The sequence below is a fragment of the Bos indicus x Bos taurus genome, chromosome 26 (genome assembly GCF_003369695.1).
Source record: "Bos indicus x Bos taurus breed Angus x Brahman F1 hybrid chromosome 26, Bos_hybrid_MaternalHap_v2.0, whole genome shotgun sequence".
In the NCBI taxonomy this organism is placed as follows: Eukaryota; Metazoa; Chordata; class Mammalia; order Artiodactyla; family Bovidae; genus Bos; species Bos indicus x Bos taurus.
In genome coordinates, this window is record NC_040101.1 from 26,735,272 (window position 1) to 26,879,450 (window position 144,179).

At 39.0% G+C, this 144,179-nt stretch overlaps 2 protein-coding genes across 9 annotated transcripts; one reads left to right on the forward strand and one right to left on the reverse strand.

Annotated features, from left to right (window-relative positions):
* The first annotated feature begins 518 nt into the window (after nucleotides 1-518).
* CFAP43 (cilia and flagella associated protein 43) lies at nucleotides 519-100,829 on the forward strand. 5 transcript variants are annotated; one of them, XM_027528910.1, is made up of 38 exons: nucleotides 519-681; nucleotides 2,567-2,820; nucleotides 12,005-12,101; nucleotides 18,340-18,507; nucleotides 21,055-21,205; nucleotides 26,482-26,641; nucleotides 31,090-31,157; nucleotides 32,807-32,938; nucleotides 37,550-37,666; nucleotides 40,771-40,851; nucleotides 45,289-45,437; nucleotides 46,991-47,094; nucleotides 50,596-50,736; nucleotides 53,719-53,891; nucleotides 55,043-55,192; nucleotides 56,998-57,128; nucleotides 58,777-58,924; nucleotides 60,976-61,077; nucleotides 61,814-61,891; nucleotides 70,911-71,036; nucleotides 73,353-73,457; nucleotides 74,510-74,626; nucleotides 75,533-75,760; nucleotides 77,577-77,783; nucleotides 78,709-78,798; nucleotides 79,091-79,171; nucleotides 80,040-80,165; nucleotides 82,300-82,419; nucleotides 85,716-85,823; nucleotides 87,238-87,324; nucleotides 88,243-88,331; nucleotides 89,881-90,094; nucleotides 91,230-91,342; nucleotides 92,599-92,758; nucleotides 95,942-96,106; nucleotides 97,908-97,988; nucleotides 99,677-99,830; nucleotides 100,015-100,829. In XM_027528910.1, the coding sequence occupies exons 1-38, from the start codon at nucleotides 617-619 to the stop codon at nucleotides 100,179-100,181; spliced, it is 5,007 nt and encodes a 1,668-aa protein (XP_027384711.1). In that variant the 5' UTR covers nucleotides 519-616; the 3' UTR covers nucleotides 100,182-100,829. The 5 variants fall into 5 exon arrangements, 4 of the variants coding, with proteins under 4 accessions (XP_027384711.1, XP_027384713.1, XP_027384712.1 ...); XM_027528912.1 differs by lacking the exon at nucleotides 82,300-82,419; XM_027528911.1 differs by lacking the exon at nucleotides 74,510-74,626.
* Nucleotides 100,830-104,053: 3,224 nt separating this feature from the next.
* On the reverse strand, nucleotides 104,054-108,415 carry SFR1 (SWI5 dependent homologous recombination repair protein 1). Of its 4 annotated transcripts, none has more exons than XM_027529082.1 (4): nucleotides 108,331-108,415; nucleotides 107,070-107,185; nucleotides 105,795-106,205; nucleotides 104,054-104,831 (listed from the first exon to the last, which is right to left on the reverse strand). In XM_027529082.1, exons 2-4 carry the CDS (start codon nucleotides 107,163-107,165, stop codon nucleotides 104,640-104,642), a joined length of 699 nt encoding a protein of 232 aa, XP_027384883.1. In that variant the 5' UTR covers nucleotides 107,166-107,185; nucleotides 108,331-108,415; the 3' UTR covers nucleotides 104,054-104,639. The 4 variants fall into 4 exon arrangements, with proteins under 4 accessions (XP_027384883.1, XP_027384884.1, XP_027384885.1 ...); XM_027529083.1 differs by having other exon boundaries at nucleotides 108,305-108,401; XM_027529084.1 differs by having other exon boundaries at nucleotides 108,309-108,387.
* Between the last annotated feature and the right edge of the window lie 35,764 nt (nucleotides 108,416-144,179).

Consider the following 144,179-nt stretch of genomic DNA (forward strand, 5'->3'; position numbering starts at 1 on the left):
GGAAGCTAGGACAAACTGCGAATCTTTTGATCCGTTACTTCCAGAAGCTGAATGCCTCCTTGAAATAGTGGAGGGTATATTAGAGTATGTAATTAGTAATCAAAGGTTTGAAGCTCTAGATTTAGACTCGATCTGGCTTTAAGTCCCTCTCAGTTTTGTAGTCTTGGGCAATTACTTCTCTCACCCTGCTTTTCTTTTCTACAAAATGGGTCTGATAGAGGATTTGAATATTAAATGAAATAATATCTGAACCGCCCTTGGAACAACGTCTGGCACGGTCAGCACTCAATACTAAAGCCTGTTAATGCCATTTATTATTTGTGTAATTACTTGTCCGAGGCTGGATCACTCCAGCACCCACCCGGGGCCAGCCTCTTGTTTTGCCCTCCGCTCTCCCATTGGTTGAGACAGCTCAGCTCTTCCACCAATCCGCTTGGCTTAAGAGAGAGAAGCTTAAAGGGCAGAACCAATGGGCTCAGGAGTTATGGTATCCCGGATACGGTGTAAACAGTGGCGGCTCTGCCAGCCCAGCAGCCAGGGACCTTAGGTGGCCGTTGCGGACCCTGGCCTGGGTCAGGTGTTGGCTGCCCCCGGCCGGCTGAGAAATATCTGGGCCATGGCGCAAGGCCGGGAACGAGATGAAGTCCACAACGTCGCCCTTGGCGCGTCCCTGTCCGTGAGGTGCGGCGTCCCTGCGACTGACTCCTCGCGGAAATTCTTCCCTCAGAACTACAACCTCTCCTTACCCTTTGCTTCATCTTGTCCTGTAGACCTGCCGTCCCACAAATTCGACCTCTTCTTCAGCCACCAACGCCTTCCTTCAGATTTCCTTTCTCTGTGACTTCGCTCCCCTCATTTCCTTATTCAATGACAACAGTTCCATCTCTTTCTACTCCTCCCTGCCCCTCCCCCAAACTCACCCCCCACCCCCGACCCCGCCGCTGTCTTACCCAGTACTGCTCTCCTACACTCTTTATTTCTGCCTCCTCTTTCTGGCTATTACCTTCAATAATCTTTTCCTTTCATGTTCCCCACCGCCCACACGCATCCCGGTGACAGCCCTCTTTCCATCCTAATGCTCTTTGGTGATTTTCTCCGTACTTAGGGCCATCAGTCCCTTCCTTCTCTCTCCTATCCACCGACTCTGGATTTGTTTGCACTTGTAGTGGCTTTTGAAAAACAAAACGCTGCGCAGGTGTAAATTGGTATTGCTTTCCATCCACATTCTAGAGTGTTACTTGCACCGTGTTCCACACAGCATCCTTCACCGGTCCTGGCTGTACTCCCTATTCCCTTGAAGTTTCTCTCCGAACCAATGTCTTTCTCTGGTCCTCTATATCATCTTTGCTGCTGCTGCTAAGTCGCTTCAGTCGTGTCCGACTCTGTGCGACCCCATAGACGGCAGCCCATCAGGCTCCCCCGTCCCTGGGGTTCTCCAGGCAAGAGTACTGGAGTGGGTTGCCATTTCCTTCTCCAATGCATGAAAGTGAAAGTGAAGTCGCTCAGTCGTGTCCGACTCTCAGCGACCCCATGGACTGCAGCCCACCAGGCTCCTCCATCCATGGGATTTTCCAGGCAAGAGTACTGGAGTGGGGTGCCATTGCCTTCTCCCTACATCATCTTTAAGCTTATCTTTAACATTTAAATAGAGGTAGACTCTCCCCTCATCTCAGACTCTCATCTTTGTCTTCTTCCTCTAGCTTAGCATTCACCACACACTCCTTACTTAAAAATATATTACTTTTGTGTTCTAACCTTTTCATTCATGTCTACTTACTTCTTTTACTTTGTGCATTTATCTGTAGTTTTAGATCTAAAATATAGCTGCACACACTCCATCTTAGTAAAGAAGCAACTTTCCTATTTGGCTCAGAACCACTAAGCAGGCTCTCTCTCTCTTTTTTTAAACTTTTCATTCTATATTGGAGTATAGTGGCAACCCACTTCAGTGCTCTTGCCTGGAGAATGCCAGGGACGGGGGAGCCTGGTGGGCTGCCGTCTATGGGGTCGCACAGAGTCGGACGCCACTGAAGCGACTTAGCAGCAGCAGCAGCATAGCTGACCAACAATCTTGTGATAGTTTCAGGTGGATCCAGGCTATCTTATTTAAAGCTTTTTTAAACATTTATTTTAAAATTAAAATTAGTTTTAAAGGTAAGGCTAAGGATACACCTGTTTTCTATTAGGATCAAGCTCTTTTTGCTCTCTCTCGTTTTTACTTTTTCTTTTCCATGCATACAAGACCTCAGAAATCCTTCTGAGATTTTCTCAGAGGTTTGAACAGAGGTTGTGCTTCACTAGAAAACTCTCTGAAGAAGATTCTCAAGACCTGTGGAACTTTAGGTCTTCACTTAAGTTTCTTTATTGCCTGAACTGGAACTGGTCTCACAGCAACCTTGTGTGTTCTTTTATCTGAGAGATGGTTTGGGGCAGAAAGGGGGTGAAAAGAGAATAGATGAGTTTCAAAAATGTTCATGATCTATTGTTTGCCTTGTTTAAAACAGAAAGAAAAAGTATTTGAAATATATTCTATTCTACTGATGTGACCTATTTTTTCCCCCCAAAGATGGGTGCAAGGATTCCCCAAGCAGAATGTTCATTTTGTCAACGACAGCACCATTTGCTACCCTTCTGGGAATTTCGTAATATTTATCAATATTGAAACCAAGAAAAGAACTGTACTCCAGTGTATGAATGGAATTGTGGGTGTCGTGGCAACTAACATTCCTTATGAAGTTGTGGCTTTTTCTGATCGACGGCTAAGACCACTCATATACATATACAACTTTCCTGGATTAACCAGAAGGACCAAATTAAAAGGTATCGTACAAGACCCTTCCTCTGACATGACGGAAAGATTTTGTTTTAAGATGTGACCAGATCTAGCTCTTATACATGAAGGTTTTCTTTCTTTTTTTTTTTTTCTTTTGAAAGGTTGTTTTTTCAGTTTTGGTGGTTTTTGTTTTGTTTTTTTGGAATACACATTTATAAGGAAGGAAACAGGGTGATCACTGAGAATTTAATTAAGTAGGCTAGAGCCTTGCTACTCAATATGTGTTCTCCTTACAATCAACATTGCATCACCTCGGATGCTTGTTGTAAATGCAGAAACTCTGCTCTCATCCCGTACCTACTGAATTGTAATCTACATTTTAACCAGATTCCCTAGGTGATTCATATGTACATTAAACTTGAAAGGTGCTGGATTAGAATACTCTATTAGAACAGTAAATGCTGTTTGTAAAACTTTTTCAGAACAATATTTTCTTTCCTTATGATTTATTGAAAATCTAACTGAATGGATATCATATAACTTCTAAAGGATAAGTCTCTGAGTCTCAATTTCCTTATGCATGAAATGAAGATAATGGTATCTACTGTTAACAAATTAAATTATATATAACATATATAATTGAATAATATATAATGTATGTGAAAATATGTGTATATATAATGTGTGTGTGTGTGTGTATATATATATATATATATATATATATATATATATCACATATTGTTTAGTCATGTCTGACTCCTGCAACCCCATGGACAGTACACTAGACTCCTCTGTCCATGCAATTTCCCAGGCAAGAATACTGGAGTGGGTTGCCGCTTCTTTCTCCGTATGTCATATATACAATATCAATCAATGTTTCCTACCATTTAAGTTATTATTAACTCATTCATAGACACAACTGTCCCAGACTGGCCTACTGCACATCTACTGAAGCCCCAATGTAACCATTCCCTCATGTAACACATCTTGGGGAGAATCTCAGGAAAGCTTGAGGCTGTAGCGTCTTAATTCAGTAACTTTTGGTGAAAGAAGTGTTTGGATCATGCCAAGAAATTTATCATTTAATATTTTATTTGTGGGAAATCTGTGTTCTCAACAGAGTAAAATAACATTTAAAACATAACCCTGACTCATGCATTGGGAACTATCTACAGTCATATCTTGTTCTATTATGCTTTGCTTTATTGTGCTTTATAGATACTGTATTTTTTAAAGATTGAAGGTTCATTGCAGCCCTGCATTGAGCCAGTCTACTGGCACCATTTTAACAATTAGTATTTGCTCACTTTGTGTCTCTGTGTCACATTTTAGTAGTTATTACAATTTTTCAAGCTTTCTCATTATTATAATATGTGTTATAGTGATCAGTGCCCTATTCAATAGAATACAGTTAGCGTTGTATTTGTTTTGGGGTGCCACAAACTACACCCATATAAGATGGCAGACTTAATCTCTAAATCTTTTGTTATGTGCTGACTGTTCCACTAAACAACCATTCCCCTGTCTCTCTCTCCCTCTTCAAGCCTCTCTATTTCTTGAGACACAACAATATTGAAATTAAGCCCATTAATAACCCTACAATATTGAAATTAGGCCATTAATAACTTCCCTGGTAGCTCGGTGGTAAAGAATCTGTTTGCAATGCAGGAGGCACTGGAGATGTGGGTCGATCCCTGGGTAGGGAAGATCCCCTGGAAGAGGAAACGGCAACCCACTCCAGTATTCTTGCCTGGAGAATCCCATGGACAGAGGAGTCTGGCAGGCTACAGTCCATAGTGTCTCAAAGAGTCAAACACGACTGAAACGACTGAGCATGTAGCACAATAACCTTACAAAGGCCTCTAAGTGTTCAAGTGAACGGAAGAGTCACACACCTCTCCCTTTAAATCAAAAGCTAGAAATAATTAAGCTCGGTGAAGAAGACATGTCAAAAGCCAAGAGGGGTCAAAAGCTAGGCCTCTTGCACCAAATAGTTAACTAAGTTGTGAATGCAAAGGAAAAGTTCTTAAAGGAAATTCAAAGTGCTGCTCCAGTGAACACAGATCTAAGAAAGCAAAATAGCATCATTGCTGATATGGAGAAAGTTTTAATGATCTGTATGATCAAATAGCCTTAAATTCCCTTAAGCCAAAACCTAATCAAAAGCCAGGCCCTAACGCTTCAGTTCTATGAAGACTGAGCGAGCTGAGGAAGCTGCAGAAGAAAAATTCAAAGCTATCAGTCATTGGTTCATGAGGTTTAAAGAAAGAAGTCATCTCCATAATGTAGAAGTGTAAGGTGAAGCAACAAGTGCTGATGAAGAAGCTGTAGGAAATCATCCGAGAGATCTTGCTAATAAAGGTGGCTAGACTATGGAACAGATCTTCAGTGTATTTAGATGAATCAGCTTTGTACTGCAAGAAGATGCCTTCTAGGACTTTAATACAGAGAGAAGAGGTCAGTTCAGTTCAGTTCAGTTGCTGTCATGTCCGACTCTTTGCAACCCCATGAACCGCAGCATGCCAGGCCTCCCTGTCCATCACCAACTCCCGGAGTCCACCCAAACCCATGTCCATTGAATCGGTGGTGCCATCCTACCATCTCATCCTCTGTCGTCCCCTTCTCCTCCTGCCCTCAATCTTTCCCAGCATCAGGGTCTTTTCAAGTGAGTCAGCTCTTCGCATCAGGTGACCAAAGTATTGGAGTTTCAGCTTCAACATCAGTCCTACCAATGAACACCCAGGACTGATCTCCTTTAGGATGAACTGTTTGGATCTCCTTGCAGTCCAAGGGACTCTCAAGAGTCTTCTCCAACACCACAGTTCAAAAGCATCAATTCTTTGGCGCTCAGCCTTCTTCACAGTCCAACTGTCACATCCATACTTGACTACTGGAAAAACTATACCCTTGACTAGATGGATCTTTGTGGACAAAGTAATGTCTCTACTTTTTAATATGCTGTCTAGGTTGGTCATAACTTTCCTTCCAAGGAGTAAGCGTCTTTTAATTTCATGGCTGCAATCACCATCTGAAGTGATTTTGGAGCCCAGAAAAATAAAGTCAGCCACTGTTTCCACTGTTTCCCCATCTATTTGCCACGAAGTGATGGGACCAGATGCCATGATCTTAGTTTTCTGAATGTTGAGCTTTAAGCCAACTTTTTCACTCTTCTCTTTCACTTTTATCAAAAGGCTTTTTAGTTCTTCACTTTCACCCATAAGAGTGGTTTCATCTGCATATCTGAGGTTATTGATATTTCTCCCAGCAATCTTGATTCCAGCTTGTGTTTCCTCCAGCCCAGTGTTTCTCATGATGTACTCTGCATAGAAGTTAAATAAGCAGGGTGACAATATAGAGCCTTGACATACTCCTTTTCCTATTTGGAACCAGTCTGCTGTTCTATGTCCAGTTCTAACTGTTGCTTCCTGACCTGCATACAAGGTTTCTCAAGAGGCAGGTCAGGTGGTCTGGTATTCCCATCTCCTTCAGAATTTCCCACAGTTTATTGTGATCCACACAGTCAAAGGCTTTGGCATAATCAATAAAGCAGAAATAGATGTTTTTCTGGAACTCTCTTGCTTTTTCGATGATCCAGCGGATGTTGGCAATTTGATCTCTGGTTCCTCTGCCTTTTCTAAAACCAGCTTGAACATCTGGAAGTTCATGGTTCATGTATTGCTGAAGCCTGGCTTGGAGAATTTTAAGCATTACTTTATTAGCGTGTGCTGCTCCTGCTAAGTTGCTTCAGTCGTGTCCGACTCTGTGCAACCCCATAGATGGCAGCCCACCAGGTGATGAGTGCAATTGTGCGGTAGTTTGAGCATTCTTTGGCATTGCTTTTCTTTGGGATTGGAATGAAAACTGACCTTTTCCAGTCCTGTGGCCACTGCTGAGTTTTCCAAATTTGCTGGCATATTGAGTGCAGCACTTTTGCAGCATCATCTTTCAGGATTTGAAATAGTTCAACTGGAATTCCTTCACCTCCACTAGCTTTGTTTGTAGTGATGCTTCCTAAGGCCCACTTGCCTTCACATTCCAGGATGTCTGGCTCTAGGTGAGTGATCACACCATCATGATTATCTGGGTCATGAAGATCTTTTTTGTACAGTTCTTCTATGTATCCTTGCCACCTCTTCTTAATATCTTCTGCTTCAGTTAGATCCCTACCATTTCTGTCCTGACAGAATGTGGGCCACTGGAGAACGGAATGGCAAACCACTTCAGTATTCTTGCCTTGAGAACCCCATGAACAGTATGAAAAGGCAAAAAGATAGGACACTGAAAGATGAACTCCCCAGGTTGGTAGGTGCCCAGTATGCTACTGGAGATCAGTGGAGAAATAACTCCAGAAAGAATGAAGGGATGGAGTGAAAGTGAAAACAACACCCAGTTGTAAATGGGACTGGTGATAGAAGCAAGGTTCGATGCTGTAAAGAGCAATATTGCATAGGGACTTGGAATGTTAGGTCCATGAATCAAGGCAAATTGCAAGTGGTCAAACAGGAGATGGCAAGAGAGAACATCGACATTCTAGGAATCAGTGAACTAAGATGGGCTGGAATGAGTGAATTTAACTCAGATGACCATTATATCTACTACTGTGGGCAGGAATCCCTTAGAAGAAATGGAGCAGCCACCACGGTCAACAAAAGAGTCCAAAATGCAGTACTTGGATGCAGTCTCAAAAACAACAGAATGATCTCCGTTCATTTCCAAGGCAAACCATTCAATATCACGGTAATCCAAGTCTATTCCCCAACCAGTAACACTGAAGAAGCTGAAGTTGAACAATTCTATGAAGACCTACAAGACCTTCTAGAACTAACACTCAAAAAAGATGTCCTTTTCATTATAGGGGACTGGAATGCAAAAGTAGGATGTCAAGAAACACCTGGAGTAACAGGCAAATTTGGCCTTGGAGTACAGAATGAAGCAGGGCAAAGGCTAATAGAGTTCTGCCAAGAGAACGCACTGGTCATAACAAACACCCTCTTCCAACAACACAAGGGAAGACTCTACACATGGACATCACCAGATGTCCAAAATCAGATTTATTATATTCTTTGCAGCCAAAGATGGAGAAGCTTTATACAATCAGCAAAAACAAGATCGGGAGCTGACTGTGGCTCAGATCATGAACTCCTTATTGCCAAATTCAGGCTGAAATCGAATAAAGTGGAGAAAACCACTGGACCATTCAGGTATGACCTAAATCAAATCCCTTATGACTATACAGTGGAAATGAAAAATAGATTTAAGGGACTAGATCTGATAGAGTGCCTGATGAACTATGGATGGAGGTTCGTGACATTGTACAGGAGACAGGAATCAAGACCATCCTCAAGAAAAAGAAATGCAAAAAAGCAAAATGGCTGTCTGAGGAGGCCTTACAAATAGCTGTGAAAAGAAGGGATGTGAAAAGCAAAGGAGAAAAGGAAAGATACACCCATTTGAATGCAGAGTTCCAAAGAATATCAAGGAGAGATAAAACCTTCCTCAGTGATAAATGCAAAGAAATAGAGGAAGAGATTCAGTACCTGGTTTCAAAGCTTCAAAGGCAGGCTGACTCTTGTTAGGGATAAATGCAGCTTGTGACTTGAAGTTGAAGCCAATGCTCATTTACCATTTTGAAAATCTAGAGCTCTTAAAAGTTGTGGTAAATCTACTCTATGTGTACTGTACAAATCCTGTTGTCTCTACACATCCTGGATGAGAGCATATCTATTTACAGAATGTTTTACTAAATATTTTAATATTCAGTAAAATATTTAATGTTTAATAATTTAATATTTCACTATTGAGACCTACTGCTCAGAAAAGAAATTCCTTTCAAAATATTACTGCTCATTGACAGTGCAGCTGGTCACCCAAGGGTTCTGATGAGGATGTACAGTGAGATTAATGTTTTCATGCCTGATAACACAGCATCCCTTCTGCAGCCTGTGGATCAAGAAGTAACTTCTCCTGTCAAGTCCTATTGTTCAAGAAATATATTTTGTAAGACTGTAGGTGCCATAGGGAGTGACTCTTTAGTAGGTCTGGGCAAAGTATTAATAGATTGAAAACCTATAAAAAATATTCACCATTCTAGATGCAATTAAGAACATTTGTAATTCATTGAAAGAGGTCAAAATATCAATACTAATAGGAGTTTGAAAGGAGTGGATTCCCACCCTGATGGATGACTCAGCGGTTCAAGACTTTAGTGGAGGAAGTCATTGCAGATGTGGTGGAAATAGCAGGAGAACTAGAATGAGAAGTGGAGCCTGAAGATGTGACTGAATTGCTGCACTCTCATTGTGAAACTTAAACAGATGAGGAGTTTCTTTTCATGGATGAGCTAAGAAAGTAGTTTATTGAGTTGGAATCTATTTCTGGTGACAATGCTATGAGGTTGTTGAAATGACAAGAAAGGGCTTAGAATATTACATAAACTTGGTTGATAAAGTGATGGTAGAGTTTGAGAAGACTGACTTCAGTTTTGAAAGGAGTTCTACACTGGGTCAAATGCTATCAAACAGCATTGTATGCTATAGAGATATCATTCATGAAAGGAAGAGACTTTGATGTGGCAAACTTCATATTGTCTTCCTGTAATTGCCACAGCCACCTAGCCTTCAGCAATCACTTCCCCAGTCAGACAGCAGCCATCAACATCGAGGCAAGTCCCTCCACCAGCAAAAGGATTGTGATTTACTAAAGGCTCAAATGATGCTTAGCATCTTTTGGTAATCTCTTCTCCAGGGGATCTTTCCAACCCAGGGATTGAACCCAGGTCTCCCGCATTGCAGGTAGATTCTTTACAGTCTGAGTCACCAGGGAAGTCCAGTAATACTGGAGTGGGTAACCTGTATCTTCTCCAGCAGATCTTCCCGACCCAGGAATCGAACCGGAGTCTCCTGAATTCCAGGTAGATTCTTTACCAGCTGAGCTATCAGGGAAGCCCCATCTTTTGGTAATAAAATATTTTAAAATTAAGAAAGGTACATTTTAAAAACATAATTCTATTTCACACTTACTAGACTACAGTATAGTTTAAACATAACTTTTATATGTACTGTGACTTTCTTGTGACTTTCTTTTTGCAGTATTTGGTTTATTGCACTGGTCTGAAGCCAAACCCAGAATCTCCAAAGTATGCCAGTACACGAATGTAACTACCCTTCTTCTTTAAAATTTCCCAAAGCTTTATTATTTGGCTGTTGCCCTGTTCAAGCAATGAAAGTTAATTCAAACCAATAGCCAGCATTCATGTTAAATAGTGAAACTCTAAAAGCATTTACAATTAAGTTAGGACTAAGTCACTGAGGATACCTGTTGTTACCATTAATATTAAGACCAACTTGGAGTTCCCAGCCAATGCAACAAAATATGAAACTGAAAAATTATACCTATGGAAAAGGAGTTAATAGATAATAGTGTAATAAGACTAATAAAATAATGCTCAGTAAGATGCCGATTTCAAAATAAATATCCATGCAATTGGAAGATTTAAACACTTAGGAATGCTTCAAGGAAGAAATGTGACTGATCTCAATGAAGAAAAACATAAAAGTCACTTATACAAAATATTTAAACATAAAAGGTGTATTTCTGCATGAAAATTATAGTTATTATAACTATATTTCTCATATTCTTCACAGAATGTAAATCATAAGTTTATCATGTTTTAGAGAGCCAGGAGTACTTAAATAAATGTTATTCCAGAACAAAAAGTAGAGAATGAGAATAATTTGAAAGAGCTTGATGCCAAGGCCAAGGGCCCTCTTAGCATTATGGTGTTGTAGACAGGTAGATTGTGGTATAGGTGTAGAGATCACTCCATCAGTGGAAGAATTGAAGGCTGGGGAGAGGCTCTAGGATCTATAAAGCTAAGTATATGATGAAGATGCTCCCAGACATGCACACACATGCACAATAGATGATCTGAATTATTCAATGATGGTGTTAAGAAAACTTATTAGAACAAAAGTATCAAGTTACGTACTCATTGTTATCATACTGTACACCAAAACTTATATCAAACAAAAATAAGACCTCATTCTAAACAACAAACCCATCGAAAGTTAGAAAATATGTGGTGGAAAATTGAAATAATTTGAGGACAGAGAAGAACTTTTCACATAAAGGATGCAACTTAAAATAGACATATTTTTGATTACATACAAATTTAAAACTTGTGAACATCTAAAATACCATAAAAATTAAAAAGCAAATAACAAACTGAGGGAAATATTTGAACAAATATGACCAAGTATTTTCAGAGAATTTATGAAATAAGGAACAAAGACAGATATTCTGATAGAGCAGTGGAAAAAGAGCTTATCCAAACCACAAGACTAACAATGTCCAAAAGCATAAAGTCTTCTGTCTCAATATTCATTTTATTTATTTTTCAACATTCATTTAAAAGAGTATCTTAAACTGAGATGAAATTTTTCTGCTTATCAAGGTCACAATTTTTTAAAAGCTTATAATTGCTAGGCAGAGTGTTAAATTGATAACATTTTTGTTATTGTTGTTGAAGGTAGAGGTAAAAAGTGATACAAAGACATGAATGTAAAGAAGACAAACATAGAAGGCAAAGCTTGCATCTCTGGGGCCACACTGAGGAGCAGCAGCTAAAGGAGGGGAGACCAGAGCCTCACATATAAGGAAGGCAGAAACAGATACTTCCCTGTATTAGCATCCTCACTGTGCACATTTTAAACATGTTGCTAAGACTTTTAAAGTCATGTTTCATTTCTTCAGCTGCAGGTACAAATGAGAGAAGAACTTTTTTAGTTGTGCTAAAGGCTGAAAGATATCAAGCTAAGGGCCAGATATGACCTACGAGGCAGAGATATGGAAGCAAGCCAGAATTATTGCAGCTGTTCAAGGTTTTTCAAGCTGTTTGCATGAATAACTTTTATAATTACCATGTTTCATGTATTTATTCTTGGGCCATTTCCAGTCACATGGGGACGTGCATGGTGCAGTGTACTCAGTTTTGCACTGAAGTCACGAGACAGCAACCCCATGGCTTAATTCACTCTAAAATCTTTTAAAAATGGATCTTCACTTTGCTCATAACTTTCTATCAATAGTGTTAGATGTCAGTCAAGACATGTCTTATTCTAGGGCCCAAAGCTCTTGAATTATGTAAAAATTATTAAATAAGGGAAATTAAACTATAAGACTATAGTTAATCTGCACATGATTAAATCCTTATAACGGGTTTTTATATTATAGGCAACGTTCTCCTAGACTACACTTTACTTTCCTTCAGTTACTGTGGCACCTACCTGGCTAGTTACTCCTCCCTTCCAGAATTTGAACTGGCCCTCTGGTAAGTTGCAGCCTCCTGCAGAATTCTTTTCATTGGGTCACATTTTGATCGTATCCTTCTAGATTGTATCAAAGGACATCTACATGAAAAATCTGGAACAAGGAAAAGTGAAAAAAATAAAAGTCCTAATCATTGGCTTAATCACCACTTTCAGGCAGCAAATTGGCAGGGCAAAAGCTAACAGATTAACTACTGTCTTTCTCTTCTTATCAATGTGTTATAATATTCCTTTGTCAGGTAAAGAATACATGGATAATTACATAAAGTTTTATCTTTTCTTAAATCATATGATACCTTTGAATTATTTTATATTTTCCACTAATGTTGAAATTAAGATGTCCCTATATTAGAGCTCAGTTTGAAGTAATTATTTTTAGGGACATTAGAACAATTATATGTACAGAGAGTAGAACATCATACCCCATTTTCCAGCTGTAAAGAAAATACTTGTTAATAAGACCTGTTAATAAGTCTGGTCTTTACTGGGTCACTTCATGTGGCCACCTTCAAAGATGCACTCACTGTTCTATCCATAACATAGACTCCTTCTGGGGGAATTTGTCTTATTAAGGTGAAATATGGAATGTTCCAACGCTGATTGAGAATACCCCTTACATACCAGCTTTTCTCGGGGTTTCTGTGGTGACTCAGCTGTTAAAGAAGCCACCTGCCAATGCAGGAGAAGCAAGAAACTTGGATTCAGTCCCTGGGTAGGGAAGATCCCCTGGAGAAGTAAATGGCAACCCACTCCAGTATTCTTGCCTGCAAAGTTCCATGGAAAGGTTCCAAGGAGCCTGGTGGGTGTCAGTCCATGGGGTTGCAAAGAGTTAGACATCACTGAGTGCTCTCTCACACACACACACACACACACACACACACACACACACACACCAGCATTTCTCATGGAAGAATGTAGTAATCTAGATTCAGAGAACAACATTTAGTTTATATAGAGTAACTTAAAAAAAAATAAAACTACTGAGATATAATTGATGTATAATAAACTATATATATTGGAGAAGGCAATGGCACCCCACTCCAGTACTCTTGCCTGGAAAATCCCATGGATGGAGGAGCCTGGTAGGCTGCAGTCCATGGCGTCACTAGAGTCGGACGTGACTGAGCGACTTCACTTTCGCTTTTCACTTTCATGCATTGGAGAAGGAAATGGCAACCCACTCCAGTGTTCTTGCCTGGAGAATCCCAGGGACAGGGAAGCCTGGTGGGGTCGCACAGAGTCGGACACGACTGAAGCGACTTAGCAGCAGCAGCAGCAAACTATATATATACGACTTGATGACTTTTGACTTATTCATGAAACCATCACCATGACCAGGATGATGAATATATCCATCATCTCCGAAAGTTTTCCTGTGCTCCTTCAGATCCTTCCTTCAGATCCAGGTATGCCACACATACATGTGGCTTCCCAGGGTAAAGCACCCACCTGGCAATGCAGGGGATGCAAGAGACTCAAGGTTGATCCCTGTTTTGAGGAGATCCCCTGGAGAAGGAAACAGCAACCCACCCCAGTATTCTTGCCTGGGAAATCCCATGGACAGAGAAGCCTGGTGGGCTACAGTCCGTGGGGCCTCATAGAGTCAGCCGTGACGGAGTGACTGGGCACGCATGCCTGTACACCATTGCTTCCCTGCCTTCACCCCTGGGGAACCAGTGGTGTATTTTCTCTCACTCTGAGTTAGTTTGCGTCTTATAGAATTGCATATACATTATATACTGTTTTTTAAATCTGACTTCTTCCATTTTGCACAGTTATTTTAAATTCTCCCACGCTGCTGTGTGTTTCGAGAGTTCATTCCTTTGTATTCCATGGTATATAGCACAATCTGTTTACTCACTCACCTGTTAATGATTGTTTTAGTTTGCTAGGGCTGCCATTAACAAAGTACCACAACCTGAGTGGTTTAACCACAGAAATTTATTGTCTCAGTTCTGGAGGGCAGAAATCTGAGATCAAGTGTCAGCAGGATTGATTCCTGCTGAGCTGTGACAGAGAATTTGTTCCTGATTGTGAATAACTGTCCTCATGTTCACATGGTGTTCTCCTTGTTTGTATATCTGTCTCTTAATTTCCCCCTTTCTAAGGTCACTAATCATATTGGAGTCGGGCCACACTAAATGACTTCATTTCATTTAGGAAAGACCCTCCTTCCAAATAAGGTCACACTCTGAGATACTGAGGGTGAGGACCTTAACCTATGAATTGTGGGAGACACAAATCCATCCATAACAATGCTTAAAAGATGAGGAGGAATGAGATTTGTGAAGAGGAGAAGGAAGAAGATTCTAAGCAGAGAAAAAGCATGCGCAAAGGCCATGAGGTCAGAAAATATGGCAAATTTGAAGATTTAATTTAATTTAAGAGGTCGTAATGATGTAAACAAGAGACCAGCCATGAGAGGCAAGCCCAAAGGGACAGTGTGTGGCCAGTGTGTGATCATCCTTGTAAACAGTGACCGTGGAGTTTATCATCCAAATCTGGACACTTGTGAGAATGAAAGGGGTATGTTATTAATAATTAATGCAAAAGGATACTCATCCTCTGTGTAAGTCATGCAAGTTGGCACATCCTTTATCATAGAAGCAATGGGAGTCTATTAAGGGCTTTTACCAGGGATGTGAAAATGACATGATCAGTCTGCATATAAAGATCTTCTGGTCACATCAAGGAGGGAACATCAATTAGGAGGCTTTGGTGGTCCAGATGAGAGATAGTCGTGGCATGGACTAGAATAGTGAGCATAGGGATGCAGGAAAGTGGAGATACTTGGGAGGTGTTTAGGAGGCAGCACCATTGGGCTTGGTGACTGACTGAATGTTGGGCATGGTGCTGAGCGAGAGGGACAGTTGAGGGTTTTACCCAGAGCTGTGACTTGGGAAACCTGGGGACATGATGGTGCTTTTCAGAAAGATATAGAAGGCCTGGGTGGAGGGAGGTTGGAAGAGGCGTTTGGGGAAGATGAGTTGGGACAAGCTGAGTTGAGGGTGCCTGAGATAAAGAAATGGTGATGTCTAGTTGGCAGTTGATATATCAGTTAGGATTAAGGTTCAGTTGCTGCTACAGAAACCCAAATCACCCTAAAGAGATGGCATAAACAAGACAGGAGTTTTTTTCTCCCGTGTAGCAGTTTGGGTATGAGCAGCCTGTGGCTGCTCTGGGGGCTTACCGGTGTCTGGGATCTGTCTCCCCTATTCTGTTGTTCTCACACTCCTAGGGTGTTGCCCTCATCTCTAGTCTAAAGTGGGGTACCAGCCATACATTTCTGGGAGCCACATGGAAGAGAAAAGCATAATGGGGAAAGCACAAACCTTTGTTGGACACGTAGTGTAGGAACTGCACGCATCACTACCACTTAAAGCCCACTGGCCAGCTTGGTCACATGCCACGGGGAGCTACAAAGCATGCTGGGAAATATGGTCCTCACTGTGGGTGACCATGTACCTGGTTAAAAACTAGGGGACTCTGTTACTAGCAAGGAGAAATGGAGAATAGATTTTGAGAGACGCAGTTTGCCTCTATCCTAGATAGCTAGGACCAGAGCTCAGGAGAGAGTGCTGGAGGTTAACATTTGGGGGTTGTTAGATTAGTAGTCAGAGTGCTGAAAGTGGATAGGGCACCTACAAGAGAACCTTGAACAGAACCTAGAGGAATGCCAATAAAAGAGGCTGAAAGCGGAAAAGGGCCTCACAGGACATTCAGAAGGAGCAGTCATGGAGCGAGGACGGACAGGGGCATGGAGGTTCCAGAACGCACCTGAGCCTGAATTCTGAAGAAAGCAGAGCCTGAGGCAGAAACTCACATGCCCCTTCTCTAGGAGAGACTACAGTTTCAGGAAGGAGGCAAGCTAGAAAGGGGGAGGGAGGGAAGGAAGAGAGCCGGTGTGAGCGCACATTAATTCACTGGGCACCACTTAGCTGCTCTGCCACAGGTGGTCTTTGGAGAGGCCTTGTGGAATACTGTGAACATGGACAGTCCCTGGGCCGTGACACAAGGGGCTGGGAAGGGGAGAGGAAGATATGGGAACTTGCCCACCACTCCTGTTACCCCATCAATCAAAAGTCCCCTGCACAGGGTATTAACTCCGCCCCACTTTCAGACTTAGTGCAACCTGAGGCTCTTGGCGTGTAGAGCAGGCATGAGATGAGGTGCAAGCAAAGTGGGCCCATGAAGTCAGTTGAAGCCTATGCAGTTAGACAGCCACCAAGTCAGCTAGGCCCATGTGATCCAGGGCCCAGAAACAGCATGGGGCTGACAGTTAGGGGTTTCACGTAAGAGCTTTGTAGACAGAGTCCAAGAGTCATCCCAGAAGGTAGTTGTGGTGAGCAGAGTCCAGTCCTGTAGAAGTTAAGTTAGACAAGGACTGAAAAGAGCCTGCCAGGTTTGGGATGAAGGTGGATGTCAGTGGATTTGGAGACAGACAGATGGGAGACAGATATCTATGTCAGTGGAATGGTGGTGATGGGGTGCAGATATCCTGGGATGAGGGGAGAACAGGAGTGAGGAAGACGATGCGGTGAGTTTAAACAACTCACTCAGGGAGGTTGGCTCCAAGGGAAGACACATTAAAGTGTGAGATTAGGGGAGGGATTTTTTAAAAGATGGTACAGATGAGCACTTCAGGGTTGACAGAGAGGAGTCAGGAGAGAGGGAGAGCCCAAAGGTGCAAAAGAGAAGGAATAATGGGTAAACTAATGTTCTTAAGAAGTCAAGACCTGTAGGGTCCAGAGCACCGGTGGTAAAACTGGCCTTAAGCAGAAGGGAGGATATGTCTTCCATTGTAACAGAAGAGAATAAGGAAAGAATGATACAGAACTTGGCAGGTTGTCACACTTGATCTCAGAAATTTGGAGGAATTGTCAGCTGATAACCTCTGTTTTCTTCATCGAAATCAAGGCCATTTACTGAGAGTAAGAAGGAGCTGGAGGAGTTAGAGCCTTCAGGAAAATGGAGAATATTAAAAATCAGCACTTTAGAGAATAGGAAAGAGAACCAACCAGAGAAACAAAGGAGGGTTGGAGGTTGTATTGAGGGTCCTCGTAGGTGGTAAACATGAATTTATAATATCACCGACACACATAGTCCTGTGATATTTGTTCCTTTGTTTCAGCAGCTCAGGTTTTCAGCCATATCCATCCAAGGTTGATGTGTTTTCCCAGGCATCTGAGGCAGAAAGTAAAAACAATCCAGGGAATCAGTGATACCAGCAAGAGATTAGTTAATATGATGGATGGGACCTCTGTGATGGGGATGGAAGGAGGTGGAAGCAGGAGGGAGCCAAGAGACAGGGTGAACTCCACATAATTTAGTTCTAGTTTGCAATTCGCAACCCTGAGTGGAGTTCTGGCTCCTTGTGAGGGGACAGCTCACATGAATTTTTCTTCTGTTTATCTAGCAAAGGACCTTGCTCATGATAGGCATTCAAGATATTCTTTCAAGTGGGTAAATGAAGTAATCTGTTTTAAAGTACTAGTATTACCGAGCATAACCCTATGGGCTCTTCCAGGGACAGGTGGATGAGTCCCTAAGACGTGTCTGACTCTTTGAGACCCCACGGACTGTAGCCTGCCAGGCTGCTCTGTCCATGGGATTTCCCAGGCAAGAATACTGGACTGGGTTGCCATTTCCTTCTCCAGGGGATCTTCCCCACCCAGGGACTGAACCCGCATCTCCTGCATTGGCAAGTGGATTCTTTAGTGCTGAGCCACCTGGGAAGCCTACTGTGATTTTTAAAACTCAGTAAATGCTCAGCTGGCATCAGTGCATACAGGGCATCTCAACTTATAAGGAGTACTCATCTGTAGTACTAAGCGATTTAGGCACCTACACTTTTCAGCACATGCGATGGTACTTTCCACTTTCTAGATATAAATGGGTCAAATCCAGATTTGATAAGGAGCATGAAACAGCCTTAGTATCACATTGCAAAGTAATATTTTAAAATAATTGTCTTGCTTTCCTAGGAGGGTACACTATAATTATAAGCATAATTATTTTAATCTTGATATTAAGATAATAGATTAATAAATTATATAATAAATTCTCAAGTTATGTAAGTTGTTTTCAAGTTTTGGGAATAGCCAAAAATTCATTCAGGTTTTCATTCTCTCTTATGGAAAAGCCTGAATGAACTTTATGGCCAACCCAATAATTAGATATATGTTCTCAAGACATGAAATTCAAATGAATTATTTTTCACCAAACTCAACTTTGTCTCAGGAACTGGGAATCAGGTGTCATTCTGTGCAGGAAGTCACAACCCGGTGTAGATGTGAGCCAGATGACTTTTAACCCCATGAATTGGCGCCAGCTGTGCTTGTCAAGTCCAAGTGCAGTAACCGTGTGGGCCATCGAAAGAAGTAACCAGGAGCATTATCTCAAAGCAAAGTAAGAGACTTCATTACAACATAGCAAAGTGGGGATTTTTGTTTGCATTCATGTAACGGGATTGGGTCGATTTGGTGAATTAAATGGCTTTATACACACATCTTAAAACATCTTTTCCCATACTTTGGAGTGGTTGGTTGCATTTTGAAGGGACTCTCTTTAACTTGATTTCCCACTGAGTTTAAATATCAACCTTATCACAACATGGTTTAATTTTCCAAAATTGTATTTACTCTTGCCATTTCAAAATATGCCTATTGTATTAAATATATATGTATTTCTAAAAGAGCGTGTTTTTTGTACCTATTATTTTGATACCCAATTGAAATCTCAAAAATAAGAACATTTTAGATATGGGAAATGTATAGATCATATCTTCAGTCACATTGTCTATAAATAAGAGGGTCGTTGCGTGTAGTGAAGTCATGGAATTGCCTATTTCGATAGGATTGGGTCAAAGAGAAGTTAAAAGACCAATGTCCTGGTGATAGCTGATGATCATGGTACCTTTGTTGAAAAGAGTTCAAAGACTTAAGGTGGTCCTGAGCCTACCATTCTCTCCATACTCCCCAAAGTCAAAGACTAAGGGGACGTTGGACATGCACATTCTTGAAGTTGCAGATTTGAAAACCTGCCTTCTTAAAGAGAAATGTAAAGCTAGTTAATAAAGTTTTCAAACTGGAGAACCCTAAGAGAGGCACTTCTTTCTCCTCAGTATTCTTTATGTCTCAATTTCTTTTTTAAGATAATTAATTGAATAGCCAAATCTGTTTCATGGCAGAGTTGACAACACTGTACCTTTTCATAAAGTGGATAATGCCTCTATCAGATCTTTGCCAGGGCAGGCAAGTAATTTATCGCATTTTCTTTTATTTCCCTTGAATATTTTTCTCTAGTTCTGAATGTTGAGTTGTGATTTTTCTATAAGAAAATAAAATGAGAGGTCAAGTAAGTGGATTGTCCTGGATCAGAAAACAAGCAGGATTTGAAAATACTTAGTTAAGCCTTACATTTGAGTGGTAAATACTATTTTTGCATGATGATTTTTCAAAATTATTCAACAGAACCAAGGACGTTTTGAACTTAACACTAAAGCTATGAGTTCTCTAAACTCATCTTTATAACCATGTTATAGTTTAAAAGTAAATATATGGTAAATCTGAAAATAAATTCCTGATACCAGAGGTTGTAAAGGTAGCTGAGTTTAATCTACATATATGTTAATTTTGGTCCATGTGTTTTTATTGGAGTTAGTTACCAATATTTAAAATTTGAGAAATTTCTCATCAATTCCAGATTATGATATTCTCTTGAAATCTTGAAATCAAAATTCTCACAATTCAGCAACCCTCTTGGTTAGAACTGAGTGGCACCTGCCAGCTTTAGGAGGTGTGTACAGAGAAAAAATTCTTAGATTTTCTGTTTCTTTGTGAGAAAAAGCCTAGTTCTTTTTTAAAAAAGCCTGAGTCTCCTTTACTCTCACAATGAACACTTCATTTCTAACATTTGTGGAGGAAGTTTTCCCCTCTACACCAAACAATTCTCCGTGATACCAGCTGGGTGTTTACGATTCGACTCAATTCTGACACTCTACCCAGAGGTAGAACCAGATTCCACAGGCTAAGGGTTCGGTCCTACAAGACTGCTCTCCCCCTTCCACTTCAGATGCTAGCTTCAGACTAGGTTGTTACCTGTACTTCCGACTAACCAGCTACAGATTACAGATTTCAATGACCCACTCCTGGGGTTACATTAATCTGCAAGAACAAGTCACAGAACTCAGGACAGCACTTACTGACATTTACTAGTTTATTGAAGGATATGATGAAGGATGCAGATGAGCAGCCAAGTGGTGATACATGGGGTGAGGTCTTGGAGGGTCTTGAATGAAGGAATTTCTGTCCCATTTCTAGGAGTTGGTTAGACTGCATCACCCTCCCAGTGTATGTGTTCACCAACCTGGAAGCTCTCCAGACTCCCTACCATTACATGATCAATTATTTGCTCCATTTCTAGCTCCTCTGCTCTCTCTGGAAGATGGGAGTAGAAACTGAAACTTCCAAGCCTCTAGTCATGGCTTGGTCTTTCTGGTGAGCAGTACCCATTCAGGAGCCTTTCAGGAGCCCACCCAGAATCGCCTCAATAGAACAAAAGAAGCTCCTAATGCACTTAGGAACTTATAAGAGTTTCAGGAACTCTGTGCCCAGACAGGAGGGAAAATCCTTTCCCATCTGCCACAGTCCCACCTGGTCACACAACACTAGCCTAACCCCTGGCAGCATTCAAGTTTCCAATTTCTGCTTTGGATACTAACTTTTAAAATGTTTGAAAAATCCCTGTGTACTTGATTCATGACTGTGTATTACCTGTCCTTTTATGATAAATAGTTTTAAATCTACTCTTTTACTTTTGAATGGTTTCTGTTAGTTTTTTTTTTTTTCATGAGTTGTAACACCTCCCACTTTGCTTACCACTTATATGAAGCAGTTCTATCAATGACTAGTTTCTGTTAATCTGATTGTTCTGATGTCTTTTTTCCCCCTACAGGTCAGTAAAACTGCCTTTGGAAGATGGATCCTTTTTTAATGAGACAGATGTCATTTTTCCCCAGTCGTTGCCCAAGGATCCTATCTATGGACCTGTGCTCCCTGTGTCAGCCATTGCTGGACTCGTGGGTGAAGAGGCAGAAACTTTCAGGGTAATGACCTGGCCCCTCTCCTTGTGTGCCTGTTGGCTTTCATGACCATCCCATGAGACAGGCAAGATAGAGAGGATCTTCCTGGTTTTTATTACAGATTAACCCTGGAGACCATGAAAGATGAAGGCTCTGGAGTTCTGAGTTTGAGTTTGAGTGACTAGGAAGATGATGGCCCTTGCTAACTGAAGCAGGAGGCCTAGCTGTGATTTCAGAGTTGGACATACTGATTTTGGAGTGCTGGATGGCATCCAGGTGGAGATGCCAGGTGGAATGGGCAATGTGGACCTAGCATCAGAGAGAAGGCAGGGCTGAAGACGAAATAAGTTAGAGTTACTACTGCAGAGAGGATAGTGGGAGCATGGAGCATGAGGTGGGGGAATGGGTAGGGGGTGAGGGAAAGGAAAGAGAGGGTGTCAGGGAAGAGAGCCAGAGAGGAAAATGTCTGCAAAAGACAGGAGGAAGAAGTAGAGTCTGAAGAGGCACAGTCACAGAAATAGGAGAAAATCCAGGAGAGAATGAGGCCCTGGAAAACAGTGGAAGAAAGTTTCATAAGGGAGTTTGCCAACAGTTACTCATTATTTTTTTCATTCAACAGATACTTACCAAGCTCCTTGTGTATAACAGTCACAGTTTTAGACAACAGGGTCATGTGGTGACCAACCAGGCATAGGCCTACCTCTCGGAGCATCCATTGTATTAGGGAGACAGAGACAAGACATCAGTACCAAAAGTAAAGAGAGAGAGTAAATCGTTGCAAAATGTGGCGAGTGTTATAACAGGATAGATGGGAGATGGGGGTGGAGGGGAGGGAGAGATCAACAGGCTGCTCAAGGAAGGCCTCTGGAGGGATGACTGAAGGACGAGGGGGCATTCCTCCTGCTATAAGCAGGGTGAAGAGTGTTCAGGCAGAGGGCACTGCACGGGCGAAAGCCCTGGGGAGAGAAGAGAATTCAGTATTCTTGAGGAGCTGAGAGGAGAATCCTGTGGCTGGAGCACAGTAAACAGGGAGCTGGGGAGTAAGGCACAGTGATGGTCAAGAAGGAGGCCCGGGACAGAGAGTGACACCTGCAGGGTCTTTGGGGTGAAAGTAAGGAGCTGGATTCTGCTGCGGCTCTGGAACCTGCGTGTGTGAACACTTGTGGGAAAGCTCCAAGCCAAGGAGAACGGAAGTAGAGGTTCCCAAATGCTTCTGACCACTGCAGAGCGTTAGGCTACAGATGTTTCAAATAGTTCCGTGTAATAATTAGTTTATGAAAAAGTCTCTGGCAAGCAAAATTTGTATGCCTATAGTATTTCTTCTAAAGGATGACAGTTACTCACTTTTCCTGATTACAGAAGGTAACTAATTCCTGTTAATAGTTCAAGTCTTAGCCTTGGAAATGCAACCACACTCAGCCACAGTGGGGCAGCAAAGTAAAAACAAACGCGTCGGCCTTCACGATTTACAGCTGGAAAATATGTTTCTTTGTTTAGTTTTTGATACCAAAGAAGCCACATTTTCAACTATTTCAACCCCATCATTCACCCTGTGTACCAACTTCATGGATCCTACATAGAGCATTTAAAACTCAGGCAATTATTCTTATCATTTAAAAAATGTCAAGTAAGAGAAAAGATTGTATGCTCTTAGTATTTCCTCTAAAGGATGACAATTATTCACTTTTTCAAATTATAGAAAATAGCTAATTCTTTTAATAGTACAGGAAATGCCTATACTTTTAATAGTACAGAAATGCCTTCTTTAAATACTTAAATATGGAGTTACCGTTTTTTTTAAATGCTCATAATAAACAGACATATTTCTTTCCTAGGACTTTGTAACTCAGTACATTTCAATTTTTTCCTGAAAACAGAAATTTAATATTAAAGTTTGACATCTCTAAATTATACAGAGACTGTTACTAAAGCCATTTATTTTACATTTAAATTAGAAGTCAATTTTGCCACTATTTAATTCTTTCATCTTATAGATAAATAAGGTGGAAAAAAAAATTGCTAACACATTGAGTAATGTCTATAGGAGTGAAAGTGTAACTAAACTTAGATCTCAAATGTCTTGATTCTATTCCTTTGAATGGAATTTCTTGTGGCCCAGTACCAATGGCAAAGAAATTAGTAAGGATTTGACCTATTTAAAGGTCTTAAAAATTGACAAATGTGGATTTTTATAAAATTACAAATATTAAATAGTCCCCTTATCTCTCTTGTAGCTAATGGTAGAATAGCACATAATAGGCCTTTAAATGGGCAGGCATCACATTACACAACTTATTTGGGGCATTAGAAATGGTATCTAGTAGTAGCGTGGGGGAAATCAAAGGCAGATGTTATCTGGGCAGAAATTGTATCCAAGATAGTGAATTTAATCTGAAGTGTCCAGTTTTCTTTTTCCATCAACCTTGAAAAAAAATTGCTAAACAGAAATTCCTCTTAAAGCTCAAGTATTGTGACACATATTCGGATGCTTACATTTTCTGAAGCAATATTAAGTTGGGCTTGAGTATTTTATGTTTGGTCTTCAAGTCATCAAAATGTTTGATTCCAGAGGACTGAGCAAGGATATGGTGTTACCAACAAATACTTTTAAACACTGTCAGCACCTTTTCTTTTAAAATTTTCAATTTCCATAATTGAAAGTTATTCTTTCTGCTTACACCGTGTAATATCACATTCATTTTTAAATGGCACAGAACATATTTATTGATGAAAGAAAATAATAGGAAGACAAGCCCAGGTTTATCTTAAACAAAACTGCACACAGTACTAGTTTAATATACTAAGGCAAGAAAATTCCAAGTTTTAATCCTCACCCTCTGAGGCATATATGTCCACTAACATGATGAGAACCAAATATGTGTGGTTTTTTAAAAAAATTTCAAGCTCATTGCCATACTAGGAAAGAGCCTTTCTTTTTGTGATTTATAGTCAAATGTCATCAAGACAACCAAAGAACTTTTAAATTATGAAGATTACATAATGGTAGTCACTAACTCTTTTCCCTCTGAGTCAAATCTCAGTTAGATACCACAAAAATGTCATTGATCAGCAACAGTTTAATCCTTTTGAGTGATTTTGTCCATTTTTTATGCCCACTGGGTGGCCAAATTGTGGCTCAAGTTTTATTTTCTAAGGATTCAAGGCTATGGAGGCATGAAATAGACCAACCATACATTAAAGATGACAAGATGACCTGGCCTTTAAAAAGCTTATAGTGAGAAGCGCTTCTGTACACGAAGGACTTATGCTTTCATAGTTCATGGTCCATCTCAAATGACAATTCTCTCTCTGTGCATTTCCTTCACTCCATCAGGAAGAACAAAGTGCTTTCTTGTAGGTTCTCTTGTAATATTTAAATACTCTTCTGCTATAAACTACCATGTTTTCTGATTCTGATGTTTGTTGATAACTACTTCTCCTTCAATAGGTGATTGTCCTATTGAGAAGAGGGATAATCTTAGCAATACAAGAGATCTCTCTGGTACAATATATGGTATATAATCAATACCCAGTAAATGTTTGTGGAAATACTAAAATGCAAAAATTTGTATCCATTGGGAATCCAGTAGAATAATTACTTTGGCAGGGCTACCCCTGCTTTACCTTTCCTAAATTAAAGAGCAGTGTATGCTATTTAAATAACTGAGTATTTATTACAATGGTGGCCTGCATTGTCAAGTTTTGAATGGACAAAATGGCTATTTATATGGGTTTACCATATTCCCCAACCATGAGACCTATTCCAACTTCCCCAGCTTTATTTTTCTCTCACAGCACTTTCAACACATAATATTTTATTTATGTATGTATATATAATTCTTTTTCCTTAATTTCTTTTTGCTCTGTTTTCCCTCACCAAGATTAAGTCCCATGAGGGTATATATATATATTTTTGTTTGTTTGTTTGTTTGTTTTGTTTTGTTCATTGCTACATCCCTGTGCTTAGAACAGTGCATGATATGTAAATATTTGGTAGATGAATGAATAAATGAATGAAATAAATATGGATCTCTCAAAGATATAAGAATTCTATTAATTTGGCCATTAGCTTATTTTAAATGTTTTCTGTTCCTATGGCTATAAGGATGCCTAAAGAAAACAAAGCTGTTATGTTGTAGCTAATGCAATTCTAAATAATAGTATAGTATTTAAAAAACCCTCAGATAGTACTAAATGTTTTGTTATAAACAAATATGTAAATAGATAAATAAGAGTAAAGTGTAGGATGTTTGACTTGTTTAAATAGAAAGGAAAGAATGCCATACTATGTTACTTTATAGTACCCTGAATTCAGAATCTTAGTCAGTGCTTTGGGGGGCAGAGGTGAGAGGGCGTGTCCAAAATATTGTACCTCTGGGAAGATAACCAGGTGGTCCAGGACTTTCAAGGAGGCCTGCTCTGTGTGGACAGAAAGGGGGAGTGGCCTCTCCCCTGCTGGACAGAATGTTTAAAGCTACAGGGGGCATAACACTGAGATATTATCATCAAAGGCAGAGATCAGCAAACTATCACCTGCCTTTATGTGACTTCAAGCAAGCTAAGACTGTTCTTTTACATTTTTTTAAAGTGTTTAAAAAAAAAAAGAAAGGGATATAACAGAGACCTATGTGGTCCACAAAGCTTATTTTTCACATAGTCCTTTACAGGAAAAATTTGCCCTACACCCTTAGTTTTAGTTCCCAAAGCCAGTTTTTTTTCTAGGTACATTCCATAGATTTTGTGCATTTCTCTCTGAGTTTTCCATGGAATCAAAGTCAGGTAGGATGTTTCATGAACTACAGAGGCGTTGAGAACCAGACCAGGGGTCCTCTTCTCATCCTCCGTTACAGAGAGCTAAGCAGAGGGTTGGGGCCAACCACTCCATAGAAAAATCACATTCATGCCCCCTGCCATGAACCAGGAGAGAAAAGGTTGACCCAAATCTTCCTCAAATGGGGTGACTTTCGCTAAACAATGGCTTTTTTAGGTCCAAGATATCAAAAAGTTCACCAAGAAACAGCATACAAATTATTACTCAAGACTTCTGCAAAAAAACTATGACACTAGAACTCTCAATGTGTTGGCAAAAACCCCTAATATTTTTCCTAGGGAATTAAAATGTAGAGAGAGAAATGGAGCAGGAAGAAGTTCATTTAGCTCTGGGCAAAGGGCAGGACCAATAAATGCATGTAGACACATATTAATTTGTTTTCATCTTGGAAATTGTTTTTGTTGAGTATTTCTCTGGCTCTTAGGCATGACTGTTGTCTTAACACAAGGTTTTAAATCTTTCCTTGAAGCCTAAAGACGATCTGTATTCTTTGCTTCACCCGACTATGCACTGCTGGACTCCAACAAGTGACCTATACATTGGCTGTGAAGAGGGTCACCTTTTAATGGTTAATGGAGAAACTTTGAAGGTAACTGTGCTTAATAAGATAGAAGACGGATCACCAAGGGGTAAGAAACTGCTTTGCTTCATCTTCCCAGAAGTGTAGCCATTGGTGATGGTTTTCCACCTGACAAAGGATGTTTTGTTCCGTATTTTTCTCTTTTTAGAGACGTCTTTGATTCCTCCTTCTTCTTTATCCTCTAGGTAGTTACCAAGTCCTCTGGATGTTTCTTTTAGCTACCTATATTAAGTGTTCTATGCTCTAGACTTTCTACTCACTCTATATACGTATTTCACATAATCCTTAAAACAAGTTCATAAGGAAATACATTTTTATCTTCATGATATAGATGAAGAAATGGAGGCATTAAGAACTTAAGAAACATGCCCAAATTCACATAACTAGTAAACTATAAAGCTGACACCTGAACCCAGACAATAAGACTTCAGAGTCCAAGTTCTTACTATGCTGTATCCTTCTGCATACATAGGTGCTCAGTTGCTCAGTTCTGTCCGACTTTTTGTGACCCCATGGACTGTAGCCACCAGGCTCCTCAGCCCATGAAATTTCCAGGCAAGAATACTGCAGTGGGCTGCCATTTCTTACTTCAGGGTGTTTTCCCCACCCAGGGATCAGACCTGCATCTCTTGCGTCTCCTGCATTTGCAGGCAGATTCTTTACCACTAGTGCCACCTGGGAAGCCCTCCTCATAATATGCCTGTTTAATCAGCTAATATGCCCTTCCTTGCCTTCCACAGTAACTCTTTCTCCACGAGACCTTCCTTTAGGACCAACTGCCATCTTGAAAATTACTTTCCGTGGGCTCACTAGCATTTCTGAGAGAATCTGATCTGTTCTCCTTAGATCAAGTGTCCACTCCTGGTCCCATCAGAGTTGTCCTGGGTCAGAGAAGCCAATATCACCTTGTGTGAAGCTGCATGTAGACACTTTGAGAAGGGAGTCTCACCAGGGCAAGTTCTCCAACCTGACCAATGCACTTTCCACTCTAATTCTTCTTATTCTTTCACACCCTGATTTCTGCAGCAACCATAGAGCTGACTTCGTTGAGCTCAATCCATAGTCGACCCAAACCAGGCATCCCATCCCTGCCAAACTGCCCTTCTTGAAGACCATTTTCCACATTTAACTCAAGGATGACTATGGCTTAATTTCAAGCCCTCTCTGATCCTTTCTTACCTGCACCATTAATATTATTTTTGACTACTCCCCAGTATGAGTTTTCTGATCTAGCCAGTCATTTCTTCCCATCATTTCACAGACATTTCACAGCCAGCTCATTCCCTTGTCACCTTTCACTCTGAATCCTCCAGTTTGCAGCTCAAACACCACATCCTACAGCAAGTCTTCCCCATCTACACATCTTCATATACTCCCTCTCCTGTTCCCTGACTCACACTCCACTGTGAAAGTAGAGCCATTAGGTTCAGCTTTCCTATCCCAGCCTACCACACTCCCCCTACCTCACTCTTCCCATTACTCTCATCTGTACTCTCCAGGCCTGGGCCACCCTCTGATCTTATGTTCACAATGCCATCCCTCAGCTCTCTAAAAAATAAGTCTCTCTTCTGGCCGGTCATTCCAGTTTCAGCTCTCCCACTTGAGCCTCATAGAAGTTCTCATCATTCCTGTACTCTCTCTAAATACTGCCTCCTGGCATTGGGAGTTAGCTTTGTCTAGGATGCCATGTCTTCCTCTCTACCTAGTGAAATTATCCATTGTAGAGCCTCTGTGTCCTCACTCCAACCTATAGGCAAACTCAGGTGCCCCATCTGGGGTTCCATCAGACTCACATCTTTGTTATAGCCTCATCCTCTATCAAAATATAATGCCTCCTGTGCCTGACGGTCCTTCCCACTCAGTCAATTGATTTGCTCAGTTGTGTGTGATTCTTTGCGACCCCATGAACTGCAGCACACCAGGCCTCCTTGCCCATCACCAACTCCCAGAGCTTGCTCAAACTGATGTCCATCCAGTTGGTGATGCCACCCAAACATCTCATCCTCTGTTATCCCCTTCTCCTCCTGCCTTCAATCTTTCCCAGCATCAGGGTCTTTTCAAATGAGTCAGCTCTTTGCAACAGGTAGCCAAAGTATTGGAGTTTCAGCTTCAGCATCAGTCCTTCCAATGAATATTCAGGACTGATCTCCTTTAGGATGGACTGGTTGGATCTCCTTGCAGTCCAAGGGACTCTCAAGAGTCTTTTCCAACACCGCAGTTCAAAAGCATCAGTTCTTCAGCGCTCAGCTTTCTTTATAGTCCAACTCTCACATCCATACATGACTACTGGGAAAACCATAGCCTTGACTAGATGGATCTTTGTTGGCAAAGTAATGTCTCTGATTTTTAATATGCTCTCTAGGTTGGTCATAGCTTTTCTTCCAAGGAGCAAGCATCTTTTAATTTCATGGCTGCCAGTCACCATCTGCAGTGATTTTGGAGCCCCCCAAAATAAAGTCTTTCACTGTTTCCATTGTTTCCCCATCTATTTGCCATGAAGTGATGGGACTGGATGCCATGATCTTAGTTTTTTGAATGTTGATTTTTAAGCCAGCTCTTTCACTCTCCTCTTTCACTTTCATCAAGAGGCTTTTTAGTTCTTCTTCACTTTCTGCCATAAGGGTGGTTTCTGCATACGTGAGGTTACTAATATTTCTCCTGGCAATCTTAATTCCAGCTTGTGCTTCATCCAGCCCAGCATTTTGCATGATATACTCTGCATATAAGTTAAATAAGACTGTCTTTCCCACTAGTCATCAACTCTGAAGTTAGGAATAGTGAGTTCAACTTTGGCTCTATAGTTTAATCCCAGAGATTGCTAGAGGGTAAATTGGCACCTCTTTGTGTTTGTAAAGTGAATTATAAAACAATATTTCTCATTTCCAAATTCCTATTTTGCGATGTTTTATACAATTTAGGACTTAGTTGTATATAGTCTTTTTTTTAGCTATACTGCACAGCATATGGGATCTTAGTTCCCCAATCAAAGATCGAACCTGCGCCCCTTGCAGTGAAAGTTGAGAGTCTTAACTATTGGACCTCCAGGGAAGTCCCTGTACATAGTCTTTTATTGCTCACTAATTCCATCCTATATACTATTTCTTATCATTTTCATGATACATATATATTTTAATAACTTTTGTTTAACTTCCAAACAAATGTTTTCTATCTTCTTTCTATCTTCAGTGTCCTTCAATGTGGAGGACACTGGTGCCTTTGAGTTGATATAAGTGGCAAATATATAATCTCATAATCAACAGCCTCAAGGTATTTATATTTTATTGAAGAGAATAAGACAAGTTGACACATAATTGCAGCCAGAAAAATCAAGATGTGAGGAAAGCGTCATAAAGCTCTATGGGAATTCAGATGAGGGAAAAATGCCAAATTAAGTCATGTTGTAGGTGGCATTTGAAATAGCCCTTAAAGGATAGGTTCACAGGCAGAGGTGAGGGTAGGTGAAATTTTGGACAATGGTTTCTGTGTAAACAAGAAAACATGGGGAAGGCTGGGAAACAAGAAGTTGTCCAGTTGGTCTGGAGCATCAAGTGTTATGCAGAAATAGTGGGAATGAAGGCACATCTAAGTGATACCACATCTGACCTTGAATGTCTGACTAAGGTGTTTATACCTAATCCCTCTGACAGTGGAATGACATCAACTCCTGAGTGGAGATGTACCCCAATTGGAACTGTGCTTGCGGACATAAATTATCCATCGTTTAGGAAAGGAGTAGCTGTAAGCAGCAGGCATCTAGACTAGGCCGGAGTCATAGCAACGGACTTCGGTGGCAGTTGGATTAAAGAGAAGAAGCTACCGGGAGGTGAACAGTCTTTGGAGGAAAGGGCACTATGCTTCTTAGCATCTGGCAAAATGCTGAGCAGGTAGTATGTGATAAATAAAAGTCTGGCAGGTGTCTCTGAGCCTTTGATCTTGTAGTTCTTGCAGCTTATCTACATAAAAGCTAGTGTGCTTTTTGTGATGCTCCCCCAGGACAATATTTTATTAATAACAAAGATCTTATAAATCTTGTTTTATTTTTAAAAATCCACTATGTTTTATTTATTGAGGTACAAATTTGAATGCTATAAAATACGCAAATCTTAAGTATAAAGCTTAAAAATGATATAGTTTTTGTCTTTTTTTCCCCCCTGGCCTCTTAAAATCTCTAATTTGTTTCCTTAAAAAAGGAAATATATTTACTATATAATTCCACAATGTTACTCCCATAGATCTGATGATACAGAACATAAAAAAAAACTTGTGTGATTTATCACTAATCATTAATTAATCATTATCATCAGTAACCATTGCAAAGCAGCTTTTATTCTTTATTGTTTGAGAGGCATCATAGCATATATTCTGATAGAAAGTTGATCTGTAGAAAAAGGAATTACAAAGCAATGAGTAGTCCTAGTAAAGCAAGTGAGACTAATTACTCTGTATGGTACTTTTAATTATGTGTCACCTGTTTTACTTTGTTTTTCTTTCCCAAAGTTGAAAGAAATCTTATCAGTCCAGTCACCATGGTGTATCAGAAGGGAGGCGTGCTTGCTTCTGGAATTGTAATGTATTTTTTTCTTCAAAATTAATTGCTTTCAAGAAAATATATACCTGAAGCTAACACAATGTTGTAAATTAACTATACTTCAATTAAAAATGGTTAAAAAATATGTCAAATGGAAAAAGAAAATACACAAAATTTCTATTTGCTGCCATTTACTATGATGAACCATAATATGTGATACCAAGTTCTGTCAGTTTATTAATTAAAATTCTTTTGTCAGGGGTGCTATTATAAAACTTTTTATTACAAATAATATATATATATATACAAAATTATAGAAAACATTATAGTGAACTATCATATGTCTGTCTTATTGCAAATAAACAAAAATAAAATTTAAAAAATCCACCACCCCAAAACATACACACACACACACACTCAAAGGAGTCAAGTCTTCCAGAGTTCACCAACCAGTAAGTGGAGAAGCTGGAAATGGAACCCAAGCGTGGTAACCTCCAAAGTCCTTTCTCTAATTTTTTAGGGCCCACAGCTTCAGTAAGTAAGAAAAGGGGCCATACCATATTACTTTTCCATGTGGTTGTAATCAATGCTAAGGTTTGAAGCCAACCTACAGTAAAATCTCTGGTCTACTGGTAGCTGTCCCAAAACACTGTTAGCTTCGTCTCTTCTTTTGCCACAGATCACACCTCTAGGAACCTAAGGGCAGCTGCGAAATGCTGTCAGAATGAAAGCTCCACCAACAGCAAGCAGTCTGGAGCTCATAAACCTACATTTAGTTCACAATCTCCTCTCCCCAACCTTGCAATGGACTACCTCCTTCTACATTTAGTCTGCATTTGTCCTTCTCAAGTCACCCTTGGTGGGTTGTTTTTTTTAAATCTAGTTTAAAGGGAAGCCTGGAGCGTCTGCTCTGGTGAGGGATGGAGAGTGATAATGAGCTTGGAAGCACCTTGCATGTTTTTCCCCAGGTCCCAAGTCTGAACCAAGCCATCTCACAAATACCTCTTAGTCATTAGGGGGTCTAATCTAGAAATGACGGCGAGTTTGCCCAAAATTTTTTCATTACTGTAAAAATAACTTAAGTTCTTCTTGAAAGTAGTTAAATTAACCTAAAACTGTTTACAACTTACTGATCAACATTTAACCAACCCATTTTTACTGGATACTTGCCCTGTTTCTAGCACTGTGTGAAAACTAGAAAGGAGAATACAAAGGAAATAAACAGCACACTCCCTACCTTTGAGTCATTTAGAGATTTAAGAATGCACAAAATAATAATTAAAGAACATACATGAAGGCTAAGGTCCTTTGAAGTAAGGAGACTGCTGAATACCAGCCACACGGTAAACTCTGCCTCACCTACCCCATGCCCTTTATCATGAAGAATGTGGCAAGGTGATAAATACTAAAGAAGTTCAAAGAAAGGGGAGATTAGTAAAATTTTAGGTAATTGAAAATGTGTCAGAAAAAAAGATAAAATTAAAAATTGACCAGGAAACATGATTAAAAATTGGCTAAATAAAGGGAAGAAGACAGAGCATTCTAGATAATGTAAATATAGATGATGTTTCCAAAAATGAACAGTAAATGCTAATCAATAAATCTTAGCTGATTTGATGAGGAAAGTATACTATGCATGGACTGAGACTAATTTCCTTCATTTATCTCATTGTTTTTGGTTTCTAGGATGGCTTTGTGTATTCTTTACTTATTAAAGATACAAATTACAAAGTAGAGGATTTTCTTGAGGTTGAAAGGCCGGTGGAACATTTGATGTTTTCTCCTAGTTACAGACTGTTGCTGATTCAGACAGACAAGGTATGCTAGATGGTGATTTCTTGATAAGTTTTCAGATATTATTATTATCATCATTGCATGACAGGAATGAAGGGCAGAATGTGCTGCATAATGATCCATTGCTAGTCAAGACTCTAGCTTGCAAATGAAAAATCAGCCAATTTAAAAGTCCAGGCAACACTTGAGTGTTTGTTTCTTCTTTTTGTGCATATATAACTGAAAGCAAACAGGGAATTGATATAAATCTGGGCACTCCCGTGTTGCTACTAGCCTTGTTTTTCTGCCATATCTTAGCTCTGTTTCCTCTCTACTTCCTCCCTTTCTATGAAGATGGTGTCAAAAGAACCTCCGGAAACTCCAGTTTTATATTTTTATCCTCTTGGTGACCTTAGTAGAAAGATAGCAGCTGGAAAAAAAAGGTCCTGTAACCTGGACTTATTGTACTAGCTTGGGTCACTTTTCTACCCCTGGGTCAATTACTATGTCCAGAGGGATTCTAAATTCTCATTGACCAGGCCTAGGTCACATGTCTAACCTTGGAGCCTAGGCAGAGTCATCTCAGTTTAGTTCAGTTCAGAAGCTTAGTCATGTCCAATTCTTTGCGAGCCCATAGACTGTAGCACACCAGGCCTCCCTGTTCATCACCAACTCGCAGAGTTTACTCAAACTCATGTCCATTGAGTCGGTGATGCCATCCAACCATCTCATCCTCTGTCATCTACTCAAACATAAACTGAGATTGTGGTAATGGGTGGTTCTCTAGGGAGAGTATAGGTTCTGTAAGAGAAGAAGGGAGGGAAATAAATGCAGGATAAAATCAAATGCCCACATGAATTATGCTGTTAGGAAGACTCCTAAGTCAGGAATATCAGTTTATATTGTTGGGCAATGATTTCAGATAAATTACAAGTAAAATTGAATGATTTTTTTGCCTAAAAGAAATTGAAACTGAAATATGGAAAGACTTAAGCTTCTGTAATTACCAGAAGTTAAAGCAACTGTGTTAATGATGTTTTAATAAATGAAAAACTTGAAGTATGTATGGAGGACAGAAAACAATTAAAAATGTAACCTAAGAGAAGGGAGAAAGACACAAATAGAAATCATACAAAAGAAAAATATACTTACAAAGTAAAAATTAAATGAATATGTCTGATAGAAGACTGGGTGCAGCCAAAGAGAGAATAGATGAACTTGAAGATATATTGGAAGAAGTTATTCAGAATGTACCCAAGAGACAAAAGTATACGAAATATAGAAGGGAGGGTAAGAGAAATGAATGATATAGTGAAAAGATCCAACATGTATTTGATTGGAATTCCAAAGAGGAGAGTCAGACAGAAGCAATATTTAAGGAGATATTTTCCAGAACTGATTAAAGACATGAATTTACAGCTTCAGGAGGCGCAGTGAATCCCAAGCAGGATACATAAAAAGATATGTATTTACACCTAGACTTACCAGTGTGAAATTGTTGAAAACTAAAGACAAAGAGAAAAACTTAAAAGTAGTCAGAGAGAAAACCAGATTATTTCAAGGGACTTTCAATTAGGCTAACAGCTGACTTCTTTGGCGATAATATAAGTAAGAAAGAGTGGAATGTTATCTTCCATGTAGCTCAGGGATCAGCAAACTGTGGACCCTTGGGTCAAAACCAGCCTCCTGCTTGTTTCCGTAAATAAAGTTTTACTGGAACACAGTCAGACCCATGTGTTTATGTATTGTCTACGGCTGCTTTCACACTGCAGTGATAGTATTAAGTAGTTGTGAGAGACCACACGGCCTGCAAAGCCTAAAATATTTATTGGTTGTCCCTTTATAGAAAAAGTTTGCTGACCCCTGATTTAGTGAAATAAGGTTGCTATCACTGAATTTTATACCCAGGGAAAATACTTTTCAGTATAGGGATGAAAAATGACATTTTTAGAAATGAGCATTTGTTAGTACGTCATCACTAGAGAAAATTCTAAAGAATGTACTTCAGGCAGAAGGAAAATGATCCCAGATGGAAAGACTATGATGCAAAAAGAATGAAGAGCAGTAGTAAATGTGTGGAGAAATGTAAGTGAAGACTGACTGTGTAAAACAACAGAAATAACATGAAGTTGGAGGGAAAGGAGTGTGCTGTGTGCTTAGTCGCTCAGCTGTGTCTGCCTCTTTGCAACCCTTTGGACTGCAGCTCACCAGTCTCCTCTGTCCATGGGATATTTTAGACAAGAATACTAGAGCAGGTTGCCATTTCCTTCTCCAGGGGATCATCCAGACTCGGGGATCAAAACTGAGTCTCCTGCATTGGCAGGTAGATTCTTTCACCCGCTGAGAGACTAAAGGTTTTAAGTTTTTCTGATGTTTATAAATTAAGTATACGTGTTCTGACCTGTAAGGTAACCATAAAAGAACTGAAACATCAGGTGAAATTTCCACATAATAGAGGGGCAATGTGGAAGTGAGGGATGGTATGGGGAGGGAGGAGGGAGGAGGGTTCAGGATGGGGAACACATGTATACCTGTGGTGGATTCATTTTGATATTTGGCAAAACTAATACAATTATGTAAAGTTTAAAAATAAAATAAAATTAATTAAAAAAAAAAGAAAGAGAATGATACAGCAAATGGGGAAAATAGTATAAATAGTAGTATTAGTATAAATAGTACAAATAGTGATCTGAATAAAGATTAATAGGATTTCTGTGAAAAAAAAAAAAAAAAGAAAGCAACCCAAAAGAAGGTGAGAAAAGAGAAGGAAAGATACACAAACAACTGAGAAGAAAATAGGAAGCATAAATTAAAGTGTAATGTTTAAGCTCAAATATACTAGTAATTACAATTAAAGCAAAACAATAATTGATGTAGTTAAAAGGCATATTTTAGCATATTTGATTTGAAAAAACCAAACCTAACTATGCACTGTTTTCAAGTGACATATCTAAAGCATAAGATTGAAAGTAAATTTTTAAAACATTGAAAGCAAATTAAAAATTGAAAGTAAATAAAGATAGGAAAAGATATATCATGCAAACATTAACCAAAAGAAAGCCTTTGAAGATATATTAATATTAGACAAAATAGACTTTTGGGCAAAAATCATTCCTAAGGATAAATGAGTTTATTAATATTTTAGAATAGTAAAAGGTTAAATTCACTAGAAGTCTATAAACTTTTAAGATACATGACTACCAAATAAAATAGCTTCAAAATATATAAAGCAAAACATGACAAAATGATAAGGAAAAGTAAAGTCATGATCTCAACAGATTTTAATATACTTTTCTCAGTACTTAATAGAATAAATGTGTGTACTTAACACAGTAGCCAAGGTGAGAAAAGCATCTCTACTACTCAGAGCCCTCCAGTGATTGCCTATGTTATTCTGAGCAAAATCCAAAATCTTCACTATGCTTTACAAGGTTCTTCATGATGTGGACTCCACTCTCCACCCTGGCCTTATCTCCCATGGGTCTTCTTGTTCACCCTGCTTCGGTCATGCTGGCCATCATGTAAGCTTTTTGTACTCACCAGGCTTGCTCCTCCCTCAGAATGCATTGGCTGTTCGCTCTGTCTGGAATGCATTCCCCAGAGTCCAAGTGAATACCTTCCTCATTTCCTTCAAGTCTTTTCCCTAACCTCACCTTCTCAGTAAAGTGTTTCTTGGACACTCAGGTTTGAATTCTACCCTCTTATTTTGCCATGTCATATGCTGTTTCCCTGCTTTATCTTGTTTTCTTTCTACAATTGTTGCTCTTTAACTTATAATACATATTATTTAGATATCTTATGTATTGACTGAATCCCCCAGTAGAATGTGAGCTCCATGAAGACAGGGAATTTTTGCCTGTCCTATCCTCTGATGTAGCCCCCGCATCCAGACCTGTGTCTGGCACAGTGTATCCACTCCGTATTTGTTGAAGGAATGAATGAAAGGTAAAATCAGTAAATACCTACCAAAGTTTAGACTTTACAGAGTTGTGTTTTTTTACATAAACAAGAATAAAAACATTCATGTTTAACTCAAGTAAATGTGAAGAACTTGTGATCAGTTTAAAGCAGACTTCTTATTGCTAGTAACCATACTATAGTATAGTTACTTAGCAGAGATGTATAAGGTACAGGATAGATTTTTTTTTTTTTTTTTTTTGGAGAGGTGAATTTGGAACCTGAGAATGATAAACAAGTTTTAAAGTAACAGCTTCAGACACACCTCTACAAGTTTCACAAAAGTTTATTTAAAAGTTTCATTAGTACCCATCATGGTCTAGTATGTGATAGAATTTAGTTCATGTTAACAACTTTTTTGGTTTTCCACATTCTTCAAACTTTCTGCATAAATAAACATAGTTTTTGAAGTCAAGAAAAAGTGCTTCATTATGTTTTGTAATCTAAAAAATAAATGCCTGGAAATGGAGAAAAGAAGTCTTACTTGTTGAATATTTTAATTGATTAGTGAACGCAAGAATCAATAAAACAAGTGTTTAGATTTTAAACTCCTCAAGGTCAGGGCCTTACTGAGTTTATCTCTACTTTCCCATCACATTTTCCCACACAGTGTCTTGTTTACAGTGAACATTTAATAACTATTTGTTCAACAGAACACACAACAATGCATTATTTTTTTCTTTTTTGGTGTATTTACAGGGGTCTATTTTTATTTATACTTTTGGTGAGGAGCCAACCTTTGAGAAAGTCCTAGAGGCTTGTGATGGGAAATTTCAGGCAACAGACTTCATCACACCTGGAAATGAATTCTGCATGGTAAGGAATATTGTCTTTGTTCCACAATAGGATTTAAGGATGAGATTTGGAAATTCATGTGCAACCTGTTGCAAATAGGAAGCAGAGTGTCCTCTTGAAGATGCAGTAGAAATGCCAGCCACTTCCATCATTAGATCTACTCCCCAGTTAAAATGACATCATCACATTGTGACTTCATAATATTAAGTCTCTGAACATGACCAAAGCAATTAAAATCTTAAGAGCCATCCTGTTTGTATTCACCATCCAAGCTTTCCAAGCCATATCTTTAAACACATTCGTTGCTAGTGAGTTGTCAACACTCATTAAACTATAAGTGTTTACCCTTTTTCAGAGTGATCCAGCCCCATCTGAAAATGAAAATGAAATAGTTGCTATGCATAAAACATGTATTCAATCTACTTAAAAAAAAAGCCACCTTACACATTTAGAAAAGAAAAATTTTTTCTGATGATTAACTGCTTACCTTTGGTTGATCTCAAGAAATATAATTCACTTTCCATATGATTCATCAACAAATCCATTAAGATTTTGGGAGTTCTAGCAAATATTAATAAAAAGATACATAAACTATGGAATAGGTAACACTTAAGAGTTCTTCCAGGCTTCCCTGGTGGCTCAGATGGTAAAAGCACCTGTTTGCAATGCAGGAGACCCAGGTTCGATCCCTGGGTCGGGAAGATCCCCTGAGAAGGAAATGGCAACCACTCCAGTACTCTTGCCTGGAAAATTCCATGGATGGAGGAACCTTGTAGGCTACAGTCCATGGGGTCACAAAGAGTCGGACATGACTGGGCAACTTCACTTTCAAGAGTTCTTCCAGTTGTCAGATTCTGATTATATGCTTTTTCTTCCAGATATTCTCTGATAAGAATTAAATTTAAAAATTTAATACAAGATTTTCATGTTTAGAATTTAGATACTTGATCCACAACATCATGTACTCACTCCCTCTTATTCAAGAAACAGAATTTAAACTGTATCACATTGCAGTTACTTTAAAATGCTTTCAGTCTTGATCCTGTGAAAGAAGAAAAATGAACAAGACGAACTTTGGGTTTCCAGTCTAGCATGTAAAGAACCTTACAACAGGGGGAAAGAAAAGCTGAATAAACTTAAAATTAACCATTCCTCTCAGACCCATCAGAGAATTGGGGTCATAGGGGAAACCACTGCCCCCAAAATTATAGAGACAGACAGGCAGATGCAAAGAATCATAGCTTACTGGAGCAGATACCCAGAAGTAGAAACCAGCCCTGGAGCCAGCACCCAGGGGGATTACAATGGGAGAATCTGCACATCTCAGACCAAAAATGAGGACCCTAGAGGCAGTTTTGGTTTCTGACACATTCAGCTACAGCAGACAATAAACACAGTCTAACTCCTAGCCAGATAAACATAAAACCCCATATTACAGCCTACTTAATTCATATACTTTTACACAGTACATCATGTCCAGCTTTTAACAAAAATTATAAGGCATACTAAAAGACAGTAACAGTTAGAAGATACAGAGAAAGCATCAGAACCAGACTCAGATATTGTATCTGCAAATAATTACAAAGATGTTGTAATTTATCAGGCCAGAAATTTAAAACAACTATGATTAATATACTAAGGGGTCTTATGAAAACAGTGGGCAACATGAAAGAATGATTAGAAAATATAAGTAGATTTATGGAAACACTAAGAAAGAAAATAAGAAATATTCAAAATATAAAACACTGTAACAGAAATGAAGAGTGCCTTTGGTGGGCTCATCAATAGACTGAATATTGCAGAGGAAAGAATCAATAAGCTTGAAGAAATGTCAGTAGAACCTTCAACACTGAAATTCAAAAAGAAAAAAGAATCAAAAAGAACAGAATATCCAAGAACATGGGACAATTGCAAAAGGTGTAGCATACATGTAATAGGAATGCCAGAAGGAGAAGAAAGGAAGGAACGAACAGAGGAAATGTTTGAAGTAATGAGGGCTGAGAATTTTCCAAAATTAATGTCAGACACCAAACTACAGATCTGGGAAGCTCAGAGAACACTAGAAGGATAAATGCCAAAAAAATTTATACCAACACATATTAAGCGAAGAAAAACTAAAGAGTCTCTTGAAAGTGGAAGAGGAGAGTGAAAAAGTTGGCTTAAAACTCAACATTCAGAAAATGAAGATCATGGCAGCAGGTCCCATCACTTCATGGCAAGTAGATGGGGAAACAATGGAAACAGTGACAGACTTTATTTTCTTGGGCTCCAAAATCACTGCAGATGGTGACTGCAGCCATGAAATTAAAAGACACTTACTCTTTGGAAGAAAAGTTATGACCAACCTAGGCAGCATATTAAAAAGCAGAGATACTACTTTACATATTAAATACATGTTTAATATGCATTTAATACATATTAAATACATATTTACATATTACTTTACATATTAAAAAAACAGAGACATTACAATAAAGGTCTGTGTAGTTAAAGCTATGGTTTTTCCAGTAGTCATGTATGGATGTGAGAGTTGGACTATAAAGAAAGCTGAATGCCAAAGAATTGATGCTTTTGAACTGTGGTGTTGGAGAAGACTCTTGAGAGTCCCCTGGACTGCAAGGAGATCCAATCAGTCACTCCTGAAGGAAATCAGTCCTGAATATTCATTGGAAGGACTGACGCTGAAGCTGAAACTCCAATACTTTGGCCACCTGATGTGAAGAACTGACTCATTTGAAAAGATCCTGATGCTAGGAAAGTTTGAAGGTGGGAGGAGAAGGGGACGACAGAGGATGAGATGTTTGGATGGCATCACCGACTCAATGGACATGAGTCTGAGTAAACTCTGGGAGTTGGTGATGGACAGGGAGACCTGGCGTGCTGCAATCCATGGGGTCGCTGAGTCAGACACAACTGAGCAACTGAACTGAACTGAACTGAAAGGTAATAGTTAATATTTGTTTAAATCAGAAGTATTAACATTGAGATTGCAAAGTAATTTTAATCCACATAAATAAAATGAAATTTTATTTTAAATCATCAGTGATTGATATACTAGAAAGAAATTTAGAACATGCTCCCATAGCAGTCTTGTTTTCCATTTGAGTTTCTTCTTTCTTTTACAGACACTCACACAGTCAGGGGAAGTTTGTGTTTGGGGTATAGAGGATGGTGCTTGTGTCAGCAGGGTTTATCTGAATATCCAAGTAAGTGTGCCTTATAAATGGATTTTTTTTAAATATTTAATTCTAATCCAACTTACCTTTTTGTGTTCACATGTCAACAGTTTGTGGAAATACTTGTTACAGAGACATTAATGTATTTTACCTTATATGTTTAGAGTAATTCTTGTGTATAAAGTATGTTCCACAGCCCAGAGGGTAGAACATAAGGTATTGTATTGGTATATGGGAAAGAACAAACTTTTCCTTGGTGGCAATTATTTCTGAAACCTACTGATTTATATCTCACTCATGCTGCAAATTCACTGTGGATTGACAGGATCTCTTTTCCCCCGTGGTCTTTCAGGGAACAAAGCCGACAGAGGCTCCACCAATTAAAAGCTCCTCAGTACCACAGGATGGGCTTCCCACGTGGCTCAGTGGTAAAGAATCCGCCTGACAATGCAGAAGATGCAGATGAGCATTCTATCTCTGGGTTGGGAAGATCCCCTGGAGGAGGAAATGGCAACCCACTCCAGTATTCTTGCCTGAAAAATTCCATGCATAAAGGAGCCTGGCAGGCTACAGTCCATGGGGTCACAAAGAGTCAGACACAACCGAGCGACTGATCATGCACGCACACCATGAGATGAGAAGAGTTCTGGAGAGTCTTGAACTAGCAATTAAGTGTTTTTAATAAAAAACAAAACATTCCTTGGCTGTAACTAGTTAAGTGGCCCCATCTAACCTCAAGAAGATCAGTTAGAAATGAAAGAAAGGTGCCTCTCTAACCAGCTTGAGCCAAAAATGAAAAAGTGTGGGCTATTGGCTCAATTAACTATAAAGTATAGAGCTCCTCTGGGCTCAGCTGTGGCTTTATCCAGCAACTCAAATGATATTACCAAGGAGCTCGTCTTTCTTTCTGTCTGTGTACTATGTCTTAATTTCATCTAAGACTTCGTGTGATACCCAAATGCCACGAATACCAACCTCACATCAGATCATCAGGGAAGAAAACCTCCTACAATAGGAGGAGGAAGAGAAAAGTTTCTCCTTTTCAGAGGGCTTAGTAGATATATCCTAATATCTTAATAACACCCCTGAACTAATCACTGTGGACAGGGGCATGAGAAATGCTAGTTGGCTTAAAATCTGCCTTGGAAATGAGACTTAGATCTATTCCACTCAACTGAAAATAGAAGAGAGATGGTTTCTTAAAAGATATTCAAGAAATTTTCCACAAGGAAGGTGTATGTATGCTGGGTGGCAAACTACATTTGTTCACCTAAACCTAAGCATAACCTACCATAAGGTGATACCATTCTTTCCACCATGGTCATGATGCACATAAAATAATATTTTAAAAGTATAAAAAGACCAAGAAACAATGGTAAGGCTATTTTTTCTTAAATTATCATTTTTTCTATATTTCATAATTCTCGATGAGATATGGATCTAGATAGTAGGGAGGAAAGTTATAGTCCTTCTCTATTGTAAATTAAAATCTCAACAATGCAAGATGAAGCATCATACTTCATATAAGAGGATGCAAGATGCAAAAGATATATAATTCAATGAGATAAGTAAACTCATCCTAAAAAGTAAAGATAAAAATTCTTACCTAAAAGAGTATGTGTGGACTCCATAATCAGTGTGGCAAAGGTTTATATGTATTCATTTCTGTTAGAATTACTAGAACTAGAAAAATCTTAAAGTTCATCTGATCACACCTCTTTGTACAGATGAGAGACATACAAACCTAAGGGTTTGTATAATCAGAACTTACCTTGCACTTCCTGGCTAAGGAGGGATAGGAAAGTCGCTCAGTCGTGTCCGACTCTTTGCGAGCCCCTATTAATTGGTGGAGCCTCTGTCAGCTTTGTTCCCTGAAAGACCATGGGGGAAAAGAGATCCTGTCAATCCACAATGAATTTGCAGCATGAGTGAGATATAAATCACTAGGGTTTCAGAAATAATCGCCACCAAGGAAAAGTTTGTTCTTTCCCATATACCAATACAATACCTTGGGCTATACAGTCCTTGGAATTCTCCAGGCCAAAATACTGGAGTGGGTAGTCTTTCCCTTCTCCAGGGGATCTTCCCAACCCAGGGATCGAACCCAGGTCTCCCACATTGCAGGAAGATTCTTTACCAACTGAGCCACAAGGGAAACCCAGGAATACTGGATGTGTAGACTATCCCTTCTCCAGTGGATCTTCCCGACCCAGGAATAAAAAACCAGGGTCTCCTGCATTGCAGGTGGATTCTTTACCAACTGAGCCGCCAGGGAAGCCCAAGGAGGGATATAGTTACCATCAAAAGACCCTCTTTCTGCTTCAGATATCTTCCTTTCCCCTGACCAGAAGGGAGAGATTGGGCAACTGTCACAGTTAAGCAGACATCCCTTCACTGAGCTCAAAACCAAGCATGTACATTCATGTAGATCAGCCTTTGTTGGGGAAAATCAGTGATTTCTCCTTACTGAAGATTACTGCTCCCCTCTGGAGAATTGATAAATGGGTTGATCCAGCAGTACAGAGGCTAGATCGCCCTGCCTATGTCCAGGACTGTATTCTCCATGAACATTTTAGGTAGTGGTCCTCAGAGAACCCTGCTTAGCATCATGATGGCAGGATGCCCAAACACTAATACCTTCACTTGATGTTACCTGCCAGTTTTTAGCCTAGTCAACTATTGCCCTGGAATGGAGGGTAATTTCAACTGATTGTGTTGAGGAAACACAGATACACACACACACACTAAGAGCTCCCATAAAGGTTTTCAGCTAAAAAAACCCCAAACCCTCACCACTTTGTTCCCAGTTTCATACTGAGATACCAATAGACTCAACCTGGTTAAGCCTCAGAAAATTCACTTTAAAAAACAAAATGAAAACCTGCTCAATGGAGAAACTGCATTCTAATGAGGCAGGACACCTGAGTTTTCCTCTGAGCGTTGTTATCAGCTTTGGGATCCTGGGGGTAAATTGCTACATTTTCCTTTGCCTCTGCTTTCTAATCTGCAAAAGGATGACCTCAAGATCTTTTCCATTTCTAACATTCTGTTATTTTATTCAAAACAACCTCCAAAATGTAGTTATGTTACTTACAGGGGTCCCCCTCTCTGGTGTTTCTTGTGCCAATAGAGCAATACTGAGTTCGGTTCAACAACAAAGGAAAATCTTATTTTTTGATCAGAGGGTGGAGAGGTGGGAGCTGTCCTTCTGGAGCACACACTTGTGTCCCAGGGAGAGGCTGAGGCTGCTCTGTAGAGTTCTCCTGGGGGAGGGCGGAGTTGCCATGGGCCGGTCCAGCCGTGCTGCTCCCCTCAGGATCAAATTCTGGGTGCAGCGTCTCTGTGCACAGCCACCCTGCGGCCATCTTAAGTCTTGAACTGAGGTGTTACTGGCAGTACGTCTCTGCACGGCCACGGAACTGAGGTGTTGCAGCGGTCTCACACTAAGAACTCTTGTCTGAAGTGCTGGGTACGAGACTGCTGCACATGTACCCTGTGAGCAGGAGAAATTAGACTAAAGCACAAATGAAGAGCTTAGACCTTATCACCTAGTTTTCATCTGACTTTTCTGGGGGACCCCAGTGGGCTTTGTCAGTGAAAACTATAGAGAAATGAATCTGATTCCTAAAGTATCATGACCACAAATTTGTTCTCTTAGATATCATCTTCTGTAAATGACTGTTGGATAAGCAGGAATCTGTGATGCGTTTCTTTGGTGACAGGCCACGTGTTCCATGATACAGTTATTTTTTGAAGTCTTGCTCAGTTATACCAGCATCCCAGGATCTACTATTATCCAGCAGATGAATGCTGATTTTAAAAAATCACTAACACTCAATAAAGATGTCCAAATGATGCTAGGAATATATTTTAAATTTCCTATTTTATTTTTCATTATTATCAGGTATAATCATTTTCTAATCAATTAAGGATAAAAATGAAGTCATGGTTTAAAGTTCAGGCAATTTTCTCATATTTTTATCATTCCAATTTTAGGATAAAAGAATGTGATATATAGATTCCTATGACTTCTTATGTGATTGATTAGCTGAAGAATGTTGAGTGTATAATTTGTAATACCACATGACACTTGCCACTCTTCTTGTTCTGTGGGTTTTTAAAATAAACTGTAGAACTCTTAAGTGTAGGAAAGCAGGCTTCATTTTTTGGTGCAGTGAAGCTGGGGTTTATTTTATTTTTTGTTGAAGCTAATTGATTTATAGTATTGTGTTAATTTTTCAGGTGAACAGCATAGTGATGCAGTATCTTTGTGGAGTATGCTCAATTATAGCTTATTATAAGACTAGTGGGTGTAATTCCCTGTGCTATACAGTGTACCCTTCTGCTAATGTGTTTTATATCTAGTAGTTTATGTCTGTTAATCCCATACCCCTATTTTGCCCTGCCCCCCTACTCCTTGGTTTTCCATCTGTGAGTCTATTTCTGTTTTGCATCTGTCCTAAACAGGCAACAGTTCTGGCTTGCTCTCCATCATCCCTGTCTGCGGCCGTGGGGACTGAGGACGGCCGTGTCCACTTCCTCGACGTCCGGGACGTCGAATCCCCTCATGAAGTTCATAAGGCCTTTCTCTCTGAATCACCTGTGCAGCACCTCCTGTAAGGACCGCCTGTTTCTGGCAGCAACTTTGTCAGGCCTGTCTATTGAGATTTCCACCGAAGTTTTAACTTTTTTTAGGTTTTACATGTGTTGTTTTGAAAATTAGTATATTGACTCAGTTCTACATTCAAGAAATACAGAGGTGTATATAGTACAATACAGTTTCCCACTGTTATCCCCAAATACCCAGTTCTCCTCCTTGGAGACAGCTTGTTACTAGTTTCTTGTGTCTTTTTACTGGACATATTTTATTCACAAACAAGCAGAAAAATAAGTACTTCCTTTTAATTGCATGAATGTGTATCTAGCACTTAGAGTGTACCAGGAACTTCAGTTGTATTAACCTCGTGAGACAGGTATTCTTATTGTCTCCATTTAAGGAAGATGATACACAAAGAATTTAAATAACAATTAATATCACACATGTTGTAAATGGCAAATGTTGAGATTTGAACCCAGGCAATTGGGCTCCAGAGTCATTGCTTTTGCTCTTATAGGGTAGCAAACTATATATAATGTTCTGCACCACAATTTTTTTCACTTAATGGTATATCTTAGAGAGTCTTCTATCCACACATGAAGACCTTCATTCTTTTTTTATAGCTACATAGTATTCCATCACATGGAATACATTCCATAATTTTTGAGACAGTATATTGATAGACATTTAGATGATTTCAAATTTTTTGAAACAGTACTTTTTAGAAGACAGCCTAGAGCCACTGAGTTTAGACTTATATTGTTATTATTATATCTTTGATTAATTTATCATAACACTAAGTATTAACAAGAAATGACATTTTTGCCCTGCTTTACAGCTTGATGTGCTGTTACACATTGTAGTTTACTGAATGTGACACTTGTCAAACATTCAGAAAAGTATTATGCTTGTCCCTGTTTCACAAGTGAGATAACTTAGGTTCAAAAAGAAGCATTTGCCAAGATTCGTCAGCTAGCACTGCAAGGAGCTGGGTCTCCACCATCTGTGCTGTTCCTACAAGCTCGGCTGCCTCTGCAGGGAAGGATCTGTAATCTCTCTCCATTTACATTCCACTCCTCTGTATCGTTTTTTTGGCACCTCTCCTTTTTCAGATGTTTCTCTCTTATCCTAATTTGCATTTCCCACTTTTTCTAATTTGATCAAAGTATAGAAACATTTTGCTACATTCTTCTTCTTTCTGCCAGGACTGGTACTGAGGGGCATTGGAATGCTCCACTCATCTCTAATTTGAGAATTGCTTATGTCCACCTGAAATATCAGAAAGCTTTACTGTCATATTTTGTTCACTTACGATGACATAGTTGCCCGTTTTTAGTGAATCTTCTTGACCATATACTTATAAGTTACAATTCAGAAACAATATTAGCCTAAAATGTAATGATTACATTTTGTATAATCACTTACCTTTTATAAAGTCTGATAATATTAAAAATCATAAACCATAAGAATAATTCGTTTTGGATATATCTCCATGATGTCTTTCAATAAATTTGTTTACCATCTTATGAGTGAAACAAGTAGAATCTGATAATCAGATTTCTTCTTTTCTAGGTATGACCAGAGAGGAATGTATGTATTAGTTGGAACATCAGAAGGACACATCTTTGTTATCAATGCCAAACCCTCAAGTTTATTTGAGATTCTTGGATTCATAGGTACTTACACTGAATTATTTTTTTCCCCAATCTGGGCAGCATGTGGGATCTTAGTTCCTTGATCAGGGATCAAACCCATGCCCCCTACCCTGGGAGCATGGAGTCTTAACCACCGGATCGCCAGGAAAGTTGCCATAGAATGCTTATTAACTTAAGATATTGGTCAATTTATTCTAAAGAATTTAAAGTTGTGGAAATGGGACCATGGTGAAGCAATTACTTGTAGCATGTTTTCTAAAACAGAAACATTTAAATAGCTGTTCAAAGTTACTAAGGAGAATTCCCATATCATATTTAGAGGTTTTGGTACATCTACTTGGTATACAGTTGATGTTAAACAACTCTTCTTGAATCAGGTAATGCATTAATGAAATGGCTGAACGTTTTTAATGTTACTACAAACGGAAGTTGAGTTGGTTTATCCCTGAAATACTTTTTAAAAACATTTATTTATGTATGTGGCTATGCTGGGTCTTAGTTGCCACGCCAGAATCTTTAGTGGTGGCGTGCAGGATCTGTAGTTGCCGCGTGTGGAATCTAGTTCCCCGACCAGAGATTGAACCAGGCCCCCTGCATTGGGAGTGTGGAGTCTTGGCCACTGAACCACCAGGGAAGTCTCGAAATAACTTTTTAAATAGTATTTGATCTCTATTTAATTAAGATATCTAAAGAAAGTTTTGTTACATGCATCTTTACTCTGTGCTTTCACAACCGAGGGCTCAGGTTCAATCCCTAGTTGGGGAACTAAGATCTCACAAGCCATGTGGTGTGGCCAAAAATAAATAAATGAATAAAAATTTTTTAAAAAAGACATTCAGCTTTTTCAGTAATGTGTGTCCAAATGCCCAGGTAAACCACAGAACTGACAGGTGAGATAGCACTTTGGTGATAAATAATAAGAACTAATATTTTTATCTCTGGCTTTATATACCAAATATAAATGTAAAATTTCAAATCTATGTACTGATTTTTAAAAATTGAGTGCCTACTAAGTGTAAAATGCTGAACCTAGGCCCTGTGGAAGCATGAAACTGTCAAGGAAGAAATTTAGTGGAGGAGAAATAGCAGAGTGCTGTGTAGGCTCAGGAAAAGAAGTAATTAATTCTCAGGTGTGAAGAAAGGAGTGGAGGTGAAGAGGAGGCACAGAGAATACGGAGCAGGAGAATTTTCCAAGGATTTAAAGTAGTGGAGGATGGGGCTTGTTGGCATTCTAGCTCAGGACAAAAGTTTGAGCAACGGCACTTGGAATGGTAAGAAGTCTGGCATAACAAGTATATGAGTTTACCAGGTTATGATCATGACGACAAGGTTTGAAACAAAGTGGAGGGTCTTGAACATCATCCCAAGGAGTCTGGACTTTGTTCTGTAGCTAATGACACATCATCAGACGTTTTCAAGATGGGACTAGTGTGATTTGATTTGGTTTTTAGAGGAGGACTCTGGAATCAGTGTGAAGGCTGGAGAAGAAAGGCAAGAGAACGGAATAAAAAAATTCAGAAAAACATTATAGTAACTCACACAAGAAATGCTGTTAGTCATAACAAAAGCTAACATTTATTGAAGGAGTCCTTGTCATGTAATATCCAGTATTCTAAGTACTTGGCGTGTGTTAATTCATTTAATTCTTACAGGCAGCTTTTGTGAGGTAGAGACCACTGTTATGCCCAGTTTAAAGATAAGGCAATTGAGGCACAATGAGGTTAAGTATTTGTCCAAAGCCACGCAGGTAGCCAGGACTCGAGCTCAGGAAGTCTGGCTTCAGAGCTTGTGCTCTTATCCACAGTGTACAAGATCATGCAGCAGTCATGGAAAGGCGAAGGAGTGGACAGCTATGAATGATGGAATTGGTAGAACTTGATAATTGATTGTATGTGAAAGGAAGGGATCAGCAACGACTCTGAAGTTTCTAACCCAGATGGTGGAAGTTTGTGCTGTCATCAGTTGAAGTAAAAACTCAAGGGAAAAGGAAGTTACGGAGGCTGAGGGATAGGGTGAGCTGACAAGCTCTGTAGAGTTGAAGCCAATAAGATCTTCATTTGGAGACATTTACCATTAATTCAGAAATGAAGATTTGTAGTTCAAAGTTTAATGATGGAATTCTGATCTTGAAATCATGGAAGCTCATGAGATGGTTTAAGACAGAGTTGAAGCAAACCCAACTGTGTAATGAGGTCAAACAGGTAACCTAGATATGTAAATTAGATGGCATGGAGTGTGATGAGGACTGATGGCTGACCTCAGAATGGGTACCAGTCCTGCCTAAATGTTCCATTTTTTAACATATCTTGTCATTCAGAGTATAGGATGGGAAAAGCTACTTACGCTGAAGTTGTAGACAGGGAAGACAAGGCAGTGAAGAAAACTAAAGATGGGCGAGAGAACTGGGAGTCACCCGCACCTGGAAGAGCTTGAGAAGGAAGGCTGTATGAATGGTGGACTGTGGCAGAAGTGTCAGGGCATGAGGGCTGGGATGCGGCAGTCACCGTGTGAGCCCAGGGAGAGCTACTCCTTTGGGACAGAGAGACAGAGTTTCAGGTGGGAATGGCAGTCAGAAAAGGAAGTTGGTAAACAGCAATTTCTGCTCTCAGATGTTTGCAGTGGAGAAAAGAGAATTAGTAACTGGTGGGGAAACAGGATTGAAGGAACATTCTAATCTGAAGATAGGGGAGTCTTGAGGCCTCAGTAGGAGAAGACCTAAAAGACCCAAGGAAATCAAAAGAGGTAATTAATAGCACATGGTGTAATGATATATTGGAGGTGTAGGCTCAAAATCACAGATGGAAAGGGTTACATTTTATTCCTAAAAATGTCAAGAAATGAAGAGGGAAGATAACAGAAAATGTGAGATTCAGGATAAGAAAGTTGAAGTCAAGTTTATGTCAGATGTTCTCTGTCTTCCTTGTTCAGTAAGAGGAAAGGCTACCCTATATAACACCTGATGGAGGGGCTGAGATGGGGCCCGAGACGGTGGACACACACAGAGCAGTAGCTGTGTGGAGTGGCAGTAGCGGAGCTGGAGAGAATCCAAGCGGCCCCAGGCAAGGCCCCTTGGTGGGATTCGCTGGCTTACTGTAGGACACACTCATAACAGCAAGTGTATTCCTACCATACCTGCGATACCTTGGCTGTGGCAAAAATGTTTATTCAGTATTGGGAATGGGCAGATGGCTGGAGTGGACATTCAAGAGGCCAGAGCTTGTGGGCACTGTTGAGTAGGGTAGAGCCGGCAGACTCTGGAGGCCCCTCTGGCTGAATGGAAGCTGAGTCCCACCCAGCTGGATTGAATCTGCCCACTTAGACATCTCATGAGGAGAATCCCCCATCTGTTTATCAAAAAATGTTTCTATCACTTAGGTTTAAAGATCACTTAAATATCCAATAAGTAGATTTGGATCAAAAGATTTGTTAAGACAGGTCTATAATGTGATATCTTACCTAGAAATATGAAAGCTTCTATAAACATATCAACAATGACTTGTGTTGATTTCCATTTGCTTTCAGAGATGGGCAAAGGTATTTTACAAATATCCACTGTGTCTCCTTTGGAAACAGACATAGTAGAAGTGATGGTGCTTTCCCCACTTCCAGAAACAAGAAGAAGCAGGCTGGAAATATTTTCTCTGCCTAAAATACTACCAGAAGGTAAAGAAAAGTGAGCAAGCAATTCTGTCCTGGGCACCCAGTTGAATAGTTGCTATAGCTTTTTTTTTCTCTTTTCCAGTGATAGCATTTTTTTTTTTTTTCTTTTAACATGTGAAGAGGTTAAAATGGCCAAAACCTTTTCTGTGTCTTACAAAGTAAAGCTGATGTGACTGCTAAATTATGTGAAATGTGGACTTTCCTCTCAGTTCAGTTCAGTCATTCAGTCGTGTTCGACTTTTTGCGATCCCATGGACTGCAGCATGCCAGGTTTCCCTCTCCATCACCAACTCCCGGAGCTTGCTCAAACTCATGTCCATTGAGTCAGTGATGTTATCCAACTATCTGATCCTCTGTTGTCCCCTTCTCCTCCTGCCTTAAATCTTTCCCAGCATCGGGGTCTTTTCCAAGGAGTAAGTTCTTCGCATCAGGTGGCCAAAGTATTGGAGTTTCAGCTTCAGCATCAGTCCTTCCAATGAACATTCAAGACATTTCCTTTAGGATGGACTGATTGGATCTCTTTGCAGTGCAAGGGACTCTCAGGAGTCTTCTCCAACACTGAAGTTCAAAAGCATCAATTCTTCGGAACTCAGCTTTCTTTATAGTCCAACTCTCACATCCATACATGACTACTGGAAAAACCATAGCTTTGACTAGATGGACCTTGGCAAAGTAATGTCTCTGCTTTTTAATATGCTGTCTAGATTGGTCATAGCTTTTCTTCCAAGGAGTACGTGTCTTTTAATTTCATGGCTACAGTCTCCATCTGCAGTGATTTCGGAGCCCCCAAAAATAAAGTCTGTCACTGTTTCCACTGTTTCCCCATCTATTTGCCATAATGTAATGGGACCAGATGCCATGATCTTAGTCTTTTGAATGTTGAGTTTTAAGCCAACTTTTTCACTCTCCTCTTACACTTTCATTAAGAGGCTCTTTAGTTCTTCCCTTTCTGCCATAAGTGTGGTATCATCTGCATATATGAGGTTATTGATACTTCTCCCGGCAATCTTGATTCCAGCTTGTGCTTCATCCAGTCCAGCGTTTCTCATGATGTACTCTGCATAGAAGTTAAATAAGCAGGGTGACAATGTACAGCCTTGACATACTCCTTTCCCAATTTGGAACCAGTCTGTTGTTCCATGTCCAGTTCTAACTGTTGCTTCTTGACCTGCATACAGATTTCTCAGGAGGAAGGTAAGGTGGTCTGGTATTCCCATCTCTTTCAGAATTTTCTACAGTTTGTGGTGATCCAGACAGTCAAAGGCTTTGGCATAGTCAGTAAAGCAGAAGTAGATGTTTTTCTGGAACTCTCTCACATTTTCTATGATTCAGTGGATGTTGGCAATTTGATCTCTGGTTCCTCTGCCTTTTCTAAATCCAGCTTGAACATCTGGAAATTCACAGTTCATGTACTATTGAAGCCTGGCTTGGAGAATTTTAAGCATTACTTTACTAGCATGTGAGATGAGTGCAATTGTGCAGTCATTTGAGCATTCTTTGGCATTGCCTTTCTTTGGGATTGGAATGAAAACTGACCTTCTCCAGTCCTGTGGCCACTGCTGAGTTTTCCAAATGTGCTGGCATGTTGAGTGTAGCACTTTCACAACATCATCTTTCAGGATTTGAAATAGCTCAACTGGAATTCCATCACCTCCACTAGCTTTGTTCATAGTGATGCTTCCTAAGGCCCACTTGACTTCACATTCCAGGATGTCTGGCTCTAGGTGAGTGATCACACTATTGTGATTATCTGGGTCATGAAGATCTTTTTTGTATAGTTCTTCTGTGTATTCTTGCCACCTCTTCTTAATATCTTCTGCTTCTGTTAGGTCCATACCATTTCTGTCCTTTATTGAGCATGAATGTTCCCCTGGTATCTCTAATTTTCTTGAAAAGATCTCTAGTCTTTCCCATTCTGTTGTTTTCCTCTATTTCTTTGCATTGATCACTGAGGAAGGCTTTATCTCTCTTTGCTATTTTTTGGAACTCTGCGTTCAAATGGGTATATCTTTCCTTTTCTCCTTTGCCTTTCACTTCTCCTCTTTTCACAACTGTTTGTAAGGCCTCCTGAGACAACCATTTTGCCTTTTTGCATTTCTTTTTCTTGGGGATGGTCTTGATCACTGCCTCCTATACAATGTTACAAGCCTCCGTTCATAATTCTTCAGGCACTCTATCAGATCTAATCCCTTGAATCTATTTGTCACTAGATCCTGTCATTCATACAAATCTTACTATCAGAGGAAAAAAAGGATCAACTGTCACTTTTGTAAGTTGATTTGTCACTTTGTGATGTCTCTTTTTGTTGTTGTCGTGTCCAACTCTTGTGACCCCATGGACTGAGTCCACCAGGCTCCTCTGTCCATGGGATTTCCCAGACAAAAATACTAGAGTGGCTTGCTATTTCCTTCTCCACTCTTTTTTGTAGCTTTAAATATACAGAGTCAGATTCATATATGTTACTATGTAGTTACTTTCATTGATAAAATCATAAAGAAAGCTTTCTGGATAAAAAGGTCTGATAAAATAGACACTTTGTTTTAAGTAACAAATATATCTGGGTAGCTATTTTGCAAATATTTAATTATAGAGTATAAGAAAGTCAAAAACCTCAAGGTACTTTTATGTCTTAATTAAGACTGTCAAGAGTTGGTGATAGACAGGGAGGCCTGGCATGCTGCGATTCATGGGGTCGCAAAGAGTTGGACACGACTGAGCGACTGAACTGAACTGAACTGAAACCATAATGAGTTTCATCATGTCTCTACTTAACTGATAAAACATAATTTACTTACTGTTAGTCATGTAATACTCAAGTATTTCTAATGGAGCCAAGTTGTTTTCCAATCATTTTTATCCCCTAATAGTCTCTATATTAACTGAGCATTTAATTTTTTATTTTGCTTTTCATAGTTGTCATACTAATTAAAAAAATAAAATCAATAAATGGTACAAATTATCTATCTTCTTCCCCAAATATTACAGTGTCTGCAAACTTTGCTGATGAACGAGGGAGGCTGAGAGATGAATTCATTCATAAGTTTGTGTATGAGACAGAGCACACTCTGTCCTCTGCGGTCCTGAACTTGTATAGTAACCGAATATATGGCTTCTGTAACCAAGTGCCATACATCTGCAGCTATCTTCTTCCTGAAAAAGTATGCCAAACTTAAGCATTCTGTCTTTTTCTTAGCAGTCAAGATTGGTACATTGTATTCATTAGACCTGATCCACCCTTTAACACTCTAGTCCAGTTAACAAATGTCTTTATTATAGTAAAATAACTTCTTTAAATTAGATATATTAGCATGATTTGTTAATTCATCATAAAATACATTTGAGCAACCTCATACTTGTGGCACATGCATCATACTTGTCAGATAAACACGCGGATGACACAATATTAGTTTAGTGACTTTCAAAACTATTTTAAAAAAATCTATCATTAGAAAATCCATTCTACAGGGGTCAGGAGCTACAGCGTTGATGATTTTCAGTGGAACTTTATACCTGAGTCTTAAAGAAAGTTGCAAACAAAATGCCTCTATGTTTCTAGTATCCTTTCATCATACTCTTCAAACTTCTTCCATATTGCATCATTTCCTGCTACACACACTGACCCAGATTATATCACCCTTCTTTTTCTAAATCCTTCAATCAAAAGCCTTCTCACTCAGAGTAGCCAATTATCAGCAAGGTCTGAAACAAAGACATTCAAAGAAGGAAGGAATGGTTTGTAGTAAGGAGGATTTAAGAAAAGCTTCCTGGTAGAAGTAATAGTTGAACTGGACTGTGAAGAATTGTTCAGATTTAGACATGAGAAGTATTGTGTATAATCTTGGCAGGGAGGTGGGGTTCCTGAAGTAGGGAGGGAAGCCAGATTGGTGGGCATGGGATGGGGAACCACATTCCAGAAAAAAGTCACAACACATGCAGAGGTTTGAAGGTGGGAATATGTGAGAAATGTGGTGGGCAGGGGATGGTGATGGTGGTGGAAATTGACTCATTTATTTTAAGTTGAGGATAGGAGTATTTGAAAAGGATTAGTTAAAAAATCAAGATAGTTGTAGGCTGGGATTTTTAATGGTAGCTGATATACAGAGGAGACTTTTCTTAGTTGGCTGAAATGAACATTTATTTGCAATCAGAGATTAAAAAATGTGGTGCAAATACAGGTGTCCACTTTATCATGTATCAGTTTATTTCCAATGACAATGCTTTTGGATTTGAATCTGACTATATACGCATAACTGCAAGGTGCCACTCCCCTGATCTTTTCTATAATATGGTCATTTTCTTTCATTGGCAGGAACATAGTGGTGTTCACATTCTTAAGCCATACCAAAAAATACAAAGCAAACAATATGGACCTGGAATGCTCTCTCTGTCTCCACATGGATTGTGGCTCATAACAATAGCTAAATGTGGAATTCTGTGTATCCGAGATATTCATACTTTGGTAAACTCCTTTTTTTATCCCCCAATCATGGGATTTGCATCTTGATCTCATATAAGGAGCAAAAGCTCTTAGGAAAGGAATTGGAACTGTTAAGTAAATTGACTCATAACTTACTTACCACTGATGGTGTTATGTGCCAAGGTTTGAGTCTCTAAGAGAGGAAATGCAGTCTCTAAAGGAGATCTGCAAAGAAGGAACATGGGGCAGTAGATGAGCTCCAGCCCATCTCCATCACCACTTATTGTGTGGCGAGAAAATTCACTGAACTGCTCCTTTGCGATATTAGGAAGGCCTTGCTTATTCTCACCCTGTGAGATTATGGTAAGAGCAAAGGAGAGGGTATATGCAGAACTTCTTTGGAAACAGTGAACTGCTGTGCAAATCTGGGATGATTGCTGCTAGCTCCACGGCCTGGAGGGCTTCTGGCCTGGTTGCTGCCACCCTCCCCCACCCCCAGCCTGCGTCTTCCTGTGGTGTGGAAGAACACACAGGGCGTGGCGCGCACGAGCCCTCCCCCACCGCTGCGGACTTCAGGGTCACCCGTCCTACCACCACTTCTGATTTCCATTGTTCTCAGATCTCTAATTAAATGAAAATAATTTCTTCTTCCCTGGTGGAAGACCCTTTTCTAGGTTTTGAGATCAAGTTGTACTGGTTATCAGTACAATTTAATTCTTTCATATTATATAGGGGAAGACCTTAAATGTCTTACAAATCATTTTTAAATGAACAGTTTGCAAACTGGTACATTTTCTCTTATTCAAATGGTTTGTAAATGTATGCTACAACTGACAGTGGCATGACAGCAAGATGTCAGAGTTTTTCTGGATGATTCTGTGCAACATGCCTCATATGGGTGGTTGTTCATGGCAGTACTGCTTGTAAAAGCAACCTGATGTCCATCAACAGAGGACTGGATAAATAAATAAGCATGCATAAATAAAGTATGGAATATTATGCTGTAATACAGCATGAGGAAGTCTTAATGCAACAATATGGAAAGAATCCCAAGACATATTATTATAATAAGTAAGAAAGGCAAAGTGTGTAATACACATATTTTACCTCAGATTAAAAATTGTTTGTATAAAAATTTATTTATATACATTAAAATCCTCTGAAAGGATAGTTAAGGTATAATTATATTGATTGCCTTTGGGAGGTATTGGGGAAGGGGAAGGAAGGAGATTTCATTGCATAGTCTTTTATAGTTTTTTTAAAATTTTGAAACATTTGAATGTATTCCCTATTCAAAAATTTAAAAAAAATTTTTTTAACTATCATGGTTGATAACTAGTGTGACAAAGAAATCCGTTTTTGGTCAAATAATTTAAACCATTGCACTGTGTACCAACTAATGATGTGTTTGGGTTCTAACTAAACTGATTTAATTGGCCTCCTCCATCATTCTTCACTCAGTGCCCATCGCCTCCTCTCATCACGCTCAGCCTCTTTGCACATCGAGGGGACTTGCTTAATCCTTGAAGACATCTGGATTTGCCTGTACTGTCCATTCTCAGCAAGTCTATTCTCCTTTCCATATCTGATTTCCCTACTGGTGACAATAATTCCTCTTTTTCCATATTACCTAGAAAGGAGATCAAATCAATAGTGATGAATGTATTTTGTATTAGTAATTTTCAGTTCTATGTATTACTAAGAGGCTACTCCATCCCAACTAAAATGCTGTTAACAAATAGGAAAAGGTTTATCCATAAGCAAAAGTGCATGTAACCCCCTTAGAAAAAATCCCTGTGGTAAAGTTGCACTTGTAATTTCTGCACTTTGTTCCTAAAACTATTAAGGAAGCATTTACTCGGTGTCGGAGTCATTCTCACCAGGGGCGCGGGATTCAATCGGTGAGAATTTCAATGGATGGACAGAGCATTCTGGTGAATGGGAGAGATGACAACACACTGGTTAACCTAAGATGGAGGTAAGTACAGGTTGCAGTAAGCAACCTCACATAATATGGTGTTTTAAAACTCAGATGTTATTATTTAGGTAATAGCAGGGCCAGCGTAACTGGAGACAACTGCCATTGAAACAACTGTTGTACTAATGATCCCAAGACCAGGGAAGATGCCATGCTATGCGAGGGCCATATAGGGAGGCACCAGGGAGGGTTAGGAGACAGAGGGAGCAGGGAAAACATGGGCAAGAGTCGTCATTTTGGTTTCCATGGTGAGGAGCAGCCAGGCTTAGGATTGGCTAGTTTGGATAACTTCAGTGGGTTCTGGGCCACAGGAGCTGCTGCTAGTTGTCCACTACGTGACCCAGGGATTACTAGGAGAGGAAAATAGTGGCCCAAGTTTGAAAGACCAATAGAGGATTTGCTTGGGGTCGTGGGCTTGTGGGTCTGCATTTGAAAGGTGAGCTCCAGGTAAGTTGTTTACTATCTCCAAGACTTGCTGGTCCTGGAAGGGACAAGACCCCAGATGTCAAAGCATCAAAATACAAAAAATAAAAGGACACAGTTAAGACCTATGTAGTGATCAGTCCTCCCTATCATAACATCTGTTGGAAGAACACAAGGAATGAGGACAACTCTGAACAGTAGATCATTTTTAAAAGTCCTATTTATCCCTAAAAAACCTGACATAGGTATGTGCGTTTCTGTACATGCATACAGATGTACTTTCCTAATTAGACTTTGCTTTCCTAATCAGACAATGTTAAATTAATTTAGACTTTGCTTAAACTAAAACTAAAATTCTAAATAAACAAATAATCGCCAAGCATACAGATAATGGCCAGGGCATAGAGATCATGCAGGTAATGCCCTGGACTTGAAATGTCACCTTATTTGATCTGCCAGTGGACACCACTTATCAATGTGCAATTTGTTTCCACAAAAATACTATTTCATAGTGCTTCCTGTAAGCAAAACAGTAATAACTTAAGTAAAAACTTACTTAGGCACCTGACAACCCCTCTAAATCATCTACAACCATGTTATTCAAGGTGGGATCTGCAGCACCTGTGAGCTTGTTAGAAATGCATATTCTTGGGCCTCATCGAATTTTTGAGTCAGAATCTTTATGGGTGGGGCCCTGGAATCTGTTTTAACAAGCCCTCCAGGCCATGCTGATATGCTTGAAGTTTGAGATGCTCTGGTGTACTGAGTGGAAGTAATAATGCTTCAGTGTGGGGCAGGGACTATGAGGACTGAACAGGGTAAGGTGATTATATACAGTGTGAGGCAGCACAGCACCTGGTACATTCTGAAGCTTCGACCAGAGCAGTAACTCTTCTGTGCAGTGGCCAGGCTGGGTGAGCAGAGAGGACCTGTAGGATAAGGCATGGGGTCAGCCTGGGGAGAGCTGGCCCCAGGGAGATCAAGAAGCTTGTTGTGTCCTGCAGCCCATGAGAGTGCTGTCCTCTAAGAAGCAGGGTCCTAATAGCTTCAGAGCACTGTGGAGAATTGACCACACATTTCTCTGTGTAGAAATGGATAGGTACCTGTAAGTAACACTGCTAAATGTGTCTTTTTCAAATTGGGGTCGCACAGAGTCGGACACGACTGAAGTGACTTAGCAGCAGCAGCAGCAGCAGCCTATGTGTTTTCCTTTTTATTAATATAGGCGGTTTGGAGGAATCTTAGCCAATGATATTCTTGAATATAGCCAGCAACTTACAACTTACCTGAAGACCATCATGGATGAGGAGAATGATTATTTAAGTATAGCAAGAAGAGAATCCTTGGATTTGGAATCAGAATCTGAACATGCAGTTGAGTTTCAATACAGTTTTCTTTCTCCTTCCTCCCTCCCTCCCTCCTTTCTTGCCTTCCTTCCTAAATTGGTATGTTTTCAGATTATAGTTTTGTTTTAGCAGATATTTTAGTAATATTCCTCTTTATCCAGATATCCCATGATTTTCAAAAACAGCATGCACTACATTTAAGAGAAAAATATTCTACATTTTCTCAAAGCAAAATCACAAATATTACATTTCAGACCTAATTTAAAACCATAGTACAAAGTCTATCTGGAAAAAGAAATCTATTACAATTCTGGTGCTTGTTCAAACTAGTCTCTCTGTACTTTTGGATCATGTGCATTATTTAGAATGTGTCTACCCAGAGGACATTTATTCACTCAGTCATTTAATGTTTGTTGAGGGCCTACAGAGTGCTAAGCCATGGTGATATAGCCAAAAACAGTTGGGAAAATGTCTGCTTTCACGGAGCCTACATTCCAGTTGGGGCTTGGGGGTAAGCAGAGAAAGATACATGAATAATCAAATACATAAGGAAAATTAGATAGTAACAAGATCTATTTACTGAATAAAAAGGAGTTGGTGTGATAGTACTGGCTGGGATAGCCCCTGCAAGGAGAAGGTCTGTGACTTGACTTAAAAAAAAAGTGTGGGGGAGGGCAAGTACTCAGGGCAGAGGGAGAAAGAGCTTAGTACATTTGAAGACCTAAAAATAAAAAAGACCTGTGCAGTTGAAGTGAGCAAGGGAGAGTGGTAGGAGCTGAGGTCCTTGAAATGGGAAAAAGAATAGGCAAAGAAGGGCTTTGTAAACCAGGTAGCATTTGGACATAATTTTACATGTAGTGAGAACCTATTAAAGTGTTCTGAGCAAAGGATTTACAGGGTCTGATTTACACTTTTTTAAAAATGATTGCTTCTGCTGTGTGGAATATGATTCCGCCTGCTTTGACAGGCAGCAGATAGGCATAGGAGTGGAAGCAGACAGAGCAAGGAGTTAGAAAGCTCAGGTAACAGCAACAGAGGTAGAAGAGTGTTGTGGAGAAGGGGTAGACTCCAGGCAGGTTGTAGAGGTAGAGGGGACGGAACTCCTGATGAGTTGGACCTAGAGGGAAAGGGAAAGAAAGGACTCAAGGATGAAGCCTAGATCTTTTACTTGACGGTACCACTCACGGAGAAGGGAGAGACTATGGTAGGGGAGCCACTGTAGGGAGAAAGAAGAAAATCCAAAATCAGTCCCCTGGACTGAGCATGAGAACACTGTTAGAACACTGTTAGCATGAGAACATATCCAAGCGAGATACCAAGTAGGCCACGGTATAGATGTTCTGGGCAGAGTCCAGGATGCGAGATATTGATTTGACAGTCGAGGGTATATGAATGGAATTTAAAGCCATAACACTAGGTGAGATCATCATGGAAGAGTGGATGGTGAGAAATACAAGGGGCACTAAGACAGAGCGACTTCTAGAGACCAGGAGAAGAGTTCAGGGAGGCAAAGGAGATTGAGAAGAACCAGTGAGGAGCGGCCAGTGAAGAGAACCAACAGAGTGTGACATCCCAAACTCTCTCAAGACTTTTTGCCGCAAAGGGGAGGACAGAAATAGTGTGGCAGCTAAAAGGGAATGTGGTGGTCAGTGAAGAGCAGCTTTCCTGGGACAGGAGGTTCCAGAGCATGTTTAGATACTGTTGGGAAAGATTCAGTAGAAGGCAGAAATGGATGATACAGAAGGGTGATGCAGAGGCCTCAAAAAGGAAGAAAAGATTAAGATCCTAAGCACAAATGGTGGGGCAGGCCTTAACAGGCCATAGCATCTGGTCTACAGGAACAGCAAGAAGGCCAAGAGTGATTTGGTGATCATTGTTGCTTTCTCAGTAAGGGGCATGGCTGATATAAGGACAGATTGGAAGGAATAAAATTAAGCATTACATCTTGAGCAGGCAAAATGCTTATTAGTATTTTTTTTAATGCAACAAGTGCAGAGGGATTCAAGCAATGAAATGAAGTAGGGTAGGAGGAGAACTTGATGAATTTTTAATTTAAGAAATATCTGTCTTCTTCTAAGGTAACTGAGAATATGCAGTTAAGCACTGATTCATCACAAGAGGAATTAGTCAAAGTTGGTAATATAGAAGAAATTCCATGGATACAACAGAAAAGCCAAGAGGTATTCATAAAACATAAAAGAGGTTTGAAATAATGCTTTGTAGGTGTGTCAAGTAGATTCATTTCCTATGAAAACCCATTGGAAAGTTAGAAAGTGGAGATACTGGTTGGCAGAGCATTACATTGTATAAGTGTAACTTTCCTGAAAGTAAGCAAGCACACCAAACACAGCTCAGTCTTTCTAGATTAAGTTATATGAGCTTTAAGCACCGTACCTAGGCTAATGTGAAACCAAAGAAGTGTCCAGGTGTGCCAAAGCAAAGAATGAACTGTGACACCTCATGTTGCAGTACATTTGAGAGGATGCTGCAAGGTTGGCTTACATGGAAGGGGTGGATAAGGAACCGAGGAAGAGACACTGTGGCTTCAGATGTGCAGAAGGGTGACAGAGGTGGCGGCTGTGTCCGGATTTAGTCTGCTCTCGCTCGATACCCAAGGAAATAGCAGACTCGTTTTCCTTTATCAACTGTTCTGTTTAATTTTTCACTGTTTTCTTACTGTTGGCCTTATCATTGACCTCAGTTCCAAGTTGCTTCAGTGGTCACTTACATAGCAACAGTTTAGACTTAAGCAGAGTATTGCAGTGGTATCATTACTCCTTCATGTACACTTCATATTATTAGTCTTTTTAACTTTTTTCATCATTTTTCTAGAGAAGTGCTATCTGTGTATCTATATACATACATGTGTATCTCTGATCTCTTACTTATCTAAATGATGTACTTGTTCCATTCCAGGCCATCAAAAATGAGGTTAAATTGTTTTCCAACAAAAGGAAAGAGATAAAAAGAGGAATCAAAGCACTCGCTAAAACTGTAAGTGTTGTGATATCACAGCTAAGCTGTGACGACAAACTCCAAAAACATAATGGCATAGGGATGTGAAGCTTCTTTCTTTCCCTGTATCATGGTTCTGGGTGTTCAGGCCAGTGGCTACTCTGTTCCATGCAGTCATTCAGAGACTCTGCTATTTCTAGCACATGGCTTCTAAGGTTGCCTTGCTTGATTTCATCCCACTCAACTGGAAGAGGGAAAGAGCATGGAGGCATGCACTGGGCAAATCTAGAGGTGGCCCTTATTGTTAGATTGAACCACAGAGATTGCTATTTTATGTGGTTCAGCCAAATATACTCCAAATATTTTTCTGTTTTGTCTAAGGCATAGATCTAACTTTTTTTTAAAATAAACATTGCCTTTTACCAATTCATTTTATTGAATGTGGCCTTCCTTTTCCTGCTGATTTGCAGTGCCTCCCTGGATTCCCATGAATATGGAATTGTTTCTAGATACTCTGTATTCTGAAATTGAGCACTCATCTTTTCCTTAGCCAATTCCAAACTATTTTGATTGCTATAGATTTATAAAATGTGGTTATATCTTGAAAGTAATTCTCCCTTTGCTCTTCATTTTCAGAAAATGTTGGCCTCTTTATGCACAATTTTTTATTTGAATTTTTAAATCACTTTGTCAAGCTCTGTAAAAAACTCTGATTTATTTTATTTTATTTTTAATATAAATTTATTTATTTTAATTGGAGGCTAATTACAATATTGTAGTGGTTTTGCCATACATTGACATGAATCCGCCACGGGTGTACATGTGTTCCCCATCTTAATTGAGAATAACTGCTTACAGATTTGGAGAATTTCTTTGCCATCTCTGAAATTTTATACATATGTTTATCTATATTATTTAACATTTATGTTATAAATGTTATAAATCTTTTATATAGTATATAACATATCAATAAGTATATATATATTTTTTCAAATTTTTAACAAGTTATTTAGTGAAGTTTCATAGTCTAAAAGTGACTTTGTGTATGTTTCTTATTAGATCCTTTGTGGGTGGAATATTTTCTATTACATTTTCTAACTGGATACTACTGGATATGAATGTTACTAATTTTGCATATGACCACCTTTCTGAATTCTCTTTTTAGTTGTGTTGCTTTTTCAGTTGAATCTCTTGCATTGTGTAAATGGACTATCAATATCTTCTGAAAGTCATGTGTCTCTTATCAATCTTTATATTTATTTCTTTTTCTTATCTTATGGTAAGGGCTTCTAATGTAATAGTGGTCAGAACGTGCTTGTCTACTAACCTTAATAGGAACATTTCTAACTTTTAAGTGCAATGCCTACTATTTTTCTTAGATATCCTTGTTGTATAGGAGGCTTTATTGTTAATTTTATTGTGAAATTTATCAGATGTTTTGTATTCTTTGTATTCCTCAGATAGACTTTGGTCATTTTAAGTAGTACTCCAGATTCAACTTGCTAATGTTTTATTAGTATTTTTGTATTTCTAGTCATAAATAATATTGGTCTATTTTTCATATACTTTCTTGGTCTAATTATCATATTGGAGTTAGAACAGCATTATCAAGTGATTTGAGTAGCTTTCTACTTTTTTTCCCATTCTCTGGAATAGTTTGTATAAAATGGAAATTCTCCATTTCTTTAAAAAGGATTTGATAAACAACCCCCTTCTCCCCTCCCCCACATACATATAAAACTATCTGGCTCTGATGTCTGTAGCAGAGTTGATTCTTTCCTATTGTTTCAAGTTCTTCTATGGTTATCAGTCTTACCAGGTTTTATATTTCTTTTCAGGTATAGATTTAGTAAATTATATTTTCTTAGAAAACTGTTTGTCTAAATGTATAATATAAAATTATGTAATATTCAACTTTTTAAGTCTCTTCTGATTTTTGCATTATAGTTCTATTTTATTCCTAATGCTGTATGTTTGTGACTTTTATCTTTTTTCTTGATCACCCTATCCAACAGAATTTCTATTTTATTAACATTTCCAAAGAATCAGGTATGGTTTTATTGATTTGACTCTGTTATTTTGAGAGAACGTTATACTTAATTTTATACCTATACATTTTGTAAATTTAGGATTTGATCAATTTAGAATTTTATTCATTCTTCCTTCATTCAGTTTTATTTTTCCTCTCTTTTTTTAGTTGGAAGTGTGGTTTATTTCCTAGTTTTTTCCATTATACTGTGCATGTGACCATAAGTATTCCACTGTGTACCACTTGACTACATTGCATTGATTTTGATATGCAACTTTCTCATCATTGCTTAGTTGTAAATATTTCTAATTCCATTTTGAACATATCAACCAAAGGTTTTCTACAAGCATGTATGTATTTTTCTGTTTTTTATTTCCAGGTTGTTTTGTCTTTTATTTACTTACAGATTGTTTTGCATATCTTTCTGTTGCTAACTTTGGACTTTATTTCACTATGCTCAGTAAATAAAGCTTGTTGAGATTATCTCTGTGACCTTGTACCTGGTCATTTTTTGTGCGTGTTTCATGTGTTAGGAAAGAATATTTTGTTTTCTGGGTTTTGGGGGCAAGGTGGGTAAAGTGTTCTTTAAATTCCTATTAGATCAATCTCATGGTGTTAGTGAAGTTTATGTTTTTGCTGTTTAAACTTATTTCTAGGATGTGATAAGCAGTTTGTCAATTTATCCCTGTATTTCTATCATATTTATGTTAGATGAAAAAACGTGCATGACAGATTGCCTTGATAGATTGCTCCTTTTATCCTTGTGAAATATTTATCTTTGCTTCTTTGGCTGTTTTTAACTGTACACTTTAATTTTTATATTAATATTGTTGCTCTATTTCCTTTTGTTAGCTCTTATTTATATATCTTTTTCAACTGCTTTATTTACAACTTTATTATGTCCCCTAATTAGTATAGAGCTGGACTACTTTCTTTAAATCCTATCTAAGAGTTTTAATGGATGAATTTAGCCACATTGGAGAAGGCAATGGCACCCCATTCCAGTACTCTTGCCTGGAAAATCCAATGGGCGGAGGAGCCTGGTGGGCTGCAGTCCATGGGGTTGCTAAGAGTCGGACACGACTGAGCGACTTCACTTTCACTTTTCACTTTCCTGCATTGGAGAAGGAAATGGCAACCCACTCTAGTGTTCTTGACTGGAGAATCCCAGGGACGGGGGAGCGCAGAGTCGGACACGACTGAGCGACTTAACAGTTAGCCACATTAACTATAATTATTGATATGTTTAAACTTAATCCCTGCCATTTTACTTTGGGTTTTCTGTTAATTTCCAAGTTTTTTCTTTCTCCTTCTTCCCTATCTGTTTGGATTGCTTGTGCATTTTTTGTTATTATTGTTCTTTTCTTTCTTTCTTCTTCTTCTTCTTCTTTTTTTTTTTTTTTTTTTACCATTTTGGGACTTTTTTTTTTTTCATAATTCTATTTTTTTTTCATTTCTATGGGACTTCCCTGGTGGTCTAGTTGTTAAAGACTCCTTGCTTCCAATGCAGAGGACAAGGGTTCAATCCCTGGCTGGGGACTAAGATTCCACATGCTGCATTGTGTGGCCAAAAAAAAAATCAAATTCTAGCCCACGTGCTTGACTTACTATTTTTTTTTTTAAACATTACCTGGTGCCTTCCTGCTTAATGGTATAGAGCACAGAGGCATTGACATTGCCTAGAATCTCAACCCCATCCCAGATATCCTGAATAAGAATCTATTTTGACACGATCCCCAGGTGATTCACAAGCACATTAAGTTGGAGAAACTCTGGTTTAGTGTGTGTCATACTATATGCATGCTCAGTCATTGCAGTCGTGTCAAACTCTGTGACCCTGTGAACTGTAGCCCGCCAGGCTCCACTGACCATGGGATTCTGCATGAAAGAATACTGGAGTGGGTTGCCGTGCCACCCTCCAGTCAAATCCATGTCTCTTACATCCCCTGCATTGGCAGGCGGGTCCTTTACCACTAGCACCACCCAGGAAGCCCATGTCATATCATATCTACCCTCCAGATTACAGTCCAGTGTGCTTACTTTGTTCTTACTTTTTACTTTCTCATCTCCTTCTGCTTCTCCCACTTTGTCTCACTGGTATCAGTTAGAATTATAGCTTAAATTGGTATTTTTTAACTCTTAAAAATGTGTAAATCTTGTTTAGACTTAGTAAGAATTTCCTCTGACTTCAGTATATCCTTAATAATCCTTTCAGAGGGGTAGGTATTAGTGAACTTTCTGGGTCCCTGAATTTTTACAAATTACTCTATTTTGACTTCACACTTGAATGATGGTTTGTTGACTATAGAATTAGAGATTCAAAGTTTTTCTTCCACTTAAAACTTTGATCCAAAGCTATTGATCCGTTGTATTCTTGAATTCAGTGTCACTGATATGGGTTCTTCTCTTGGTCTTATTCTTCTATTTTTGTGATACTCTTTTCCTCTTTGGAAATGTTTAGGATTTGTTTCTTGTTCAACACAGTCTGTTTCTAGTCCTGGGTTATTCATTAAATCTTGACTTTTCATGCTTTATTGTGTCTTTAAAAAATTCTCCCTATTGTTTCTTTAAACATTGTGGCCCCAGTTCTCTTATTCTCTTCTTCTTAAAGTCATATTAGTAACAGGTTCTTCTAGATATATCACACACATTTATTGATTTTCCTTTTACACTTTCATCTTTTTATCCTTTGTTATACACAGGGAGGATTCTTAACTGATTTTTACCAATCAGTGTCTTCAACTGTGTCCATTTCACTATTCAGCCCATCTATTGAATTTTCTGTTTGTTTTGAAGATTAAACTTTTCAGTTCCATGATCTCTTAATTATTTTGATGATACAATATTTTGCATCCCTAGTTACTGTGAAATTCTACTCTTCTTGCTTGATTAACTGTTTTTCTCTGCATAACAAGTTTTCTGCTTATTAAATTTATTGTCTCTCTTCAGTGGTTTTGTTATACCCCAAATATTTGGAGATCTATTTTTTTGATTATTGCATGCTCATCTTTATAATTGAAATTCCCTGTTGTAATTTCACCACAACAGTGCAGCAAGCTTCAGAAGAAGATGTGTAGGAGATCTAACTTCAGCCGATAATCCCAGTCTACCTTTTGCCGGAATACTGTCCCATGGACCCTTGGGCTATGCTGCATCATTCAGATCCAACTGATTTTCATATTTCAGAACCAATTTCCATGCTCTGAAGCATTCTTTCTTCCTCTTTTGATTGCAGTATTGGATTTATTGATTTATTATACACTTCTTTCTCTTGATTTTATGGATTGGGGCAAGAAAGGAAGATTGCAAAGCCCATTCTCAGTCCATTTTGAAACTGAAGTCATTTTTTCCATTATATTGTCTTTGTTGTTTTGGTTGATTTGTAAGGGCTCTTTATATCTTGAAGATATTAATACTTTGTCATATATGTTGTAATATGTGTCCCCAAGAAAAAGAAATGCAAAAAAGCAAAATGGCTGTCTGAGGAAGCCTTACAAATAGCTGTGAAAAGAGGAGAGGAGAAAAGCAAAGGAGAAAAGGAAAGATATACCCATTTGAATGCAGAGTTCCAAAGAATAGCAAGGAGAGATAAGAAAGCCTTCCTCAGCGATCAATGCAAAGAAATAGAGGAAAACAACAGAATGGGAAAGACTAGAGATCTCTTCAAGAAAATTAGAGATACCAAGGGAACATTTCATGCAAAGATGGGCTCAATAAAGGACAGAAATGGTATGGACATAACAGAAGCAGAAGATATTAAGAAGAGGTGGCAAGAATACACAGAAGAACTGTACAAAAAAAGATCTTCATGATCCAGATAATCACGATGGTGTGATCACTCACCTAGAGCCAGACATCCTGGAATGTGAAGTCAAGTGGGCCTTAGGAAGCATCACTACAAACAAAGCTAGTGGAGGTGATGGAATTCCAATTGAGCTATTTCAAATCCTGAAAGATGATGATATGAAAGTGCTGCATCCAACATGCCAGCAAATTTGGAAAACTCAGCAGTGGCCACAGGACTGGAAAAGGTCAGTTTTCATTCCAATCCCAAAGAAAGGCAATGCCAAAGAATGCTCAAACTACTACACAATTGCACTCATCTCACATGATAGTAAAGTAATGCTCAAAATTCTCCAAGCCAGGCTTTAGCAATACGTGAACTGTGAACTTCCAGATGTTCAAGCTGGTTTTAGAAAAGGCAGAGGAACCAGAGATCAAATTGCCAACATCCGCTGGATCATGGAAAAAGCAAGAGAGTTCCAGGAAAATCATCTATTTCTGCTTTATTGACTATACTAAAGCCTTTGACTGTGTGGATCACAATAAACTGGAAAATTTGAAAGAGATGGGCAACCAGACCACCTGACCTGCCTCTTGAGATATCTGTATGCAGGTCAGGAAGCAACAATTATAACTGGGCATGGAACAACAGACTGGTTCCAAATAGGAAAAGGAGTACGTCAAGGCTGTATATTGTCACCCTGCTTATTGAACTTATATGCAGCATACATCATGAGAAATGCTGGGCTAGAAGAAGCACAAGCTGGAATCAAGATTGCCAGGAGAAATATCAATAACCTCAGATATGCAGATGACACCACCCTTATGGCAGAAAGTGAAGAGGAACTAAAAAGCCTCTTGATGAAAGTGAAAGAGGAGAGTGAAAAAGTTGGCTTAAAGTTCAACATCCAGAAAACTATGATCATGGCATCTGGTCCCATTCAGATCAGATCAGATCAGTCGCTCAGTCGTGTCTGACTCTTTGCGACCCCATGAATCGCAGCACACCAGGCCTCCCTGTCCATCACCAACTCCTGGAGTTCACTCAGACTCACATCCATCGAGTCACTGATGCCATCCAGCCATCTCGTCCTCTGTCATCCCCTTCTCCTTTTGCCCCCAATCCCTCTCAGCATCAGAGTCTCTTCCAATGAGTCAACTCTTCGCATGAGGTGGCCAAAGTACTGGAGTTTCAGCTTTAGCATCATTCCTTCCAAAGAAATCCCAGGACTGATCTCCTTCAGAATGGACTGGTTGGGTCTCCTTGCAGTCCAAGGGACTCCCAAGAGTCTTCTCCAACACCACAGTTCAAAAGCATCAATTCTTCGGCGCTCAGCCTTCTTCACAGTCCAACTCTCACATCCATACATGACCACAGGAAAAACCATAGCCTTGACTAGACGAACCTTTGTTGGCAAAGTAATGTCTCTGCTTTTGAATATGCTATCTAGGTTGGTCATAACTTTCCTTCCAAGGAGTAAGCGTCTTTTAATTTCATGGCTGCAGTCACCATCTGCAGTGATTTTGGAGCCCAGAAAAATAAAGTCTGACACTGTTTCCACTGTTTCCCCATCTATTTCCCATGAAGTGATGGGACCGGATGCCATGATCTTCGTTTTCTGAATGTTGAGATTTAAGCCAACTTTTTCACTCTCCTCTGTTTCTCATGATGTACTCTGCATAGAAGTTAAATAAACAGGGTGACAATATACAGCCTTGACGTACTCCTTTTCCTATTTGGAACCAGTCTGTTGTTCCATGTCCAGTTCTAACTGTTGCTTCCTGACCTGCATACAAATTTCTCAAGAGGCAGATCAGGTGGTCTGGTATTCCCATCTCTTTCAGAATTTTCCACAGTTTATTGTGATCCACACAGTCCTATTACTTTATGGCAAATAGATGGGGAAACAGTGGCTGACTTTATTTTTCTGGGCTCCAAAATCACTGCAGATGATGATTGTAGCCATGAAATTAAAAGACGCTTACTCCTTAGAATGTTATAATCAACCTAGACAGCATATTAAAAAGCAGAGACATTATTTTGCCAACAAAGGTCCATCTAGTCAAGGCTATGGTCTTTCCAGTGGTCATGTATGGATGTGAGAGTTGGACTATAAAGAAAGCTGAGCGCCAAAGAATCAATTATTTTGAACTATGGTGCTGGAGAAGACTCTTGAGAGTCCCCTGGACTGCAAGGAAATCCAACCAGTCCATCCTAAAGGAGATCAGTCCTGGGTGTTCATTGGAAGGACTGATGTTGAAGCTGAAACTCCAATACTTTGGCCACCTGATGTGAAGAGCTGACTCATTTGAAAAGACCCTGATGCTGGGAAAGATTGAGGGCAGGAGGAGAAGGGGATGACAGAGGATGAGATGGTTGGATGACATCACCGAGTCAATGGACATGGGTTTGGGTGGACTCCAGGAGTTGGTGATGGACAGGGAGGCCTGGCATGCTGTGGTTCATGGGGTCACAAAGAGTTGGACATGACTGAGCGACTGAACTGAACTGAATTGATGTGTCGTTTGTCTCTGAATCTTTTGAAGCTATAAACTTTTAAAGATATTTTTATTATAGAAATATTCAAATATACATATAAATAGAAGGAATAATAATCTAATAAATCTAATCACTAATAATGTTTCCTATACACCATCCACTAGGGCTTCCCAAGTGGCTCAGTGGTAAAGAATTCGCCTGCTAATGCTGGAGATCAAACCCAAGGAAACTTGGGAAGATCCTCTGGAGAAGAGAATGGCAACCCACTCCAGTATTCTTCCCTGGAGAATCCCATGGACAGAGGAGTCATGGGGTTGCACAGAGTTAGACATGACTAAGTGACTGAGCATGTGCATATACCCATCCTCTCCCATGCACCTCTCGCCATGCACATATACAGTATCCTCCAGGATATTTTTTTGAAAACTATCCTGGATTTCATATCATTTCACCTTTAATTATTTAAGTATATGTATCTAAAAGATAAGAACTCTGAAAATACTTAAGAAGAATACCATTAGCATACCTAAATATCTAATTTCTTAATATCATTACATATTTTTGTTGTTTTTAGATAAGTAAGCTTTTATGAATTAACCCTCTAACCTAATTCTTTGCTTGACAGTTACATTTAGATAAACAGAAAATCTATTTTTTATTGGTTGCTGTCTGAAGAGACTCAAGGAAGCATCTCTTTAAAGTTTAACTGTTTACTCATCTCCAACCTTTCCTACTTGAAAATTCAGGTTCTTGGCATGATGGAAGAAAATGAAGCAGTAGATGATATTGCAAAATTAGAGCAACAAGAATTTGGCCTGGATCTTGAAGAACTGGAAAGGCTGCGTAATGAAAATGAGCAAGAAGTGGAAAAGGTAGGGAAAAACTTTATTTAAGCACCATAAAGATTTAATAAAGAAAGTAAAAAGAAAATGGGAGGGAGAACTTTACCAGAATAATGCAAATAAAATAAAACTTTTCTACCATAATGTGAATAAAGCAAACTTAGTGTATATAATGGAATGAGTCAGAGAAGTTATGGGGAAGAAGAGCATCTAGACCAGCCAGACAACTGTGGTCTCTTCACCATGACTTTATGACAACCATCTTCTGCCATATATTTGAACATTTTTGAAAGTCTCCTCAGCCACCTGAAACCAACTTCAAACATTTTTTGTTTAGTAAGCCCTTTCTTAATTAGAGTTGAAATCATTCTTCCTGTACTCACCGATTCTTCTAATCTTTGAGCACCATCTACACTATAGCCATTGTGAAAGTGGTTGGAGAAGACTAGCAGTGTATCCCCTTTTCTTATTATAACAGATAGGAACCAAGCTAGGGCCTTTTTGAATGTTATTTGATTGTTGTAACAACCCAAAAAGGTAGGTTATTGTTTTCCTCACTTAAGGGAACCAAGTCATAGACACTCAGTCACTTGGTTAAGAGAATACAACTTGAGTCAGAGTCAGGAAGCAGTCCTGGTCTTGCCCACCATGCGTCTGGCTCATCCTCATTGGCCCTGGCCTCACTCGGGCCTGGGATACCACCAGCTTCTCCCAGCCCATTCATCTTGACCACCCTAAAATGAGTTGGCTTAGATGCCTGCTCCCATCCTCATCCTCTCATTGCTTCTTTCTTTAAGCTCATGTCTGACCGCTTGACCCCGTGAACCCGCCCCTCTGGACGCCTGACCACTGATGCAGCCACTGTGCTCACTTGACTCCAACCCATGCCTCTGCCCCAGAGGCCCCACTCCTTGTTTCTTATCAAATTCCTGTGCATCCCTGGAGGAGCTTCCTTGATCCTCTGACTCAGACTTTGGTACACAGATAGGCTCTTCACATGCTCATTTCCCTCATGTTGTTTATTTTTCCTGGACTCTGGGCTTTTGAGGAGATATCAGCCCTACACTGGATGTGATAGTAGAACCCAACAGTCCAGGACAGAACGCTGTTAGCAGATGGCACCATAAATCCACCTGGGAGCAGAATATTTGTCCCTGGGAAGAGCAAGGGATCCCTGTCCTAAAGAGACCAGGCTACTAGCCAGCTCTGGCCAGGATCCCATCAATAAGGAAAAGACCAAAGCCCAATAATGACCACGTGGACATTAATTAATATTAATTAATGCATAATAGTAATACTGTCCAACAGTATTAATATTTTTCTGAAAGGGTTGATCAAGTAGCCTCAGAAGTAGTAAAGGGAAGGCCTGAAAGGGCCCTGGAAATCAGTCAGATTCTGACAACTGATATGCCGAAAGAGCTGTTTATTTAAGAAAAAGTAATTTTAAACTGTTTTAGCCATTACCTCAATGGACAAAATCAAAAACAAAATGCAAATTAAACATGGTATTTGTTCAGACAATGAATAAAATAAAAATAAATCAGTGAATGAATGAATCTGGGAGACACTATTCTCAGCTAGTTTTCTAATAATTCTTCCAACAAAGTGAAATTAAAAAAAAAAGGTCTGCACAACATTGTAAATCAACTACATTTCAGTAAAAAAATTTTTTTGAAAAAATATTCTGAAGAGGACCCTAACAACTAAAGATTGTTGGGTGTCAGTTTCAGGCTAGCTCTTTTGGTAAATTCTATTAAAATAAGAATACTTCATCACTTAAATATTAGGTAATAGAATCAATTAAGGAGATAAAAGCTAATTAAGGTAACATGTTTCTAAATGGGAAAAAGTACATCATACGATCCCCAGGAGTAGTAGAACGTTCATTTCAAGGTGGATGTAAATAAAAGAATTTAGTACAGTAAAGACCCCAAGACAGAGGTCACAAACTGGCCCTTCAGATATGTGTTGACAAGAATTAAGCCAACATTTTTAGCTATTTCAAACTTTCTAATAAAACAAGAATACTTGGCACAGTGGGTTTGCTTCACCGCCTTGCACCAGCCAGCCAGCTCTGGGAAGTGTGTATGGCTATCTAGCTAACACAGCTGTGCAACGGCCCGTACACCTGCCTTGGCTCCTGTGTAGGATCTGCCTGCCCTTAGTGGTGTTCATGTTGACACCCTGGTCCTCAAGGAAGGGAATCCTGAGCCTCCAGACTAAACCTTAGGTTCCCAAAGATAGGGAATACCCCCTCCAGGTACATCTGGTTAAGGAATTTACAGTCAAGCTGTTGTCTTTGAGGTCACATTTTCAACATTGTTTTTCCCTTCTGTGTTCTTTAAGATAAGGAAGGATGTTGAGATGCAAAACCTAGCCAAGAGATATTTGGCTGAAATCATCAAAGAAGAATGCTGGAATTCAATGGCTGTGAAAGGCCGAGCTCTTAAGGTAACAGATGTAACTTCAAGTACATCTTAGCCAATGAAAATTTTCATTGAAAGTCTCATGGCAGAAAATTTTAAAAAGAAAAAGTGCAGGAAAGTCCATACATAGGAAAGCACACCATGCCTTGCCCCTTCCTGTGCTGAATCCGCCTCCGTGTGTCACTTTCTCTGGGTCTTATTCTTCCCTCTCTGCTCGGTCCCCGTGTGCTTCTAAACCAGCATCTCTTAAGATTTGTCTTACACCTCTTTCTCTCTTTCCTCTATGACACCACCTGCATCCAAGTCTCAATATGTCTATTCCGAAGAAGCCACCTCACTCACATTCCACACAGATTGCAAACTAGATCTAGTAATGTTCACATTTCTACCTGTGTCTAGCTTCACATTTTCTAAAGGGCTGTTTTTGTGCCTTTTTATTAAGATTCCTCCCAACGCAGTTTCCCTCTTTGTCTAGGTAACCTAAAGTCCCAGTTTATGCCTGTGATCCTGGAGTAGCTATTAACAGCACCTTTTTCACTTTTTAAATATGCCATCTGTTTAGATCATGAAGTACTGGTCACCCTACATTTATGAGCTCGAGTATTGCTCTAAAACAGGGTTTCTTGAGAACGGCACATTTGGGGCTGGATAATTCTTTGTTATGGGTGCTGTCCTGTGAATTGGAGGATTTTTGCAACCTTCCTAGCCTCTGTCCACTAGGCCCCAGTAGAGTCCACCACACCCATCAGTGACAGTCAAAACTGTCTCCAGACTTTGCCAAACGTCCCTGGGGGCCTGAAGAGGAGGGGACAGGGGCAGGCAAAATCACTTCTAGTTGAGAAGCACTGCTCTAGAAATAGATCTTTCACAAAAGCACAGTATTTTCTTACAAAGGTTACACCAATACTGATGGCGTGCGTTGTTCTTTTTTAAAAACTTCCATCAGCCATTTTGCTTATGCAGGATGGTAACCTATGAATTAGTTTTAATCAGAGAAAACATCTCCCACAGTGCCCCAGATACACATAATTGTACTGAAAATGTATTTTTTTTCATTTTGCTTTTTTCACCCCCAAGTGCTTTCACATCCCCTATGTGGTTGAGAACTTCCCAATGAAAGAACGCACAGATGAGGAGTTGAAAGAATTGAAGAGAGTTTTGCAGCAAAAGAAGATTGAAACAGAGTGTCTTAAAGTACAATTTTAAATATATATATGTGTGTTTATATACGATGTTTTTTATTTCAGTATTTCCTTCATACAGACTTGAGTTGGAATACTACTTAAGATAAGGCTAGATATTGTTTATGTTTGTGTTTGTGGTCCTTGTTCACATGTACAACATATTCTAATGAATACAGGAGCCTATATCTCAATAGTAAGTCTAGAACCTATATCCTAACAACTTTGACCATCCCTCAAATATGATGATATACTTGTAAAAATTATATCTGGGAGTTTGTTCTTGTTCTGGTCATGAATTCTTCATCCACTCATAACTCATTTTTATCATCTCTTATCACTGGGGATTATATTTTAAGATAGTTGGCCAGGGATGAAGTAGAATCTGTTTTGCTGGGATATATGGTTTTCCTAAAGTAGTCCTAGCATTTCCCTCCCAACAATCTCTGTCAAACCACTTAAAAATACTGTCCAATTGGTATAGTTTCATTTCAGCCAGAACTTTGCATTCATTCTTTTTCTGAAACATAAATTGAAGGCATGCTTAATTCTTCTTGCCTACATATAACAGTCCTATGGGAGTAAGTTCCTATAAAACATGAAGAGAAGGTATATTTTTTAATGCTTAAGTACCAAGAAAGACTCAAAATATTTACAAGCAGCTGTCATCCTGACAGAAGAATATGAATATTACACACTATGAAGAACATTTTTTAGTTTCATGATTTATCCACAGTTTATCAGTTTCTGAAGCTTTCTCTTCAGCAGGTTCAAGAACTATCCATCACTTTAAATTCAGTTGCTGGCAAGACAATTAACATTTTTAAATACTTGTTGAAATAATTAAGTTGTCTCAAACTTGCTCTTTAGAGAATTCTTCTTATTGCATAACTCTCATTTCATCTTTTTCTATATTTAGCTACGGAAAGAAATTGTAGAGGTTCAGTCTGCAATTACATTGGTTAAAAAGCATCATGAAGAGGAGGATGAAGAAGAGGAAGAAGATGGGACAGTAAAAGATACCAGCTTGCCGAATTACATGCTTGGCAGTCTGAGTACTGATTTTAGGGTACATGCCTCTTTATTGTCAAGCCAACTGGAACTTCATTCCAGAGAGGAGAAAATCAACCAAATTATATTGCTGAAAGTGGGTGAATTTTTTCTTTATCTTTGAAAACCTCAAACTTTCCATGAAGTGTCCTGCAAAGGCTCAAACTGAAATCAAATGCCAATCAAATGATGTCCTTAAAGTACACAGAGAAACATGCAGATGGCTAGCTCTATTTTCTTTAAACAGGGCTTATGGACAAGAGTTGTTTTCATCAATGTGGAGTGGGTTCTGTGATAGCAGGTTTTGTAAAGAGAACCCTCCACTGGCTAACATCACAAAGCATCTTTCTACAAAGATCTTTGGGAAGCTCAAAGATAAAAGAAATCCTTGAATGCCACCTTCTAGGTAACCCAGATGTCAGTTAGGAACTCCTTGTAAGATCAAGATGTGATTGCTTATCTATCTCCTTAATCTGGGGAAATACCATTTCCTTTCTAAGATTTCTATAATTTCTGGGGCTCAGGGATAAGGTATGGTGTCCTTCAGGCTCTAAGCTCCTCCTCGCTTTCAACCCAACAAGTCAGCTTCAGAACACACCACCTGTACATGCCAACTGAAGGCTTTTGAAAACCCAGTAACTTGAGATTGCACCAATGCAGATGGTTTGATATTTAATGTTTGGTCCTCCCTATTCCTGAAAATCTTTCAGCCCTGTCTGCAATTTGAGTTCTAACTTCCTACTATGTTATTCTGCTGTCTCTTCCTATTTTTTCTCTTCTTCATCTCCTCCAATACCTGAAATTCCTATGTATTTATTCTGAGAACTGTTTAGTTATCTCTTTGGTTGCTTAGCTTCTGCTGACTTATGCCTTCAGTGTCCCACCTTCCTGCCACTTTATTAAAACCTCTTCTCTACAGAAAGTATTTTCAGGCTAGGAGAAATTCTGGTGCCAGCTGCTAAGACCATTTTCCACCCTGCTTTAATGGTTTCATCTTCAGTAGAATAGATACATAGACTGAACTCTGATGATAAAATTAAGTCTACTTTTAGTTTGACCCATAATTCTACTCATCAGTAGAGCTAGGGGCAAAGCAGTTGCCAAACCAGAGATACCTTAGTAATTGGCTGATCCAACTAGCTAGCTTGGGCTCCCTTTCTAGTTAAAAATGACCTGTCCATACAGAGGAAGAATATTGTACATGGTTGTGCTTCTTTGGGAGCTTCTCCAAACAACCTCTACAACCCATCTTCTCTTCACCTCGTCTACCCAAACACGATTCCAAAAAAAAAAGACTTTTCCCAACTTAAATACTGAATGAGAGTGTTAGTAGCTCAATCGTGTCTGGCTCTTTGCAACCCCACGGACTGTAGCCCACCAGGCTCCTCTGTCCATGGAATTCTCCAGGCAAGAATACTGAAGTGGGTAGCTATTCCCATCTCCAGTTGATCTTCCTGACCCAGAGATCAAACCCCGGTTTCCTGCATTGAAGGCAGATTCTTTACCATCTGAGCCACCAGGGAAGCCCAAATACTGAATGTTGCTTTTCAAATGTTCTTATGATGGATTTAAAAAAAAAAAAAAAAGCATACACAAAAGTAGAGAAAATAGTCCAAAGAGCCTCCACATATCCATTATCCACTTCAGCATTTGTTAATATACCTGCACACTGAATTACAATGTACATTTCTGGTATACATTGTGGTGTAACAGTTATGCTGTTGCCTTAATCCTGCTCATGGTCAGATGCCACTATAGATTACTGAACCAAAAAATGACTTAATGCAAACAGTATTTTAGATTAACTTGTGTATAATTTGTAAAATGATTTTGGAGAAAAAGTAAAAATGTGGGCCCATGTTGCCAGTAAGGGTATAATACATGATGTGTTTATAATAACATTGATATTTCAGGATATTATTTACAAGGTAAAAACAGCTTTCAATAGTGAGTTTGATGCCGCATATAAACAAAAAGAGATTGAAATTGCGCGTGTGAAGGAAAAAAATGTAAGGATTAAAGAAATTATTTTAGATCTGCAGTTGGAAGAATCAGTCTGGCAACCAGAATTTGAGGACTGTGAAAAGCCAGAGAGAACACTTGTTGTGGAAAGTAGTGAGGTATGATTATCTGTGTATCATCTCTCGCCTTCTTTCTCACGACATTTTCCAGGCTCTTATTTATTCTTCTTGTTTTTGCTGCTAGAAGCAACTGTATAAGGTAGAAATCTTGGTTATAAGTAACAAAATCAGCTAACATAGCCCCAGAAATAATGAGGATTTCTTTTATGAATCCCATGGAGTCCAGACAAGATTTGGACACCAAGCCTAGAAAGAAGCAGGAACCACATACCAGAGCCTTGTGAGGAGACCAGAGGTGCTCTTTCTTCATCTTTTGATTGACTTCTGTCTGCATTTCAGCGGCCTCTAGTAGTTTCTGTGTTACATCTCCTATATTCTAGAGAGCATCTGGTCCAAATGATAATCTCTTAGTCATAGGTCCAGATTTGCCTGGAAAGAGGCTCTTTGGGCCAACTTGGGTCCAGCACCTATAGCCATAGAGGTTGGGTCACATCATGGGAATGAGACTGATGGAGCTCCAGTAATTATGTAGCCATTACAACAGTGTGGGTTCCAGAGGAAGGGGCTCACTGGACAGCCTTCTTAAAACCTGTTTGGCACTGAGACAGTTACAATTAAATACCTAAAGAGAACATTTCAAATATGACCATATTTCATTTATAAGAAGTGATTCAAAGAGAATACCTTTGCTCACATGAAACAATCTTGATTATTTCAGGGCAAAAGATAAAAGTGTTGCTTAGCGGTAATAGTAGCACTAACAGTCCCTGTTGAAAGTAATCATCTATTTTTCTAACTCTCTCATTTTGGATCTCATCTTCATTCCAAAATAGGAAATTGGTGGCAAAACCTGGGTATTCCCTCTATCCCCCTAATTCCGTCTAACCTCCTCCCAGTGTGTAGAAGGTAACTTTGGTTTGAGTTTTGTAAGAATAACAGCAGGAAACTGCATTTTCTCTTTCAGATTTCAGCTCAAAGACATATTAAACCATGGCAAAAAGCCAAAACAGACTTGCTTGTGACCCGTGAAATGGAGCGATTGCTTCTGACACGGGTATGCAGTTTTTCTCTGGTTGTACCTAAGACCCTTTTTCCTTTCAGGGATACTTGTTCCTCACTTGGTTGAATAGTCTTGTACTTTACTCCACCAGAGAGACACATTAGGGCATTCGTCGTGGTCAGAGGTCACTGGAATCTCAGTGGCTTCTTCTCCCCTCCACGCATGCCACTGCCCACCCTCCCCAGTCCTAAATACAGTCAATCTAACATTGGGGTGGGGCTGTCCCTAGTGCCACTGGAGTGCTCTCTGTCTCAGTGACCCTCTCTGACCCTGGCTCTTTCCCAAGGGCCCTGACTCAAGACGCCGAGCCCTCATGGACATGATGGGAGGAGTTCTGGAAGTCAAGAAGGAAGACATTTTGAGAATGGTGAGATTCCTGGCCATCCTTATGGAAGGTGGAATGGGATGGAGCAAGCTACTTAAACATGACCATTTTTTCCTATGTGAACCTAAATTTTAGAAATTCTACAGCAATAAATACACCACCCCCAGTGCCTCATAAGGGCTTCCCTGGTGGCTCAGACAGTAAAGAATCTGCCTGCAATGCAGGATACCCAGGTTCGATTCCTAAGTCAGGAAGATCCCCTGGAGAAGGGAATGGCAACCCACTCCAGTATTCTTGCCTGGAGAATTCTATGGACAGAGGAGCCTGGCGGGCTATAGTCCATGGGGCAGCATAGAGTTGGACATGACGGAGTGACTAACATTTTCACTTCACTCAGTACCTTATAAACATGTACCAGGCAAATAAGAAGTTTGAAACCACAGGCTTGTCCTCCAATCTGGAAAAAAGCCAACAAATGAACAACTGAAAAAGCAACTACAGTGGTTTTGGTCTCTACAGAAAGCAGGGATAAAAAAAAAAAAAAAAAAAGCAGGGATAAAATTTCACCTGTAATTCTCCAGATACACCAAGGAACATGCCCTTTGATACCTGATATAGGTATCCCTGGAGCTCTGACATAGCTCTAGCTATGAGGATATCAACTTGCAAGTCTGAACTTGTCAGCTCAGAATCAGGGTTCATCCCAAACTATTCACCCTGGCTTAAGTCACAGAAAAACAGTTGTAACATTTTTTCATATCCTTTGGTCAAAGCGTTAGGTCATTGTCTCGCCAGTGTAAAGAACTATACCCTTTTAAAGGGCTCTTTTTTAAAACTGTAACAGTAACTGTGAGTTTTACTGTATTGCTACATTTATATTTAACCTAGATGCTTTCCTTTATTTCTTCAGGTGATTCCTCAGCCTCCGTTCATGGTAAAACCTGATGCTTTGTGGTCTGAAGAGGAAAGGAAGCTCTTCAAAGAGTATGAGAAAAAAGTCAAGGAGTTAAATGAAGAAAGAGATAAGTATAGAAAGGTCAGAAGAGCAGAGAATATGGCCTACGTTACCAAGGGTTTTGTTTCAGTATCTTTTCAAATGACATTTCAAAAGGCATTTTCTCAGTGCCTTTAGTAACCTCAGGATGTTGTTTCAGCTTAAACTCTCAAGAGAATGTGAGGAAGTGAATGCAGATAAATTTAAAGACTTAGAACAATTTTAAACAATAAGAACACACAGCAAAATTGAAGGTTCTTATTGATTTCCCATTTTACATCATTTCAATTCATTTGATCCTCCAGTCATTCTTCAGATGTTTAATGAACTCCTATGACAGTATGTTCAAGGCACCGTAAGGTACTTCTGTCTCTTGCCTACATCAATTTAAGCTGTAGGCTCTTGCTGTATTTGCTCTCAATTTCCAAGAAAAGACTTGAAAGAAGAATGACGCAATCAATAGAATTCTAATTTGAGATTTTTGAAATGCAGGTCTCCTACTTTTCTCTTTCCATCATAAAGAAACATTCCAACATTGAAATTGCTTACAATTCTAATAGAGATGTAAAAGGTGATGGTATACAACCAAGTTAATATTTATCCTTCTGTGAAGAAAGTAAAATCATACCGTCATTCAAGGCAGGACAGTTTGTCAGCTTTATAGAGGCCATATTTTATGAACATCTCCTTTGAACCTATTGTTAACTGGTCCCTGTTTTTATTCACTGCAGTCCTCTAACAGTGCCCTTGCGTTTTATCCAAAATAAGTAGTTCTGAGTGCACTAAAGATGTCAAGAAGTTAACGGAATTCAGATGCCTAAAGTGGTGGCATTTGCTCCATGGTCTTGCACTGTAAAATGGTCTCTTGCCTACAGCTTCACCCCCTGCCCCTTGACCATGCTCACCTGGTAAAAAGTCAGCCTTGATTAAACCAGCACTCAACTTTTTCTGCATTCACACCATACAGTGGGTGAAGAAATATAACAAAGTGACTATAAGTTTTGCTTTTGGAGTTGGACAGTTTGCATCCAATGTGGCTCGTGGAAATGTTATTATCTCTCAAAACCTGTCTCCTCATCTGTAAAATGGCCATTCTGGAACCTTTCTTCTGTACTGTTGTGGGAATGCAAGAAGGCAATACCTGTAGTTTTCTTAGCATTGCCCCCAAACTCAGGAAATGACCCCATGTTAGCTATTTTAAAGAATAAAAATAGTAGTTCACACTCATAGTATTAAGAAAAATTAAAAAATTAAATCACTGTGAGATCATTAAAAAAAAGAAAAGAAAAAATGCTCCATGGTTTCACTCTGATGACCTTAGTCTTTATTGGGTTCTTAAAGCTGCTCAACGATGCTATCCCCCCCAGCTTTCAGTTTCCCCCTGGTTTAACCTGGTGGATCTTTTTTAAAATACAGATTCAGATTTTTTCATTCTGAGGACAGAGAAGCCCCCTGAGATTCTCTATTTCTGTTGAGCAACCACACGGTTCAGCTGCTGCTGCTGGTCGGTAGTCTACACTTTAAGTGGCAAGATCCTAGAGGACCATGCCGTGTGCTCTCCTCTGTCCTCGGACTTCCGACACCTGACCCTCAACTCTCCCCTTGGTTTCGCTCAGAGAAGAGGAGCAACTAGAAGAGATTTTCCTTACCCTTCTCCCACCACATCTACCACCCACCCGCCTTGAATCCATATATCCTTCCTCCCTTTCTGTTCCTTGTGGGTAAAATGGCCTTGTAGCCACCCACGCCTCGTGTTCCACTCCATGTGCTGGGTCCCGTCCCATCCATCTGCTTAATGCTGTCGCTCCAGCCCTCGCCCCCATTTCCCTGCAGCACCAGTTTGCCCCTCTCTACTGGATTTTCCCGTAGATGCATGCTGTAGTCTTAGGTGTTGTATACATCTCTTATATTTACAAAAGAAAAAAGACTCCTTTGTAGGTTTATTTAAAAAAAAAAAAAAAAAAACCTTTGTATTATGGAAAATGTCAAACATATGTAAAAGTAGAGAGACAATATAACAGACCCAGGAGTAACATCTGTGGCTGAAGGGGAAGCCCAGAACACCTCACAAGGCCTGCCCTCCACCTGCCCCTTCCCTTTGGCAAAATGTAAACAATCACTCCCTAGGAACATCTGATGTTCCAACATGTTGACTTTGCTGCTGATTTCCTTTTAGTCTTTAGAAACAGAAATGAAGAAACTTCAAAATTCTATTCAAGAAGGCACACAGAATTTTGATGAACATTTGAAAAGACTCTTTGAAAGGAGAGTGAAGGCAGAGATGGTTGTCAACCAGGTAAATAAAAGCCTCACTTATATGACATTCTTTTAAGGAGCCTCCAAGGCCTTTCACTCTTCTTAGGATAAAGACCAGCACCCTGTCTGGCAGGAAGGCCCTGACCTGCTGGCTCTGCATCCTGTTCCAGCCTCATCTGTACCACCCGCCCCCTCACTTGCCATGTTCCACTCTCTGCCACCTGGTTCACACCACCTCCTTGCTCCCAACTCTGCCAATAATACTGTCTTCCAACCTCTTTGCTTCCTGCACTATATTTACACATCTGTCAGGTCCCAACTAGGTTAGATCTTCCTGTTATATATTCTGTTCTTTTACTTTCTATCACTTAGTACAACTGAATTTTAATTTATTGAGTTACTTTTTAATGCTCCCAAGACTAAGCTCCATGAGGGTAGGGACTGAGTCTCTCTTGTTCATCCTTATATTTCCAGCAACTGGCAAAGGGTTGGGCTCATCCTATATGTGGAATGATCAAATAGTCTACATGCCCCAAAAAATCAGATGAAAAATCTGACTTACTTTGATTCAGCAGTAAGAATGTAAATGAAGTATATAATAACTTAAAAACAAGAAGACGAAGAATGAAGCCTTTAAATTCTGAGGGAAAATTATTCCTAACAGATTCTATGTCAGACCAAACTATTAATTGAATGTAAAAAGAGAGTAATGATATTTTGAGAAATGCAAGGTCTCAAAAATTTTTGAGCACCCATTCTCTGCAAGTTAATGGAAGATGAATCTCACCAAAGCAAAGGGGATCAACCAAGAAAGATGAGAGGAGTTAAGGAAGCTCCTGGACAGTATCTGTATTGTCAGGGTCCCAACAGGAAAAATACCCTGAAAGGGTTACATTTAAGAGAGGGAATGCAGGGACTCCTAACTGAGGTATGGGCAGGGTTAAGGGAAACAGCAAAGAGTGGTGAAACTCCCAGAGACTAGAGGTAATGGGAAGCCAGTATCATGACTAGAGCTAAAGAGGCAAGGGAAGGGCACTATTCCCAGGACCCAGTAAGACCTGTAGCCATGGGAGACGGGCTGTTCCTCAGGAGTTGTGGCCACAGAGAGAAGAACATGGTCACAGGCCCAGGAGGGAGGGAATGGGTGCATATAGTAGTTGGTGGGGGAGATTGAGAATGAGTGCTCCAGCATTAGTCATAGGAGTGCATTAATCATAATGGCCCCAAAGTGGAAATAACCCAAATGTCCAACTGTGAAATGAATAAATAAAATGTTGTTTATTCATGTAATGGCATATTATTCAACAATAAAAAGTACTAATACATTCTACCACATGAATGAACCTGGAAAGCATGCTGAGTGAATGAAGCCAGACACTCTGGGCCACATGTTGAGTGATTCTGTTTATATGAAATGTCCAGAAGAGGCAAATCCATAGAGACAAAGTTAATTAGCAGTTGCCTTGGGGTGGAGGCAGGAAGACCTCTGGAAGGTGTGGGGAGAAATGCGAAATGACTGCTAACGGATTTTTTTTTTAAAGTGCTGAAATACTCTAAAATTGTGGTGTTGGTCGCACAACTGAGAATATAAGTTTAAAAACCACTGAACTACAGACTTTAAAGAACCAAATTGTATGGATTGTGAAAGACATCTTAATAAAGCTGTTATTTTTAAAAGACATATTCAAAACATCCTTTCATATAAGTGAAGTCACTCAGTCGTGTCTGACCCTTTGTGACCCCATGGACTATAGCCTATCAGGCTCCTCCATCCATGGGTTTTTCCAGGCAAAAATACTGGAGTGGGGTGCCATTTCCTTCTCCAGGAGATCTTTCCGACCCAGGAATTGAACCCGGGTCTCCCGCATTCTAGACAGATGCTTTACCATCTGAGCCACCAGGGAAGATTTTCATACAAGACAATGAGGAAATTATTAAAGGCTACTATCAAAAGGAGTCCACTTTAGAAGATCCCCTAAATGGGACAATTTAAGATTCAACAATGATAACAATTGCAATTAATTGAAGCCTATCAAATTTATTAGGTTAATGAATTTGTGATATTTTAAAAATGCCTTCAAAGGATAACAACCAGTTTATTATCTGCTGCTGCTGCTGCTGCTAAGTCGCTTCAGTCGTGGCCGACTCTGTGCGAGCCCATAGACAGCAGCCCACCAGGCTCCTCCGTCCCTGGTACTCTCCAGGCAAAAATACTGGAGTGGGTTGCCATTTCCTTCTCCAATGCATGAAAGTGAAAGTGAAATCGCTCAGTTGTGTCCGACTCTTAGCGACCCCGTGGACTTCAGCCTACCGGGCTCCCCCGTCCATGGGATTTTCCGGCAAGAGTACTGGAGTGGGTTGCCACTGCCTTCTCCAGTTTATTATCTAAAAACTAATAAAGAGAAAGCGTCAGGAATTTACTCTGCTTTTCTGTATGAACTACACTGCCAGGTAACCAAATAGCAGATAGGGAGAAGCATGCCTTTATGAAAGGATTTCAATTAATAAGTGAAGAAGGAATGCTAGAAATACAGTATCACCATTTTGCAGCTCTCAAAGGATTAATGAACCTAAGCACTGAGATCTACAGCTGCTAACGTCTCAGAAAGAAAGACAATTTGACACTACCTGTTTCCTGATCAAAAAACACCATGTCCCCTATGGTCTTTTAAGACACAGGTCTGATCTGTCCCCCGACCCAGCTGCAAATTTTCAAGAAACACATGGGGTAAAGGACTCTGTTGAACTCACCATAAGTGAGCAGTGAGCAAAACTCAGACTAGGTGAAACTACAGATAACTACAAATAAATGTGAGGGAAAGAAAGGGCTGAAAGAGAACCTGTGGATAATAATAGGCTTTCAAAATGTGACAGTTTTTCCAACAGACAAGTTATACAGTCATACCCAGAAGATGCGTATTTGGGTAATAATACTGTAAAGAAACACAAGGAAGTGATTACTGCAAAACTCAAGACAATGGTTATTATTGGAGTTGAGATGAGGATGGGGGCACATGGAAGGGCTGTGGCTAAGCTCCAGTTCTTGAATTGAGTGGTGATTACAGTGGTGTTTTGTCTTAATAATAACTCATTAAACTATATATTTGTTTTATGTGTTTTCCTATGTATATGTTTTATCTTGCGATGAAAATTGAACAAAGGTAAAAACAACTGAGTAGTTATTGCAAGTTTATATTCCCTTTTCCTTGAAAAGAATTTTTCTTTCTCGTGTGTCATAAACTTGCTTGGTGAGTGCCAAGTCTGTGACCCTCAATAGAAAATCCTTTCCCAGGTGGGCACATTGATTGTTTTTCCCCTTTTAAAATATTTCTACAGGAGGAATTGAAAATAAACAACCTTATTTTCTCTTTGCTGTTGGATGAAGAAATAAGCTCCAGAGAAACATTCCTGAACAACTACCTTGCAAGGAAGCAGGAGGAGAGGGTAAATACAGTGTCTGATATCTGAGTATCAGCAGTTTCTGACCAATTGCTCCCACTTGACAAGAGTCCACACTCCTGCCTGGCCCCTTCTTTCTTTCTACATTCCTTCTCAAACGTGTGTGTGTTCCTTGGCTGCCTGTCTGGGACTTTTAACCACTGACTGGCTATGGGACCTTGGACAAGACATTTTCAAGCTCTTGTCTAGGGTGTATTGTTCTTTGTGGGCCATTTGGCACTCTGTTTCACTAAATATGTAAGTAATGGGTTAGCTTATAGAATGAAAAGCTGTAATATTTTTAAAAATGCTAATAGATATGTTTCATGAAAGATACAATGAATACAAAATGCTTGTCACATAATTTTCAAAAGATGTCAGGTTTTATTAATAGTATTAATAAATGATATTTATGAATGAATGATTTAAAGTATCATATGACATTCACTTGTGTTTGCCAGACACGCAAAGGCAGGCTGGGGGATGAGAAAGCCATTTAATGAAAATAAGAAAGGGCTTCAGCTGTATCCTGATTAAGACTTGTTGGCATGGGGAAGCCTGGGGCAAGTTAATTAGAACCTGGGCTACCTATGTGTTTGGTTTGGGAAGCAGATTTGGCTTTCCCTGGTTGGTCCTCAGTTGAAAGTGATGGCAAAAATTAGGAAAGCTGAAAGTTATTGACCAAGTTCTGACAGTTTAGGGGCCAATCACTGCAGAGGTTGTGGTTTCAATTCCTGGCTGGTTGCAGACTGTGAGTCAGTTCTATTTTTATATATGGCCTGGCCATCCTCCATTTACTAATATGTATCCAGTCTCTCAGAACCCAGGCCCACATGACTCCCAAGCCTGTGCAATTTCATCACCCACACTGCTCTGCCAAGGGTGTAGTATGCTCCCTGGTCACTTACACACTCGTGTACAGAGCTGGCTACACTTTGAAACAGGTGATTGGATGTTTGTCCTTTCAAAGCCTCCAGTGGGTTTACTTTCTACTATGAATGTTATCTGTAATTGATACTTCAATTCACATTAATCTTGTACTAGGGAATTCCCTGGAGAAGGCAATGGCACCCCACTCCAGTACTCTTGCCTGAAAATCCCATGGACAGAGGAGCCTGGTGGGCTGTAGTCCATGGGGTTGCGAAGAGTCAGACACGACTGAGCGGCTTCACTTTCACTTTTCACTTTCATGCATTGGAGAAGGAAATGGCATCCCACTCCAGTGTTCTTGGTTGGAGAATCCCAGGGACGGGGGAGCCTGGTGGGCTGCCGTCTATGGGGTCGCACAGAGTCGGACACAACTGAAGCGACTTAGCAGCAGCAGCAGCAGGGAATTCCTTCTTCTTTTTAGTATGCTCAATATTTGTATTTATCCTGAAAACTCTCCAGTTCCAATCTTCTATTTCTGATGTTATTCTAGAACCAGACCACAGAGGCCATCCGGAAGTCTAGAGAAGACCTGGATACGTACAAGGAACACTATGACAACTTACTGGCGGAAGACAAAGTGAGAGCTGTTGCCTCAGTCACTTCCCAGTGTGATAGCATTGCTGCTGCCTGGATTTGGGGAAGATTAAAAGGGATACAATCTAATCTTCTCATAGAATTTTCTCCTACTGTAATTCTCAGTTATGGGTAAACTCCATTCTATGCCATTGTGTATTTCTAAAAATCATTGTGTAAAATAAATGTTTGTAAACTTCCCTCTGGTTTAAACTTTCTCTTGCACAAAAAAAGAGAGAGCTCATCTAGACTTCAGAGCCTTTCAAACTTCAGGTTGCAATCCCCCTTAGCTGGTTATGAAATCAATTAAGTAGGCTATGACCAGCAGATTTATAAATGGAAAAGACTAGGATAGAAAAGCAAACAGAAGAATAGAATGGAATTAACAAAATAGAGGTACCTTGTCTGTTTTATAAATATTATTTTGTGAAACTTCAGTTCTAAATAAAACCCTAGTGGCTCAGACAGTAAAGAATGTGCCTGCAATGCAGGAGACCTGGGTTCAAACCCTGGGTCAAGAAGATTTCCTAGAGAAGGGAATGGCAACCCACACCGGTATTCTTGCCTGGAGAATCCCAAGGACAGAGGAGCCTGGAAGGCTACAGTCTATAGGGCTGCAAAGAGTTGGACACTACTGAGTGACTAACACTTCACTTTCACTTCACTTCAGTTCTAAGTGGTTTCTAAGACTTCTTATATGAAATAATATTTTTAGTTTACTGAGGTGCTTCTTCTTTAAGGTAAATCTTTGTGAAATCCTTGCACAGTGAGTGGTCACCCTTTAACAAGTCTATGTTATAAACCAAATATTCATGGATTTTTAAAAATCAAAGTGATACAATTAATATTTTAAAGAGTATTTTCACAGATAAAAGCCTTCTGAACAAAGTTGCAATCCTGGGAATGATATGTTTTTCTTTAGGTTCTGGATCGCAGCTTTAAAAAGGAATTTTCTGAAATTCCCAGTCATCAGGTGGATATACTCTACAAACTTTTTAAACGCCGACCAAGGTTTGTTTCTCCTTTGCTATCATGTTTCTGAGAAAAAAAAATTGTTATTAGATTTTAGCTTTTTCTCCAAATTATTTCATAATATTCGGTGTAACATCATTTACATGAAAATGTCGAAGTATTTTTATCTTAACTCAGTTTTTTAAAGATTATTATATCTTAACAGTACAATGAAGACTGATGACTTCATTATTTAGAAATTAAGTGTCTAGGTAATCATAGTGCTATTATAGGTTCTGTTTTATACATGAAAGTCGTTCCTGACAAGATATAGATAGCAGACAGATTTATAAACTGTTTTTCCCAAGATGTGTTCTAACACGTATGCATCCCTTGTGGTGTGAATTGGAATTACACATAAAAGGCTTCCAGGACAAAATAAGTTTAAGGAAATACAGGGTTGAAAAAGATATATAATTTTCTTTGCTGAAGAACATTTCAGAACTTTCTGTAGTCTTTGCATCCCACGTGAGAAATAGAGTAGGAAGTGTTTTCCAGACCCTTTCCTCAGAGCATCTCATGTGATTGTGTTCAAGACAAAGTTTGAAAAATGCCAGTATGAATGCCTGACAATAACCATTATCAACATAGTTCTGAAATATCTGATTTTGATACTTGAGAGTACCAAACAATTAATTTCACAAATTTCCAAATTTTTACCCATACAGATTTCTGTAATTTTTAATCAAACATAATGTAGGAATCACGGAGTTTGTCACAAAGGCTTATCTGTGTCTAAGATACAGACTGATTCTCTCACTTTTGACAGATTATATGCAACCTGAGAAATTCAGCCTAGAACAAACCTTGTATCTTGGTTTCCCTGTTTTTAAAGGAGTGAGTTATATATGCCTATGAAGAAAGAAGTGAGACCTATCGAAAGGCAGTAATGGAAAAAGAATAAGCTGTATTGTCCAGCAGCATTAGCTTTAAATACTAACTCCACACCTTTCAGACCTGTGGCCTTGGTCAGTCACTTCTCTCAGAGACTCACTTCCTTCTAGAAAAGGAGGGTAACTATAGTAACTTCACAGCACATTGTGAGGTGCCTTGAGGGTAAGTGCTGGCACAAGTCTCAGTACCCTTCTCTTCCCAGCTGCAGCCCGGCAAACAAAACCAGTCCATAATGTAGATAAAAAAGAGGCACTTCTCCAGGTGCACGCATAGCTGAACACATTCCAGGCTATTCACCTGCAACAAAGACATCAGTAGAGGACATGTGGGCCAGAACCAGGGAACATCCGCACTTCTCTCAGGCATTTACTTGCCTGCTTAAAATGCCCAGAAGGGAGACATTTTCTTGTGCAGTTAACGCTTCCAGTGCTGATTGCAGTTGGGGGACATCTGTCGTCCACTTACGGTCATGTCTGAGGATCCCAAAGATGTCGAAAGGCCCCAGCAGGTGCTTTTCTCTTTGGAGTAATCCACCCACTAACCACAGGGAAGTGCCATGCAGTGTCACACCTCTGCTAAAGGTTATATTATTTAACAGTGATTGTTTTGTATGTGAAAATATGAAACGTTGATGGGCTTTTATTGATAATACCAGGATTCACAAACACAAAATACATGCAGAAACGACCAGTCTTGTGCCTTTTGGAGAGCGACCAGGATCTGGGAAATTGAATAAGGATGCCTTTGCCCAGTTAATGAAAGCCATGGATGACTTGGACAGTACTAATAATATGCCAGAAGGCTTGGACACCTCTGTCTGGGAACATTTCTGCATGACCAGAAGAGCAAAAGTGGAAAATGAACAGAAAGTATATAACATTTTATCATTCTATTGTATTTCATTTCACTTAGTATCCTAGTATCAAATATATAGTTTCTGGTGGTCAGTCCTTCTAGAAAAGCTAATTATTTAGGTTTCCCATTAAGGTAGCAGTTAGTAATATTAATAATAATTATAAAGAAATAAAATATTAACCCTAGTCCGATTGAGGGCTAAGTACAGGCCTACTTGTAGACCCACTATCCAAAATGACGGCCATTAGCCACACATGGTTATTTTTTATGCGAAATAAATGTGGACAGTTCTAATTGAGACATGCTGTTATTGGAAAATATGGGCAGAGTTAGAAGATTTAGTATGAAAAAAAGAATGGAAAATGTCCCAATATTTTTTATATTCTTTACAGGTTGAAATGATAATGTTTTGGATATATTGTGTTAAATAAAAGAGTAAAGTTAATTTCACCTGTTTCACTTCACTTTTGTAATGTGGCTCCTACAAAATTTAAAATTATGTATGCAGCTGGCATTGATGGCTCACATGACGTTTCTCTAGGACAACACTGTTATAGACACAACTTCTTCTGTCTGCTCTGGTCTTGAGTAGTGTTCATCTCTTTTTGCATAGACTAGAATTATATTTCACCAGAACCAACCAGAACAAACGTTATAGTTTTGCTAGAATGTTTTGTTAATGTAAAAAAACAGTAGCAATTTGAGAGTGTGTTTAATTGGGAAAAGACTCCTTCCTCTTGTTGCTTCTTGACCACATCCTGCCTCCACTCCCCCAGATTCCCTAAATTGGGTGCCACATGTGTGAGGCTGTCATATTTTTGTTGAAGTATCTATGACTGTAAAATTTTGTCTAAGATGATAAGATATAAGAAAAATCCTAGCTGCATGCCTATTGTCTTTCAATGAGAAGCAATTTTGACACTTTTGGGGGATACTTTTCTAATTATTCATGGGATGTGCCATGTAAGTTTCAAGTTTCTTATATTACATAATGGCAGGGATTTAAATTTTTACTAATTTATTAGAAAGTTGGACTTAAGTTTTGTAATAAAGTTAAAAGATGTATATTTCTCAAGTTCTTTAAAATTAGTTTGCTTTTATTTCTAAAGCTCCATATGTTCTGAGATGTTTGTGGTTTGATTTCTTCAGGTAAAGCAGAAAGCTGCTGGCTTAATAGAAATGGTGGCTTTCCTACGGAGAAGAACTGAGGATGATGAGAAGGTGCAACATGAAATTGAAAAAGTGTTCCATGAGCTCATCCTGTAATTTGAACCTTTCATTCACGTTCATGTTTTCAAAATATAAGCTAGGGCTAAATTAAGTTGTGTTATCATGGGGGGAGAGTGCTGACTCACGGGTTTACAGCTGGCACTGACTTTACCTATTCGTGCTTTATAGCTTCTCTTGGAGAAAGTGCATTTTGTTATGTAAGACCTTATTTCAGAATGAAATTTACTTTCATGCTCCCTGTTCTTACTGCAAACCATCAAGTTTTTTTTTTTTTTTTTTTACTTTTTAATGTTTTTCCTTTTTAGAATTTGAAGTATGATTTACTTATATTAGTTTCAGATGCACCAATAGTGATCTGATATTGCTATACGTTACTCAGTGATCTCCATGATAAGCCTCGTTAGCATTTGTCATCATACAAAATTCTGATAATATTATTGACTATATTTATATTCCCTATGGTATACCTTACATCCCTGTGACTTACTTAACAAACATGTAAGTTTGGGGAAAGGCTTTTATTTTAATCTCCTTCCACATAAAAATACAAAGAATATGTTTCTGCTAGTAAGTACTTTTAGGCTCAAGCCACACAGGCAAAACAGTGTGGAAATTTAGGCAGATATCCAAGAAATTTCCATCTGTATGCCTCATAAGCTAGTATTTTTCTTCAGGGGAGCTTGTTGCATTTTCCTGAGTGACTAAGATACTGTCTTCTGTCCTTACTTCACTTTTGGCCGTATTTATAGCCACATTGATAAATACTTCTCTGATGTCTCCAAGTTCATCATTAAACATCATTTTCAGATCTAGGTGATAAGCAAGTATATGGATTACCTAAAAATAGATTTGATAAGTAGCATGCAGATTAAACATTGTTAATATAATATCAGAGATCAATACATGAAGTCAGAACAAATCTACCTAAAGAGATTTGTTATTTGGTAGTGTCTCTGATTTTTTCCACTTACGTTCAAAAGCATATTAATCTTTTCTTAATCATGAAGTAAAACTTTATGAATGTGTTTCTGTGCATACCATTCTGTAAATAGCCCAAGTGTAATTCCATATCCTCAAGAAAAGAAGTATCACAGAGATCTCTAGGACAGCTTGTCATTGGAAAAATATTTTCCACATTAATCTCCAGTGTGTTTCCTTTCAGCTTAAGGAAAATTAATTTTGAATTTTATATCATACATATTTTATTGAATGTATATATCAAATTATAGGTGAAATTTGAAATATAAATATGTCACAACTACTTATTTTGAAGTCTTTTTCAATTTAGATTACAGGAAGAGAAAGTGAAATTCCAGTTGAATTTGACGATCCAAATCCTCCTTAAACAAGGACAGGTAGAACTGGAGAATTTCCAGTTAATGCTGGATTATTCTGATGCAATCCTCATCAACAAGATCATAATTGAAGACTTGAATTCTGTGATTCGGGTAATTAGCATTTTTTAAAAAGAAAAAAACATGTCACCTGCTGTGCCAAATATTTTTCATGTTCCCCCATTTCTATGGGAAATCATTCAGTTGAGTCAGTAGGTGATTCCTACCCTGAAGAAGTTTACACGTGTGTCCAGGCCCCACATCTAGACATGGATATATTTTCTAAAAGCTTCCCAGATAATTTTAAGGTAAAAAGAAGTTCAAGACCATGGAGTTAAATGTTCATTCTACTATACCATCATTTTGTTAGAGTCAATTTCCTCACCTAATGATGTTTGATAAGCTTAGATTATTAATTTCAGATCTTGCTTGTTTTTTAATATAAACATCTAATGTTAAAAATTTCCTTCTAAGCACTATTTTAGCTACACTCTACACATTTTGATAGTTTGTATTTTTATTTTCTTTCCATTTAAAATATTATCTAATTCCTCATGTAACTTTCTATTAGAAGTTACTATGGATTATTTAGAAGTATGTTATTTAATTTCCAAATATTTGGGAATTTGGGGCTATTTGGAAATTATGTGCTAATGTTGTTACATGTATTACTTGCTCGTAACCCATATTGCATTACTCTTGTTCCTTTAAGCAGTCAGTTGTCTTTTAGAGTGATTAAAAATAAAGAAAAAATGATTTTCTATTTCCCTTCAATTTCACCATTTCAAGAGATCTTTCTTTGTGTGGATTGAAGTTTCTGTTTTGTATTATATACCTTCTGCTTAAAGAACTTTTAACTGAATTGTCTGCTAGTAATGAAATCTGTTTTCCTTTGTCTGAAATTGTCTTTGGTTCACCTCTATTACTGAAAGGTATTTTACTGGTTTCCCTGGATTGACAGACTCTCTCTCTCTCTGTCTTTTCACTTTAAAGTTGTTCATCTTCTTCTGGCTTACAGAACTTCTGATAAGATGCCTACTGTATCTTTTTAATCTTTGTACCTCTTAATATAGTGTGTCTGCCTTTGAGATTTTCTCTTTATCTTTGATTTTCAGAAGTCTGAACATATGTCTAGGGGTGTATGTGTGTGTGTGTGTGTATGATCCTTTTAATGTATTCTTGACTTTGGCTTGCTAATATATTTTGTCCAGGATTCTTGCATCCATATTCATCAAGGATATCGACTTACAATTTTCTCTTATTGTGGTGTCTTTTTCTGGATTTGATAACAGGGAAATATTGCCCTCATAAAATGTTTGAATGTATTCCCTTCTTTTCAATTTTTTTCTTAAGTGTTTGAGAAGGATTTATGTAAGTTCTGGTATGTTCTATTTTCACTTACATTCATTTAAAAGTATTTTCTAATACTGCTTATGATTTCTTCTTTGACCCCATTGAATATTTAATAATATATGATTGAATCTCCACATATTTGCAAATATTCAGGTTTTCTTTCTGTTATTGATTTCTAGTTTCATTCCTTTGTAGTCAGATCAGACACTTTGTATGATTTTCATCTTTTAAAATGTATTTGGATTCATTTTATGGCTAAACATATGGTCTGTATTTGAGAATACAGAATAGTGTATATTCTGCTGGTACTGAGTGAGGCATTCTGTGTATGTCTCTTAGGTCTTGTTCAAATCCTTTATTTCCATATTGATCTTCTATATACTTAAAAACCATGAAATAAACAGTTCCATGGAAGAGGGAACCATGCACTATATCAATTACTTGACAAGAGCATGGTTCTCAACACTCGGAGTGTTGGTTCAGGAGCTCAAATGGCGATGGCTGAAGAAATAATATGAAGTGAGGAAGTTGAGACCAGGACTATTAATAAATCTTATGAAAAAATTGAAAGGAAAGCAGAGAGGAGATGTAGTAGTTTGACAGAAGTGTTTCTCAACCTCAGCACTATTGACTTTTGAGCTGGATGGTTATTTGCTGGAGAGAGCTCATGTGCTGTGTATTGTGTGGAGTTTAGAAGCACCCCTGGCCTCCACCTACTAGATGCTCGTAGCAATGCCTCCCCTTCCAGTTGTGTCAGCCAAAATGCCTCCCAATGTAGTTGAATGTCCGCTGGTGGGGCAATGTTTTGCCCATTTGAGAGATACTGCTGCAGAGAAATGTTTGACCTTAAGATTTGGGATCTGGTGTTGACAAGATCAAGGGTATGTTCATGGGATCTGGGTGGCTGAGCAAACAGAAAATATCATTGAAAGTGAGAAATTCGAGGAATTGAGGCCAAGCAGTGATCAAAAGATAAAAATAATTTTTAAAAAGAGTAGTAGTCTTTTTAAAGACTGCTGCTGCTGCTGCTAAGTCGCTTCAGTCGTGTCCGACTCTGTGCGACCCCACAGACGGCAGCCCAACAGGCTCCCCCGTCCCTGGGATTCTCCAGGCAAGAACACTGGAAGGGGTTGCCATTTCCTTCTCCAATGCATGAAAATGAAAAGTGAAAGTGAAGTCACTCAGTCCTGTCTAACTCTTAGCGACCCCATGGACTGTAGCCTACCAGGATCCTCCGTCCATGGGATTCTCCAGGCAAGAATACTGGAGTGGGTTGCCATTTCCTTCTCCATACTACTTTTTACAAAGAGAAGTAGTCCATAGTCTAATGATCTTGAAAAAGCTAAGTTCCCTAAGGAGAAGAGAGGAAAAATATAAAATGTTAACTGATGAAACTCACATGCAAATTTATTTTAGAATCTTAGTAGTTTCACTGTTAGCAATCTGGGGGAACATGAAAATATGAAAATATTACTGAACTTCATGTAGTCCATTTGAAGTGAAGTATAGAACATCCAAATGATTAAATATTATATTTAACCTATTCAATTCTCTTATTTTCTCACTAGCTACCAACCAGATACTGTTGTGCCTAGTGCATTAAACTACAGTCCTTTATCTTTAGTGTCAAGAAGCAGGGGAGAATAGGGGTACAAACATGTACAGATTGATGATGGCAGAAGGAATTCCTGCCTAATCATTGACATAAAAGTAAACTGGCTATGCCAAATTATCTTATAATCCTTTCTGTTTAGTAACTATTTTGCTTTATATCATGATCAGATTGTGCCTGTGAAGTAATTTTTAATGTCTGCTACATTTTTAAAAGAAGATAGAATTATCTCTGCATTCCAAGTGTTTTCTAAGAAAAGCATTCAGCTTCAACTATTCTGAATGCAGAATGTTAATACGAATGCCAGTTGTGTGTGTGATTTTTTTTTTAAGACTCAAGGACAAAAGAAAGTTGCTAGCATGATGGAAAGTAAAGAAGTCCATAAAGGAATATTTCAGATTGAGTGGGAACATAAGAAGATGGAGATGGAAATGGAAGATCTAAATCAGAAGGCTTGGGATATTCAGATGCTGTTTTTTTCAAGAGATCGTCAAAAGGTAAGTTCTCCCTGTGCCCCACTATATAATTTTAATTTCAGTCATTAAAGTATTCACTCATTCAACCAATATTTAATAAGATGCTCTGTGATGTCAAGCATGTCCTATGCATAGTATTTCATAATGTGACTCTGGATTCTGTCTGTTTCTTCTGTAGTTTACATTTGCTGCCTCTGGTTCTTTGTGACCCAGTCAGTAGTATAGTTCTATCTTGCAGTTCACCAGGAATTTCCTAAATGTTAAATCTAGTGATCCCTTTCCCAGTCATCACCATCCCTGTAGTATTTGACATTGACCATCTTCATTCCCTCTGTCTCTTTTTTTTTTTTTCTTTCTGGCCAGGAGCATGTGAGATCTTAATTCCCCAACCAGGGATCATATGTACATTTCCCCACAAACTCCCTCGCACCCCACAGTGGAAGCAGAGTTTTAACCACTGGACTTCCTGGGAGGTCCATCTTCATTTTTAATATTGCCTGTTGTTTTGGCTTTGATCATCCCTCCTTTCTCCTGTATTTCTTCCAACATGTCAAATCACTCTGCCTCTTTTCCTGATTTCTCTTTTGTTTCTACCTCTTAAGTATAGTGATTAAGATTCTGCCCTCAGCTCTGTGTTTCTTTCCGCGTCCTCTCCTTTGATGACTTCTCTTTTTCTAACTTCCATGATCACTCCTAAGACTCATCCAAGCTTTCTGGATTCCAATTCAATTCCAGTCTCACTTCTCTGAACCTGACCTTTCTCAAGCATTATTTCTGTGTGATCTCCCAACAGCACCTCTTCTTCTTTTGCTTATTTCTGTTCTTTCAGCCATTCACTTGGGGTTAAAGTTGCTGTCCTCTGATTCCTCTGCTTCCCTTGTCTTCCAAGCCTTGCCTAGTGTATCCATTTATTCCCTCATTCTTTGGGCCCCTAGCCTTTACCTTGCTTCAGTTCTTCCTTTTCAATGGTTTCTAGTATTTTATAACAATCTTCTAACAAGTCTCTTGACTTTGGGTTTTTCTCTATCTCATCTATAGATTCACATTCCTATTCAGCTCTAACATTCCTACTCTGCTCTATTTTAAACTTCCTCTTCTTACCTGGCCAATGAATTTTCAAGTTCTTAAGTGGTGTTGAGTGTCCTTCAATCTTTCTCAAATTCATTTCCCCTGTTAGTCTTTTACACACCAGTATTTTCAAACCAAACTGATTATATTTTCTAGGATTCTACCTCTGTGCCTTTGCAATACTGGTTCTTCTACCTGGAATATTTTTCCTCAATTTTTTTCACATCCCGAATCTACTTTTGAAGGTCTGGTTTAAATGCCACCTAATCCATAAAGCCTTTTGATTTCCCAAGCTCAGAGAAATCATAGCCCATCTCAAACCACCTTTTAATTTGCATGTCACTTATGTATCTTCTGGCAGTGTATCATATTACTTATTCTCTTCTTCTTGATGTCTAGGTCATGTTATCTATCTTTGTTATCTCCCTCAGTATCTTTAACTATTAGTAGGATATTGTTAATATGGAACTCATGAGACACTGTCAAATAAAACACAGTAAATATCTGGTGAGTTGAATAAATGAATGAATGAGAAAATAAACTAGGCATTGGTAGTTATTAGTATATAGGTGAATGCATCAGTAACTGAACATGAGTAAAGATTATGGCACAAAGTCAAGTCAATCCTCACTTGGATAGATATTTTTTATGAGAAACAGAACTTCCAAAACTAAGATAATCTTTATAAAATTATCTCTTGGAAGAAATATAGAAAAATATACTTACTTTGTGGTTTCTTTTTTTCCTCTCAAAGTACCTAAATGAACCAAACTATGAGACTCTGATTGCCATTCAGATTGGAATAATGGAGCAGACTATTGCTGTTTTAGATAAGGTAGGAATCAAAGATATTGATCATTATATTTCCAGTATTTGTGAATGATATGAACAAAGTAATAGTTTTCAAACCATGAATCCAAATAGAACCTATAAAAACTTGGTCTTTTATAATGATATTCAGGATGTAATTCAGTTCGGTTGCTCATTCATGTCCGACTCTTTGCAACCCCATGGACTGCAGCACGCCAGGCCTCACTATCCATCACCAACTCCCAGAGTTTACTCAAACTCATGTCCATTGAGTCGGTGATGCCATCTAACCATCTCTTCCTCTGTCCTCCCCTTCTCCTCCTGCCTTCAAACTTTCCCAACATCGGGGTCTTTTCAAATGAGTCAGTTCTTTGTATCAGGTAGCCAAAGTATTGGAGTTTCAGCTTCAACATTGGTTCTTCCAGTGAACATTCAGGACTGATTTCCTTTAGGATGGATGTAATTAGAGGTCCCTAAATAGTGTCTTTGCAACCATAACCATTGTGATAGCCTGAAGGACTTTAAAAAATATTTTAATTTTATATTGGAGTATTGTTGATGAATAATGGTGTTAGTTCCAGGTGTACAGCAAAGTGATTCAGTTATACATATACATGTATCCATTCTTTTTCAAGTTCTTTTCCCATTTAGGTTATTACAGAATACTAAGCGAAGTTTCTTGTGCTATACAGTAGGTCCTTGTTGGTTATCCTCTTGCTTTCCTTGGTGGCTCAGATGGTAAAGAGTCTGCCTGCAATGCAGAAGACCTGGGTTCAATCCCTGGGTTGGGAAGATCCCCCGGAGAAGGAAATGGCAACCCACTCCATTATTCTAGTCTGGAAAATTCCATGGACGAAGGAGCCTGGCAGGCTACAGTCCATGGGGTCACAAAGAGTTGGACACAACTGAGCGACTTCACTTGTTGGTTATCTATTTTAAATATAGAACTGTGTATATCTCAATCCCAACCTTCCATTCTGTTTCCCCCCCACCCTTCCCCAGCTCTGTAACCATAAGTTTGTCCTCTAAATCTGTATGTTTCTGTTTTGTAAATAAGTCTATTTGTATCATTTTCTTTAGATTCCAGGTGTAAACAAGATCATATGATATGTCTTTGTCTGACTTACTTCACTTAGTATGATAATCTCCAGGTCTGTTCATATTGCTGCAAATGTCATTATTTCATTCTTTTTAATGACTGAGTAATATTCCATTATATATATGTACCACATCTTCATCCATTCATCTGTTAATGGACATTTAGGTTGTGAAGCACTTCAACATCCTTTGGGGCTACTGGAGTGTAGGTCAATTTCCTGTTTCACATTCGGTTATGATTTTATGTAGTAGAAGTGTTGATAGTTTTTCCTAGCCATTGTAAAGGCTTTGTTTTACCCTAACTGCCTGAGCACTCAGTTTTGAGTGTTTAACATATATAAGATGGAAACAAAGTATTCTCCAGGCTGTGTTCTTAAAATCTCTCATTTCTAAGAATATATAAAGTTTCTTCTAAAATGTGTATTAACAGACCATTCTATCTTTCAACAAATAATTTAAGTACCTACTGTGTGTGGGCATTATGCTAAGCACTAGGGGTATGGTGGTAAGATATCTTAATGATGACAATGTATTTAAATTTTAAGAATAATATCTTTATAAAATATTTTCTTTCAAAATTATTTTTGTGGGATGTCCTGGGAACAAAAATTTCAGACCCACAAAAAAAATGTGGAGAACTGCAAAAAGCTGCTTAAAAAACTGAGAAGGTACAGCAATCAAAAAGATATAGCAAATTATACCCTAAGTTGCAATTTACGAGAAGAGCTGGTGGCTGTCTCAGAGAGAAAAGACATCTGTAATGCAATGGGTAAGATTTTTTTTCTTTAATTAACTGTCAGTTTGTTTAAAAGTAATCAGAATTCCTAAAATCTGTACAGTGGTTATAAAACTACCAGTATTTGTTCCATATGTTTAACTATTTCAGAGTGCTGTTTCTGTATTTTAAACTGTAGATAATAATTCAACTAATTCCTTCTTCATTTTGGGGATAGGGTCTAAACTGACCTGTGAAAAGATTTCCAAAGAACGATACGAAAACATGATGAGACAACAAAAGTTAACAAAAATTTCAAAACAACAAGCTGATCAGATTTCAATACTACAGGCTGAAGTTGAAAGATTAAGAATGAAAACATTTCCTGCTCTTGTTCAAATGTAAAAATACTGTGGAAAATGTAAGATCAAATCAATCATTTTAAAAATAATTTCATTTGGTTAAAATGATTTCTCTTATATCAGAAAATTTAAGTAGAATCTTCTCTTAGTGTCATATTTTTGATAGCAAATTGTTTGATTTTAGTCTTAATCATTATAAAAATGTTTGTCCTGCATGAATAAATGTCTAAAATAACATGAATTATTTTTATTCAAGAATGAATAAGATTTTATCTCAGAATATTCAAGATCTATTTTATTCTTAATTAAAAATATTTTCACAGTAGTAGTATAGACAGTCTTAAAGACAAAAAATTATTCTTAGCCACTACTGCCATTTCTAATTTTATAGAATTACCAGAAACATTATGAGATTATGATTTTTATCTTTTATATTTTTCTGTATTTCCCATTTCCTTCTGTAAGCATTTCTCTATAATTGGAAAAAAAATCATAGAATGTTAAAGATTATTCCCTCTGCTGTCAATGTGAACAAAGTGGTTTACTTTTACCAAGCCCTAAATCATTTGTAAATTACAAGATATTTTCTACGTAAGCATTCTAGACATAATCATCTTTATCTCATATTTATTACAACAGAACTTAACTTTGTGTCCCACCCAACAGTTTAGTAAACAGAAAAAACACGTTTTCTCATTTTGTGATATTGTGATTTATAAGAAATATATATTTGGTCTTCGACCCCATTCCTGGCACAGAGATCCTAACACACTTGGAATTTCCTAAGTGATGAGAGAGGTACAGGTGTCTTGTTAATGAGGTGACTTTTGGACTGCACGTAAGGATGGGGGCTGGTTGCCCGAACCAACGCTGTGTCCCAACCTCCAATCCACCTACCCACCCTCCCACCCACCTCCAGGGAAGGTAAAGGAACTGGAAATTGAATTGATCACCAACGACCAGTCATTTAATCGATCATGCCTATGTAATGGAGGTCTCCATAAAATCCTACAAGGACAGGGTTTGGAGAGAGTGCTGAGAGCAAGTAAGCTCTGAGTCTTTTCCCATACCTTGCCTTATGCATTTCTTCCATCTGGAGGTTCCTGAGTCAGATCCTTTTATATGGTAATTTGGTAAATGTTTCTCTGAGTTTTGTGAGCCATTCTAGCAAATTAGTTGAGCCCAAGGAAGGAGTCTCAGGAACCTATTTACTGCCAGTGGGTCAGAAGCAGAGTTGACAATCTGGGCTTTCAGTTGACATCTAAAGTGGAGGGCAGTCTTATGGGACTGAGACCTTATCTTGTGGAATCCGATGCTATCTCCAGATGTGTCAGAATTGAGTTGAACTGTATTACAGGACATCCACATGGTGTTTGAGAATTGTTTGGTGTGGAGAAACACAGCCACAAGTGAAGGAATTTGGTGATAGGAATTCTTATATTTCCATGAAATAGTTTCTCACTTTATTCATGTAGATGATGATAAGTAATGAGATTAACTGTTCAGAAAACTGCTTTGCCTTTCCATAGCCTATGGACTGCATTCCAAGGTGATAATCAGCGGGATCATTGACCAAAATCTCCAAATGGTATCAATGTCTCATCGTTCTGCAATTCGTAAATTGTTAAGTTTAATCTGCAATACCATATCCAGTGTACACTGGTGTAGGTAAAGCCAAGAGAGCAATTATAAAATATTATATTTAGAAAAAAAATTGTTTAGAAGTTTTAAAAACTGCCAGGATATACCATAATTGATCACCTGTTCAGTGATCACCTGTTTAGTGGCAATAGTAAGAAAAATAAGAGTCAGCATCATTTTGACAGCTCCCCTTCTTAGCCCTAGAATGAGTCCTAGTCAGTTTGGCTGATTAAGCATGGTAGTGTCCATTAGTAACATTTCCATGTCACCTAAATTAACTGTTGGAGCCTCCATTTGCTACTAGTCAAGGCCACAAATATCACTGCACAGTGCTCTGTGGATTGCTGGGTCTTAAACAACCTGTGTGGTTTCTGTTTCTTAATGTCCACCCTGAGTGATCTTGCAATGCTCCTTGCTTAAATGCCTCATCTTTGTGGCATAGATAGAATGGAAATTAACAAGAGTCTCTTGCCCCCAAGATGAATTCTAGTAGCATAGCAGCACTTTCAACAGGAGGCATCTTCTGGTTTGAGGGTGTTGGTAGGTGCTTTGGAAAGTCACATGGGTCATGCAACCCAGTCCCCTCTTGATTCTTCTTAGCTTCTGCTGAACTAACAGCAGTTATATTCATATTTTTATAGCCCTTTAAAATATTATCTATTTTATCAAGTAGTAATATAATTGACTGGGTCAAACATAACATGGTTTTGAGGATAGGACTTATGAGCTCTGTTGCTGGGTTGCTTGGGATAACCACTTGATCTTAAAATTTCCTTGTCTTTAAAACTGGAGTGTTTGGTAATTATAATACTCAAATGAGTTAACATATTTTTAGAAATATGGTCAAAGCAAGTGCTAAGTGTTAGTTTTCATCTTAATGGATAAAAATAGTTCTTATTCACTAGTTCTTTAAAAATATATATCCTATTAAATGGAGGTGAAATTAACAAATTATTTAAAAGGGGACTGCTTCAAGGGCATCCCTAGGCCCCAAACTCTCCCATTATTCCCATCCATACTCCATGATCTCCCTCCACTTGTAGAAATGCCCACTGAGCTGCTGGAGCCCTCAGCCAATGCCTTAGAAATACCCCTTACTGTACCCCCACCTCCTCCCCAACTCTCCCAAACCAGAGTCTCACTGATGCTGTACTTCTTACAAGTGGACATCTGAGGGTGACTCCAGATGTGCTAATCAGCAGTGGGGCAGCTGCAGTCAAATGCCAGCACCATCACCAGGGAAGCCACTTCCCCAGCCCCACTTAGGACTTCAGGCTGAGCAGTAAGAAGCAGTGGAGGCTGGTCAACATAGCTTCCCAGGGATGCCTATCTGGGAAAACTAGAGCCAGGGAAGGCCCATGTGAGGACTGGGCCAGTCCTCTTGGATTCACAGAAGCCGGTGACAATGGCAATGTCTAGAAGGTAAGAATTGGGGCGGGGGGCGGGGTGGGAAGGGTGAGTTACATGGGCACTAACAGAATGCATACAAGAACAGAGTCCTGATATGCCAACATCAATAGTTTGTTGGCTCATGGGGAAGGACTGGATTGAAAAAAAGGAGCACTTGGGAGTGGAGGGGGAAGCTTAGGGTAATAGCTATTTACCAAGTAGTAGGGAAGTACTTTTTTTTTTTAAGATTTTTTTTTTTTGGTTGGGTGTAGAGGGAAACTAAAACAAAAAAACCCAAGCAAAGCTGTGTTAGCCCTTAAAACGGCCCAAAAACCCCAGAAAGTCCTCAGGAAGACTGAACCAAGAAACCACTGACTCACAGAGTTCTCTCTCTGCCTTTCCCTCTAAGGGCACACTTAAACACACAAGCTTTTCTGCTTCCAAGTTCACATACAACCACTCCAGTCACAAAGAGACAGGCTTTCTTTTCTTTATAGTTTCAGATTCTCAAGGACTGGGCCAGATTGGGTCATATGTCTGTCTATGGCCAGGATAACAGACTAGGTACCGGCGGGTTTCTGGCTGAGTCACTGTTAATGGAGTAAAAGTGAAAGTCACTCAGTAGTGCCTGACTCTTTGCCACCCCATGGACTATACAGTCCCTGGAATTCTCTAGGCCAGAATACTGGAGTGGGTAGCCATTCCCTTCTCCAGGGGATCTTCCCAACCCAGGGATGGAACCCAGGTCTCCAGCATTGCAGGCAGATTCTTTACCAGCTGGGCCACCAGGGAAGCCTATTAATGGAATAGATATGCTAACTTTAACCTTTTTCACAGGTATGATTGTAAAGGCAGATGAATATAAAAGACGCTGTATACCATGCCTTGAAGTGGGAAAATGAGCATATGTGGTTTTATAAAAAATAGATGACCATTTCACTAAATGAGATACAGAATACAAGTGACAAATTTGAAGAGACAGAAATTAATATAATTTTGAACATGAGTTTAAATACCTGCTATACCATCCAGATAAACATGTGATAAATGGGTGAAAACAAGGCAGAGGCATAAACTTACGGGAGGCAAGTATTTTTAGGCAAGTTTACGTTTAGACGTTCACTAGATGGACTAGTGAACATTTAAAATAAAACGTTTTACCACAATAAATAAAATAATGTATTAAAAAACTCGTTTCCACAATTCTCTAAATTATCTTAACATGATTTAATTAAAAAAAATTTTTTTTCACCTTTCTTTAACTGGCAAGTTTTCTTTGGGAAATTTATTCAAAACACTAAATTTTCATTTTTGAACCTTGTTTATATATAACAGAGGCCCTAAATTGATCCAGGTTCACCAGGATACCTTTCTCCAAGCCCTAATGGTTTATATCTTCCCTTTAAAATGTATAAGTATCTTTTAATTAAGTTGTCATTCACAAAGATATTCTGGAGAAAAAAATTATGAATTAAACACCTATAAATTCTTCTTCATTTCTGTTATAGTGTAGCAATTTATCATCTAACCCATAATGGTCTATCAGCTGAGTAAGGCTTAGTTTCTTGTTCTCCTCAGACATAGCTGACTGCAACTCATAAAGCAACTGCTGGCTACAGCTTCTCCACTTCTCTATTAACAATTGTAACTGAGACAGGTCATTCTGAAACAGAAACAAAAAAAAGGCACAAATGTATGTCATCCTATTTTAACTTACTTAATGAAAGTTGTTAAATCAGTCAATGAATAGTAGGTTTAAAGGGTAACACATTTGGACATGAATGGGACGTCTACCCAGGAAAAAAGAAAAATGGTTTTAAGTAAAAATCTTACCCTCAGAGAAAAAAATAAGGCAAAACTATGTAAAGAAGTAACAATATAGGTTAAAAAATATCTACTTTTTCTACTACAGCTATACTTTAAAAATTACATTCAAATTAATATTTTTCAGTGTCACAATTTCATAAAACTCAAGTAGTTGTATTTAGAGAAATCCTAAAAATTCAAAAGAGCAAATAAGATATAGCATTCCATCACTGATTACAAACTGGAAAAGAGCCATTACAATATAAATGAATAATCCAGATAAATAAGGGTCATCTTCCAAGTGCCCAAATTCTATTTACTTCAACCTACCTGGGTCGAGATCTAAAATTTATTATATTTTTGTTGTTTTCTTAAAGAAAATGCTTGAAACATTTTAATAATTGGTTGGTAATAATTTAATAACAAAATCATTACTAAAAATACTTTTTATTGTACTCTGTGGCCCATTTTTAGCCTTTTTCTCTTCACTGTCACTGTTGCTTCTATTCTCATTGCAATTTGCAGCTAACATTTGAAACTTCTAATACTGCTGTGGGATGGAAACGAGAGAGAAAAGCTTCAACTGAATATTAAATGTGGGCCGGAGCTTTCAAAAATGTATACCTGGTGTTTAAGACCTCTTTTCTTAATCTATGACTTATATTTGAGTTAAAGTTGTTGGAAGCCAGGTCTCTTGGTAATTGGCTTATTTCTCAGTATTGTAAAATAAAGTTGTATTTTCTTTTTGAAATACTTTCCTACCATTTATCTAAAAACAAACAAAAAAATTATTAGGCAATGGCTCTGAAATTCTTCTCACCTTTGATCTATACATTTTGACTAGCTTCAGCCTCCGAAGAAGGTCTTCTTTCTCTTGAATCTGCTTCATCAATTTTGCTTTTTCTTTGTTTAGTTCATGTTTGGCAAGATTCTCATTCATAAAGTCATTTTGGAGATCACTGCATGACTCAGTATCAAGTGATTTAGATTCACAAACATTGATATTCTTGAAGGTATCTTTCAAACATGTACTTTCTTCAAATTCACTATCTATGTGTTTAAAATTTTCATGAAATTCCAAACAGCTTTCTTCTGTTGAAGGTGCTGATTTCTCTGAAAAAGTCTGATCATTTTCCTCACTCTCTACTTTAAGCCGTTTTACCACACTGTAACAGGAATTAAATGAAGATCTGGTTTTCCTTAATCGTTCTCTAAGGGTTGCACTCATAGGCTGAAAAAATGCATCAAACGTTAATAATGTCAGTCAAGAAAAACATTCTTGATATAAATAAGTCTACTAGGAATCAAGACTAATTTCTGTGGTAGACACCACTAGATGGCTTTCTGTCTCCATATATCTAAAGTAACCATCACAAAATTTCTTTCAATTTCTGGAAGCACCACTAAGTTTTATTCTCTTTTTAAGCCAGCACCCTTCTAAACTATCATTGAGACACTTATCTCAGTAATCACAAACATTTGTTCAGCAATTAGTCCAAGCCTGATACGGTTAGGTGCTTAGTTACAAATTAAGGAAAAAGATCTTTCCACCAAAGACCTCCATGACATCAAACTTTTTGTTTGGAATGCTGTAATAACCTGAACTGAAAATAAATGAATATAATTGAGTCAGGATGAAAATCTAAGGGGAAGGTCCAATACATTTTCTAAAAGGAAACACCTAAAATGATTTGTTAATAAAAATGGTACTTATTAACCTGCTGCTAAGTCACTTCAGTCGTGTCCGACTCTGTGCGACCCCATAGACGCCAGCCCACCAGGCTCCCCCGTCCCTGGGATTCTCTAGGCAAGAACACTGGAGTGGGTTGCCATTTCCTTCTCCAGTGCATGAAAGTGAAAAGTGAAAGTGAAGTCGCTCAGTCCTGTCTGACTCTTAGCGACCCCATGGACTGCAGCCTACTAGGCTCCTCCATCCATGGGATTTTCCAGGCAAGAGTACTGGAGTGGGGTGCCATTGCCTTCTCCAACTTATTAACCTACACACTGTTAATTAACAATGTTCAGTAGACTTAAAACCACCATTACTGCAATACTTAGAAATATACATCCAGTGAAAGAACTAAGATTTTCATACTTGTTTTCTTGAACTACTTGAATTGGGAGATGGTGGATTGGCACCAGCTTGTGGAGTGCTAGGTAACATCAAAGCCGAGTTTGATGGACTTTCCATCTTGAAATCTTGCTTTACTTCTAAAAAACAAAAAATAATCACAAAACATAAATCAAATTCGCCCACACCTCTATATATTCAATTTTAAACAAATTATTGTATATAACAAGCCAGGTAACTTCCTTCTTTCACTTAGCTGTGATTCATTCTTGCTTTTTTGTGTGCAATTTTCTGTTTACTTCTCTAAATTAGATTGTTGGTCATTATGGTGACTACTAGTTTTTTCATGACAAGTTACCCAGCTAGCCTCTCAGATAAGAACTCTCCATTTGTTTTTACTGACTGATAAAATAATGATAAAAGTCTCAAAACCTGCCATTATGGGGCTGGGGGGAGGAGAATAACAGTCAGGAATTCTTTAATCTCATTAAGCCAGTTTCACAATGAAGGAAAATGTAATTGAAATCTTTTAGTGCTTTAAGTGAAAATCGCTCAGTCGTGTCCGACTCTTTGCGACCCCATGGACTATACAGTCTATGGCATTCTCCAGGCCAGAATACTGGAGCGGGTGGCCGGTCCCTTCTCCAGGCGATCTTCCCAACCGAGGGATTGAACCCAGGTCTCCCGCATTGCAGGCGATTCTTTACCAGCTGAGCCACAAGGGAAGCCCAATATTTTCTTTAAAATTTTTTTTAAAAATATTTATAACTTCTTTAAAGTGCTTGTCGGTTAGTTTTTAAATTGAGTTCATCTTATGCCTTTATCTATTGATTACTCTTCCTCTTGATTATGGATCACATTCTATTTCCCACTATTATCCCACTTAAACATAATCAGACCTGTTACATTACCCTAATTCCTAGAAGCTGTGTGCCTAAAACTAACGACCCCCGGGGGTGAGGAATAAGGAGCACAAGCACAGGTAAATTTACTCCTGTCTGCATGGTTTTCAACTAAATAGCGAAGAGACCGTGAAAAGGAATGACTGAAGTTTCTCAAAGGCTACAGGGTAAAATACCAGAGGAGCCCTTCCTCCCCTCCCGCCACTACAGAAGGCCCACACGAGCCCTCGGGACACCCAAAACCTGAGGTGGAGCTGAGAGGTGCAATGACAGCGGAAAGGGAGCAGTATTCAAATCCCCATCCGATCCCCGAAAAAGTTCAACTGTCAGACACCCACTCCACACCCCGCACGGTACCTCCCTCAGCCATCCCCAGACAGCACCGAGGGCGCGCCAGCCGCGGCGGCGTCTCAGAGGCCGGGCCGCGCGGGAAGAGGAAGAGACGCGCGATTGGCCAGATTGATTGACACGCAGCTCCTCTTCGCCCAGCGCCCGGAGAGGCGGGACTGCGCGCGCGCGCGTTCTCAAGACTCCGCAAGGGGGCGGGAAGAAACGGAAGGGCCGAGACGCGTGATTGGCCCAGTTGACCGAGACGCGCGGCTCTGAGCTGTCCAGCGCCCGAGAGTTGGGGCACTGTGCGCGCGGCCGTTTGTTGGGAAGAGCTTTAAAGCAACTAACGGTTCCCATGAGGGGCGCGCTTTTCTTCGCGGCTTCTCCTCGCTCTCCTTTTTTTAAATACCGCCTTCCTTTGCTGCTTCCTGGTTTTTGTGTTTCTAAAGGACGCCTGAGAATGCCCCTCCTGTTCTGGCTCCCGTCAATCTCTTCGCGCTCCCCACAGCAAAGGCCTTTTTTCAGACTCCACGGGACCCAGAGACTCCGGGCCTGCTGTGTGTTGTATTTCCAGCTTGTAAACTCCAAAGGCAAAGACTACATAAAAAAGGGTCAATGGCCCGTTGACAGTCAGACACATTAGAAATCTAAGAACCCCAGCGGATGCAGTAGAGCTTCTTTTAGACTGCTGCCTCAAAGTCTGCGGTCCCGCCACGGGCGGGTTTTTTTTTGTTTTGTTTTTTTTTTTCCTTCTTTTGGCTAATCTACCTGAAAATTTAGATTTCTTAGCTTGGCTCCGAATCTTTTCGTCAAATCTGAAAGAAAATGTAGCCCAAGGAAAGTCGTTGGGGTGCAATACAGGAAGCAGAACAATGACGTAGATTAGGTTGGTCCAAACCCTGGCTGAATACTGGGCAGCGGCATCCTCGGTCTAACCTTCCTTGTTTCCTGTGTAGCGAGGTTCCGTTGCTGTGCAACAACAAAGTGAACTAATTGGGTGGAGCACTGAGTTTGGGAAAAGACAGTTGAGTAATTTCTGAGTCACGTGGGAGTTGGGAATTTTAGCGGGGCAGTGTTTTGAATTCTAAGGAATAGCCATTTTAAACGTTGGCACTGTCTTTTTACTAATATCTGATATAAATGGCTTAGAAGTAGCAAGGACCCAGAAGGAATAACTGAGTGCTAAACAGTGGAATGTATCCACAGAACTTGAAGACCACCTAATGCAGTGATTAAGAACATAAATGTTGGAGCCAAATTACTTAGGTTCAGATCCCAGCGCCTTTATTTTGTGTTGTTTGTAATGGAGTGTGTCTCTGTCTCAGCTTCCTCATCCATAAAGAGGGGATAATAGTATCAATCCTAGGATTTGAAGAATTAAATGAGAATTCAGGACAGGCAGTGAAAAGCAGCAATAGATATCTAGGAAGCACTCAAAAGTTGTTATATAAGGAACTACAGTATAGTCATCATTCTCTAATTGATCTAAAGGAATGCATCATATAATCCTTTCATCCATCCCTTATCTCCCCTCAAAAGGCCACAGATTTTTAAAAGATGGAATGATTTGTAGGACGTAAGCCATAAATAGCAGAAAACTTGGAGCTGCCACATATAGTTAAATAATGTATTATGATTCTTCTAAAATTTTCAAAAATTATATAAATCTCAAGGAATTTACAAAATGAAAGTGAGAAGTTGTGATTTTGGCTTGCTAAGCCACAGATCCAAGTCTGTACATTTATTTCTCCCTTTATGCATCCATTGGCATCAGTTACACTGAAAAAAGCAGAGTGATTTGTCCTGACACTAGAAGCACAATGCACACTCTGCATATTCTTTACACCTTGGGGCATAACATTGGGTTGTTTTTATGATTCCCTAAGATCAGCTGCTCCAAAACCCTTTTATCATTATAACCTAAGCTTAGAACTGTGTTTTTGCTGGCTCCATAAATGAAAACATCTTGCCTAGCAAATGTTCTGACTTGCTTAGTATATGAACCTGTATATTAAATGGATTGTTTTGGCCAGATTTTCAAAGAACTTCAGGAGTACTCAGAAGAACCTGTATTTCAGAAATGTGCATTTGTTGACCTACATCTCTGATTTCCAGTGTTGTTAGAACTGAACAATTTTCCCATGCACAAGTTTGCATTTTACTTACTCCCATTACATACCAAAGTGTAAATAGACCTTTCACTCTCAATTTACTGTAAGGGATCTGGAATATAGCCTCTATAGTTTTCACTGTATCTTTAGATAAGGCCTAGCAATCATTTCCATGTCTTTCAGAGCCTGAAGTTTACTGGCCTGTAAGTAGTTGTTTCCCACACATGACATTGTATGTTTCATAGTATGTTTCAAACATAGTATGTTTCATTGTATTCAAACTTCAGGCAAGGAAAAATCCTGCCCTAGAGAACCAGAAGGCAAGGATCCTACTCCACCATAAATAACAATTTGAGCAATAGAATTCAGTGATGATAGTAATTAATATTAACCTAAGGCAGGCTTTCTCTGTGTGTTTTTAAATTTCATACCCAAGGCTACTGTTCACCACTTTGTTATTCATCAGGGTGTGGTGAAATGCTTCTGTCCATTCTTGTCTATGATTATTGTTGGTGAGATAATGACATAAACCGAAAAACCTTTATGCGGGTTTTTTCTTTTTTAATAGCAAAAAGAGAATAGTGAATAGTCTCTCTGTCTCTCTGTACAGCAAAGCACACATACATACACACACACTCTTTTAAGCTACAATTTAAATTTTTATTATACTAATTTTTTTTTAATTTTTAACATTACTTTAATAATCTTAACAGTCACCTCCGGATGATCTAGATTCCATTCCATTGACTTTTCTTATTGACAACAAAGTTCATATTGTGTAGACACAGTATCCATAGGTATTTTTTAACAATTAATATATAAATACACACTTTTAAAACCAGAATTCAAATTCACTTGGGTGAGATTAAGTTGATTTATAAAGTGCATTAGAACAAGTTAAACTGTATAACACTCACAAGAAGGTCTACTAAATTCTCTCAACTAGCGTTCAATATTTCTTATGACGCTGGTATATAAGTTGAAAGACTCTCCTCTAGGGACTGTCATACAGAGTGAAGTAAGTCATAAAGAGAAAAACAGATATTGTACAATGTTGCTTATATGTGGAATCTAGAAAAATTATAGAGATGAACTTATTTACAAAGCAGAACTAGAGACACAGACATAGAAAACAGACATATAGCTACAAGAGGGGAGGTGAGGGTGGGAAGAACTGGAGGATTGGAATTGACCTATGTACACTACTATGTATAAAATAGATAACTAATGAGAACCTACTGTATAGCACAGGGAGCTCTACCCCTCTACCCAGTGCTCTTTGGTGACCCAAGTGGGAAGGAAATCCAAAAAAGAGGGAATATATGTATACATATAGCTGATTCACTTTGCTATATAGCAGAAACTAATACAACATTGCAAAGCAACTATACTCCAATAAAAATTGATTAAAAAAACTCTAGGTTTCTCCTGCCATGAATTCAAGTCTCATCCTATAGACCTATCCATGATGAAGAAGATGTATTTTAGTGTGCTGTTATCTCATAAATTTTCCTTTGAATAATTGACAAACTAATTCTATTTCTTTTCACTATTGCTTAGATATCTTAAATGGAATTCTGTAATGTTTAATTAATTTGCTTATAGAGACCATTGAAGACTGTTACCAAAGGGTGTTCTTTGAGAGTAAACTCTTTAATATTTTTTCATCAGGTTAAAAAGAGAGGATTTTATTTTCAACTTCAAGAAGGAAGAGCCCTTGAATTAGATATTAGGCATGCCTGAATGGTTGCCTCACTGAGTAGAATGACTACTTCAAGCAAACAGATATGTGGAGGGTCAATGATAAAAACCTGTTCACCACCAGGCAACCATAAAATTGATCTGGTAACTAATGTTGAGGGTAGTATACTGAATAAGAACCTAAAGAGATCCTTTCACATGAAGTTCCTGTCCTTTTATTCTATTAGATCTGGCATTTTGTCAAGTGCATTAGAGACTAGAGAAGTAAGAGTGTCTATGATTCACTGCTATTAGTGGGGTGTGTTCTCTTGGAGAAGAATAGAGTGATTCAGGTTAGATTAATAACTGTGAGGAAGGGGGTAGGGTGTGGGTGAGTGGGAGGGTCGTGGCAGAGGAGCTAGATTGTGGAAAAGTAATGGTAATAAAAGTATTGCTCAAGGCCACATCTTTCTCAGATCCTTTATTAACTCAGAAATGTCACTGCTACATCTATTCAGAGGGGAAAAAAAGGCAATAGATGTCAGCAAATCCTCAAGCAACAAAACATGTCTTATAATCATCTTCAACCACCTGAAGTTTGAGAGATAACAACTCCCAAGATAATTTCACAGTATTGAAATCTGTTTGAAGTGCCGACAAAGAAGTCAACTCAGTTTTCTACTCTCACCTCTTATTACTGTTTTAGTCTTGAAAATATAAAAGATTTCTTTTTGGTGATGCTTTTTTAAGATGAAGGAGTAAGAATGTCCATTGCTCAGTGGCTAAGTTGTATCCAACTCTTTGGGACTCCATGAACTGTAGCCCACCAGGTTCCTTTGTCCACAGGATTTTCCAGGTAAGAGCACTGGAGTGGGTTGCCATTTCCTCCTACAGGGGATCTTCTTGACCCAGGGATTGAATCATATCTTCTGTATCTCCTGCATTGGCAGGTGGATTCTTCACCACTGAGCCTCCTGGGATGCCTTAAGAATGTATATTAGTACCAGGAAAATAAGGAGTTAAGAGACGATTCTACCATGTTCTAGGACACTGTTGACCTTTTTGGCTTCTGCTCTTCCACATCTTGGCAAACTTTGATGGTAATTATGCATGGTAAGTTGCTTCAGCTGTGTCCGACTCTTTGTGACCCTGTGGACTGTAGCCCACTAGGCTCCTCTGTCCATGGGATTCTCCAGGCAAGAATACTGGAATGGGTTGCCATGCCCTCCTCCAGGGGATCTTCCCGACCCAGGGATGGAACCCCTGTCTCCAGCATTGGTAGGCGGGTTCTTTACCACTAGCACCATCTATAGCAGTAGAGTAAATCTGTGAATTATTGTATAACCAGGAATTTTCTGGTCCAGCTCAGGATCTAAGGGCTTCCCTGGTGGCTCAGACAGTAAATAATTTGCCTGCAATGCAGGAGACCCAGGTTCGATCCCTGGGTCAGTAAGATCCCCTGGAGAAGGATGTGGCAATCCACTCCAGTATTTTTGCCTGGAGAACTCCATGGACAGAGGAGCCTGGTGGGCTGCAGTCCATGGGGTCACAAAGAGTCAGACATGACTGAGTGAGTAACACTTTTACTTTCTTTCAGGATCTAAGAGCTAAACCAAAACTTGATCCCTTTGCCACCACTCCCAAAGGCAACATAAGATGTCTTATATTTTCATCATGGACGTTTATGAGCAATAGGAAACCCACTGAATGCCAGAACCTCTGACCATGAGTTCTGACTCCCTAGGGAGGATCCCCTGGAGAAGCATGGTCAAAGGTGAGGAAGACAACTTGACAAAAGCATCTCTTCCTTTCCTTGATCCTCTCCCTTCCACCTCCAAAATCATGGCTAGTGCTCAGTAACCCCACACTGTGTCTAAATTACACTGCTTGCCAGTGATATCAACATTACCCAGCTCTCCACCTCTATCACACTTCTGTGGCTCTCCAAAAAATAATGTATGAAGTTTAATGATGATGTTGATGACCCACATTTAGCAAATGATATCACTATATTTTGTAGTCAAAATATATCCCTCCCATAGATAGGATCTTGGAAAAAGAACATAGAATACAGCCTATATTCACCCTCACACGGTTCTCCAAGACTTCATTCAGCTATTTAAACTTTATTAACAGAAGATTAAGACAGGTAATACTTTTCATTCAACAATGTACACTTTTAGCTCAAACTCTTCCCAAGTTTCCACCTCCCAAAATTTCCCCATATGTCACTATGGTTATTATTATAGCAGCTATCCAGTACATATATCATCTCAGTTATTTTTCACTTTTTGTAAGTTATGAATTCTGAGTCAAATTATCCTTTTCTTTGTAGCCACTTTCCAACTTTTATCTTCTTTTTAATCATTAAGAAAGTTACTTAATTTCTTGTCAATACTCCACAGTACTCTATTGTACTGTTTTTACTCTCTTCCTCATACTTGTTTATAACTTGTGAATCTGTACCTTTTTAATAAATGCTGGATATTGATAACTCAACCTTTATGCTGCCAAAGATGTGCTGAGAGTGAAATTCATACCAAGTGCAGGAATAACACTCACCAGCAAAGATGGTTTTCTTGACAGGCTTTCAAGCCTGTCATTTGGCAGGAAGCATCCCTTGATACCAAAGAACATGGAGCTGGGTTTTGGAGGGTAAGCAACTAATCACGTACATATTTGTTAAGCAAGTTCCTAAGAAATTATAAATTATAAACTGCACAGTTTTAAAGGAAAAACAACAGCAACAACAACATTACTACGGGTTGGCATTCTCTGAAATGCTTTCGTAGCCTGACTCTGGGCCATTGAAACAGGGTATTTTGAACGTGCATGTACAAGTTTAAGATTTTTGTTAAGCTGCCAAATATTTTAATATAACAATAATTAGCATAAAGCTTGTGCAATTAAGCTACCCCAAAAGTAATGAGTTTGAATCTTTGGCAAGATGCTCCTCTTTAAAAAAAAAAAAAAAAAGCAGTTTCCCAGTGCATATTATTTTCACTCAAATCTATTTTCCTGAGGTTTTGAAGGTATGTAAACCTGACTTTATTTCATTCTAATAACTGTCTACAAGGATAGCAGTTTATTTTCAGTCACTAGATTTTAGGATGAATCAATCAACCAGTTTTACCCACCAATACAACCCTATAAATACTTTCCATTTTTATAGTTTGAAAGAATCAGGTTTACTGTTCCCCTCAATCTAGGTAGATTCTTCTGCACTCAGAATGGGATTAAGTCCCCAAAGTAAGCTCTGGGAAGAGAATCCATTTCAGAAAAAGAAGTTCATGGATATCAATGATATGAAAGATGTGGTGAGCCAGTACCTGGAGTCACTTGATTTTAAGGAGTGAAAGTAGCATGTTATCACAGTTGAAAGACTACTGGTAAGAATTACATGTGGACTATTGAGAATACCTCTGAGACTCAAACTGGACATTTACAAGTACTAATTAGCAGTTCTCAAGGCAGACCTTGCAAATGCATCACCTTTCAATCAATACTCAAGCTAATATTACAGGAAGCTCTTCTGGACCACTATGCTGGTAACTGAAGCTGTCCTCAAGAGCTCAAAATTGACTGCCAAGAATTATGTAGGAGGAGAGGGAAGGAGAAAGGGAAGGGAGTGAGATATTTTTACTATGTGTTTCTTGCCCTTAAAAAAAAAGCAAAACAAAACTTCTGTATTTTAAAACACAATTTTTATAACAGATTACCGATTACTAGGCTTGTTTACCCGAGAAGGCAATGGCACCCCACTCCAGTACTCTTGCCTGGAACATCCCACAGGCAGAGGAGCCTGGAAAGCTGCAGTCCATGGGGTCACTAAGAGGCGGACACGACTGAGCGACTTCACTTTCACTTTTCACTTTCATGCATTGGAGAAGGAAATGGCAACCCACTCCAGTGTTCTTGCCTAGAGAATCCCAGGGACGGGGGAGCCTGGTGGGCTGCCGTCTATGGGGTCGCACAGAGTCGGACACGACTAAATCGACTTAGCAGCAGCAGCAGCAGGCTTGTTTCCTCCATACTACAAATTATTCTGCAGATTTAACCTGGGTTTTGAGATCCAAATAGCAGATCAAACACCATGAGAACTGAGCCCACTTAATTAGGGCGAAATTCTGAGAAAATCATGATTTCCTCCTTAACGAGAAATGCATACTTTGTGTTCTTAAGAGCCTTTGATATAACTGACTAAAAAGGATATGGAAGTTCATGATTTTATGATTAACGTTTTATGATGTAAACATGAATTTAGTAGATATACATGTACTTTCTTAGGGCTGATATAGTATTCTAATAATCATGTTAAACTTGATTGTATCTTATAAGCGAGATAAGCCACATTTTACCATAGGTGAAGTTTTAAGTTAGTAAAGCTGTTAAGCCACAGACCTCACCTACTTGATTCTTCTTTGGCCTTCCAAATCTTTTCTTTGCTGATTTTGTTGCTGTATGCAGTGAATTGCAAGTGAAATGGGCTGTGGTCACAAACTGTGAAGGAGAGGTTGCTTGCATCTGTACTAAACATGATATAATCTTGGGTTGTCAGTTTAAATTGGGGAAAATGGGGAAGCATTTGGGATTTTTGTTTGAACACAAGTTTTACTGAATACAAATAACATACGTTGATGTTTACAACTCTTTTCCTCTTACAGGTTTCTCAAGAGGCAGGACAGGGAGTCTGGTATTCCCATCTCTTTCAGAATTTTCCACAGTTTATTGTGATCCTCTTGAGAAACCTGTATGCAGGTCAGAAAGCAACAGTTAGAACTGGACATGGAACAACAGACTGGTTCCAAATAGGAAAAGGAGTACGTCAAGGCTGTATATTGTCACTCTGCTTATTTAACTTCTATGCAGAGTACATCATGAGAAACGCTGGGCTGGAAGAAGCACAAGCTAGAATCAAGATTGCCGGGAGAAATATCAATAACCTCAGATATGCAGATGACACCACCCTTATGGCAGAAAGTGAAGAGGAACTGAAAAGCCTCTTGATGAAAGTGAAAGAGGAGAGTGAAAAGTTGACTTAAAGCTCAACATTCAGAAAATGAAGATCATGGCATCCGGTCCCATCACTTCATGGCAAATAGATGGGGAAACAGTGGAAACAGTGGCTGACTTTATTTTTCTGGGCTCCAAAATCACTGCAGATGGTGACTGCAGCCATGAAATTAAAAGACACTTACTCCTTAGAAGGAAAGTTATGACCAACCTAGATAGCATATTCAAAAGCAGAGACATTACTTTGCCAACAAAGGTTCGTTTGGTCAAGGCTATGGTTTTTCCTGTGGTCATGTATGGATGTGAGAGTTGGACTGTGAAGAAGGCTGAGCGCCGAAGAATTGATGCTTTTGAACTGTGGTGTTGGAGAAGACTCTTGAGAATCCCTTGGACTGCAAGGAGATCCAACCCGTCCATTCTGAAGGAGATCAGCCCTGGGTGTTTTTTGAAAGGACTGATGCTAAAGCTGAAACTCCAATACTTTGGCTACCTCGTGCGAAGAGTTGACTCATTGGAAAAGACTCTGATGCTGGGAGGGATTGGGGGCAGGAGGAGAAGGGGACGACAGAGGATGAGATGGGTGGATGGTATCACCGACTTGATGCACATGAGTCTGGGTGAACTCCGGGAGTTGGTGATAGACAGGGAGGCCTGGCATGCTGCAATTCATGGGGTCACAAAGAGTCGGACATAATTGAATGACTGAACTGAAACGGCACAGTCAAAGGCTTTGGCATAGTCAATAAAGCAGAAATAGATGTTTTTCTGGAACTCTCTTGCTTTTTTAATGATCCAGCGGATGTTGGTAATTTGATCTCTGGTTCCTCTAACTTTTCTAAAACCAGCTTGAACATCTGTAAGTTCACAGTTCATTTTGTATTGCTGAAGCGTGGCCTGGATATATGTTGGGCTGCTTCAGAGAACGCTAATTCTATTCATTCTGCTAACTGAGCTTTTTCGGAGAAGGCAATGGCACCCCACTCCAGTACTCTTGCCTGGAAAATCCCATGGACGGAGGAGCCTGGTAGGCTGCAGTCCATGGGGTCGCTAAGAGTCAGACAGGACTGAGCGACTTCACTTTCACTTTTCACTTTCATGCATTGGAGAAGGAAATGGCAACCCACTCCAGTGTTCTTGCCTGGAGAATCCCAGGGACGGGGAAGTCTGTTGGGCTGCCATCTATGGGCTCGCACAGGGTCGGACACGACTGAAACGACTTAGCAGCAGAGCTTTTTACCAATAGTACAACCTCTGGAAAAAGTAGAGAAATGTGAGTTGTTTCAGGGACAACAGAAGAAGGTAAGTAAGTTTTATTTATCTGAAAAACTGAGATTGCTTTTATTTTGTCCCATTTATTCATTTTATTTGCCTAAATATATTTTGTCTCTCACTCCTCCTCAGCATCAGTAGCACTGCCCAAGCTCCAGCCTGGGTGCCTGCACGTCCCCTGACTCCTAGACTTGCACCCTGCTTTCTCTGTGCATCTCACTTACCAGGTCCATCCGTTCTGTACATTACTGCCAGGACGATTGTTCCAAAGATGTTTAAGTTTTCCAGTGACACTCAAACCTCTTCCGGATAAAAATCCAAATTCCTCACTAAATCACTCAAACATACCTTTCCAATTTGAGCTGGTACCATTTCTCAGCACATACCCTGTACACAAGCCTTCTTGAATCACGTGCTTGCAGTTCCCAAAACAGACCAGGCTCCTCTCCTGCTTGTCATCTAACTTGGTTCTTCTGCCTGGAAAACACAGGCACGTGTGTATGCTTGCACACAAGCATGCCTATGAACACATATGCACCTCCTTCTGTTTGATTTCTCCTCACACCTCACTAGGATCAGAGTCGAAATCTCCTTTCTGTCTCACTTCCCATTAACCCATGTTCTCCTCTGCCCAAGTCATCTAGCTAAAGTTAAATGCTTTTCCTCTTTTACAGCACCCAATAGGTTTCATAATACATATTCTGCTTTATTGACTATGCCAAAGCCTTTGATTGTGTGGATCACAATAAACTGTGGAAAATTCTGAAAGAGATGGGAATACCAGACCACCTGATCTGCCTCTTGAGAAATTTGTACGCAGGTCAGGAAGCAACAGTTAGAACTGGACATGGAACAACAGACTGGTTCCAAATAGGAAAAGGAGTACATCAAGCCTGTATATTGTCACCCTGCTTATTTAACTTATATGCAGAGTACATCATGAGAAACTCTGGACTGGAAGAAGCACAAGCTGGAATCAAGATTGCCGGGAGAAATATCAATAACCTCAGATATGCAGGTGACACCACCCTTATGGCAGAAAGTGAAGAGGAACTGAAAAGCCTCTTGATGAAAGTGAAAGAGGAGAGTGAAAAAGTTGGCTTAAAGCTCAACATTCAGAAAATGAAGATCATGGCATCTGGTCCCATCACTTCATGGCAAATAGATGGGGAAACAGTGGAAACAGTGGCTGACTTTATTTTTCTGGGCTCCAAAATCACTGCAGATGGTGACTGCAGCCATGAAATTAAAAGACGCTTACTCCTTAGAAGGAAAGTTATGACCAACCTAGATAGCATATTCAAAAGCAGAGACATTACTTTGCCAACAAAGGTTCGTCTGGTCAAGGCTATGGTTTTTCCTGTGGTCATGTAAGGATGTGAGAGTTGGACCGTGAAGAAGGCTGAGCGCCGAAGGAATTGATGCTTTTGAACTGTGGTGTTGGAGAAGACTCTTGAGAATCCCTTGGACTGCAAGGAGATCCAACCCGTCCATTCTGAAAGAGATCAGCCCTGGGATTTCTTTGGAAGGAATGATGCTAAAGCTGAAAGTCCAGTACTTTGGCCACCTCATGCAAAGAGTTGACTCATTGGAAAAGACTCTAATGCTGGGAGGGATTGTGGGCAAGAGGAGAAGGGGACGACAGAGGATGAGATGACTGGATGGCATCACTGACTCGATGGACGTGAGTCTCAGTGAACTCCGGGAGCTGGTGATGGACAGGGAGGCCTGGCATGCTGCGATTCATGGGGTTGCAAAGAGTCGGACATGACTGAGCGACTGATCTGATCTAATCTGATATCATCATGAGAATTTGAGATCAAGGACTGTGTCTTTGATCTCTGTATCCCCAGCACCTGCACAAAAGACTTAGCAGACTTTGGGAGGTTCAATTGGGAGATAAAATGCTAAGGGTACAGGGAAAGTGTTTAAGGAGTTCCCAGAAGGTTGAGTCAAGGAAGGCTTCATGGGAAAAAATGATATTTGAGCTATATGTTATTGTCTTCACAACAATCCAGATATAATCTTCCTTCCTACTTTTCAATCAACATCTTTTTTTTGTAACTAATTCTGTTAAATATATTCTGTAAGTATATAAACCCAATTACAGGACACAGAGACACCTTGGGTAATAATATAGTGATAGATTGTGACTGAGAAACTGTTGAACACCTGATGTAAGGGCTTATTGACAGGCTTATAAATACAATGGATTGTTGTTTTCCACCCTTGTTGCCGTATATTGAGTCATGAGGAAGCATAGGTAGCAGTTAAAAAGAGAATGGATAGTAGAGTCAGACATACCAGGGTTTAAATCTCAACTCTGCCTTTATAATCCATGTTAACTCATGCTCTCAGTAAAAGTGTTTCCTCATACTATATAAAATGGGGTAATAATAACTATGCCATTAAATCTAGTGAGGCAGATGAAGTGCTTAGTATGGAATGTGGCAGACAGTAACCCTGAACACAGGGATGGAGGCGGTAGTGCTGGCAGTGGAGGTGGTGATTACCTGAAGTCACCACTTGAAAGCTGAGGATGGAAGCAGGTGGCAGGGGCAGCACAAGAGAGATGCTTGATAAGGGAACTTTTCTCATCCGTTTCATTTAGCCAAAATTTCTCAAATTGTGCTCCAAAAGAACATTAGTGTTCTATGAGCTGGTGTGAGGTGTTTCACAGGTAAAATCAAAATTAGGGTGATCATTTTTAAATATGTAAGAAAAATTAAAACAATTTTTTTTTCTGTATACTCATCTTAAAACTTCAGCATCTGTTAATGGATGACAGATAACAGGATGGATAGGTAGAAAATTCATGTTAAGAAGAAACATCAGTAAATTGATTTGTTTTATGTGTTCCTTCAATATTTAACAAATGATTGTTTCATAAAGTTTTTTAAAGTTTGGTCACTTTCTTGCTGATATTATTGCTCCTAGTGCCAAAATTAAATGTGATTTTATTTCATGCTATTCTGCAAAAAGCATGAAATCCCCAAATCACCATGGCATCCCCCTGCTCCACCACTTGCAGAAGCACATGGTCTGTTATTGCCAGCATCCCTTTGTCTGAAGCTCTAGAGTCCTGGTTTTTAGGGCACAATTTAGACTTTACTAAAGTATCCAAGGAGAACCCAACCCTTCATCTCCTAAGTCTCTTTTATATTAGAGAAACACTGCCTTACAGATACAGAATTTTAAAGAAAAAGATCTGTTACACATTTCTGTTACTTATGGTAGAGGCTGTGAATGAATAAGTACATCTCTACCTCCTGGAGTCACTGTACAGGAGGATATCCCAAGGATTGGGATTAGGAAACGGGAAATGTCAGAGAAGTATGTCCTGTTTTAGCCTGTGCTCTTCACCAGCCATCTTCAAGAGGAGAGAACAGTCAAGCTCACAGTTAATGATTGAATAGGTGGGTGCTCAAATTTGGAAAACATGATGATTAAATCTTGACTCATCTTCCTCTCAGAACTCCTCTGAGTCTCAGAGTAACTTGTCTGTTGCTTACTCTTGACAAGTAGGTGAGTCTTGCACATTTCTAGGCATTGACTGGCATGACTGATTGCTGAGAACTGCAGGAAGCCAGTCTGCTGAGTAGCCTTGAACAGCCCTCATCTTTTGGTGGGGCTGCAGGGTTACTTCTTGCACGTTTATCCTGCTGAGCCTACCATGTTTATCCAGAGGCATAGAAGAAAAGTATTTGAAAATCTTATTATCCAAGGATAAAATGGCTCAAAGAACATGGCGTGAATTTTGGGACCCAAGTCTAGGTTTCTCCACATAGACTCATACTATTGAAGCAAGCCCTGGATAAACACTTCAGTTCAAGTCAAGTTGCATTTTGCAAGTAATGTTTCACATTCAAGGATGTGTCATGATTATAATTTTAATTATTTGTATTTTTGCTAACTGCTTATCTCAAGGGTTGACTTCATTGCTGTGAAGTGGAATCTGAAATGCTAAGAAAAAAATGAGGAATACCAATCTCTCTTACCAAGGTTTCTGTAACCCAGACCTGTTGGATTTATAAGAAAAGCCTAAGTTTTAAGGTAACAAGCACTTCTATGTCTTAGCTACATTTTATATACTATATATATATTTATTTAATTTTTAAAAATCCTTAGTTTTAAGGTAACAAGCACTTCCATACCTTAGCTACATTTTATATACTACATGTGTGTGATAGTCACTCAGTCATGTTTGACTCTTGGCAACCCATGAACTGTAGCCTTCCAGGCTCATCTGTCCATGGGATTTTCCAGGCCAAAATACTAGAGTGGGTTGCCATTTCCTTCTCCAAGGGATCTTCCCGAATCAGGGATTGTACCTGGGTCCCCAGCATTGCAAGCAGATTCTTTACCATCTGAGCCACCAGGGAAGGTATAATATTATATATATATATATATATATATATATATATATATATATATATATATAATTTTTTAAAATCCTTGTATGAATAGACTTTATTTTTAGAGCACTTTTAGGTTTACAGAGATACTGAGTAAAAATTACAAAGAGATCTCAGATACCTGCTCACTTCCTCTTCCCACCAACAACATAATTTCCTCTATTAGTAGCTAGTGTCATTGGTGTGGTGCATTTGTTACAATTGGTGAAAGAGTATTGAAACATTATTATTAAAGTTGCAGTTTACATGAGGGTTCATTCTTTGGGGTATACATTCCATGAGCTTTGACAAATGTGTAATGAAGTATATCCACCACTACAGTTGAATGGATTTTAAATTTAATTTTAGTTTAAGTTGGTATTTGGTTTCTTAGCTACATGTAGTTTCTGTAATAATTATTCTTTCCCCTTGCTGACTGTTTCCCTTTTAGGATGTAAATTTCTTTTTATGCCATTAGCCATTGGTTTGAATTAAGTAATATCAAGTTAAGGCTTTAGGGTTAAGAACTTGGGCAAAAGAAGTTGCTTCCCAGGCAACTGGGATTAGGGATAGCCAACAGTTTTAGGGATAGCCTACCTTCCACTTGTCCTTGGCAGTTAGATGTGTCAACATTCTGGTGAAAGATTCTATTATAGTGTTTCAAGGAAGACTTGCCATAGGCCATTCTACCCTCAGTCCCCACAGTGAGGTTCACTGAGTCACGCTCTGAATCAACACAAGAGTTGGGACAGGATGTGTACGCTCTTGCTCCTGGCACAGTCATCTCAAAAAGCTTAGTACATGTTACCATATGAATATAAATCATACTCACCTGGAGAGGATCTGGACAGCAGATTTCTTCTCCCTCTACATTCCCCAGGGCAGAGCCTCAGAAATGACTAACATTATGCCAGGAATGGAAGAGAACTGTTCTTTCCTGCCTTAGTTTACTAAGGACAAGCAGTATTGTGGTAGCTTCTAGCAGGTATGCAGGACAACGGGGAAATCTAAAGACTGCATTTTGGCCTTAGAGTGAACTTTGTTGGATATATAATTATGGATACTGGATTAGAGAAACATCCACTTCTTTAGTCATTGAAAAGAACAACATACTAGAAGTGTTGATTATTTCCTGAAAGAAGAGAAAGCAGATGTACTCACAGGTGTTCAGAAACAACCAAAGAACTTGTCACATAAACACAATCCCCAGATAGAAATGAAACCCAAATAGAAATAATGAAAGTCAAAGATCACATCCAAGGCAACTCATTGTTGTTATGAGATGGATGGGTTCACTAACATTTTAAATCAGATAATACAAAAATTACACTGGTACAGTCTCATTATAATACTAATTTTTCTAAATTAGAACTTCAGGAAGGACTGGATTGATATGCAATGACCTGAGGTTTAATGAAATTTTTCTTCATGGGAAATATTAAAATGAGAGAATAATGGGGAATTATTTAGAATTCCCCATAATTTTATTTTTCAATTTATTGAAAAATAAAACCATTTTTCAACACTTTTTTACCTACTTGTATACCTACAAACATGATGATAATTACCTATTCAATAATTTAGTGTCTTCAACCACTACAACCAAGCAGTGTGTTACAGGAATTTGAGGTGCAGCAAAGCAAGGGTGACCTTTTTACATTCGCTCATTTGGATTGTCTCCTATATTGTATAACAAGTATTTGTTTACTTGAAGCTTATGTGAGTTCTCAAAATATCGTGAATTATATGTTTTTCCTCTATTACTCATCTTTGTTGTTTCTATCCACCGGATCATAAATCTTATTTAGAAACAGCAAATATATAGACATCTCTTTCTTTACTGACAAAATTCTTACCTAGTGATACATCATGACCTGTTGGTTCAGGTATGGCTGAGAAAGTCACTGAGATACCAGTAGGCTTCCCCATTCTGAGGTCAAATCTGTCCTCTAGTGAATGCCATTAGCTGCTTTCGGAAGAGCAAGGTTCTCAGATGTATTTCAGTTCAGTCACTTAGTCGTGTCCAACTCATTGCGACCCCATGGACTGCAGCACACCAGGGTTCCCTGTCCATCACCAACTCCGAGAGCCTGCTCAAATTCAAGTCCATTGAGTCGGTCATGCCATCCAACCATCTCATCCTCTGTCTTCCCCTTCTCCCCCTGCCTTCGATTTTTCCCAGCATCAGGGTCTTTTCCAATGAGTCAGTTCATCACAGCAGGTGACCAAAGTATTGGAGTTTCAGCTTCAGCATCAGTCCTTCCAATGAATATTCAGGACTGATTTCCTTCAGGAGTGACTGGTTGGATCTCCTTGCAGTCCAAGGGACTCTCAAGAGTCATCTCCAACACCACAGTTCAAAAACATCAGTTCTTTGGCACTTAGCTTTCTTTATAGTCCAACTCTCACATCCATACATAGCTTTGACTAGACGGAACTTTGTTGGCAAAGTAATGTCTCTGCTTCTTAATATGCTGTCTAGGTTGATCATAGCTTTTCTTCCAAGGAATGTCTTTTAATTTCATGGCTGCAGTCACCATCTGCAGTGATTTTGGAGCCCAGAAAAATAAAGTGTGTCACTGTTTCCCCATCTATTTGCCATGAAGTGGTGGGACCAGATGCCATGATCTTAATTTTCGGAATGTTGAGTTTTAAGCCAACTTTTTCACTCTCTTCTTTCACTTACATCAAGAAGCTCTTTAGTTCTTCACTTTCTGCCATAAGGGTGGTGTCATCTGCATATCTGATGTTATTGATATTTCTCCCGGCAATCTTGATTCTAGCTTGTGCTTCATCCAGCCCAGCATTTTGCATGATGTACTCTGCATGTAAGTTAAACAAACAGGGTGACAATATACAGCCTTGACATACTCCTTTCCCAGTTTGGAACCAGTCCATTGTTCCATGTCCAGTTCTAACTGTTGCTTCTTGACCTGCATACAAATTTCTCAGGAGACAGGTCAGGTGGTCTGGTATTCCCATCTCTTTCAGAATTTTCCACAGTTTGTTGGGATCCACATAGTCAAATGCTTTGGCATAGTCAATAAAGCAGAAGTAGATGTTCTTCTGGAACTCTTTTGCTTTTTTGATGATCCAACAGATGTTGGCAATTTACTGTTGAAGCCTCACTTGGAGAATCTTGAGCATTACTTTGCTAGCATGTGAGATGAATGCAACTGGGGGGTAGTTTGAGCATTCTTTGGCATTTCCTTTCTTTGGGATTGGAATGAAAACTGACGTTTTCCAGTCCTGTGGCCACTGCTGAGTTTTCCAAATTTGCTGGCATATTGAGTGCAGCACTTTCACAGCATCATCTTTTAGGATTTGAAATAGCTCAACTGGAATTCCATCACCTCCACTAGCATTGCTTGTAAGACCCACTTTACGTCACATTCCAGGATGTCTGGCTCTAGGTAAGTGATCACATCATAATGGTTATCTGGGTCCTGAAGATCTTTTTGTATAGTTCTGTGTATTCTTGCCACCTCTTCTTAATATCTTCTGCTTCTGTTAGGTCCATACCATTTCTGTCCTTTATTGTGCCCATCTTTGCATGATATGTTCCCTTGGTATCTCTGATTTTCTTGAAAAGATCTCTAGTCTTTCCCATTCTATTGTTTTCCTCTATTTCTTTGCACTGATCACTGAGGGAAGCTTTCTTATCTCTCCTTGCTATTCTTTGGAACTCTGCATTCAAATGGGAATATCTTTCCACGTTGTCTTTAGGTGACTAAAACTGCACTAAGGTAAACAGGGTCCATCCACAGAGTTAATGATCTCTGGAATATCACATTCATCTAAAAATAAACTGTGTGCTCATTTCATTTACTGTGTGGTGGATGTCATCTGCCTTAAGAATGAATGCACTGTTCTTCTCAGATGAAAATAATTCTTGGCTCTGAACTCTAAATTTTTAGAACAAAAAATAAATAAATAAATAAATAAATTTTTAGGACAACTTTTTGAGTTGTGTGGGGAGGTACTGAGCCCTAATCAATAATGTTGCCTAATGCCTTGTGAGCAACATACCTGAAGGCAATAGGCTGAATTGTGTTTTCAGTATTCACTGATGTTGGAAACCTACAGAAAATTCTTAATACAGTCTATAACATGTGAATAAGCAACTCTGAGTGCCCATACTGTTTTGTTTAAAAGATTGCAAAAAAGAATATGCTTCAAGTTTCTGGGCCAGGGTCTCACCTGAAAGGGACCACCTTTGATTTTCACATCCTGCTTCATTGCTGACTGAGGGAGTTAGTTCACAACATCTTACCCATTCATATTTTAGTGAAATTCTCTATTCCAATAGAAAAACCTCTGCCAGGGATGCCAAAACTCTGGAGTGTACAGATTGAAACTCAGCATGTAAAGGCAGCTGCCTTAGAAATGTTGTTGTTCAGTTGTCCAATTTCCAACTTTTTGTGACCCTGTGGACTGCAGCATGCCAGGCTTCCCTGTCCCTCACCATCTCCCAAAGTTCACCCGAGTTCATGTCCATTGCTTTGGTGATGCCATCCAGCCATCTCATTCTCTAATGCCCTTTTCTCCTTCTGCCCTCAATCTTTCCCAGCATGAGGGACTTTTCCAATGAATCAGTTGTTCGCATAAAATAACCAAAATACTGGAATTTCAGCTTCAGCATCAGTCTTTCCAATGAGTATTCAGGGTTGATTTCCCTTAAGATTGACTGGTTTGATCCTCTTGCTGTCCAAAAGGACTCTCAGGAGTCTTCTGCAGCACACAGTTCAAAGACATCAATTCTTCAGCGCTCCACCTTTTTTACCAGCTCTCACAACCACATGTGACCGCTGGGAAGACCATAGCCTTGACTACATGGACCTTTGTTGGCAGAGTAATGTCTCTGCTTTTCAGCACACTGTCTAGATTTGTCATGGCTTTCCTGCCAAGAAAGCTATGACAGGTGCTTTCACTGGTTTAAACAAAAAGAAAAATCACAGATGTCCTTTAAGCCTCTTTTTGGAACAACTATTGAAAACAAATAATTTTTCTGGAAAATGCTCTTTTCATAGCTCTAAGCACCCTTCAAAACTACCTGATGTCAGCATGATTTTACCAAGCCCCTTACAATGACGGAATATTTCTTACACATTTCCCTGTAGGCTAGAATGTACCTCCCACAAATAAAATCAAGGAGTGCCTGCATCTTGCCTTTACCTGAAAATGTCTTGGGGTTACAGTTATGACATGTCATCATTCAAAGAGATTAGAGCATCAGACTTAAAATAAGCTGGCAACAGAACCCAAAAAGAAAACACACAAAAAGTTACAAGATTGTAAAAACTCCAGGACCAAAGAGCAAGCAAGATCTTGTCCCTTTACCTACTTAAGGGAAAATAGGGAAGCATTCCCCATGGGAAAAACAAATGAACCCCAACCCCAGAGCTTCATTTCAGAGCTTCATCTTGAGAACTAGGAGGTTAGGAACAAGCTCCTTTTCTATTTTTGTCAGCTGGTATACAGAAACATGCTCCATAGTGGAAAATGGCCCGACCACCCCTATCATCTGCATGTACAGGAATGGCTAAAAGATGGAAACGTGCCCCTCCGTCACTTCTCTCATCACGCTCAGAATGTGTCTCAGAGTCTAACCCAAATTGGAAGCTGTTAATACAGCATTGGAAGGGAAGAGGACTAAGCTGGAAAAGTGTTCTGACTTTTCCGTGGAGGGCTGTAGATGCATCCAATCCCTTCCAATTTGAGGAAAAACAATCTAAAATATACTTATCATCATCCCATCCACTGTCCTCCTCTCCTCTTCCCTCTTTCATTTTCTTTGTTAACTTCATGAACCCCATCTTTATTTTACTACTTTTCCCTCATACTTGTTTTCTGTTCTCTTTTTCCTTGTTTCATTCCTCATTCCATTGTAAATATTTTCTGAATAGTCACAGGGGGCCTGATACAGACCCTGCCCTGTAGACCATCACGACTATGACTGAGGAGAGAGAAGGGGAAGTAACAAGTCTGGTTTTTAACATGGTGAGTTTAAATGCAGCAGGGCATCTGTGGAGGTAAGTAGGAGTCGTTGTGAATACTAATCGGGAGCAAGAGAGGGAGAGAGAGAGAAAGGAGTTTTATTCAATGCCCCTTATACTCCAGGCACTGTGTTCAATATTAGGAATACAGTGAAAAGATAAAACTCGGCCCATTTCTCCAAGGACTTATAAAAAAAAAACAAAGTATTTTAAGAAAATTCAACTGTTACAAGACACAGAGAGAAAAAAAATGGGCAGATGCTGAAGACACACACAGGACAAGTGACCAGAGGTACCCCCCCTCCCTCCCCCCGCAGGGGAACAGGGTCAAGTCAGACTCTCAGTTTCATTAAGCAGAACAGCCAGAATGGTGTCCATAGACATTAAACTTGAGGTTGGCCCTTGAGGCTCAATCGATATCAAATTGTTTTCCCCAGTCTCACCCATGGGATGTTAGCTTTTCTGATTTGTGTTCTTCTTTCTCTAACTGGGTACTGATCTCTGAGTGGCAGAACAGTTTCCACCTTTATATGGGGAGAGGAAATCCATGGCTACCTGTAAGATCTTCTCTCCAAGTAGTTTAAAGAAGCTTAGGTTCTTTAGCTTTATTGTCAGGCTTAACACTATACTGATTTTGCAAAATAGCCAATGATATCTTTACATCTCTTCCCATGAGTTTTCTGGGCCCTAGAACAAGCCTGAGGGTATTCTGGGGTGATAAAGCTGGCAATCTGATGGGCTGTAAGAACTAGGAGTACAAGTAGATCATTACTGTGGAGTTTTTGTGTGGTATGAGATCAAATGAAATTAACTTTCTGTTTCAGACTTTCCAGCTTTTGTGATAAAACCCCCTTTGAGTATTAACTTATCAGATCTTGAAACTAATGCAAGTTCCCTCCCACCCTGAACCACCCCCAGCCCCTTTTGTCTGAGCATCAGAGAAAACTCTCCTCTTTCTTCTGTCTTCCATTCGTGTCTCTCTCCTCACCTAAAAAATCTTCATAGGTAGGTTGAATAAATTAAGTTTCATGTAAACAACTTAACTCACTCAATCCTTTCTCAGATGTCTGAGTTAACCCAGACAAACCAAAAGTGGAAACTCAAAGGTCACATACCTGCTACATTTTTATCCCTTTAAAGGAAAAGTCCCCTTTTGTGCTTTTCCTGTGCCAAGAACCTTACTCTCTACCGACGAGTTATCCCTAAGAAAGCAGACAGCCTTGAATATTGGCAAGGCTTCTATATATAGTAAATGGATATGGCAAGCCATCAACTGGGATATTTCTTTTCAGTCTGGGTTTGTTTCCCCAGGTTTTCAGTTTAGATTGGTGACTTCCTTTCAAAACTACCTATTAAAATGTTATTTTAAAAAAATGGTGTTTAAGTTATGGTAATATATTGTTAACTGATTACTTCTTGAACCTCATAACACTCTTGAAAGTTACATAGGATTATTATGAAATACTTATATTGAAGTTACAGTTGCTTCTTGTTGCTTCTAGGGAAAAAGAAGGACTGCTTCTTGGATCTTTACCTTTTTGCCATTGAAAAGTTTAATTAAGTTCTTTAGCTATTCCAGAGAGGTGGAGTATTTGAGATAATCAGAAATTATTAAATTTTAGTACCCCATTTCAGGTACTCTTCCTGATGCAGTTATTTTAATATAGATGAAATGCATACAGTCTGATAAATGTAAGTGGCAAAAACATTACCTTATACAACATATTTGACTTTATGCCACACTAATTATCCTGCCCTTTCAAATAACCTGTTAGTATGAAGGAGATCTGAGCCCATTTCTTCCAAGAGAAAATAGTGGGTGGAAAAAGTCAGCAAAAGCAGGATTATTCTGTTTAACCTCATAACTGAGAATTGTTAAAACTTTCACAAGATTTTAATAGCATAGATTTGGACCACAATTTTGGGTGTGATTCTTGAAGTTCCTCAGTATTTAGGATAGGTAAAAGCATCTTAAACAACTTTCTCAAATGCCATAGCATGAACAAGCAAACAAAAGATCTGTATCCTAGTCCTGACTCTACCATTAATTACCTTCAGCAACTTATTCAGTCTATTTGATTATCAATTTTCTCACTTGCATCATTGTTGATTGATCTCTAAGACCTCTTTGAGCTCCAAGATTTTATGATATTAATATTAGAACCATGCCCATTTTAAACCAAAATTAGTCTCAGAGTCTAGTGTTCTTCGGAGAATGTTTAATCTCTTCATGGTACTTGTGAAAACTAGGTGTCTGTGTGGTCTTCACAATGAGGGAGGTACATTTGAGCCTTTACATTTGCGTGAGTCACTCTCAACTCTTGAAGATATAAATACCTCTTCTGAAGGTCAAATATTTTGTAGAGTTTTATATCATGATACTTGTACTTTTGGAATCAACTGGTTGGAAAATTAGGCTATGCCAGAGGGCTACGTTGACTCTGATAATGTTAAAAATGAATTTGTATTTTGTTATTCACAATAGCATTTACATATATTTAGAGAATACTATTACTTATTATGTATCTATATATGAAGAAAACTATTATTTATTTTTAGGTATCAGTGAGGATGCTTTCAACACCAATAACCATATTGGCTTAAATGATAAGAAAGTCTATGCTTGCACATGCAAAGGATCCAGAGGTAAGGTGGCCTCAGGACTGTTTATTCAGGTGCTCAAGTATTGGCACCGAGAAGCAAGGATGTTTTCAATTCTTTTCCCCTCGCTGTAGAGATCTGCAGAGAAGGCAATGGCACCCCACTCCAGTACTCTTGCCTGGAAAATCCCATGGACGGAGGAGCCTGGTAGGCTGCAGTCCATGGGGTCGCTGAGGGTTGGACACAACTGAGCGACTTCACTTTCACTTTTCACTTTCATGCAATGGAGAAGGAAATGGCAACCCACTCCAGTGTTCTTGCGTGGAGAATCCCAGGGACGGGGGAGTCTGTTGGGCTGCCGTCTATGGGGTCGCACAGAGTTGGACACGACTGAAGCGACTTAGCAGCAGCAGCAGCAGCAGGCCTTTTCCCAGGACACAGAACACAAGTACTGGTCATCTATAGCAGGGCACACAGAAAGACCCCAGTCACCTTACAATGAGGTTAAGAAAAATTCAGGTAAAAGTTTTAATCAGTTTCAAAGCCTTTTTTTCCCAACTGCATATGAAACATTAATAAAGGAAGACTTTTTTCCAGGGCATAAAACAAACCTCAACAAATTTAAGGGAACTGCAGTCATACCAAGTATGTTCTCTGACCACAATGTAATAAAACTAGAAATTAATAATGGAAAGTATTTGGAAAATCCCCCAAATATTTTAAAATTAAATTACTCTTGTGTCAAAAAGGAAGTCACAAGGGAAATTAAAAGATGTCTCAAATGAAATGAAAACAATACATCAAAATTTGTGGGAGACTGTACATACTTAGAATATTTAGCAGTAATGTTTATATTACACATTATAATGTAATGTGTGGGTATGCTCAGTTGCTTCAGTGGTGTCCAACTCTTTGTGACCCTGGACTATAGCCTGCCAGGCACCTCTGTCCATAGGATTCTCCAGGCAAGAATACTGAAGTGGGTTGCTATACTCTCCTCCAGCGGATCTTCCCAACCCAGGGATCGAACCCATGACTCCTGTATCTCCTGCATTACAGGTGGATTCTTTACCTGCTGAGCCACAGGAGAAACCTGTAAAGGTTATAATAGATGAGAAGAAAGATCTCAAATCAATTATGTAAGCTTCCATCTTAAGAAACAATAAGCAAGGAATGCCCTGGCGGTCCAATGGTTAGGACTCCATGCTTTCACTGCCAAGAGCCCAGGCTCAATTCCTGGTTGAGGAACTAAGATCCCATAAGCCTTGAGGTGTGGCCAGAAAAGAAAAAAAAAAAGACTAGAATCAAGCAGAAGGGAGGAAATAATAAATGAGCAGAAATGAATGAAACTGAGACTATGAAAAAATAGAGACTTCTGGTTTTCCAGTTCTACATGTATGTAGCCAACATTCAGGCCTAACAAGTAAATGTCTGAATACACTGAAAAAGCGACAGGTCTTCTTGGATCCCTAAGAGAGGGGAGAACACAGAGCAAACCACTGCCCCCAAGATTGGAGAGTCAGGTGAACAGAGGGAGTCATGTTTTACTGGAGCAGAGATTCATGAGCAGAAACGACCCCTGAAACAGGTGCTGGTTTAGGAAAACCTCAACTGTAGCCAGCAAACTGCTAAAGACTCTGTGTGGACAACTCAGAGGGTTGAAAACTCCAGAGGGACCCAGTTATAGGTAGCGCCATAATATTGTGAGATTAACTTTCAGGTGTTTGACCTCATTCCCATAGTAAATATTGGAGGAAAAATCCCCTTTTGCTTCTGGCAGGAGGAAAAAGGAATCATGTTGAAAGATACCAAAGAACTCATTCTTAACAAGGCCCACCCTCAGGGAAAACAACTAGAGCCTAACTTGCTGGAGTATTTTCATGAGCCTAACTGACCTGGAGAAGGGAATACTGAGCTCCAGCCAACTCTAGCTATTCTGTCCCACTTACACGGATAGAAAAAAAATCCAAATAGTTGTAAAGTTCGCAGTCCAAAGGCGTAAACTTTAAGATTGAGACCTAATCATAAGACTAAAGAACGCTCCCCTCTCCCACACCTCACCACCATATACCTAGATGTCTATTTACAGCTATTCCTTTTACCTGGTACGTCGTGTCCAGCTTATCAATAAAACATTAGAAGGCACACCAAAAGGCAAAAAACATAATATGAAGAATCAGATATGCATTAGAACCAAATACAGCAGAGATTTTGGAATTATCAGACTGGGAATTTAAAACTACTACAATTAATGTGCCATTGGCCCTAATGGATGAAGCAGACAGGATGCAAGAACAGAGGGGCAATGTAGGCAGAGAGATGGAAATATTAAGAAAGAACCAAAAAGAAATCCTAGATAATAGAAAAAAATCATAAAGGAAATTTTAAAATGCCTTCGACAGGCTTATTAATAGACTAGACACAGCTGAGGAAAGTGTCTATGGGCAAGAGGGTATATCAATAGACTTCACAAAAACAGAAAAGCAAAAAGAACAAATGACTGCAAAATATAGGTCTGTGAAACTATTGCAAAAGGTGCAGCACATCTGACATGGATACAAGAAGGATAATAAAGGGAGAAGGATGCAGAAGAAATATTTAAAGCAATAATAATGGCTGAGAATTTCCCCAAATTCATGTCATACACCAAACCCCAGACAGGAGGCTTAGAGAACACCAAGCAGGATAAATGGTAAAAAAAAAAAAAACAAAAAAAACTACCCATCGGCATATTATTTTCAAGCTACAGAAAATAAAAGATTAAAAAAAAATGCTGAAAAGTCAGAAGAATACCTTACCTATGGAAGAACAAAGATAAGAATTATATCTGACTTCTCAGAAACCATACAATGAGTGGATTGAAATATTTAAAGTGTTGAGAGAAAAAAACCCACTACAGACTGGTTCCAAATAGGAAAAGGAGTATGTCAGGGCTGTATATTGTCACCCTGCTTATTTAACTTATATGCAGAGTACATCATGAGAAACGCTGGGCTGGAGGAAGCACAAGCTGGAATCAAGATTGCCGGGAGAAATATCAATAACCTCAGATATGCAGATGACACCACCCTTATGGCAGAAAGAGAAGAAGAACTAAAGAACCTCTTGATGAAAGTGAAAGTGGAGAGTGAAAAAGTTGGCTTAAAGCTCAACATTCAGAAAACTAAGACCATGGCATCTGGTCCCATCACTTCATGGCAAATACATGGGAAAACAGTGGAAACAGTGGCAGACTTTTATTTTGGGGGGCTCCAAAGTCACTGCAGATGGTGACTGCAGCCATGAAATTAAAAGATGCTCCTTGGAAGAAAAGCTATGACCAACCTAGACAGCATATTAAGAAGCAGAGACATTACTTTGCCAACAAAGGTCCATCTAGTCAAGGCTATGGTTTTTCCAGTAGTCATGTATGGATGTGAGAGTTGGACTATAAAGGAAGCAATATTGTAACAAATTCAATAAAGACTTTAAAAATAGTCCATAAAGAAATCTTAATAAATAAATAAATAAATGCACCAATTAAAATAGATTGTCAGAGTGGACCAAACACAAGACCAGCTCTTTGTTGTTTAGAAGAAACCCACTCTCAATATAAAGATGCATGTAGATTAAAAGTACGGATGAAAAATAGAACAACTGAGACTTTGTTTTGTTTTGTTTTTGGCCGCACTGTATGTGAAAATTCCCAACCAAGAATTGAACCAGTGCCCCCTGTGTTAGAAGGACAGAGTTTTAAGCACTGGACTACCAGGGAAACACAACATAACATGCTAACAACTTAAAGAAACCAGAATATTCATTCATTTGGCAGACAAACCAAGGGAAATTATTAGGGGTAAAGAAAAGCATTTCATCATGATAAAGAGGTCAATACTATAAAAAGGTGAAAATGAAAGTTGCTCAGTCCTGTCCAACTCTTTGGACCCCATGGACTGTAGCCTGACAAGCTCCTCTGTCCATGGAATTCTCCAGGCAAGAATACTGGAGTGGGTAGCTCTTCCCAGTTCTTAATGTGTATGCACCTAACAGAGCATCAAACTACATGAAGCAAACATTAACAGAATTTCAAAGAGAAATAGATGAATCAACTATCGTAATTGAAGACATCAACACTCCTCTATCAGAAATAGACAGATTCAGCAGGCAGAAAATAAGTAAGGACAGTATTGAACTCAACATCATTGATCAGCTGAATATAGGTGCTATCTATAAACTACTATTTCATCCAAAAACAACAAAATACACATTTTCTCAAGATTCCATGGAACATTCACCAAAATAAATCACACTCTTGGCAATAAACACACCTAAACAAATTTAAAATAAAAGTTATATAATGTCTGCTCTCAATTACAGTGAAATTAAACTAGAAATCAGTAACAAGTATGGAAGCCTGATACAACATTTAAAAATCAGTTCATGTAATCCATTACATCAGTAGGCTAAAAAAAAAAATCACAATTACATCAATGGGCTAAAAAAAATCATATGAACAATCATATACATAAAAATCGGTTTATGTAATACATTACATCAATAGGCTAAAAAAAAAAATTACATGATCACATCACACCTAAATTTGTTTAGGTGTGTTTAGGCTATAAACACACCTAAACAAATTTAAAATAAAAGTTATATAATGTCTGCTCTCAATTATAATGAAATTAAACTAGAAATCAGTAACAAGTATGGAAGCCTGATACAACATTTAAAAATCAGTTTATGTAATCCATTACATCAATAGGCTAAAAAAAAAATCACATAGACACACAGATCAATGGACTATAACAGAAAGCTCAGAAATAGAACCAGATTTATGAATAGTTGATTTCTGACAAATTTACAAAGGTCACTCAGTGAAGAAAGGGTAATCTTTTCAATGAATAATGTTGGAACAATTGGACATCCTTGTGTTAAAAAATGAATCTTAATCCATACCTCTCACTTGACACAAATTAACTCAAAATGATTCATAGACATAAATGTAAAGCTGAAAATAATAAAACTTCTAGGAAAAAAAATGAGAAAATCCTTGTGAACTTGGATTAACCAAAGATTTCTTACACGTCTCCAATAATATAATAGAAAAAAAAGATAAATTGGACTTCCAAGAAACTCAATAAAATGTCACTTCTAGCCATGAACTAAGATAAAATATTTGGAAAAACACCTATCTGATAAAGACTTGTATCCAGAATATATGAAGAATTCTCAAATTCAATAATAAGAAAACAACCCAATTTGAAAATGGGCAAAGATTTGAACAGACACTTCACCAAAGAAGATATATGAGTAGTAAATAAACCCATCCACATCATGATGGTCCACGTCATCAGTCACCAGAGGAATGCAAAGTAAAACCATAATAAAATCCCACTCCACACTTAATAGAACGGCAAAAATCAAACAAATGGACAATACTCAGAACTAATAAGAATGCAGAACAATGAATTCTCACATGTTATTGGAAGACATGCAAAAAGGTACAAACACTTTTTAAAGCAATTTGCCAGTTTCTTATCCATTATCTGTATTTATCTCAGTCAGTATTCCACTCCTAGATACTTACTCAAGAGAGATGGAAACTTACATTCATATAAAATCTGTACATGAGATGATAGCAACTTTATTCATAATTAAACAAAAATTGGACACAATCCAAATGACCATCAATATGTGAATGTGTGAAAATTGCATATCCAAATAATGGAGTATTAGTTTGTTATAAAAATACAAAGGAATCATGTGCATAATGATATGGATGAATCTCAATTGTTAAGTCGAAGAAGCCAGGACATTTTGGAAAAGGCAGAACTATTGGAACAGAGAGTAGAGGAACAGTCACCAGGAACTGGAAAGTGGGGCTGCAGTGGAGCACAAGGGATTTGGGGGTATGATGGAGCTGTTCTGTATCTTGAATGTGGTGGTGGTTAAACACCTATATGCATTTGACAAAACTCATAGGACACTTAAGGCAAATTTTACTGAATGTAACTTATGTGACTTACATCTGATTCTGGCAGATGGCTATAACACCAGATCCTCCAAAACACAAGATGGGAACCACTGGTGTAACAATAATTCAGAAGCTTTCAAATGCATGTTATAATCAGTGGAATAATGTCAGACAATGAGATCTGATTTTCAGTGTGAGTCTACGTACAGGAGTTAATACCCATGAGGAAAATAGTGGTAATCACAAACCAGATAATAGGGTGTGGTCTTCATCTTAACAAAGATAGTCCTTGTGGGGACATGTTTTGTGAGAACCAAACCCATCTTCTGAATCATGGCCTACAGTACAAAGGAAAGCTCATCACCTGACACAGACCTTGCAAACCTTTGGGCTAAAAGCCAATAGAACGCAGTAATAAAGCCCTCTGTCAGGTGGTTTCCTGCTGTTTTGTTAAATTGTTTTCTCTTGCTTCTCAATAGAGATCAAGCCTAATACAAATTTTAAATAACTGGCTTACTTATATGCACTTTTGAGTGCACATCTTTGTCTGAGCAGCATTGAACTTTTCATCCCCTTGATGCTTCTGACATATCTCCCATGTCACTTCTGAGCAAATAAAGTGCAAATATCTTGGTTTCCCCAGTTCTTAGAAAGGCTTAACACCACCAGGGTAGGCAGGTCAACACTGCCAAATGTAAGGCTAGAAATCACTTCTCACTCAGACAAGAGGATTTTCATTTCTTCCATGAATGCAGGAAGCTTTTGGATTACAAGCATATTTTTCTCTGATTATGAAAGAATGGCATCTGCTAAGACCCACACGTTACTTATTTTTCTTTGGTCCGTTCCTGACTTTTGGTAAAACTATCTATAAATGTTGAATTATTAGAAACAAGCTGCAGATAACTTAGTAGGGCATGTGTTAGCCATAACACATGGTGGTTTTTCACTTATTAAGTGTATTACCTATTGTTCATAAATTCTAATATTATCCTATTGTCTTAATATCTACATTTTTCAAGACAGAAAAGTAAATCATTTTTTAAAACCTCGTATTTGTAATGTGTTAGGTCATGAACATAGACAAAATGGAGACAGAGAAGAATCCAAACCAAAGAGGGTGACTTTTTTTTTCTGTATCCTTCACTGAAATGTAAGCTCTAACAGGTAGACTTTTGAGGAAGGTAACTTAGTAGGAAAGGGGAGGGAAGGTGCTGTGGTGTGTGTTTGGTTTGGAAAACTCTCAGCGTCTTCCTAGGCCCTGCCCTCTCTCTCATTCAACAGGAATCGCTAGATGTCTTGTCCTAGCCTCACTGATACACCTGGGTTCCTTTCCTTTTTCACCTTTGCCTTGCTAAACTTGAGGCCCTTATTGTCTTTCACCTAAACTATTGCTGCCATAGTCTTCTGATCAGCCCCACTATCCCATCTCTACTCTTATTTTACTCCACACTATCACCAAATCCATCTTTAGCCCAGTTCTCATTTTATTTTTTTTACTTCCCACAACTGTCCTTCACCCACGGAACAACACAGACCCTCGCAGACTGGCATTTCAGATTCCCCATGCTCTGAAGGCCACACCCATGCTTCAGAGCTCTCCCCGCCTACTCCTCTTTCAAAATATGTTTCACCTTCCTCCTCTCCTCTACTCTCTCCTGGGTCTGTGCCTCTCATGATGGACTCTGTACTTGAAATTCCATCCTCACCCCCATTTTCTTAGGACCATTCAGCCTTCAAAGTCCAGCTCAAATAACACCACTTTCATGAAGCTTTTGCCCCCAGCTGGAAGTGGATTTCCATAGTTCTTCACTCTCTTGTGAGTTATTCTTCCCTATATTGTTATTATTTGTCCACGTGGTGAATTTAACCATGTATCTTTCCTTTACATTGTGAGTGCCTCGAGGGCAGGTTTTAGAGCTCATTCTCAATGGTGACTATACACCTAATACCTTGTTCATGGTAGATTCTTGATAGATGTTTCTTTTTTCATTCTACAAATAAGTGTGAGTTTTGAATGGATAAAAGAATCAATAGATCTGAAATTAGAAGAAAGGAAACGAGGGTGCTTTGTTATTATAATAAAGGCAGCAAGGAACAAAATTTGGGAACAATTCAAGAACCATTATAGAAGAAGAGCAGATGGAGACATTAAGCTAATAGTGAAGGGTAGGAGTTGGTACTACTTTTTAGCTGCACCATTCCAAAAGCCAAACCTCTCCATAGACTCTGACATATGTTGCTATCATACTTGTTTACAGGGAAGTCTTATTATCCATGAGCACTTGCTAACCAAAGAGAAAGCTAGTAGGAAATATGATCTTCTAGCCTTAGAAAGGTAGTCTCAAACAGTGGCAAATAATTATTGTGTCATTTTTATTTTAATGTGTAGGAATTCATTTTTTAAATTTAGCAGATTTACTGTCCACAAAAGAGCTGAATCAATGATTATGGATACTGAAATTGTCCACTAAATAGAAAACTTTCTTCTCTCACCTCCTTCTCATGAACTTCACCTCCTTCTCAGTGAACTTCACTTCATGTTGTTTCTTAGAAATGCAAGGCAAGTGTGTCCCAAAGCTTCAGGATCCCCAGATGAAAGTGTCATAAGAACGCCATGTCACTTTCACGTGTTTCTGTTTTATGGGTAGAGGCTCAGAGATTAGGTAGAAATCCATCTATAGGGTTCACTCCTTTTAACCAAACAAATCAAGAGAAAGCTATGATTGGTGAGGTAGTAACTATCCATTTGACAAAAACACCGCCCTGATGACAAAACTTGGATTTACACATCACTTTTCAGAAACTCGTCAGCCATGGAAAATGGGGGCCACCTACACTCTTGTTCACTCAGTGAGGGATGAAAGTGGTCACCAGGTGCCAGTCTGGGCTACACGTGAACAGACATTTTTTCCTCCCCAACCTATTTAAAAGTCAGTAGGTAATCTGGGCAGGGTGAATATTTTTTCAGTTGCCTCTTAAGGAAATTTTCTTTCTGATGCATCAAAAAATTGATTAAATGACTCATCAACATAGCTCCAAATGGAGCAGGAACAAGGAACACCTTTCCGGTGTCTTAGTCACTGCTATCTCCTAAATCTCGTTCTTCACTTTAGCAAGAATTTTGTTGCTTCTTGGTTTAAGTTAAAGCATTTAGAAGACCATTATTTCAGTACCAAGCATATGGTAGGAACATGTTATATGAGTGGTGGGTGAACACAAGGTTTCTTTTACTCCATGTACCAAGATAATGTCTTATTGCAAATGATTTTGCCAAGCGCAATAAACTATGAGCCTAGAGTAACTAGAATATAAGGACTTAATTCTAATTTTCTTCTCCTCAAAGTGCCTAATACAAGACTCTGTAAACAGTATCCACATGCACATATGAATAGATGGGAGCATCCATACACACCACAAACACACATACCTCCATACACACAGCTATTGAGTAAGCTCAGAGGATCCTGGATGAAATACTTTGTGATTTATCTGTTTTAGATCTGACTTTTTCATTGTCCCTGGAGAGTACCCATATTATTACAGAAACCCAAGGGAAGGAAAAAACCCGTCATGCTGATTCCTATGGTTGGTTAGCATGTTTGGTTTTATATAGTAGTTATAGCTGAATAATAGATTCTGTGGGTGTCAAGTCCTAATAGACAGACTTTTATCTAAAGTCATCAATGAATTATACCAGCACCATAATGGTGTCGACTGAAAATATCCCCACAATTCCAATAATTTTAGTTCTTATTTAAGAACTTATTTCACTTGTCCTCAGCCTGACCTGTTCTGATACTGCCTATTTCAATTCAAAGCTATGGGCATACTTATATTTTAAGATACAGTACACAAGGGTTCAAAAGTCAAGTGGAATATAGGCTCTGCCACTGTGTAGAAATCTCCCATCCTCCTCCTGTTTGTCATTACTCTCACACCACTACCATATTCAACACTCCTGACACCACATGCATTTTTATCCCCACACTAGTCAGTGTTGCTACAGTCGGATATCCAACAATTCAATCAGTGAGGATGCTCTCTACCTGAAGACAGCATCAGATCCCATAGGTTAAGGGCTCAGTCCCACAAGATGGTTCCCCAACTTCAGATGCCCATGGCAAGTCATAGGCCCCCAGGTTGCTCACAACTTCTGTCCAACTTGGCTACAGATTGGAGGTTTCCATTACCCTCTTCCCCTTGGATTTGATTATTTGCTAGAACAGCTCACAGAATTCAGGGAAACATTTTTGTTTACCAATCGTTAAAAGATATGATAAAAGATACAGATGAACAGCCAGCTAGGTAAAGAGATGCATAGATAGGATGAGGTCTGGGAGGGTCCTGAGAGCAAAGCCTTCTGTCCCCATGGAGTTGGGGGAGGATGAGGCGTGTCATCCTCCCAGTACGTAGACGTGTTCACCAACATGGAGACTCATTAAATCACATACTATTGGGATTTTATGGAGGCCTCATCATGTAGGTATTATCAATCATTAACTTATCTCCTTACCTATTTCTGGAGCCACTGATTAGATGTAAGATCTTTGGCCTGGTGACTAAACCTCTCTGAATTTCACCCTTCTCAGCTATAAAATGAAGATAATAACAGTATATACCTCTTAGAGTTACTGTAGAGGTTAAGAGTTACTGTAGAGGTTAAAATAATTGTGTAAAATATCTGGCACATAATACATATTAGAAAGATTAGTTCTACTCTCTCTTTTCTCATAATGGTATAAACACTCAGTCAGTGGCTGCATAGAGTTATTCCCTAATGTCAATTTAAGAACATTTGTAAAGTACCAAAAAAAAACACCTCCCTACCACAGCTTATGAGACCTTGTGTGATCTAGTCCCTGCCTATCTCTCCAGCTTCTCTTCACTGCCACCCTCCCTTCAATTGGTGCACTTAAATATATTGCTCCATCACTCTTCCTCAAGCTCACCATGTGTCTTTCACTTAAGAGCCTTCTCTTTCCTTTTTCTAGATTCCAGAACTCTCCATCTCTCCTTTCCCCTGTGTAATCTCTTTTCTCCCTTCACCAGGTTAGTGTCACTTTTTTAGCAGCACTTTCTTGTGTATCCTTTAAGATTGTGTCTCCTCTTTTGCTCTCTTACAGTATCCAGAATTCTTCTGTATAGTAGTTATTACATTCTTAATTGTACATTGGTACATATGTGTTTGTTATGTGGATAATTTGTTATGAATTGTCTCCTCTCAAAATTCAGATGTTGAAGCCTAGCCCCCAATACCTGAGAATGTGATAATATTTGGAGATATGACCTTATAAGAAGCAATTAGGTTAAAACAAGGCTGTTACTACTATGGAGAACAGTGTGGAGATTCCTTAAAAAACTGGAAACAGAATTGCCATACAACCCAACAATCCCACTGCTGGGCATACACACCGAGGAAACCAGAATTGAAAGAGACACGTGTACCCCAATGTTCATCACAGCACTGTTTACAATAGCCAGGACATGGAAGCAACCTAGATGTCCATCAGCAGATGAATGGATAAGAAAGCTGTGGTACATATACACAATGGAATATTACTCAGCTATTAAGAAGAATGCATTTGAATCAGTTCTAATAAGGTGGATGAAACTGGAGTCTATTATACAGAGTGAAGTAAGTCAGAAAGAAAAACACCAATACAGTATATTAACGCATATATATGGAATTTAGAAAGATGGTAATGATGACCCTGTATGTGAGACAGCAGAAGAGACACAGATGTAAAGAACAGACTTTTGGACTCTGTGGGAGAAGGCGAGGGTGGGATGATTTGAGAGAATAGCATTGAAACATGTGTATTATCATTTGTGAAATAGATTGCTAGTCCAGGTTTGACGCATGAGACAGGGTGCTCAGGGTTGGTGCACTGGGACAACCCTGAGGTATGGGGTGGGGAGGGAGGTGGGAGGGAGTTTCAAGATGGGGAACACATGTATACCCATGGCTGAATTCATGTGAATGTATGGCAAAAACCACAACAACATTGTAAAGTAAAGCACCTCCAATTAAAATAAATTAAAAAAAAAAAAAGGCTGTTAGGTAAACCTTAATCCAATCTGACTGGTGTCCCTATAGTAAGAGGAGATTAGGACACACAGATCAGAGATGCACATGAACAGAGAGGCCATGCAAATATAGAAAGATGTTGTTGTCATTCAGTCACCCAGTCGTGTCCAACTGTTTGTGACCCCATAGACTGCAGCACTCCAGGCAAGAAGATAGCTGTCTGCAAACCAAGGAGCGAGGCCGCAGGATGAGCCAAGCCTGCCAATGCCTTGATCTGGGACTTCTGTCATCAAGAGTTGGGAGACGATTAATTTATGTCGTTTAAGCTTTTTTTAAAAAAATTATATGGAGTTAATTTGAAAAGCTAATTGGTTTCATTCAATGATGAATCAAACAGCATCCCATTCAGTAAACAGAAGGGTTCTCCTAGGGGCTGTACAAAATGGAAGGCTTTCATAGGCAGAAGGAGAGAGGGGCAAGTATGTTATTCAGTTCATTTCAGTCACTCATTTGTGTCCAACTCCTTGTGACCCCATGAACCGCAGCACGCCAGGCCTCCCTGTCCATCACAAACTCCCGAAGTCCACCCAAATCCATGTCCATCAAGTCGGTGATGCCATCCAACCATCTCATCCTCTGTCGTCTCCTTCTCCTCCTGCCCTCAATCTTTCCCAGCATCAGGGTCTTTTCAAATGAGTCAGCTCTTCGCAAACTATTGGAGTTTCAGCTTCAGCATCAGTACTTCCAACGAACACCCAGGACTGATCTCCTTTAGGATGTACTGGTTGGATCTAGCAATCCAAGGGACTCTCAAGAGTCTTCTCCAACACCACAGTTCAAAAGCATCAATT

Excerpts from the sequence above, each read along its gene's own strand:
- CFAP43 (XM_027528910.1), top strand. The coding sequence starts at position 617 with ATGGCGCAAGGCCGGGAACGAGATGAAGTCCACAACGTCGCCCTTGGC. Across the intron at positions 12,102-18,339 it reads GAATTTGAACTGGCCCTCTG|GAACTGGGAATCAGGTGTCA; the intron begins GTAAGTTGCAGC and ends ACTTTGTCTCAG. Across the intron at positions 45,438-46,990 it reads TCACCTGTGCAGCACCTCCT|GTATGACCAGAGAGGAATGT; the intron begins GTAAGGACCGCC and ends CTTCTTTTCTAG.
- SFR1 (XM_027529083.1), bottom strand. Across the intron at positions 106,206-107,069 it reads CAAGTAGTTCAAGAAAACAA|CCTATGAGTGCAACCCTTAG; the intron begins GTATGAAAATCT and ends GCATTTTTTCAG. Across the intron at positions 104,832-105,794 it reads TCAAAATGTATAGATCAAAG|AATGACCTGTCTCAGTTACA; the intron begins GTGAGAAGAATT and ends TTTCTGTTTCAG.